This window comes from Micrasema longulum, unplaced genomic scaffold (genome assembly GCF_059751315.1).
Source record: "Micrasema longulum isolate JH-2025_06_02 unplaced genomic scaffold, ASM5975131v1 h1tg000250l, whole genome shotgun sequence".
Lineage (NCBI taxonomy): Eukaryota > Metazoa > Arthropoda > Insecta > Trichoptera > Brachycentridae > Micrasema > Micrasema longulum.
Window position 1 is genome coordinate 1,432 of NW_028277455.1, and position 121,896 is coordinate 123,327.

Genomic DNA, 121,896 nt, shown 5'->3' on the forward strand with positions numbered 1-121,896 from the left:
ACAAAACGATCTAGATACAATGCAATTAGAATTTAAATGCAGTGCTTCATGCACTACTGGGTGCGGATAAGGAAATAATTATTATTATTAGTAAAATGGGGTAATGCGAAAATCAATATTTTTTAATTGATAAAAAGGCAATCAAAATTGAACATCTCTTTAATATCGATATTGAGAATAGAACACCGAGTTGTTGCCTCGCACTTATTGAGAAAAGAAATCTTTACTTCGGCAATATTATGCCTTTGTAAAAATGACGATGAGACATTAGATCATACGTTCTTTGATTGTCCCCTCCACGACAGAAGCGAATTCTTTCAAAATATTTGTGAAAAATAGCGATGAGACCAAACCGTAAGTAGCGCACAGGAAAATATCACATACTGCAAATACCGACAAAAATATATAAAACGGATTAACAATACTTAGTTGTGTTTTCAAAATCAATATGGATATTGTGGATAATGTTTTCATATATAAATTTTTCAAAATGTTTTTTTTTTTAAATACGTGACTAGAAAAACGCGACATGTTTGGCCTTGAGAGTTGTGACGTCGAGATTTGCGACAATGTTCTAAACAAATTTGAACGGTCCGGAATAAATAAACGTATTAGGGGTGCGGCCAATAGAATGACCGTTGGGCGGGAATTTCAAATTCCAAATTTAAAAAAAATATATCCTACTAATTAGTTAAAAAAAATAATTTTTTGCTGGACAATTTTTTATAGACCTTTATTACTTTAAAAATGTTGTATTTTCCTATTGTATTACTACAGTGTGTTGAAGTGAGAAACACGCAAACTTTTTACTGTGTGGACACCATAAACGTGTTTTAATACTTTTTACACGGTGTGTTATCGGGCAAACTCGTACTATTGTAGTATTCACGCAGTGGGGTATAAAAAGATAGCCCCACGGTGTAAATTTACAGTACTTACCAAACAATTTCGTTTTCTGTGATAATCAATAACAATAATATTATCATGAATAATATTGAAGGAGGCAATTCGACGGCTGATTTTGCAGATACATTGTAAATTGCAACTGGTGTACCTTCACCGAAATGTTGAAAAATCAGTTGAATTACAATACATAGACAATTATTAGCAATGTCCTTACGTAATACCAAAAACGCAAACGTCAGATTTTACGATAAAATCAAAATTAATTTTTATACAGTACCTAGATATTAAGGTGGTATCAGTGATTACTGCGATTAACACCTCGCTGCAACTTCATACGGTACATTTCTAGCTAACAACACCCTGAAGCTAACTTCATACAACACGATTTTAGTTACTAAAACACCCGCTAGAGGTACCATAATGTGTATACCGTGTACCGTACACTGAAGCTAACTTCACACAATACAATTTTAGTTATTAAAACACCCCCTCAGGTAGCGCTGAACATTACACGTTTGTAGTGCACAATTATTGTGTGCCACAAATGAGTGTGCGTGGTGAAAAAACAACACCATAAAACGTCGGTCGGTCGCGTCGGCTGTGGCAACTATGCACTATTTTAATTAAGCATTAATATTTAAAATGGTATTTATTTTAACGGCCACGTTGGCACTGTTGTGTTAATTCTACTCGAGCAGCATCCATTTAATCAAATTTAATCTAATTGCATTTCGGGAAACGTACAATGTTTCGGTAAGCTTTATACAGTTTGGACAAACTATAAAATATTGTTGACCAGCACCTTACCTTCACGTTGCATATAATTGAGTTTCACAGCATTTGATATTCCAGCATATTTTCCTATGAACCATCGGCAACGGCTAGGGATTATTATAGAAAACTTATATGGTGCCATTTTTGCAATATTATACCTCAAGGACGCTTTATAAAATGATTCAATGAATATCAATTGATTTAAAATTAAAATTTCATAATTAAATTAAAACAATCTATGTTCTCATCACATGATACGGATTTATTTAAATAATCAAGAGAACAGGCAAGTTTTAAATTTATTTCGAAACGTCACTCCACTCTTGCAGTTTCGCTGCTCTGCTGGAAGAACATTCCATACCATTGGGCCTGCTACCGCAAATGCGCGTTCACCGAATTCAGTACGCTGGTTGCGTACATATATAATAATTTTTCATATTTCCGTAGATGTAGCTGATCTAAGCGTAATCTGGTGGCAGCACTGCAGTCACTTGTAAAATGGCTGACATTGATGTTCGTATTAGACAGCGTTCTGAGATTGAATTCTTGAATACATAAGGTTAAACGCCCATTCGCATTCATGAAAAACCGAAAAATGTGTACGGCGATGCAACCGTGGATGTTAGCACTGTTAGACAATGGGTTCGTAGTTGTTATGGAGCTGAAGGACAAACACCGATGGCTGATGAAAAACAGAGCGACAGGCCGTTGACTGCAGAGACTCTACGCAATATTCAGATAGTCGATGACATCATTCGTGGTGACTGCTGGAAGAACATTCCGTACCATTAGGCCTGCTACCGCAAATGCGCGTTCACCAAATTTAGTGCGCTGGTTATGTACATTTATAATAACTTTCCGTATTTCTATAGATGTAGCTGATCCAAGCGTAAGACGTGTGTCGCCTAGTTTATATGCAATGCATAGTTCTTTTAGATATTCCGGAATAGAGTTATGCAGTGAATTATACACGAGCCAAAAGAGTTTGCATTCCACAATCTATGGAAAACGTAGCCAGTGTAATTCCCGAAGCAGTGAAGTGATATGACTGAACTTAGAGATTTCAATAAAAGGTCTCGCTGCGCCATTTAATACAGACTGTAGGCGAGTCATTTTATTCATTGGTAGACCTGCGTAGATACCATAAAAATCGGGAAATATAACTTTTTTTTTAAAGTATCAACTAACAAGTACCTAAGAAATATTTTAAAGAAAAAAAAAATGTATTAGCAGCATAAATGTAATTTTATATATATAATTAAAATTCCCGCCAAAACGGTTCATTGCATTAGCTACACCCCCAATATGTCACGATTCGGTTAAATTTTGACCCTTGTCTGTGACTGTTTAAAGTGAAATAGAATATCGTCACGAATCGTGACGTCACAATTGTCAATGCAAAACATGTCGCTCTTTTATGTAGACATTTTGTTTAAGAATTTAAAAAAAGTATTGATGAAAACCTTTTTCCACAATATTCATATCGATTTTGAAAATTTAATTATTTTTTCTAAATTATTTTCACATTTATTTATCGGTATTCGTAAAATTTGGTATTTCCCTATAATCGACTCTAGAGACTGCGGGATATGATGATAATAAATATGTCACTGTGTAGTACTTAACAACCAATAAAAAAAATATATAAAGGTCCATGCAAGCATCAAAATTAAATAGTGTAGTATTAAATATCAATTTGATTAAATTAACTATATTAATTGCTTCGGAAATGTATATACAATATTTATTATTATGTTAATCGATGTTATTCATTAGATAAATCTATTTTCAAAGGGGCAAAGAAGAACTCTTAAAAAAAACATCAATCTGATGCGCTATTTTTTCAAAAAAAGATTCGATTTTTTTGCATGTTAAGTCGAATAATTTCCAATCAAAATTTCCTATATCCAATTTTTGTGTGGAACATTTTACTCAAGGCATATTTTAGCCTGAAATTTATTCACTAGTATCCTATTCTGAAGCTTCTTTAACTTTTTTAAATTTTTGATTAGCTTACATAAAGCGAAAGAAGGCGGGTTAGTGTGACAATACCTATATATGTTTGAAACAGTGCGCTCTAAATTACCATTTTCATTATCTTCAAGATTAATTTAATAAAAAATACATATTATTTACTTATCTTAAGAACCAACTACACGTTTATTTTTATTTTTATGGGAATTGTATTATTTTTTACCTTGCTTATAATATACGAGGTTTATATTTCAAAAAAATGATTTTTCTGCTGTTAAATTACTTTAAATTTTAGCTTAGTTGCTAACTACACGTTTCTTGTTAATGCTTCTTTGATAAATGTATCTGAACGATTATTTAACTGAATAGAATAAGAATATATACTTGTACCACGAGGGTAAGTCAAAAACTAATGCCTCCTATTTTTTTCTAATTAAATAAATTTTGTTAAGTTAGGTGAAAAAATTAAATTTGGCATTATTCCTTAAACCGTCTTCTACAATCTACTGTAGTAGTAACTTTCTGCGTCAACAGGTGGCAGCACTGCAGTCACTTGTAAAATGGCTGACATTGATGTTCTATAAGACTATTGAATTCTTGAATACAGAAGGTGATACGCCCATTCGCATTCATGAAAAACTAAAAAATGTGTACGGTGATGCAACAGTAGATGTTAGCACTGTTAGACAGTGAGTTCGCCGTTGTTATGAAGCTGAAGGACAAACACCGTTGGCTGATGATGAAAAGCGGAGCGGCAGGCCGTTGACTGCAGATACTCTACGCAATATTCAGCTAGTCGATGACATCATTCGTGGTGACCGCTGAATGGATTATGTCCTTATCTCTCCCTCATTAAAGACAATGTGATGACGATCATTCGACAGCTAAGGCACTCAAAAATTTGTACTTTTTACCGCAATGGAATACATGCCCTCGTTAAAAGAACCGAAACTGTGGAAATGGGCGGAGATGATATTGAAAAGTGACAAATTAATCGTCAATAGTGTGGTTTTCTACCGATGTAATTGCGTTTTAATTTCTTGACAATTAAAAGGAGAAAGAAAAGTACGAGGCATTAGTTTTTGACTAACCCTCGTAAAACAACCATACCAGCAACAAATTTTGTTATTTTTTAATTATATTTAGTAGTGACCGACTGAAGTTTTGGTATCAACCAATAAAACAAGATTGGGGCGCGGTTTCCATTTCGGCCAAAAATTGCTCGAAACTTTGGATCAGCCGAAACCTGCGGTCGGAATGTGTTGGATTACGTTTGGCTGTACGCGGGTGCATCTTATGACTCGTGACTCGACTGCGTGACATATGGTCATTTGGTTTATTTCAATCTTACTTTAAAAATATAAACTAGAATGATTTTGCGATTTGTTGAATAGTTAGTCGTGCTAAAATCTTTCGTTTTCATTTTTCTGCTATAATTATATGCAGAGCGTAGGATTCTTATTTTTTTACAAATGTGGTTTCGTTTATTACGATCTGTAAGTATATTCAATACAAAATCATTAAAAAATTAAATGTTTTCCAAAAAGATGTTAAAAATGTTTTTTTTTATGATACCAAAACCTCATTTTATATTTACGTTCTAAATTTCTTGTAAGGTGAAATGGGCCACTTTTTGCAGTAGTAAGTTTTAAAATTCAGTATCCAAATGTGTTTTCATAAAATGGTCCCGTTGGGTTTTCAATCGGACAGTGTACTTCCATACTTCCAGAATATTATGAATGCGATTGTGTGTTCGTGTTACCTTCATGTCTTAACGAAGGGACCGATCGATGCGATTTTTTGCACAAAGATAGCCGAAAAGCTGACAAGTATCACATGCTACCTTAAATTCAGAAAAAACCTCTTAATTCTTCAAAAAACTTCTCAGTGGAATAATGAATTATTTTTAACGACGCTACGTCACCATAAACTGACGGATGTCATATTTTTGCATAGCGATAGTTGAAGGACCCTCCATTGACACAGGATGTTTTTATACCAAAAAAACATATCATTCCATTCGACAACAATAATTAAATAGTTTTTTTTAACTTCTTTTAATAAATTAAACATCCAGTTTAGTTAAGTATAACCAGCAAAAAATACTTCATTCATATTTAACGATTATTTAAAATACGTTTTTTTAAAAGGTGAATGGGTTTTCAGAACTTCGTCATCAGAATAGGTAAGCAGGTGATACTGAAGAAGTTTGTGAAAGCTTTCCGCCCCCGCCGCTGGCAGTTTTACACCCCTCGCGAACAAATGAATGTTACCACCGCCACCGTATTGATTGCAAAGCCTCAAACATCACACCCCTTTCCAACTACCCTGTGATTGTGTCCCCGAGAATCTTTTTTGATTTTTAACAAAACATCCCTTATCTGGTGGGAACTATCGCCGCCATAGGAAATTGTGTTTTCATAGTTGATACCGACTTTCGTCACTGAATATTAACGGCATAAAACTAGTGTAAAGATGGTCATTTTTACGTTGTGGGTTTATCATTATCATTTTCCCACCCTCAACTAAATGTGTAAATGGCACTGCATTGGTTTAACAATCGCAGCACATCTTGATCATTTCTTTGCTACATGAAGGTAAGTAAGGTTATCAGTCTTACGCCTCAGGTGCCAGTTCAGCGACTTTAAAATGTAACTGTGTAAGAACACCTTTTTAAATAGATATTTCATGTCAACCATGTCGGGAGTCGAACCTAAGACCTTTTGCATAGAAGGGAAACTCAATAAAAAAAATAAAGGTAAAGTACTATTTTTTATAATAACTTTCGCTTTGAAAAAATATTTTTGCTGTTAATTTTTTTATACCAACCAAAATGTTTACCTTGCAGAATTTCCATCGAATAACGATATTTTTGTTATATTATATTGTAGTTTTTATACCGTTCAATAGGATATGCGGTGGGTAAGAATTTCGATGAATAGGTATTTGAACATTGTCTTTCTGTCACTCTCTCGAAAATGCCTCTCCGATACAGCGCGAAAAAGACAACTGCAGGACACGACGGACTTATTTTATCTTACTAAAAGCGATAAAATCGACGTTTCGCTGTCCCGTTTTCCGCACCTCAAAACTGAAGCATTTATCTAATGTTGTTTTAGGAAGATTATCAGAAATAATTTTTCTCCGTCGATATTTTTTCCGTTTTTCAAAATTATTTACTATATTTGTACACCGCACGTTCGAAGACAGCAGATAAAACCGGTCTTTTTTTTGGGTTTTACGATGGGCCTTATTAAGCGTGACGGGTAGGGTTTAAGAGTACATAGAAATTAATTTAACTGAATTAATTAGGACAGTCAGTAATGCCATTTAAAAGTTTGAATAAAAAACAACAATCTGTTGCAATCTTTTATTCAAGGAGTCTATTTTAAAATGTATTCTTGCTCCTTTGTTATTATTGCATTGGTAGTTATTTTTGTATGATAGAGATTTTAATAATTTATCTTGGAATATAATTTTAAATACGCATAATAATATGTAATTTATTGTATTGAAGTTTAATTTAAACTAAATTAAATAAAAGCATATTTTAAAAAGCATATAATGTGGAATGCAACAGTAAGATAAAAACAGAACATGAGTAAAATATAAATAAAAAAACAGTAATGATGAGTAAATTTTATGTGCCAAAATATAAATGAGAAAAATGTACCTCCTCTAGCCACCTTCATGAAATGCCTGGAATATTTTTGTACCACTTAGAATCCCAAACTTACTGAATTTTTAGTGTTTTTTTTTTTTATGTATACTTTTATCCCTTTTCTATCCACGGTTCCCCTTTCTCTCCCCTTCCAAACTCACCTGATTCCACATTTCTCATCATTTAATATGTATAACATAATGTATTCTTTTTAACAAGTTTTTATCTGCAAGCCTTATCTCCCAATTAAGGAACAACTATTAGTTTTAATTAATTAGGTTATTTTTATTTTAAGTATTTATCTTTTTTAATTTTTTTTATATATTTTTATTTTTTTTTACAATAAACATAAGAAGTAAAACAGAGTATTCAAAAAATAAAGAACAATTACGTAGCAATGAAATACATATTGACAGTAAGAATAGTAAGCAAAAAAATCCTACAAAGACATGGCCTGTTCGTGGGTATACAAGAAATGTTTATGATTTAAAGGATAATAAATAGGCTTATTTCGTACATCTAAATGTCAGCCTCGTGGTGTAATGGTCAGCGCGTTTGCCTACTATGCAAGAGGTCTCGGGTTCGATTCCCGAAATGGTTTACGTGAAATATTTATCTAATAGGGTATTTTCCCACTAGAATATTTCATAGTCCCAAAATGATCAAGAAACACTGCGGTTGATGTACCAATGCAGTGCCCTATGCACCATTAGGTGCAGAAGGGGAATGATGATGATGATGAGGTATATCTAAATAGTACAGTACTTTTCCTTTCTAACAATTTTTACTTTATCCGAGGCACAGGAATAGTTCGAATACCGTATGTATGTCACGATTACGGGAGGCATTTAATTACAACCCTCTCCAGTCACCGTGCACAGGGTAGTACTGGGCTCACAGGGAGTGCGCTCACAAAAGCCGAAATTAGGATTGATATTAGTCATAAAATTTGATATTTTCTTGACCTTTGAGCAAAATAAAATGGAGATGTGTAAGACAAGCAAAGAAAAATAAATAATATTTATGTATGATTTAGGTTGTGGTGTAGGTTGGAGCTCCTACCCCAATTGGTGATAGACAGAAGTGACAAGATTGATTTTTAATGCATATTTATTAGATGGTTAATAAATATACGGAACTTTTTCGGAACACGAGAGTAATAAATAAATAAAGAGGACAGAAAAAGAGGAACCAAGGAAAGAAACAGGGATAAAAAAAATATATATTTTTTTTAATATGGAAACTTCACTGGTCCATTAGAATTAAGTCTGGTCCATTAGAATTAAAACTAAGTGTAAAATATTAAACTTTGTAACTGTACTGTATGTTAACAATATTTTGAGTTTGTCCAAATTTTTGTATACAAGGACTGGATTCAACTCCCTGGGGAGCTGTTTATATTAACATATCACAACAGAGATGAAGAACATTTAAGAGAAGGTAATATAGAAGTCCAGGCATCTTGTTGATAAATTACCTGGTCCATGAAGAAGTATAGAAATTGAAAAAAAAATATTTTCCGGCGTTGCCTAGTATGTAGGTGAAGTAATTCAATTAGTTGAATCTCACCTGCATAAACAAAGGTTTCAGCTCTTTAACTTCACAAACATCAACAGCTGAAAGAATTGAAGGAATATAGATGTTCAAATATAGGCAGAATGGTGAATGTTACACAGTGTGTAAAGTGGCCACTTAAACCAGCCCTTGACAGGTCATAAGCCCTGTAGATGCCTGGACTTCTATATTACCTTCTCTTAAATGTTCTTCATCTCTGTTGTAATTTGTTAGTACTGTATGTTTCCTGAATCAAAGAAAATAAAAAATAAATAAATAAAAATAAAAATAAATAAATATATTTGAGGAAAAAAAAAAAAGCAGTAAAAACTTAAAGATTCTGGGGATATATAATAATGTTTTAGGCGTTTCTTAAAGGTGGCTAGATAAGGTGCATTTTTTATATGAAGAAGTAGCTCATTCAGAAGTCTAGCAGCATGATCAGAAAAGGAATACCTGAAAAATGAAACATATTGAGAAATAGAAAATGTTCTATCCTAAGAAGAGCGAAGCAAAAGACCATGATCAGAAAGGTGAATTAAATTCTCAGCAAGATATTTTGGAGAGCAAGGATTGTGAAAAATATTACAAAAAAGTTAGAAAGAAGTCATTGGCTAGTTTAAGTGGAAAAGTGAGAGAAAAGTCATTGGCTAGTTTAAGTGGCCACTTTATACACCGTGTAATATTAACCATTCTGCCCACGCTCAAACATTTACATGACAAGACATTTACATGTAAATGACTAGACTTGCATATTCCCTTCTCAAAAAGGTTTTTCTTCTCTGTTACAATAAATGTCGATGGTGGTAACTCCTTATATCGTCTATGTAAGTTCAATACCGCGTATGAGCCAATGAATAGAACAAAGTGTATTGATTGGTGTATTAGAATTTCGAAATTGGCCAATAGGCTGCCTGCATTCGATTAATTTTTTTTTTTTTAGAAAAAAAGAAATATTTGCGTTCTTATAATTTACGCAAATATTTAATTTTGAGGGCCATTTTCAACGAGATGTAAATAACTCACTATTAGAAAATGGGAATCAAGTTGGGGTAGAGTGGAATTTGGGGTATAGTGGAGCAAATGAATCATCTCCACTTAAGAAGCAAGAAAAACTGCGTACATCCCTAAATCCAATACAGCGGATGAAATTTACGAAAAAGGAATACAAAAAATACGCCATGCGTAACTGTCAATAAAACTGTCACAATTTACTTTATATACAGATCCTAAAATTAGATTTTCTTATATAAATCAACAACACAAAATAAACTGCATTTAAATCATTTTATAATCTTTAAAAAAAAAAGGTTTTTTGTCCCTCCTTAACATTATGACAACTGGTTTTTCCGTGGTCTAGAACTTATATAGACCACGGAATGCGGAGAAGCTCCTGAAACAGGTCGCAGCCGAAACATCCCACCGATCCTTATATAAAATAGCTAAATAACTAAACAAAGTTTTTCATTGAAGTAAATTTAATAGAATTAAAAAATATATATATTTTTGAAGTAAACAAATAAATAACTATCGGTTTGAAGTAAATATAAACCTTGTACATTACAAGCAAGGTAAAAGAATAATGCAACTCGCATATTAAAAAAAAAAAGTGGGGCTCGAACCTCAGACCTCTGATCCGTGAGTCCTCAACACTAGCCACGGGACTACAACCCGATTCAAATAACATAGTAAAACTTAACAAAAGACTTCGTCTCATGGTGTACTGGTTACTGCATTTGCCAGGAATTTAATAAATAAATAATTGTAAAACAAAAAATATCGATCCACTGTATTGTATTTTTTCGTGCCGTGTAGATTTTCGCCTTGGTTTTAAATAGGCAAATCATGCGATATCACGCAGTGGGCTCGTGGTTTGTACGTGCACAGCGGTCCAGTCTCCGTGAATATACGTAACCACCAAATCGACATTTGATATCGAGGTTATTTTGAACAACATTTTTTTTAAAAATCGTTTTAAAAGAACATTCATGCTTGAATATTGGCGGGCTTTCTGCTAAATAGGAATGTCTTGGATCAGCGAATAAAAAAGGTGTTCTAATTTTGATTTTTTTTCATTATGTTTCTTGTGCACGGACAAAATATAAAACAAATAAACTACGTAAAAACGGTTTCCATACGAGTATAATGAAAATTCGCGTCGTAATATTTCGCAATATTCTATTGTTATGATTTACGACGCATTATTTGTTAAGAATCGCTTTATTCTTTTGTTTACTGAAAATTGCAGGGCTTTTTAAGTACATCGTCGTAAAATCACCGGCTTGGAGACTCAAGGGATAGTTGGCTTTAAGCACTTTTACTCCCTATTTGCTTATCTTTAAGCTTATCAAACAAACCTCTTAGGGGCTGTTATTTGAGCAAAGTAATAGTTAAAAATCAGAAATAATGATGTCAATTAAAAAACTTGTATTTTATATTTAAAACATTCCAGTTTGATTCTTAATGGGAATTCATTTTATTTTTTTATAGAAATAAAAGACGAGTGATATATCAAACCACAACTTTTGAAGAATCGGTTACCCGTTGAACCGTTTTCACGATATCTTTGAGACCGGTATCTTTATTACAAAATTCAATGTTTTTATACATAACAGTAAGAATAGAGAATTTTAAATTATGGAATAGTAAATTATATTGAGTTTTTTTCGTGTGAAAGGCCTTTGTGTTTCCAGGTAACAAATAAGTTGAGATAATGATATTTTAATGATGTTTTGAGTATGTCCAAATGTTAGCGGACTGACTTGATTTCCTCCCCAGGTAGTTATTTAGATCTAACTTTGTTGTAACAGAGAGAAAAAACATTTTTGAGAAGGGAATATGGAAGAATTTGCATTTTCACGGCTTATAACCTGTTATTGGCTGGTTTAAATGACTACTTTACAAACTAACATTTACTATTCTGCCAATGTTTAAACATCCACATTTCCTCTACTCTTCCATCTTTGGACTTTTGTGTAGTAAAAGAGCTGAAACCTTTATCGTGTAGGTGAGATTCATCAGATTGAACCACATTATTTTGTTTTCAGGCGTTGCCTAGTGGTTTCAGCTCTTTTACTTTTCAAAAGTCAACAGACGGAAGAGTAGAGAAAATGTGAATATTTTAACATTGGCAGAAAGGTGACTGTTGCACAGTGCGTAAAGTGGCCACCTTAACCAGCCAATGACAGGTCATAAGCCTTGTAATTGCTTAGACTTCCATATTCCATTCTCAAAGACGTTTTTCCTCTATTGCTTTAAAATGTACGATTATTATTTAAAAACTTCATTGGTCTGCCTCTCTACTATATCATTGATACGTATTTTAATCTTCGTTGACTGTATGCTTCCACACAATTTATTAGTGAATGAATTTAAAAATAAATAAAATAAAACAACCCCAGGCCTTAGTTACCTTCATTTGACTATCTCTTCTTCCCTTGTGATTAAATTTAATTAACTACTTACCAGCGCTGTTATTTCTCGCAAAGTACACACCACCACGATGGGACAAAATTGCTAAGAAGTGACATTTTTGATTCCCTTTTTTGTGGAAAGCGATTTCAGCGTGGCAACTTTTTTAATGTTTTTCGTAAGGGTGCGTAGTTTGATGCTAAATTTTAAAGGTTTTACTAGTATCAGTTAATTTTTTTTAAAAAAAACGATGTTTTACTTCATACGCATTTTAACAGAAATTAAAATCCATTTACCATTTTTAGTTTATACGTTTTTTTAATGTATTTATAAATGCATCTACACCATAACTTTAATAATGTATTCTAGATTTAGTATACCCGCGCACAGGCTATGCCTATGTGAGATTATTTTGTTTTTATAAATAAATAAAGTCAAATATATATTTTGTAATATAATATGTCACAAATGTAAACGAAAACGTTGTAAATTAATTTTATTTATTTATTTATATATACGCCCAATGGGAATTTTTAAGGACATATTTATGCTTAGAAAATTATTATATGGAAAAATAGAAAGCCACAATGTTATATGGAAGCGGGAGAGAGGTGGTTATAATTGAATTTGATTGATTGAAAGAAGACAACTTGTTATCAAAGAAATCAAGACTGATATGTTTGTTGGCAGACCCAAGAATTCTGGGCATAGGAGAATGAAAACCATAGTTAGTTCTATGGTTATCGGGATGAAATAGTTTGTTTTGTCTGAGGTTTCTAGTTGGGATATTTAATTTTATTGAGCTCAGTAGTTAAGGCGCATCAAAGAGTGAGTCGAGAATTTTAAATAGGACTAGAAAGTCGGATTTATTTCGACGGTCTTGAAGAGAAGATATATTTAAGCTAGTTTCTAACTCATTATACGTATATTGGTCTTTAGATAAGCCCAACCTCTAGCCTATCTTTCTCAAAAATCGATGTTGAACTGATTCAATATTCTTTATGTAAACATCATAAAATGGAGACCAGATAACAGAAAAATACTCAAGGTGTGGGCGAACTAGGGAACAGAAGAGAGAATAAATAAATAATAAATACTGCTTTGCATTTACAAAGCTTGTGACCTATCATTGTCTCGCTTAAGTAGCCACTTTACACATCTTGTAACATTCATCACTCTATCAATGTTTGAATATCCACACCACTTTAATTCTTCCATCTATTGATTTTTGTTAATGAAATGAGTTTAAACTCCCTAGGGGATTAAATCCATTTCAAGTTAAAAACATTGTTAAAAAATAGATAAATTCACAGACTCGCAAATTAGAGGTCCGAGGTTCGCATTCCGCTTTTGATTCCCATTTTCAGGTAATTTTATCCAACTCGTTGAAAATGACACCAAAATAAAAATATTTCGGATAATCATAAAAACGCAAATAGTTGTACAAAAGTATTTTACATTAAAATTACGTTGAGTGAAGATGCACAGGAGTTAAAACCGACGCGACACGACCGAGAAAATTATATGCTGTTTGTGAACGCGTGTGTCCGTGTGGATTAATAATACAATTTTGTTTTATAAAATACAACCAGAATTCTAGACGAGTACTTTCGACTCAACGTGTCAAATATAGTGAAGTGGTAGGCGCGTTTGCTTACCGTGTTTAAGGTCCCGGGTTCGATTTCTGGAAAGGCCGACATGAAATATTGACTGGATAGGTGGTTCAACTCTGCAATATTTCTTGTTCCTGGACTGTCACCTGAACGTAAAGCTGATCAACTTACATTCATGTAATAGATGATCTATGTACGCAGCATCAAGTGTACTGATGCTGTGCCTTATGCACCACCGGCTGCGGACGGGGGTATGAGTGATAGTGAATTCCATTGCCTCCAACTAGGTTGTAGAGACGTATTGATGATTTATTTATTTATTTACGGATATTGCCCATTTATACAATGTATAGGGTTTAAATATTACAATATAAGAATAGTTAAAAACATTTTTAAAAAATAAAAAAAGCATTGACAAACATAAGGGACATCAAGACAAGATATGGACTATTTATTTAATGCTTGTTTAAATCGCTGTAAATTTAAACCAAAAAAGTCCAAATCTTATCTTGAGTTAACAATACGACAAAGACAAAAATAATTAAGGCCATAGTTTGTTTTTTACTGATCGATGAACAGTATTACATAGTTTCTCAACCTACAAGTCGGAATATTGAATTTGACTTGAATCAGTGATAGTTCTACGTTTTTGTAGACTAGAAATATTTAACATTGACTCTATATCAGTATAATAATAATTACCTCTCTCTAGTGCAAGCATCCACGCTACTTTTCGAAGCAAGCGATGTTGAACTGATTCAACGTGATGTATGCGATTCACATAGAATGGAGACCAGATCACGGAGGAATATTCTAGAAGAGGGCGAACAGTTGAGCAATAAGGAGTTTTGATTGTACAGACATTAGTAAAATCAGAGGATATTCTGTTAATGAAGCCAAGTAAATTCAGTGATTTATTAACTGTTTTATCTTTATGCTCGTTGTATGTTAGTTTATAGTCCAAAACAACTCCTTAATTTCTGATGGACTTAACTACATCAACTTTGGAGTATTATATTAGGTACTCGAAAGAAATCGGTTGTTTTGTTCTATGAAATGACATTATTTTGCATTTTTAATATTTATTTCTAATTTATTGACTTTACACCATTGGTTAAAGAGTTGATGTCTGATTGAAGAAGAAAACAGTCTTGCAAAGTTTGAATTATTTTGAGAATTTTGCTGTCGTCCGCGAAAAGCCAAAAGCGAGAGATGATGATAATTTCTTTCAGATAGGTTACCTTATTAGTTAAGGAAAAGTTCTGTACTTAAAGTCATTTCCACAAACAACCCTCGAAAGTTTCCCCACACCCGTTTTGTGATTGTCATGTTTCGAACTAAGTGCTTTTGATGGGAAATTCCAAGAGATCTTCTTAGAAACATAACTCCACTGTACCAGCTATTATGAGGTCCCTGTCTCCTGGAATTCTCACACAGTCTTCACTTCATAAATTTATTTAGCTTTCTAACTTTCTTTTTCTTGTAACTTCTTTTTTAGCCTTCATCTCACCACTGCTGGATACAGGCCGCCTCCATACCCTCCCATCATTCTCTGTCATTTACTTTTTGTAGCCATTTCTTCCCTCCCACAGCGGCTATATCGTAGGCCCATCTCTTTTGAGGTCTTTCGACGCCTCTCTTATTCCCTCGAGATCTGCACTTCAGAACGCGAGGAGTCTATTTTGTGGCATCCTACCTTGCGACTTGCTCTTTTTATTTTTGACAAACTAAGTGATTTTTCAAGAGAGAAAATAAACTTTCGAATGAAGGTTAGAAGATCAGTCTTGCGGTTCAATGTCAAAAGAGTGACTACGATATATTCTAGTGTAAAAACAACTATTTAAATCATTAATCTCAACCATGTCAGGAATCGAACCCGAGACCTGTTGCATGGTAGTATGGGCACGCACTTACGCTGCATTTTAACCGTTAGCAACATCGCGTAAGGCACACCAAAATTGCTTGACGCTAGCACAATCGAGGCATGTCAGAATCTCCATGTCCCTCGTTTACCACAGTTCGTTAGCGTTTTGCTTTCTCTAAGACTTTCAAATACCCACATAATATAAATTCTTGTCACGATTAATTCATTTGTTGTTGTACTTAATTTAATCGCTTTTTGTATAATCTTGTATTTGTCAATTATCTATTAAACCCCAGAACAATGCTAGTTAATCATTCATTTAATTTCACATGACCTTACTACAATACTGCGATACGTCAAACCAACAATTTCATTTCAACAAAAGAGTTCGCAGATTACAGAAGGCAATCGCGGCACGCGCTGACCAATACACCACGGGTCATTCCATAGTTCGACATTAATTTGACGTTTAATCATCAGTGCGGAAAAAAAAATCCCTAAATTTATGTCTTCTTTAGGTACCCCCGCGAAAAGATTCAACATGGCATCCCAAGCCTGCTGTGGTGCTAAAAAATGTATGTCTTTGGTACGACAAAAACTTGAGTAATTTTTTAAATAGAAGTGATATTTTGGAATGACCTTAAATTTCTGATCTGCAGGCAAAAAGCACTTCTTTATATCAAAAGTATTAAAAGTATTCTCCCCAATTTGGAGCACGAATTCCGGCACGCTTTGGGCATACTGCCAACAACGATGATAAAAAATATTTCATCCGTTTGCGAATTGTATTAATTTTGAAATGAATACACACTAATGAATAAAATTATTATGAAAGTCATCAACCTTCTTTAATCTTAGTTGCTAGAAAACAAAATGATAAATAATAAGCATCTTAAGACATTTATGTGTCATAGATACTAAATGAGACCAAACTGGCAAAAAATAAAAACGCGAGAGAAAATAATGATTTGATTGTTACGTAGGGAAAAGACGGTTAATTTTTTCAAACACCTATATAAAAGAATATTAACAAATCAAAACAGGAATCTTAAGTAAGCTCAATAATTTAGCCCAGTTGTAGCAAAATAAATCAAAATCATTAATAAAGCCGATTATCTCCCCACATGCGTGCGTCCCTCATCATTGTCAAAAACTGACTTAATCTGTTTCACAAAAACATCGGGCACAGAACAGCGTCTCTGCCTTTCTTATCATGAGTTATATTTGCATGCTCTCTCATACAGATATATTACCGTATTGGCGTCATGCGTTACATTCATTTTTCGCGTAGCAAAGATAAATATATTTTGCATTAAAATCCAGCATGGTTATACAAATTTCACTTTCCAAATCCGGTGTTAAAAGGTCCATTTAAAGATTTAAAAAAATACAAATTCTTCATTTAAAAAAATTAAGAGAGATATATCAAGTCTTAGATCGTATGTAAACTAGTGTGACACCAGAGTTAATAAATAGAAAACAGGTAGCTTCTTAATCAATATTTTCTGCAAAAGCCGTATTCTGAAAGCAAATAGCGGGAGAAATAATGGGAGAATTCTGAGTTCATTTAGTACGACTTCTGGGTGCGCAAAACAGTGCATGAGATCTCGCTTGAGTATAGTTATAAGTGGCCAACCAAAGTTTTGGTAAAATTGGCCGAAACTTCGACTCAGCCAAAACCTGTGGTCGGAATGTGTCAGATTACATTCGGCTTAACTTGGGTGCATCATATGGCTCGTGACTCGAAGTTCTCTCGAGTTCTAAGATCTTCCATATTTATATTTTTGTGATTCCATTAAAGTTAATAAGTAAGAGCTCCTATAGCGTACATTGAAGAACGGTTACATATAAGTTTTATGTACAACATTATAACGAACTAAATTGGGCAAAAAATAAACAAGTTCATTAATTAACTTTACGCCTTTTATTTCTCTGGGTATTTTATTTGACACTTGTTTTTATGAACTCGTAAGGTTAATACAAACGCCTAATTGTGGGCGTTTTTAAGTGACTTTTAATTTGCTGAATATTATTCAATATTTGTATTAAACCATTAACCTACTTTTATATGTAAATGTTGATAAGACTTTCAACTTATTTAATTAATTATTATTTATTTATTTATTTATTCACACTCTTTATCGAAATACAATTCCATGTTCACTTTGTCCAGCTAACAAGGATACCTACCCCGTTCCAAGCTAGGCAATTACATTTTAATATCTTATAATAGTTAACAAATTAATATAGAGCACAGACAAACAAAATATAAACTTATTCGGATACACATTTTGATTCATATACATACAGACATACACATATATACACATGTATATACACACACACGTACATACACATACACGTACATACACATACATACATTCATAAAAACATAGACAATTTATTTATGCGAAACTTCATGGTTGTCATCGATAAATATATTTTTTTTAAATTAATCCTTATTTTTTATATTTTATTTTTGACATCTAGTAAGGTTCTCCAATCCGTGGCATTCATCAACTTTTCTGACTCCTTACGACCAATGTCATGAAAGAGCGAGTTTAATTGAGTTTCGGTTTCTGCTTAAACTAGAACAGAAGGCGAAATTCGAAATTTGACTCTGAATTTTGACGAATTGATTACCTTATATAAGACATTAATGATCCCAAATTAAATACTATTTATATACAATAATGTTGGCATAGGTACTCCAAATACTGTTGAAAAAACGAACCGGTATAAGAAGAAATTAGAAATTAGGCGTTTGGGAGTATAACAGTTTTATCAGACATTTTCAAGCTAGCTCAATAATTCGGTAGAATCTATCCAACATCGATAAATAATGTTTCGCCTATTTTTCTTCACGAAAATCAACAGATATCGTTATTTTGCTTCACGTTAAAAAGGTTAGAAATTGTTTAAAATATTATATACATATTAACACGGTGGCTTTTGCGGTGCTATGACTAAGAAACTTGACTTACGTACGAAAGTTTCTGGGTTTGAATCACGGTGAGAATACTTTTTTTTTTTAATTCTGGGTTTTCTTTGCTGTAATTCACCACTATAATTAAACCTCCTGGCCTGTTGCGGTGCAAAAAAAAATAGTAAATGAAATGAAAATAACTCAACAAAAACACAATAGTTCTATATTACGTTGTATTGATATTAAAATTGTTGTAAATCATGTTTGAAATTTAAATATAAATTTATAGCATTTTACTCGTATAAGAAAACAATTTGGAAAGAATCGGCTTTACCAAAGATTACAATGATCTCAGTTGTATAAAAAGAAATCTCAATAAAGTATTCCTCAAATAGAGATATTCAATATACAAAAAGGTTCGTAATAATATTAGAATAATCTATCGTAGATCTACACCCCTTTTTGGTTCTATCAAAGTTTTGATTGATGTATTGAAATGGGGTTAAATAAAATTTGAGACCACATATATTTTCCGTGCCTTACGTAACATGATTTATGAAGGATTTAGGTTTAACGTAATATAAATAAAAAAAGTTATTCAGAATTTTCATTAAGCTAAATAGTATTAAAAAGTATAGGCGGATTATCAAATGTAATTCAAGCAAAATGTTTTTAATAAGCAATTTTTTTTTTCGATCTGGCTTCCGCACTACTTAAAGAATACACTTAATTTAGAGTGCTTAATCTCGTTTTAAGCTCTTTTAATTTTAGGCTTTAACGAAATAAGACCTCTTGGAAGCATCTGGTGATGTCTACATACTGAAAAGAAGAAAAAGAAAATTACATACTTTTACTTACAATTAAATGGTTATATTTTTTATCTTTATTGTATTACGACTAGGATGCAACGAAAAGTGTGGACATTTTCAAGTTTCTTAATTGACTAACTGAAACTCAACAATGCATTTAAATGCTTTAAATTGTCTAATTTGTTGTCAGATTTGTGAATCTTGTAAAATCATCCCGTTTAGAAAACACTGCATATTTTAGATGTAAAATAGATAAGGTTACAAGGATGTAACATGTGTTTGTAAAAATACTAGCTAGTGTTTTTTTAAGATAAGTGAAATATTCAGTTATTTAATATTTTTCCAAATACTTTAGTTTTCAGACCATTTCCTAAATAAATTTTACTGGGAAAATAGGAATTGAATCGGAGTAGATTGGTTGAATTTTTTAAGACCGATTTACAATAAAATACCATGAAAATGCAACTGCAATCCTTGGTTACAAAGGTTTACGAAGTGTGCAAGGAGAGTGATTTGCTAATGAATGTGCAAAAGTCGAACGTCATGGTCTTTGAAAGAAATGTTACTATGACTGGATGTAAGATTGTAGTAAATGGAGATAGTTTGAAACAGGTCGAAGAATTTGTATATCTGGGTAGTATGTTTACTAGAGATGGAAATATGGACAAGGATATTGAAAGGAGGGTTAGTGCCGGTAACAGAGTTAATGGTGCCTTAAAGTCTGTCGTAGCAAATAAGTGTCTATCGCAAGAGGCTAAATTAGCAGTTCATAATGGAGTTCTGGTACCAACCCTAATGTATGGAAGCGAAACATTGAGTTGGAAAAAAAGGGACGAAAGTAGACTGAATGCTGTTGAAATGCGATCCCTCAGGCGAATGTGCGGAAAAACAATGTATGATAGGTGCCCTAATGTCGAAATTAGAGCAGAATGCAAGGCTGAGTTAAGCATTATCGACAAAATTGAGAAAGGTCTTTTGCGATGGTTCGATCATGTGGAGCGAATGAATGATGAAAGAACGGCTAAAAAGATTTATTATGCGAATGTGTCTGGTTGTAGAAGTCGAAGAAGGCCGAGAAAGACATGGCATGATCAAGTACAACAAATTCTTGAAAGTGGTCATGTGAAAAGTCGGAATAATCGACGTGCGTGCATGAGAAGATGTATGAATGTGAAGGAAGCAAAGGAAGTGTGCCAGGACAGAGTGGTGTGGCGTTCTATCCTCTCTGCCTACCCCTCCGAGGAAATGGCGTGATGGTTAGTTAGTTAGTTAGTTACCATGAAAATTGTTGAATTCTATATCAACTATTCGTATTTCAATTCCATCATCGGCAAATTTTATCATTTCATTTTTCGTAAGGTAACGCATACGAGGAACCCTTATTACTATTTGTAAATTCCATACTAATATTTATCACATCGCAATTTCGCTCTTGGAGAAAATTGGGAATCTGAAATTTATTGTTTTATGATGGTAAAACCAAATTCTGTTTTTTGAAACCTGAAAATGATGTTCTCAATTAAATTATTCTAGTTTACTGCAAAAAAATTTAACGCTGAAAATATTTCACGATATTTTCGTTGGTAAAATTATGAATACTAAATTTTCTCTTCGTTTTATGGGCATGTTTTCTTTGATGAAAATTATTAGATTATGCTCACACTTCGTCACGATGGTTCTCTGTTATGTTAGGATAACTCGGGTAGAACTAACACTTGTATTATTGTATCTACGTGAGGGAACAAGATTAGGGCTACATATAAATGTAAATAAACATTGTTTTCATAATTATGATCATATCAAAAATATATAGGAACACCCATGTTTTTTTTTACTTATGTAGAGGAGTGAATTTGACTTTAAAGTTAGTGATGATCATGGTAAAATTTCAGTGGATTTATGAATCCTGTAACCTCTTACGCGCTTTTTGAATAAAATATAAGAAAGTAAAAAAAATGTTTGGCCTCTCACAATCATACTGGTATCAAAGAAATAAACTGGTTTACATTATTTATTGAATCAGTATAAAAGTTGTGAAATAACATGTTTAAATGTATTAAATAGAACACTTTGTTATAACTACATATTATGTAGATAGAAAGATCTCTGCTTTCAGAAACTATACTGTAGTGTACCAAAATAAATTCAAGTGATCTCAAAACAGTTTTTTCATTAGTTCATTTGATTGATTTGGTTTTTTAAATACGTACCTATTTTGGTGTATTATATTTAAAAAATATTATGTATCGTTTTAAAACAAGGTCGAATAAGCATGAATATAATGTAAGTTATTTAAATATAAGAAATTTTCAAAGCACTAATGTCGTGCAATTTTTAAACAGTTATTTTAACAAATTTACTTATCAAAAGTGGAATATACTTCCATAATATTATATTTGCTAGAAAACACGTGAGAAATACTTTTTACTGACTTTATTCCCCTTTTTTTAATAAATACGTTTTAATTGACTATTAAAGCTGAGAAAATACAAATAATTTATAATTACTTGTAGGTTAATGTTTTTTTAATGAAAACGAAACATTTAGGAACACAGAGACTCTAAACATATTTATTGAATATGCACGCGTTAATATTTCAAAATATTTATATGATTTATTATGAACATTGAGAACATTACAAAGTATCCAATTCATTTTTAATGCATTACCAAATATACATTACAGGTCAATTAAATAACAAAGGGGAAAAAAGTAATGTTAAATGTACATACGTATTCCAATTTGGAAATTACTTTTCTATAAGAAATTCCACTGTCATAAATAAAAATTACGACATTCGAGGCAATACGATTAAATAACAAGACTGCTTTACATAGATACATGCAAAGATATTGGCAGGTTGATTCTAAATCGTGGTAGCTAAAACAACCTGCGTTGCATTTGTCGAAGATTTTTTTGTCAGGGACATTTGTCCCAAATGTCTATTTAGACCGAATTTATTCAAAAAATCTCAATTACGTATGCAACCGCCAATCAGTTTTAAAAAAGTAAACACCTAAATATCACTTATATTAGATTGGTAGTCCAGCATTCCTAAAAATAAATTGGTGTGTAAAAGCCCCAGGTATTATCCTTACTTCTCAAGATACAGAAAACGCAGGGTTTTTTTTCTGCACCTTCTATACCATTAAAGAATATGTGGTTTAATTTGGAAACCAAATGATGTAACTAATTGCCAAGCGACTTTTTTTTTTTTTGGTTTTTACAATCAACAGAATAATAAAACAGAGTATTAAAAAATTAAAGCATAATTACATATCAATGAAATACATATTAATAGAAAAATAGTAAACAAAAAGTCCCACAAAGGCATGGCCTGTTCGTGGGTAAACAAGAAAATGTTAATGAATTTTTGCTCCTATAATAAATAATGGACAGTTATAATATTTTTGTATAGCATAAGAAAGAAAAAATAAAATATTCTGGAAAAGATAATATGGTATTTTTTTATAGTAATTAAAAAGGGAAATAAAAAATATTTTTAAAAAGCACAAAAATATTCCTTATTATTAAAGGGCAACAAAATAAATCATAGAAAAAAAGAGTTCATATCTTTAGTTTGTATCCAGGATAGTGCATGTTTTTTAAAAGAAGGAAAATTTTGAAAACCAACCAAGAATTATACCATTAATAAGAATTAAACCAAGAATTATACAATGTTTTCAGAACCCGAATATATTCCAACCAAGAATTATACCATTTATAAGAATTAAAACCAACCAAGAATTATACCATTTATAAGAATTAAACCAAGAATTATACAATGTTTTCAGAACCCGAATATATCCCAACCAAGAATTATACCATTTATAAGAATTAAACCAAGAATTATACAATGTTTTCAGAACCCGAATATATCCCAACCAAGAATTATACCATTTATAAGAATTAAACCAAGAATTATACAATGTTTTCAGAACCCGAATATATCCCAACCAAGAATTATACCATTTAAAAGAATTAAACCAAGAATTATACAATGTTTTCAGAACCCGAATATTTGAAAAAATCTTGGCATTTCTAAGAACAAATTGATGCATTTTAAGGGAACAACTGCATAATGTTAAAATAAAAATACTTCGGCCAGCATGTTTCGGGAATATAAGATAGTAAATATACTGCCAAAATAGCTATGTAGAAATTTGTACATCAAAATCTTTTAATTTTTTTTGCGAATAATGTCTTAGAAATCAATTTTAATTAACAATATTCTAAAATTCATAATATTTACTAAGCTAATTATTCATTGAATTCGTGAGTTTTTTGCATTCAGTGACTTGCAAATCAATACAGTGATGATTTAGATTTATTTTATACCACACTGCTGATGATCAAGTCCTGTGTTTTGAAAAAGAATTAGTAATTGAAAATTCAAAGAATGATTAGTTCTTTGCTTTTATTTTAACTCTTTACTCTTGTCTCTTAAATTATTTTTCAATTTTATTATTGTTTAGTATTAATATTTATATTTATATTTATGATGTAAACTTTTTAAATTTCTTTTTAAAGCCCTGTTTTTTTCCTTTTTTTTTTCTCCTCTTTTTTTTTTTAAAACTGCCATAGAATATAATTATTATTTATTTCTTTTATGAAGGTAAATATTTGTATTTGTTGAAGATCGTGTATTTCTTATTTATTATAAACACTTTTTACTATTCCATACTTTTTTCGTTTTTTTTCTTAAAATAATATGATACTTTTTTTGTTGTAGGTATATATTTTATTCCTATGGTTTTACTGTAAGTAATTATGTAAATGGTTCATGAAACCGTCAATAAATAAATAAATTTTGAAATTTATTCATTACACCCGTACAAGTAATATTTGTCCAGCACACAAATGTCAAATGCTAAGTGGAATTTTATATATTCTGTGTAATCTGTAATATCAAGAATACGAGTTTATGCTTGCGGCATTGTATCGACAAATAGCAACGAATAGATTTTTTTCTTAAGAACGCATCTTTTTTTAACCACCAAATTAATTAGTAAAAAAAATGGAATGTCTAATTCGATGTTTAAAAAACGACAAGTTGTGAAGTGGGGTTGTTTGCAAATTGATTAAATATATTTTTTTGATCCCAATAGGGAGTAACATGGTATTTTCCATGGCATGGGGTAAAATACCACCAGACACTAGTAGTTTCCTGGTTTGTATTAGATGTGATTGTTCGCGCAGTCTTATCGCCGCCATGGGATGTTCACCAGATATATGGGATGGCCACAGATAGGATTGAAAAGGACCAAAGTAATCGTGGAATCTAAACTGATTGTCTGGGATTTATTTAATTCAACAAAATAAAATATAATCATTATTTCTTCATGCTAAAAAGTATTATTGCCATGCGCTTTTTATTTATTTATTTTTTTTTTGCTTACGCCTCCACTCGTTCGCGAGTGATTTTGGCTCTTAAAAACAAGAATAAGAAATATATTACAACAGAGATTAAGAACATTTAAGAAAAGGTAATATGGAAGTCTAGGCATCTACAGGGCTTATGACCTGTCAATGGCTGGTTTAAGTGGCCACTTTACACACTGTGTAACATTCACCATTCTGCCTATATTTGAACATCCATATTCCTTCAATTCTTTCATCTGTTGATGTTTGTGAAGTTAAAGAGCTGAAACCTTTATTTATGCGGGTGAGATTCATCTAATTGAATTATTTCACCTACATACTAGGCAACGCCTGAAAATGTTGTTTTTTCAATTTCTATACTTCTTCATAGACCAGGTGGATTTATCAGAAATATTTTGAGTTTGTCCAAATTTTTGTAGACAAGGACTGGATTCAACTCCCTGGTTAGCTGTTTATATTAACATATTACAGCAGAGATGAAGAACATTTAAGAGAAGGTAATAAGTAAAAAAGTAGAAGTAGAAGTCTAGGCATCTACAGGGCTCATGACCTGTCAATGGCTGGTTTAAGTGGCCACTTTACACACTGTGTAACATTCACCATTTTGCCCATATTTGATCATCTATACTCCTTCAATTCTTTCATCTGTTGATGTTTGCGAAGTTAAAGAGCTGAAACCTTTATTTATACGGGTGAGATACTTTTATTTAAGTTAACATGTGCAAGCCTTATTATATAAGCTGTTCTATAAGCTGTTCTTCATCTCTGTTGTAATATATTAATATAAAAAGCTCCCCAGGGAGTTAAATCCAGTCCTTGTCTACAAAAATTTGGACAAACTCAAAATATTGTTGAAGAATAAGAAAGTTAAAAAATATTCGCTTTAATGAATTGACAAAAAAAGGACATCGGAAAAAACATATAATGTGCGATCATTAAAATAAGTTTTTTTTTTCAAAGGAATAACTCGCTAATCCGCTATTTTGAGGTTTGTCAGCATATGGGAAAGAGGGGATATATAATGAGGTAACGAAAAATATACCACAACACCCAGACTAATTGAGAGGACGAGCGATTTTGACTCGATTACTACTTTCAGGTAAAAATTCTGAAAAGAAAATCGAGTGGGGATAAGTCCACTTGGTAGTACAGTGGTAAGCGGATTCGCTCCCTATTCTTGAGGTCCTAGGTTTGATTTCTAAGGTGGACAAGGCACTTTTTCATTGTTCCTAGACTGGTACCTGAAGCGGAAGACTGATCACCTTACCTTTCATGTAACAAAAATGATCGGAATACGCTGCAATTGAAGTACTAATGCAGTGTCCTATGAACCGCTAGGTGCGGATAAGAAATGATGATGAAAATTTAGGCAGAATGGTAAATATTTCACGGCATGTAATGTGGCCAGTTAAACCAGCCAATGACAGGTCATAAGCCCCGTAAATGCCTTGACTTGAATATTACCTTCTCAAAAATCTTTTTTTTCTGTTGCAACAAATACAATGAGGAAGTTCAGCGTCTTTTTAATTATTATCTTTTGTTAAAAGACTATTAAACTAAGCCAAAAAAAATAAATTTAAATTTACATATCGTGTTATCAGCGCTTTGATTTTTTTAAAGTTTTGTATTTAATTGAAAAACTCCGCGTGTGATACCAAAGGTTGTTCTTTGTTAGTTCTTCCTATTGGTTCGTTTGCGGCAAGCCAACCGGATATCCTTCACAGCTCTTACATTATTGGTTGGTTCATATGAACCAGGGACGTCAATCAAAGTGGTGCAATTTCATTAAATATTTTTTATTATTCTTTTCGTACATTTTTAAGAAGCTTAATGCTTTCATTTTTGTCGCACCCAAGAAAACATTTTCAAGCGTTCCTCATTGTTACATTATACGTTCATAACACACGTGTATTAGGTGCCTAAGAATTAAACCACGTGTAATTCTGACACATGGTGTAGATTATGGGAGCTGACAAGTACATTGTAACGTTTGGATTTGTAATTTAACCAATTGAGAACACGCAGCTACATACGAATATAATCATAATCTACCAGGTGTGTAACTCCTAATTAACTTACGTAAGTTTCAAAATAATATATGATAACTCTAGGGGATTACATAAATTGTTTGTTTACAAAGGATTTTGATATACATGAGTTATCTATCTTTCTAGATAGATATATTGAAATATAAAAGGCAATGTTTTTTTGTGTGTTCTCGATAGCCAGAATAACTACTGGACCGATTTACGAGCGGTTTTTTCCAAAATGATGAGCTTTACGCTGGGTATTTTTGTAGCTCTTAAAGTCTTTAATTTAATCTGTAAAAAAGTAAGGAGCGTACGTTATATTCATCGACCTATTAGGGTTGCATTTACAAGAATGCATTTACTAAAAAGTTGAGAGGACGTTATTTTTTTCGTATATAAAAAAAAGTTGTATTTGAGTGTTAACACACCGTCGCTTTCGTTTGTTTTTGTCCAACAGACTGTTTTTGAGGAAATCGAGTTAAGAGGGCACGAGTTCTGAGAAAGGCTTTATTTATTCAATTCAATTTTCTTTTCAATATTTTTTATTGTTTTTGGAGTTTTTTAACGAATTTTGTCTAAAATATATTAATTTTTTGATTATTTGTTTATATATATATATACCCAATGCGTATTTTCAAGGACATAGACATAGACAATTATTATTATAAAGGATGAAAGACACAATGGTATATGGTAGACTTGGTGGGAGTGGAAGCGGGAGAGGGGTGTTTATAATTTAATTTGACTCAGTGATCGTTTGAAAGAAGACAACTTGTTATCAAAGAAATCAATACTGATATGTTTGTTGGTAAACCTAAGAATTTTGGGCCTAGGACAATGTAAACCATAGTTAGTTCTATGGTTATCGGTATGAAAGAGTAAATTTTGTCTGTGGTTTCTATTTATGCCTATTTCATGAAAAAAAACTTTAAAGCTCTATTGCTGCAGATTTGTGTTTTAGTATATTGAATAAAAACGTACTGAAACGACGAACAACGTTCGTTTTTTATGGATCCTAATCAGATTCATTCTTTAAATTCCATATAATTTCTACCCATTTATTTCTTATTATTGGATTTTTGGAAATGATAATGATTAAATATAAACTGACATTTAATTCATTTTTGAAAATATAACAAAGTGTGCATTATCCAAATATACTGAAAGAAATCAGTTTGTATGTTCCGAATAATGATACTAGAGCGAGATCTCATGCACTGCACATACGCAACCCGAAGCCGTACAAATGCGAATTGATTCTTATAGGTTGATAAAGGACTCGCTAAAGGACGCTTGCTGACTACGGCTTCTGTAGATAAAATTGATCTATATTTCTATACATATCTGCAGTTTAGCACCTTAAGTTTGCAGCTTGCGTTACGTGATGGGTTAAACAACCCGTAAAGTAATGTAGACTATAATTGCCAAATAAATTAATACATTTTATATTGTGCAAGCGCGTGTGAATTTTCCACTTAGCTAATGCAAACTCAGCAATTTAGAGGTGCCCCATGTGTTAATCTAACCCATACATTGACACTTAATACAATATACCAATTAAATTATCATTAATGTCGACTAGATCTTCCACATAAATGGGCGCTTATGAGACAAGCCGTCAGCAGGCAGAAGTATGGTGACCAAGCTCTCGATTACAAAGAGACGCAGACAATTTTTTCATTGATTTTTTAAGAACTATAGAAACGAAACAATCTAAATTTGTTTTTGTTTTATTTAAATGTTTTTTTTTGTATTATTAAGTAAAAGATGTACTTAAAATTTGTAACGTTTAAAAACATATGTATTGTACTGAGGAACTGTAAATTTTCTGTTTAGTTTAGTTTTTTAGTCTTGATTTTTTTAGGGCAATCAACTCAAATTTTTCAATTGAAATTATTTTAATTATTGAACTAACTTGGTGGAACAGAGCTTTATTTTAAAAATACTTTATTTCCATTTTTCGAAATTTCTCTTGTTGCTTTTATATAGTACCAACACTAGCAATGAAGGCACTGAAAAATAAAATGTAGTCTAAATATATATTTTACATAAGAACTTCGGATTTGCGACTTAAAAATATCAGTAAATCCATAGTAATACGTATAACGGTCACCCTACGCATGAGATTCGAAGGGCATTTTTTACCGTAGAAGTTATGCTGAAAGTTAAGCTCGGCAAAATAACAAGGAAAAAATTATTCTGTAACTGCGGAAATTTCCTAAGAAACACTTTATTTCTTAATTATCATTGGATTTTATAGAAGCGAATAGCAAAATTTCAAAACTATTCCTTCGTTGTGAGGGCTTTCAGAGCTGCCTGCTGATGTTTTATGCAAATTTCAAATTAAATATACGGAAGATATGTTAATAAGTGTTATAATAATTTAATTTAAAAATCATATTGTTTGAAAGCTTATTTTTATTTGCTATTTTTATTTCTATCTTTTATATTTTTTTGTTTATTTCAACGCAGTGATCGATGAAGATTTGAGTGAGTTTGTAGCCAATTTGCAGGGTTTTCCTGACAAAAAAGAAATGAAAAAATAGTTGGAAAAAAAATATTTTACCTATCCAATATATGCTCTCGTAAATACCGGTCATTCCAAGGCTTCAGAGTATTCTACTTATTTTCTGTTAAGCAAAAATGGGGGGCTGTATTCATAAGGGTAGCTTTCCGAGCCTTTATATCTAGTTTTTAATGGTCTTAGATTCCATTTCGCAGTTGTCTTGTATTTACCCGATATACGCATTCTGTGATCTCAATTGTAGTTTATGTATGGCAATGTTAATGTTTATAACAATTTCAAGCTTTTCTGAATTTTGATTGTACAGCGATTTACAATATCTGAAATCTTCATTTGTGTCCATCTGTTTGGCGGTTTCCTTAAAACATAATAAAAACTAAAATTTTCACAAAGGTTGATATTGACTAATAGATATATTCTGGAACCTTAGGAGTATGACTGATCACATCAGCTCCGTGGAATAGACTATTAAGATGAGCTGCATTTCATGTTTTATTGCAATGTCTTTTTTGCCATCTGGCGCGAAGAAGGGTTTAATGACACTACTACTACTACTACTACTACTACCATCACGCCATTTCCCCGTAGGGGTAGGCAGAGAGAATGGACATCCTGGCAAACACTCTTAGCTTCTTCCACATTCATACATCTTGTCATACATGCCCTTCGGTTCTGTCTGCTTTTGACATGACCAGACTTAAGAATTTGGTTTATCAGATCATGCCACGTCTTCCTTGGTTGTTTTCGTCTCACGTTGCCGTTCATTTTTGCCATTTATACTTGTTTTACTATTCTTTCGTCGTCCATTCGTTCTACGTGACCAAATCATCTCAGAGACCCTTTCTTAATCTTATCAATTATACTTGACTCAGATTTACACTCTCGCCTGATTTCATCATGACACATCTTCCGAAACGTACTTATGAACCAGTAGAGTGGTTTGATTAAAAAAAAAAATGTTTTTGAGCTGTTTGTTAAAAACAAGTTAATTTATAATGAAGTGGCATATTATCCATGTACTTTGCGTTGAATTTATAAAATAAATAGACTTAAAACATACATATCTTTGAAACGGCTTGTTATTCTTTACGCTTAAACCTCGTCGATTGTATGTAAGATGAATTGTTTTCTTTTCTAACTTTTTACTTTATTTAAGGAAATAATGAAAAATAGCCGCAACTACAGGCTACAGGCACGTCCTTAACCATCAGTATTCGTGGCACTACGCGTTAGAGCATAAAATTTAAACTCTGCATTTTAAATAAAGCTTAAATGGTGCATAAAATCAATCGACATTAATCATTCGCTTCGGTTGGACTTAAATTGTACTTTTTCACATTAGCAATTTATCCCGTATTTGCTCGCGAAGGGATATAAATATACCAGAGTCTGTTAAGTGTGAAACAGATTTTTTAAATAATATTTCAGGCCGATTACCTTTCATTATAATGATCCCAGTAAATATTTTTTGTTAGTATTATAACGATATCATTAGCTATGCAAACATTTTAATCTGAGCATTGAATTTTACGGAGAGTTCCTTAAGGGAGTTGATTATATGCGATAGTTGCTGAATGTACAAACATAATATTGTGTAGTTTATATGACGTATATGTAACAATATGTATGTGTGCACGAATGGATAACTCAATATGACCATTCGTCATTGTTTTTTCTTAATTTAAATATACTTGAGTTACTACTATTTACTCAAATATTTCAGCTTTCAGACCATTTTCTAAAAATTGTAAATAACTTGTGCTGGAAAAAATAATTATAAATTTGATTATAAAAAAGCCATTTTTTTCCTACTGACCAATTTCAAAGCTTCACAAGCTCCTTTCTCAAGGTATAATTTACTAATATTTTTTTCCTATTTTATTTTAACTCATCGACTTTACCTTATTTGCTTTAGTTATTTTATTTTATTTTATTAAAAAGAATAACCACAAAGTTAGTCCTCAGTAAATAAATTATTATTCTTTGCTTAATAAATGAAAACTTGCTTGATTTTTTTAATATTTCAATACACGCGAGTATATTTTGAAATCAAATAAGAATGAATAAGTTTTTGTAAACTAAATAAAATAAATTCTTCACCTCTTTCTAAATCAATCCTCATGGTAAATTATCATCAATTCAACACTACATAATATAATAACAGACAAATCCATTTTTCTCCTAAAAATTATATATTTATTTTATACATTGTTTTACAATGTTTGACAGCGCCCTATGTTGGCCAGTCCTGCATTCCGTGCAATGTTCAGTTACAAAGTAAAATTCCAGTGTGTACGAATAGATGGGTAGGTCTTGAAACTAGATACCATGGAAACGTTGGAAAACGCTTATATGTGTATAAATATTTACTAGCATTGATTGATATTTAAATTATTGCAACTGAGAAGAAAAATATTTTTAAGAGGGGAATATGGAAGTCTAGGCATTTACAGAGCTTATGACTTGCAATCGGCTGGTTTAAATGGTCTCTTTAAATACTGTTTCACATTCACAATTATGTCTTTTTTGAACATCCAGATTTCCTCAACTCTTCCGTCTGTTTTTCCTTTTTAACTTTTCCCTCTCTCTGTTGCAATAAATTTCAATCTTGACAACTCCATAGGGAGTAAAATCTAGCCTTGTCTACTCAAATTTGGACATTCTCAAAATATTGTTGATTTATTTAAATGTTTTGTTATTTAAATTGATATAATATAATACAAAACAAGTAAATCCATTTAGTCGTCAATTTTATTTGTGAAATCTTTTTATTTGAACTTTTGAGAACAGCAATGATAATGTTTTAATTTTTCTGAAAAATTACCACGGTCATTCATCATATATTTCATGACGTCAGAATAAACGTCACAAGGCAGGAGGTCCCGAATTTCCACACTCTAAAGGGAATTACCATATTGAATGTTATGTCACCATCTCCACCCCTTCAAACTCTTATCCATGCTAATGGGGATTAAACAAATTACTTTTGTCAACAAATATTTCGGAAACGCGTGATGAAGGGAGGCCATTGTTCAACAAACGTCAAAATGGGAAAGTAATGAATAACGATTACCTTTTCAAGACATGTGTGAGTGTTTACGTAAGTTTATAGGTGTAAGGTAAAAATATAGAAAAGGTTAGATCCGGCAGATATTTTAAATTTATTTTTAAATCCTCAATTGAACGTTGTTATACAAAAAGAGAAAAGTGAGATAATAGCCCTTTTGTAAAAAGGATGAATAATCAAATCTACAAAACAGGTGGAATGTTTTTTACTTAAACCCTTGTGTGAATGCTTTTAATTTCAGGAAAACGCAGGAAATTGGCTACGAACCGACTCAAATCCTTACAGGCCACGGAGGTTTTATGAGCTATCTTCACCGTTTAAGCACTCAGAAATCAATAGCTGTCCATATGATGACGAGACACCCCGAGATCCGTCATTTGTTGATGCATTGTCTCATTTTCAGCTTAGAGCGAATGCAGCTAGAGGCACGATGAAGAAGTCTGGACGAGGACTTAGAAGATATTGTAACAGTAGTAAATCATAAGAACCTATCGAATGAGGTTAAATCATACATGGTAAAAATAGTAAAGGTAATTGTTAAATGAAATAAAAATAGGACACAAAATTCCGAACGCCCTCAAAGTGGAACAAAAGGTCTGTTGATGCCTGTCAATAGTCCGGCTTCTCCTGAATGAGTTTTCTGTGGTTTCTTCTTCTTGAAGCAAATGCGAAGAAGTTCCTTAACAAGGCTAAAGCTGATTATCCCACCATATCCTCACACTATAGTCAGAGTTATTAGAAGGAACATACCTTATGCAGTTAATATAAGTCTTGTACATAATAAGCAAGTCAAAAAATAAGCAACCCTTTTATAATTTTTTTAAATAACACTTGTCTTCATACGATACATGACTTGATATATATTCATTATGTTTTTTAATTATGTTTTTGTATTTTTTGCAATCTTCGAATGCTGAGCTGGATTTTAATGCAAAAAAATTCTTGTTACGCGAAGAATAAATTCATATAAACTCTCTCTTGCTCTCGCACGAAAGTAGAACTCATAAAAAAGAAGACATATACGCTGTTCTGTGACCGGTGTTTGTGTGAAACAGATTCAGATTGACAGTGATAGGGACGCATGCATCTCATTTTAAATTACTTTTTCTATAACGGGGTAAAATTGTATGTTTTTTTTATAAATTATGGAAAATTAATTATTAAACAGTTTTTTTTTTATTTATTTATTTATTATAAAGAAACAAACAGTCGACAATAATATAACAACATTAAAAAAAAAAAAATAGTTTAAAGACAGACCAGCAAAGTTTCTAAAAGGCGGCCTCCGCGGTGTAGTGGTCAAGACGCTTGACTCACGCACGGAAGGTTCCGGGTTCGATTCCCCGTGAGAACACAAAAATTAAAATGTGATTTTTCTCAAGCCTGGGTGCTCTGTGATGTAATTCACCACTGTAATTAGGCCTCCTGGCCTGTTGTGGTGCAAAAAAAAATGTAAAATATAAATATGTAAATAAAAATCATACATATTATTAAATTGTGTTACAACAAAAGAATGTGTTTATGTGTATTTGTAAGTGTAGATTTGTGTTTATGTGTTTTAGTGTGGGAGTAAGTGTTCAGGAGGGTGCAGCATTAAATAGTAAGTGGGATCGTATCGCAGCCAGAAATAATAAGTCTTAATTTATTTTTAAATAAATTAAGGGGTATGTAAAATATATCAATCGATGAAAAAAAAACAATATAGTTAGAGCAAGAACGATAGAGGAAAGACTGGCAGACGGAATAAATACTTATTTCTTGTCACGCGAAAGGGGACATTAAGATTTTTGGAGAGTAGGTTAAAAGAGTCTAATTTATTATTTAATAATTTTATCGGGTTGTGGTCCTGTGGCTAGTGTCTCGGACTCACGGACCAAAGGTCTGCGGTTCGAATCCCACTCTACCTCAACTTGATTCCATTTTCTAATAGTGAGTTATTTACAGCTCGTTGAAAATGGCCCTCAAAATTAAATATTTGGGTAAATCATAAGAACGCAAATATTTCTTTTTCTTTTAAAAAAAAATTTATGTAAATAGCATAACTGAGATACAATGTGTCTATTTTCAAGGGTAAAAAATCTATTTTGTTTGGCAGATTGGCTATACAGAGGGTTTTATTGTTATTATAATCTTGGTATTTTAAAAATTTTCGTTGAACATTTTCAATCCTTTAATGTTTGAACTTTAGAATATTCCGTCTTTTGGTTGTGGTAACACTATATTACATCATCACGCGTAAAGGAATTATTTACCACAGTATTTTAATAATAAATAATAATTGCTTCCGTTTTTTTCATAACAAAAAAAAAATGTATTTGTCCAGTTTTCATAATTTTTAGAGTCTGGCTGACCACACAACCCATAAAACCGATGTATGTTGTGTCATTATTTATTGAACATGTTATTTTTTAATTTATATAAGGGTACTTTATTGTGAAGAACCATATAATTCATTTGTTATAATAACTTTTTAAATAATTCAGTTGCGTGTTAAAGAAATTATGATATTTTTTTTAAGTCTGGTTGACCACACAACCTTAAATATGTATACATTTTGAAGACAACAGACAGATCTTATAATGAATGATACTTCATTAAACCTTTGAATTTATTAGGTAACATTCTGTATTAAAACGTATTTAATAAAATAAATAAAACAACTTTGATTTCAACCACTAATTTTTATTTTTCACCGACCGGTTTCAAAGAAAACAAGCTTCTTTGTCAAGGTTTACGTAACTAATGAATTGATTCCTTTTTATTTTATTTCTATCATGTTCACTAAAAACTACACGTGGACCCAATAAATCCAGTGGTTTTTTCTTACACGGGTGGTTACATAATAGAAATAAAATTAACATGAACATGATGAACATGAACATGATAAACATGATAAACATGATGAACATGAACATGAGTGAACATGATAGAAATAAAATAAAAAGGAATCAATTCATTAGTTCCGTAAACCTTGACAAAGAAGCTTGTTTGCTTTGAAACCGGTCGGTGAAAAATAAAAATTAGTGGATTAAAACAAATTTGTTTTATTTATTTTATTATAATGAATAACCTCAAAGTTAGTGCATCAAATATAAACTTTATAAAACGAATTTATTTTATTACAGGTATATTTAAATGAATGAATTTATAAAATTATAATATCTATGGATTTATCAAATTTAATTTATTTAAGAGAACGAGATTTCTTGAGGCACTAATTTTCCCATCGGCAACTATACCGTAAGATTTTTTTAGTGCTGTGGGTGTTTTTATAAAAATGGAGAAATGCCGTTTTTGTGATCAACACTATTTTCAAAAGGTTTTTGTTTGAAAACGGCCTGTCTATTTTAAGCATAGAATAGAATTGACCTTACGATTATTCGATAACGCCAATATTTAATTTTTCCAAAATTGTGGACTGGCTGCTTTCTACATAACTACGTCCAATTCACTCTTTGTTTGAACTTTTAATCTCTATAAAATTAAATATCCCAACAGGAAGCCTAACACTACATTATTTTTTCATACTGAGAAGCAGAGAACTAATTATGCTTTTCACTCAGGTTTTCCCAGAATTCTTAAGTCTGCCGACAAATACCCGAGTCTTGGTTTCATTGACAAATTGTTTTCTTTTCTGTATCAAATACTGTATCAAATTCAACTTTAACCATCTCTTTCCTTCTGTTCCCTCCTATTCCAAGTTTGCCCCCACCTCTTCCCAATGATCACAAAAATATTCTTGTATATTCCTGTCTACTTTGACTGAACTATTGAGTTTTTATTTTTTTCCATCTTACGTATAATGTAAATATATTACAACAGAAATAAGGACAATTTTAGAGAAGGTAATATGGAAGTCTATGCATTTACAGGGAATATGATCTAAGTGGTTTAAATGGCACAGTACTTAACGTGGTCAGAGAAGCGTTCATTTTCTTTCCCGTTGTCTGTGGTTTCGTATCGTCTATTCCTGGGTCAATGTCTTAATCTATGGTCGCTCTGTCCGTTTCCGCCAATTTGGTATCCCGGTCATCCATGGATTTTGTTTTTTCATAAAGCTCATAATGCACCAGGTAGGTGTTACCTGGACTCCAGAAATCAATAGAAACATAATAAGAGTTTTAATGGTAGGTAAAACTCCAGTATTATGTATTCTGAATTGATTTCTGAAGTCCATATTATGAGAGATCTGTCTGTTATCTCCTGGTGACCGGGTGACGCCTTTATTTGATATTAACCGGTTGAAACAGGCTTGCTAGAGAGGAATCTTAAAACCAGCCAACTGTTGTTCCCAGTTATTTCAATGTAAAAAAATATTCGTAAAAAAATACACAAGATCAAAAGTATTTAAAATACCTACTTTTGTAATGGCCGTATAGCGGATAAAAGGATTTTCACAACCCCTCTATTGAGCCTGACTCCTGGATTATCCTGTCTGCGGGTCCTAGGATACGAGCCCCCGGCTGTAGCGGGATTCTATTATGTCCCTAGTCCATATACACGTGAAGTCAGCAGTCACGTAGAAAACCATGTGTCGTCATGTTACAGTGACAGGTACAATGTAGTTTTATCTGTCGTTCAAAATTCAAAATAGAGTTTGAGAAAGCAGAAATTACCTGTTGTAATTTTTTAAAACCGATCAAACTAAAACTATTTACAAAAAATATTCCTATTATTCTACAACATTTTACTATCAAGAGTTTTGTTTACTTACGGTTCCATATAATTTCTATTTATCATATCATTACATAATTTTATACGATTACAAATAAGTCCTAAATTATTAGTCTACAGGTTCTACTTAACTGCCACAAAAAGGTTTTATTATTATATTATACTTTAAAATACGAAATAAAGATTTAAATATGTTTATTAAATAAATAAATATTAAACAAAATTAATCACTAAAAAACATGAAGGATGATAATAATTTTAAAGTAAGTTTCAAAAAATCAAATCTTAAAAGTAAAATAACAGTATAAATTTAAATCATATGTATGAATTGTTCGTAGTAAAAAAAATAACTAGTATCTTTAAGAAAATAATAATAAAAGATAAATGAAACAAGCCATAATAAAATCTAAAAAAAAAATGTTTTTACAGTATAATTTTCGTGAAAAAGTCGAATAAATCGGAATGGAGCTATGAAAATAATCGTGATGTGAAAGGCTTAAATGGTCATACTTCTGTCACGCGTTTATATTGAAGTTGCCATGACGGAATAAGTACCACGCAACCGGTAAAACCTGTCAATATTATCAGTCGTTTTTGATGAATATTGGAGCTAATAATCCTGGTTGTGTCCTTTTGGATCGTAAGCAACTTACGTTTTGAGATGGGTTCGTTGTGAGAAACATTTCAGATGTAAAAACATAATTAAACTTGAAAAGATAAAATTACATCGCAAAAGTTATTTTACTAAATTAAATGAATTTAATACCCAATACAATTTTTTTTAAAACAACAAGTTATTTAGCATTGGAATTTTAGTAAAATAACTTGCAGGTAGCTGATGAATACAAATGTATTTATGAAGTTCAGTGTGTTTTTTTTAATGTAATTTTTACGCAATGTTTTTTGAAGGTTTAGATTTTCTCGAACTCCCGCTTTAATTTTTTGCAATGACTTCTTTATCACCTACTTGTTTCGTAAAATCTGTGAATTTTTCGTGTTGTCAAAACAGTTGTTTATAATTGGCCAACTTATTTTTATGAATTATTTTACTATAGCGAAATGAATATACGCTCTAAAAATCTATTTTAAATATTTTCTTATAAACCTTTACGGATTATAAACATTTAACATAACCGTTTTTTAAAAATTTAATTTTATATTTTACAATTAACGATAATATTTTGAACATCTTTTATGAAGGTTGTCTGCGTTTTTTGTTTAGTTTTGCCTGGTAGTTGATCGTATAATTTCAGTCCCTTGTTTATTAATCTCGACTGCCCTTTTCTGATTTTAGAAAGTTGTGAATGATATTATTCTGATTTTCTCGTATTGTGTCCATGTTAACTACAATTTTTTTCAACCTTTTGTTCTTCGTTTACAATGACATCAGTGGCTTATTCATGGATAAGTTTTAAAGTTTAAATTTCCCTCTGATGGGGTGATCCACGCTTATTTATCAAATATTGTAACTGTTTTATAAAGAAAAGGTCTTAAATTGGTTTACAAGATGATATTATCATATTTAACTATGAAATATAGCTCTTTTATGCTGAAATTATGTAAAAAAACTGCTTTTCAGTTTATTTCAAAGCACTTAATTCGAATTACTGTGTTAATAGAAGGCACATATTTAAGCAATGTACCTAGTACCAAGTGATTTCTTCCCTAATCGCAAACCTCAGCATACGTCCCTGCTAGATGGATATTTGTTTTTAATGAAAACCATCGCCATCCCACGAAACGATGCGATAGACCCAGCGTCCCTAATCTTTTTCTACATAGAAACTTTATATAACTAATACTTTACGTATGCAGAAAAGGATAAATATTGATAAATATAATATGATCTTGTTTATTATTAAAACATTCACAAATAATTTTCCTAACAAAAAATTGCATTTTGAATAACATTTCGTCAAAGGAATTCAAGAATTTTCCATCCACATTTTAAACCATGTTTGACATAAACGAGTAGATAAATAATATTATATATTCCGTTGAACAGCATCTGCATACAGCGTTAGAGAATGCAAATATTATGTCTCACTGAGGAATATGTAATACAAGATATGCACTTGCATAGCAGAGGGTGCATTGTTGACATTTGATCATGTGTGCATGTGTGTGACAGAAATAGGTGATTGGTATCAAGAAATATGATATGCACATCCTAGACAAATTATCATACTCGTACATATTGAGGCTAGCCAAGCAGCTAAATTTACTTTGACACATGCGAATTAATATAAGGTAGTTTATAAATCACCATTGTTTTGAGTATCTACAAATGTTTGCCGACAGGCTGGATTTCCTCACCAGAGAGTTACGCATGTACAGAGCTTATTATCTGTCATTGGTTTATTCTGCCTATACTTTAACATCGCATATCGTCAACTCATCAAACTTCAACATCTCTGTGGCAACTAATTAATATCTTAGTAATTACTCCCTCGAAAGGAAATCCAGCCAGTCTACGGTGAATGCTACACAGTGTGTAAAGTGGAGAGGGGAAACATTATTGAGGAAGGAATATGGAAGTTTAGGCATTTACAGGGATTATGACCTGTCGTTGACTGGCTTAAGTGGCCACTTTACAAACTGTCTATCATTCACTATTTTGTCTATGTTTCAACATCCACATTTTATCAACTCATCCATCTGTTGACTTTTGTAAAGTAAAAAGGCAGCCTCCGTGGTGTAATTGTCAAGACGCTTGACTCACACACGGAAGATTCCGGGTTCGATTCCGAACACAAAAATAAAATGTGAATTTTCTTAAGCCTGGGTGTTCTGTGATGTAATTCACCACTGTAATTGGGCCTCTTGGCCTGTTGTGGTACAAAAAGTAGGTGAAATATGTCATCGAGCTGAACTTTTTCACCTACTAGGCATTGCCTGAAAACACTTTTCCCATTTTTGTACCTCTCATATCAGCTAGTTTCCCAAGCCAATGACAGGTCATGAGCCCTGTAAATGCCTAGACTTCCATATTTCTTTCTCAAAAATGTTTTTCCCTTCGGTTTTAACAAATTTTTATCCTCAAAAGAAATCCACCAAGACTACAACATTTAGACACATTTAAAGTATTGTTGGTACAACTATAATATCGTTGGGTTTCTGGCACAAGTTGGTTACTACGTTTTACTGGTTGTTAAATATTGCACTTTTAAAGTTAAAAACTCATCCCAAATCAACAATGAAAATGAAACTGCAAGCTAAATATTATAAACTAAAATGTTCTTTATCGTATATGTAAAAAACGAATCATATTTTAAAACTTTTTAAATAAAGATTATTGGATGCCATTAACGATAGCATCTCATTTTTTTAAAATTTGTAGTTACTAACTTATGCCAGAAATCTGATGATATTATGTATAAAACTATATTCTACAGAGAAAAGTAAGCTCTCTGTTGGCTCAAAGACAACATTACTACATTAGTCCTAAAATATATAATCGTATCCCAGATTCACGAAAATGTGATGGTATTACCAGGCTGAGGAAACCGTTGTCTTCGTTTTTACTCGGTATTGGTCGGGAGGGGTCGGAGAAATTTGTAGGAGGTCGTAAGTTGTTTTCTAGTTTTACGTTAATGACTTGGGGCGTTACTTATAAACCAGTTATAAAGTTACGCCTTGGCATAGTGGTAGAATAAGCATGGAAATTATAGGCCCTTAGTGATTCAGGTTATAGCGGTATATGATATGCTGAGAACCTTTTATCTAATTGATTTCGCTTTTCTAATTTAAAAAAATATATATTGTTTTAACTATGCATATTTAATTTTCACCCCTTTTTAAGTATTAATTAATGGTGATTATACTGTCAGTAGTTTTAAGATCAGAGTAGTGAAAACTGCACAACACCTAATCTTCTCTACGGATGCAAATCGTGGCACCTCAATCGGGCCCAAAATGCATAAAACTGCGTTTTGAGAATAGATGACTCAGAAGAATCTTGTGTGTGCGATAGTTTGACTTTGGGAGGAATGAGGTAATAAGAGAACGGACGCAGCAAACTCCAGTAACAACTGTCATCAAGCGGAGTCGATATGGTTGGCTAAGCCATATACTGCAGATGCTTCCTGAGAGCCTTAACAACGTTTGCCTAATTTACAAGGCATTAGGTTTTCTCGACGTCCTAGACGTTCGCTGTTGACTGTTCATCGGCAGTTTATGTCAGAACCACATAAGGTGAACCGTCTTGGGAGAATGCACAGGAGCTGGCAGCTAACGGAGATGCCTGAAGGTTATTCGTGGACCCCATATGCTTGTACTGGGGAGCGGACATGGAACGATGATGATAAAGTATCAATTTTAAAAATCGGTTTAAGAGTTTAGAGATTGATAAAATCTTCTTAAGATTTGATGTTGATAAAATTTTTCATATGATCGGCGTACAAGGAAAAGTGGCAAATTCAAAGCAGTACAATGTATAATTTATGTTTAAAATATAAAAATGAATTAATGGAAATCTTCATTTTGGAACTGGCTGCGCCACGTTAGATGGATACTAACCTTCACAAAGGAGACTCCATTTTCACTTTAAAATTTCACTAGTGTAATCAAAATTCTATGGTCATAAATAATTGTTAATAATATGCAATAAATTTACAATCAAATAAAAATGTACATTTATGTATTGATAAGCAATTGAAATAGCTTTATAGAAAAATATCTCAAGAACAACAGAATTTCATTGTTTTTCCTTCTTCCTCCAAGTCTAGTGCTTCGTGTCTCGGAATAATAATATCGCGACCCTTAGTAGCAAGTATAACACGAACCCACACTAAACAGAAAAGAGCACCTCAACTCGGAGGCTGAGTCGTCCAAAATAAATCAACCCTCAACTGTCGGCCGATGAAGTATACTGCCATCCCCCTAACTCTCGGTTGGCGGTTAAACCTCCTTCGCAGAAACGAAGCTCAAACGATCCCATTTACTTGAAGGTATGGCCTATCTTGTGGGATACAACGCAGAGAAAAAAACGACCCTTTCGTTAGATACCTACCCTTATTAAAGACATTCATCTCACGCTCGTAGCGCGAAATAAACCGTGGTATTTGTAGAGCATGTAAATAGGGGATAGGGGTTCGTTTAACCTTATTGATAAATTTCTTGAATTCAAGTACATTTAATAAAATATTCGGTACTTTTATGAACCAGGGTGTAGTACCGTGGTAGTTTCAAAGATTCAATCATTCAAATTATCTAAAAATAATAATTTAAATGTGGTGAACATACGAGAATAGCCTCATCAGTCCCGAGGGCTTGTGTACTTTATATTTACTAAATATTTTTTTTTGTTGATTAATATTAATATTAATATGAGGAATAATTAAAAATATAATTCCATTCACCAAAAGGAGGGGGAGGTTTCAGTCCCTATGTATCACATATGATACTTGGGGACTGAATCGTGTAGGAAAAAAAATGCATTTATTACAATAAAAAACTTTTAAAATTTCGTATTCCACATAGACCAATAAGACCTATTTTTTTGTTTTACAGTCATCATAGTGGTACTAATTATTAATTGAATTCACCAATCGTTTGCATGCAACAACTTGCAAATCAACACAGTGATGATTTCGATTTATTTTATACCACGCCGCTGATGATCAAGTCCTGTGTTTTGAAAAAGAATTAACAATTAAAAATTCAAATAATGATTAGTTCTTCACAAAACTTAATTGGTAGTTTTATTTTTGAAAGCCTTTGCTTTTTATATTTACTATGTACGATATTTATTTTGTATGACTGACTGTATGTTTTCTGAATAAAATAAAAAGAGTTACCGATTTTTTTTTTTTCATTTTTTCATTTTTGGCAAATGCACTGTTTCTTTAACACGTAGTTTTTCGTGAGGCAAAGGCATGATACTCCGTCTTTTTTTTCAAGTTCATTTTTATCGTCGTTGCTTTCATTCCCTCTTTTATTTTGACGTATCAATCCTCCCACTAAGTGGTTAGCAACATTCCAATCAAAGGTATAGTAATCTTGTACTTTTTGCGAGCTAAAACTTTATTGACTTCCAAACGATATTTCAGCTATGATGCAGCTATTGCACAATCAAAAGAGTGGTATATTACCCTCACTGTCTACTTGTTAGTTCAATTTATCGTGACAAAATATGTAGATACGACCATGTCGAGTAAATCCACCCCTCTCAAATTCATTTTATGAGTTGATTCAGGCAGGTTAAGCTATCATAATAAGTTTTGACAAGTTTTGACAAGTTTTGACAAGTTTTGACAAGTTTTGACTACCTCTTGCATAGACTAAAGAGTTCAATGGCTTGTGGTGAAGAAGCAAAATGTAGTTTTGTTAATAAACTATTTTATTAAAGTTATTTTACCGGCTTTTCTCACCACACACCCATGTGAACTACGACTGGTTCATTTAAGCTGGGACTCGGCTTTAAGACCCAAGGTTTTTGACATTATATTATTTTTAATCGTACCAATTCCAAGAATGCGTCTTTCGTGGATATTTTGCAGTTGTGTTATTTATGTGAAATGTCGATCTATAAACAATCTAGAACTATCAGGTAGAGTCGGCTAACTTAAGCACATAACCTCCTTCAACATTTATTTGTACGGGTGAAGGTTACAAGGCAGAATCTACAAATATGCCTTTACCTTTATGGAGAAAAAAAATATAATGGTGAAGGAGGAATAGCACTCCAATCACTTCTTCTTACGGTTCCTCTCCCGATGGAGGTTGGAAATCATCATTGCGATGCTTACTTTATTGGCAGCTGCCCTGAACAAGGACTGAGTGCTGCAATGGAACCAGTCGCGCAAGTTTTTAAGCCAAGGGATGCGCCTTCTACCTGCACTGCGTCTCCCTTCAATCCTTCCCTGTAGAATGACTTGTAAAATTTTATATTTTTCGCCTCTCATCACATGCCCAAAGTTCTCAAGTTTTCTTTTCTTTATGGTCTTCAGTACTTCTTTATCTTTTTCCATCCGTTGGAGAACATCATCGTTTCGGACTCTATCCACCCAGGAGATTTTTAATATCCTCCTGTAGCACCACATTTCAAAGGCTTCGATCTTTTTTGAAGTGTTTTGGGTGAGTGTCCACGTTTCGACGCCGTAAAAAAGTATTGAGAAGACGTAACATTGAGAAATGCGCATTCGGAGGTCTAAATTAAAGTCTCTACTGCAAAGAAGGTCACGCATCCTAAAAAAGCAGTTTCGCGCCATCTCTATTCTGACTTAGATCTTGCGAGTGATCCCATTTATCATTCAGCCGGCATCCTAAATATTTATATTGATGAACTTGCTCAATAAACTGCGCTTAAGTTTTAAAGTCATTGCGAAAGTTTGTGGCTTTTTCCGAATAACCATACATTTAGTCTTGGAAATATTCATCTCTAGCCCTTTATTCAAACTTGCCATGTAAACTTTGTCCAATAATAGTTGCAGGCTTTCCATACTATCTGCTAGAAGGACAGTATCACTTCAATCACTATCAGAATCAATATCTGAAGGATAGGTCCAAAAGTCTTGTTGTTCGAAATCCATCCGTTTCACTACCCCATTCATCGCCGCATTTTTAGTCTGAATAATTAGGATCTATTTACAGTAAAAACTCTCATTCGATTTCATTTTCACTGAACTGTGAAATTAAAAATAAAATTTTACCTTTAGGCCCGAAATATCACGTATGATACTTCAAAGCAAAATATGAAAGACTTAAATAAAAAATAAATTCAACTGGGTTGTTGTCCCATGGTAATACTGTTTGAAGGTTCAAATCCCACTCCACCACAAATCTATTTCCATTTTTCCAGCTTAAATTATTTACAGTTGAAAATGGTCTGTAAATTTTAATATTTCAGTAAATAATACAAACTCAAGTATTTCTCCTGTAAACAAAAATATAATAATAACTCACAGTTAAATACAAAAAGTTGTTTAAAATTAACAAAATTATCACATATCGTCATTTCCAAACGAGACATTGTAACAACTTGCCCACCCATACCGCACACCGCATATGATGACATAAGTGTCCTTGGCAGTGCCCACGTACACGGAAAAATTGTTGGTTGCCGAACAAGAAAAGCTGCCCGAAAGAGCTTTCGGTAATTTGGTAGCTTTAGCATTTTTTGCTCTAATCCAGAAATACATAATATGCACTTCGTTGGATTGAGGAAATAGGGAAAGTGGGAGATATTGTAACAGCAGAAAATTGCGATCTTCACTTGACAGTTTTGCTCAAAGCAACTAGTTTTAACAAATCAAATTAACGTTGTCGGTAAAACAGTTTTCAACTCGATACGATGCTCTGGGCTAATGTCACACAGCATAACCAGATAATGTATTTTTGGCATAAACCTTAAGTATCATATATGATACCGTGAGCTCATGTCACACAGCACCATCCACCATTAAATATGTTAATACAGTATCTCTGTTTAAATCACGTCTGAAGAAACATCTCCTTTCTCTTCCTTAATCTCGTCTTCTTTCCTGTTTCCTCTTTTTTTCCCTTTTTTCCATTGAGTAATGGAATTGATTTAAGGCGATTTTTCATATTTGCATTTATTTCTAGTTTTACATACGTATCTCAAGCTTTTTTTTCTATTAAATATGTTTTGTAACTTGACTTAAGAAAATAAACCTTTTATTTTATTGGTTGGTTGGAAGAAATTGCCACTTGGCAATAAGCCCCCGCCAATGTATAATTAATATTATTTTTGTACATTTTTTTACATTTTTTTAGATTTAACATTTTTTTTGCACCACAACAGGCCAAGAGGCCTAATTACAGTGGTGAATTACATCACAGAGCACCCAGCCTTGAGAAAAATCACATTTTAATTTTTGTGTTCTCACCGGGAATCGAACCCGGAACTTCCCGTGCATGAGTCAAGCGTCTTGACCACTATACCACGGAGGCCGCATTATGTTATCATCTCATCATCTTTCCCTATTCACACATAATGGTTCATAGGGCACTGCATTGGTACACCAATCGCGGCGTATCTTAATCATTTTTGTTACATGAAGGTAAGATGATCAGTCTTACGCTTCAGGTACCAGTCCAGGAACTATGAAATATTCTAGTGTGAAAACACCCATTCAAATAAATATTTCACACCAACCATGTCGGGAATCGAACCCGAGACCTCTTGCATGACAAGCTAACGCGCTGACCATTACATCATGAGGCCGACATAATATTATGTACAAAAAGTTAAATAAATTTTTTTAAAAAGCCGGATAATATATTTTTGGCATAAACCATAGGTATCATAATGATACCGTGGCCTCATGTCACTCAGCATAACCAGAAAACATGTTTTTGACATAAATCTCAAGTATCATATCATATGATATCGTGGGCCCGAAGAGGATAAAATATGTTAGATAATCTTGAATAGGGTATTTTCAGGAATTGGGAATAATTTTGAAAATATATTCATTATTTTGAGGGGATATTTACGATAATAATAATATAACTATCAATGAATAATAAGCATTTTTTCATTGTTAATTTGACATACGCACAGAAAATGTCTTTGAATTCAGAAGTATATATTCTTGTATCAACAATGGGGCCGGTTTGCAATAGACACTTGAAGAGACCGTAAAACAGCAAAATATAGTGTTTGCTATTAAATATAATTACACCATTAAGTAAATGATCATAACCTGCTTTAAGTTATTCATTCGTCTTATGTAGATGACGAAGAAGTTCGCATTTTTCCCTGCAAAAAACTCACCTTTGTTCAAGAAGAGGACTTTATAATGTTGTGCCTTTTAAGTTTATCCATAATATTGTCTTTTTCGTGTTTTATTCCATTATTTTTAAAGGAAGTCGTAGAAGACTTTTGAATTCGTAAAACAAACTTTTTCAATCCGAGATTATGGTGAAGATTTATGGTATTATACTAACTGGATTTCCCCATGGCTTTTATTTGAAAGAAAACAGTATTTATTTTAAATCATTTGCACAAGTAATTGAATTAGTTTTATTTTCATAGAAAGACTGGGGGTATATTTTTACTTAAGGTGGCAGTCTAGAGACAATGCAAATAAATAGTGTATGTTGACCTTGCCAGGAATCAAACTCGTAGCCTTTTGCTATCGCCTCAGGTATCTTTCAGGAACAGTAAAATTTAATAAAAGAACTACCTTCGAAACCGATGTTTCCCATCCATTCTTCTAGTAATCAACCTGGGACCAGCAAATATAATATGTTTCTATTGAACCTCTTGTTACATATGCGGCCAGCATATGGGGTGAAGCGGTAAAAAATAAATACAATAAGAAAAAACTTGACAGCTTACAAAGACAATTTGCCATAAGATTTTGTAGAAGATACCGAACCATTTTACCTCATCTCATCTAAAGCCCTAATAGGGTTTTCATCGTTAGACCTTAAGATTCAAGAAAAAAAGGACATTTAAAACGTCAAGAACTTTGGTAAGCTGTATTCTATTCCAGGTGATCGCAAGTATCAAGGAACTGCAAACTATTTCGCTCTACCTCACTCGTGTGAAAAAATTTCCGAGTGTATTATTTTACTCGACAAGGATATAACCTCCTTATGCTCTTAATGAAATCAGAATCTTTATTGATGGTAGCCAGCTCGACGGCAAAGTGTGAGTGGCATTCGTTCCTTTTGAGGGTGATTAGGAATTACCAGGCAAAACGTTTAAATTAGACAATTTCTGCTCAGTTTTTCAAGCTGAACTACTCGCAATACGAGAAGCTCTTGAATGGTTATTAAAAAAACCACCACAGAGGTGGGTTATTGAAAAATATTATTTGATTTTCGTTTGAGCGTTCAAGCTATAACTGATACTCGGTGGTAAATCCATTCATCGTGGATATATTCAGAGTAAAATTAAGCATCTTAAAATCAAAGAGATGATTATTCAAATATGCTGAATTAGATGACATGCTGGTATTTTAGGAAATAAGAGTGCAGATAAACGAGCAAGAGCCACAACTTGTAAAAGAACAGCAATTTTCTTCTCAAAATTCCCACCTAGCTTTGCACAAAAAATAAAAACAAAATACGCAACTGCATTGGGAGGATCATTACCGCATTTCTTCTACAGGTAAAAATCACAAAAATGTTTTCTCCAACGCTGGCTGCTGCAGCAAACTTCCATCGTCATCACCAAAGTACTTTCGAAACGACCAAATCTTTACCGGACACGGAGCTATGAGAAATTACCTATATAGATTTAAATAAAGGAATGATGAATTTTGTCCATGCAAAAATATTTCTTCACGGAATGTCAAACATCTGTTATTTCAGTGCTTATTTTTTAGTTAATGAAGCCATAATCTTGAAGCAGAATGCAGAAAAGATAGAATATCCATAACCGATATTTCCAAAGTTGTTAAAGGTAACTATCTCACACCATTGTTCTTAAACTTTGCAACTATGGTAGTTGGACTCATAAAGGTAATAAACCAAAATCAGTGATCAATAATCCCATTTTCAAGACAAAAAATAACGAATTTTTCCGAGTACCTTAGCCTTGTACATGACACGTCAGGCTAAGTACAGGGGTCTAAACATATAAAAAAAATTTCAAAAATCAACCTGGGACCTCAATAACTACAAATCGGACTTACCTCTACCAGATTAAATTTTGGGGATTTTTACCTGAGCGTAACAGAGACAACGAGTCGAAAACACTCGTCCAGGATTATGATTATATTTCACATACAGAACTGTATTTGTCATCCTTCGGACATAAAAAATGCATGATAAGACATAGCTATGTACTACTCGTATATGTACGAGTATTTGAATTGGCTTAATTTTATTTTTTTATTTATTTATTCATATTTTTCGCCAACAAATTATAATTAATATTAAAAATAATGTAATCTCACTGAGGTTTCCCGTGCCGAGGACACTTAACAATATGCGTTTTTGATATTACATTTGAGAATAAACAAAGAAGACTATCTTAAAAAACTATGATAATTAACAAATATTCAGACAGTTTTAAAAAGAATGTATATAAATACGTTATAAATACGCATAAGCACATCTATATTATTTGTTGGATTTGGTCATGCCATGTCTTTCTTGGCCTTCCTCTATTTTTGCAGACATCAACATTCGCATTGTAAATATTCTTAGCCGTTCTTTCGCTGTCCATTCGTTCTACATGTTTAAACCAGCGCAGAGCTCTTTTCTTAATTTTGTCGATAATGCGGATAAGTCAGAATAATCGGCGCGCGTGCATGAGAAGATGTATAAATGTAGAGGAAGCGAAATCTGTATGCAAAGATAGAGTGTTGTGGCGTTCTATCCTCTCTGCCTACCCTTACGGGGAAACGGCGTGACGGTTTGTTTGTTGTTGTGTATAAGCCCTGTAGATGCCTATACTTGTATATCCCCTTCTCTAAAATGTTCTCCATCTCTGTTGTAGTATGTTGATGATTTAATATCAATGAAGAGTGTGTTTACGGATTAAGCTGACTCAAATTTAACACCAAACGTGAAATATTGATAAGCTAATTACCTTTGATAAACCTCGAGCTTTGGTTCTAGAGATGAGCCGTTGCTCATATGGTTCAAATTGATCATGATGTGACTTATTTAACTACTCTGTTCAAACAGGATGTGAATTCCATAGATGATATCCTTTTCATAGAAAATATTGTTGAGTGAACAGAAAAGGTCGTTAATAAACATTCGCGAACATAAAGGAAAACAACTGATAAACTAAGTCATTAAGAGTTAATGTATTGGAAAGGACGTGCGTACGCGTATGATACAGCATTTTTTATATTGAATTATTTTCTTAAATATAGGTAAAAATTTAATATTTTGTCATAAAAAAATTCAAATCTCACTAATGATCCTGTTTATGTTTATAATAAATTACTTTTTTTAACTCTTAAAAGACTGTGCTAAAAAAAATTCTGCTAACAGTGATGTAACGTCGTACCTATTATATTTAACAAAATACATCAAATTTATGAATACAAATAACACAAAGATATACTGTTTAATACTCTATTTTCCATAATTCAAGATTAAACTTGCTAAATTTCTTGCAACAAGAGTGGCAAAACATTTTTGAGAAGAGAACGTGAAAGTCTAGGCATTTACAGGGCCTATGACCTGTCATTGGCTGGTTTTATTCAATTCAATTCATTTATTTTAAATATAACATACATTATACATTACAAAAATATTTTCAATGCGTACATATAAAAAAGATAATAAAATACGCGAAAGAGACTCATGTCAAAGTAGTAGGAGAATCCTGCTCCGGAAAACCCCTTCGGATACATGGAACAGATCAATATCCAGAGCGATGTTGTTCAGCATAGCGGTAGCCCTTCCAACAGGCATAACCATGGACAGGTTGGTCCTGAATATCGGAATATAAAACAATCTATGCTGACGCTGTCTTAGGTAATTATCAGTAACATACAAACCAATGCTCATCATAATTTCAGAATTATCGATCATACCACGCAACAATCGATAAAAATGTGTGGTCAAATACACATTCCTTCTAGTCTCTAAACTGTTGTAGCCAAGCATACCCTGGAGAAACTCGGTCGGGTAGAGCCAAGGATAATACCCGCACTCTCTCATGTAGAGATATCTCAGACCACCACGATAAGTGGCCACCTATATTGGAACATCCACGTTTCCTCAACTCTTCTATCTGTTGACTTTTGTGAAGCAAAAGCTGAAACCTTCATCATGTGAGTGATATTCATGTAAAGTGGCTACTTAAACCAGCCAATGACAGGTCATAAGCCCTCTAAATGCTTCGGCTTCCATATTCTCTTCTCGAAAATGTTTTCCCTCTCTGTTACGAATACAACAAATTTAGATCTGAATAACTCCCTAGGGAGGAAATCCAGGATGTCTGCAAACATTTGGACATACTCAGAACATTGTTTAATCTTGCTATTAAAGAAATAGTTTAGGAACATAATTATTGTTTAAATATTGATGTTAATTTGTAAAATGAAAAAAGAAAATATATTTATGAATATACATATGACTAGTTTTTTGGTAATTATTTTTTAAATATTTTGAATAGGTCAACTATTATTTGTATAAATCTATATATTTTTTTTTTTAAATTTTTCGTTGTGAACCCCTGAGGTCCACAAGACAGTTTGTAATATTGATTTATTATTTGTTTGCAATTGGTTGCTGCACATCGATAGGGACGAGGTTGTCAATTTTTTTAAAGTTCGAGATTAGCAAAAATTTACAAATCTGCTTTCCTTCCATACTTTTACTTTTATTTGCTTTTTATATATCTTGATATTTTTATGTTTTTTTCAATATGTATTTTTGTATAATTATTTAGTACGTACTATTATTTGGCATATGGTTTATTGCTCCTATTTCTTATATTTCTTACTATAGTATTGAGTGTGTTTCTAGAAAATGTATCTCAATTATCATTTCAATTAAGTTTTTATAAATATATTATTTTTCTGTTGATTTCAATGATACTCTTATTTTGTTTTTTTTAATACTACTATATTTTACTATTATTTTGTTGATTTTAATGATACCATTATTTTGTATATTTGATTATGTGTGATTTTTAATTTGTATAATTTATATTTTAAAAATTATTTCTGATTATCTTTTTCGCATTGTATTCTTAGGAATTTTATTATTTATTAAATTTACCTTTTTTTCTAGATTGTTATTCTATGCCAATATTATTTAATTTTAGTATGTATGTATTTTTATTGTTATTTATTGTGGCTTAACACGGGCAAAGCTTAAAAACCCTTCATAAGTTCATTAATATTTAAACTAGTGTAATTTTGAATGAATAGATAAATAAATTATACCTAGGGCATTCAAAATCAAGACCTTGGAACAATACCAACAAATTGTAACTTGACGATTTTTTCTATTCCTAATCTACTGGGTTATCTTTATTTTTATTTACCCTACTGTGTTAAGTATAGAGTATCGCATAGTGTCATATTATAGCACAATACATCAATATCATTTTTAAAACTGTGTGATATGTTTAACCATGTTTTTGTATTATTTTACGGTGAATTGCCTAATGGGCAGAACTCGTCGAGATTAAGCGGAAGAGGACCTTTGACGTCGCACGTGAAATTATTTCAGAAATACAAAACTTAAAAAAATCGTAGCGCTGTGAATACGATATGTAAAAATTTTAAAAATTTGGCTTAGTTTAATAGTCTACTAACCAATTTTTTTTTTTTTAAATTAACTGAACTCTCTCATTTTGTATTAAAGAAAACTTCCAAAGGAGTTCAGATTATACGCAGTCGATAAGAGCGTTTTGATAGTTTTTTGTCACTCTCTTGCGAACGCCTCCTCAAATACTGTGCAAAAAAGACATTTGCACGTTGAGCTGATTTTGTCTAACTAAAATCGACAAAATTGAAGCCTTGTATTATTTTTTTTTAAGAAGAAGTAGTATTAGAATGAAATGTTCTGTGTCAGTAGATTTTGCGTTTTTCCAAATAGTAAGTATAATTGTGCGGTACAATCGAAGACGGTTTATAAAACTAAGCGCTTTTAAGGGTTTTTGGATGGTCTTAGCTCCTGTAAAAGACAATTTATCAACAAAAAGAAAAAGCGACACGCTAATGATGAATATGCATAGTGGTATTTGAATATTCATAAAAATTAACATGTTTCAATCTTCATAGTCAGTTTTTAAAGTTAAAAATTCTTAAGGTAATAAAATTAAAATACCTTATACTATCTGAATACTGTAAAAATCACTCTGAAATTTTTTATTTTGCTTACCTACACTTAAATAATATTTATTATAAACTTATTATTGAAAAAATTGTAAGTATTTTTTAAACACATTTAATCATGTACCTACCTACTTCCATGCAGTATTTTATCTCAACTAATGTAAATAAATATAAACACATAAATCAACCATAATTTTGTTCCATATTATTAGATCAGAGCCTATATAATAACTTGTCATATTATAAAACGCTTTAATAATAATCTTATACCTGTCATGATTTAATTTTATTTATGTTGTTTTTTTTGTAAGTTCAAGACGAATACTTACGATTTGTAAGTAAGCATTAACTGTAATAAAATAAATTTGAGTTAATTTGATTAAATATAGATTGAGTTAAGAGAAAATTAAAATACATAGGAAGTAATAAAAGAAACTTAAATTAATTTAAATACATAAAACTAAAGATTCAACATTTGATTTCAGAAAAAGAGCAATATTTTTTAAATAATCATTTACTTTATCAGAACAAATGCTAATATTAACTTTCTATTTTCTTAGAGTCTTAAAATTTTTGCAAGAGGGTTACAATGTGCTTTATAGTTTGTGAAAATTGGAAGGTAAAAAGTGTGTCTACGGAGAACATACGACACGTTTTCAACAGAAAACACTGAATCAACATTATTGTTAATTATGTATATGATATATGTACATCATATGTCAGTTTGTCTCTTAGTTTCTTTCTTTTCAATGTAAAAGTTCTCTGGACGTATAAAGATAATAAATAAATAAAACATTGCTTTAGTGCCATAATTCAAGGAGAAAATACGAGAATTCGTTTGTATGAAGAAAAGTCAGATCGCGTATCCTCTTAAATTGTGATTTTGAGATCATTGAGTATAATTTATTTACTTTACGTTATCTAGATTGTTTTTAGTTACTTATTCATATCTGAGATTTTATTTTCTTTGAAAACTGAGTTGATATGTCGAATTAATAGACGATAGCAAATGTTACACAGTATATGTCATATTCGTAGTTTTTTTTATCATCTCACCCAGAAAATTAATAAAAACAGTTATCAACTTAACATTTTCAATGAATTAATTGCGTGCGGTGTTAACTATAAGCCGCGGTTAATCCTATTATTTTGTAAAAGCTACCGGCCATTGTCAAACACCGGTAGCTTTCAGCAATCAGATATTGATTGCCACTCGTTTATTTTTCAACAAAATTAAACTGACCAAATCGGCAAAATACGAATTGTGTTCATTTTACATATGAGTAGATAGAAACATTTCAATTGATAAAACACTTAAAAAATTCATTTTTTGATTTATTTATTTGTTTACTTATAAACAGTTTATTACACATTTTTATTAGTTGGGAGGAGCGTGACTAATGCATTGACCGTTTTTTCGGGAACTTTAAATTACAAATTTAAAAATATTTTTTATGCTACTGCTAAGTAGCAAAACAATATTTTCTTACTGGATAGTATTCAAAAAATATTTTTTTTAAAACGTGGTATTTCTTGATTCAGGTTGAACTTGCCAAAAAAGAATCAGGCTCTTATGTTTGGTAAATCTACATTAAAAAAAAAAATATTCTAATTAGAAACAAAAACAAATAAAAAAATATTGTAATTAATACATGATTCATTAATGTACACATTTGAATAAATATTTCTGATTTAATTATTACATTTGTTTTCATTTTCCAGGGATTTTCTGAGATACAATTTTGTAGGCAATGTATAACTGTTTTCGAGAGTGAGGAAATTGAGAGTTGGTGGTATTATATTATGCAATTAGAGTCCATTGTTGTCCCTAACGACTACTGTTTAATTTAGTTCCCGGCGTGAGCTGAACTTTTGCGGTATCCTTCAGAATTCTGCGACAAGGATCTTCTCGCGATGTCCTATAGATGGGGCTGTACACGAAAAACTTTGAGATGAATAACTCAGGGTTTTAGTGCAACCTAAATTGTGATAATTTGTGATGAATAATTTAAGTGCCATCAAAATTGTCAGCATTTATAAGTTGATTTAGCGCCACCCGAATTGATATAATTTGTGGTAAATTTATGTGCCACCTAAGTTGCGATAATTCGTGATGTGTTTTAGTGCTACCCAAATTGTGATCATTTATGTGGCATTTTAGTGCCACTCGAATTGTGATAATTCGTGAAATGTTTAACTGCTACCCAAATTGTGATAATTCGTGATGAGTTTTAGTACTAACTTTGTTATGAATGTTCCGAAGAAATTTTAGTGCAACCTGAATTGTGATAATTTATGGTAATTTTAGTGCTACCCAAATTGTGATTATTTTGTTTGAATGCGAGTATATTTTAAAACAAACATTTAAAAATTGTTAATGCAACAATTGTTAGTAACATAAATCCCTTTATTTTCCTTCGGGTTAAATATTTAAAAATATAGTTGTTTGACTCTAGGTTCAATATATTCGACGTCATTGTTTTAACTTTTTACATATTTCAAAAATAGCATAGAACCATTTTTTTTCGTATATTATATAAGAGAAACACGCATATTATTTACGCCTGTATTTGATCTCACACTGACTGCGCGAAAGTGCAAGAAGATCACGACTGATTATTTTAGTATTGCAAGCAAAATTTACTGGAATTAAATATAAGTAAATGTCACTAATTTTGTATTTCGCGCAAACAAACGACGCGACAATCAGCTTTTCCAACTTTTTCAATAACACCCCTATTTTTATAACAGATAGTCAAATTCGCGAATTAGGTGTTATTATTGATTCTAAACTAATGTTTAATATTCATATTGAATTAGTCCTTAAGAAAACAAATACAATGGTTGGACTTATCATGCGGGGATCGAAATCATTTAAACATGCAGAGACATTTGAAAAACTTTATAAAACATTTGTTCGTCCCCAGCTAGAATACTGTACTCCTATTTGGTCACCATACTATAATGTAAAAATTAATAGACTAAAAAAGGTACAGCAAAAATTCTTTAAACAGGTCGACTACCGGTTAAACCTTAACTTCTCTAACTATGCTGAAAGTAAGGAGAACCATGGAATGAACTCTCCTTAAAATCGAAGAATAATGTTAGACCAGTTAGTTTTATACGCATTATTAAACAAAAAAAATTGATTCCCCTCATTCACTTTAAAGACTATCATTCCGTGTGTCATCTAGACCGACAAAACAAAATTTTCTGTTTTACACAGATAACGCGTCAACAAACTATTTTTTTTAAATCTCTAGTACCTAAAATATGCGAGCAATATAACAACAGATTTACAGAGGCTGATATTTTTAATGACAACGTATGTAAATTATAATCAAAAATCATGGAAATATTGAGAGAAGCAGATATTTAATTAATATTATGATTAAATATATATTTTTCATTTCACGTTTTTTCCATTTGTTATATTCAACATAATTTAAATTATTGCCTTAAGTGGATTTTTTTTAGTGTGTGCATTTGTGTCCTACACTAATATACAGTGAAAGTTACAATAAGTTTTGTACGTACTGTTTGTTTACCCTACAAAATTAAAATACAAGCAAATGTCCAATGTTTTGCAGGGTACCCGCTGGCACAGCGCGGGTTTAAACTGTGTAACTCGGTTATAAGCTTAGACTATACCCTGTCTGCGTAACCTATAAGTGTGAAAGCACTATAATTATTAATATGAATTATACACATACACGTATAAAACATGTGAGTCGAGGTCCTTTAAACATACCAAATATATAATATTACGTACAAGTTCCAAAACTAAAGCCAATTAAATGTATCCACTAAATATTTTTATTATTTTACAATCATGTTAAGCAATTTTTATTTTATTTTAAATGTCTTATAGAACAACATTCCTTTTTAAGAGAAAGATAGAAAAGAAAATGGTTTTTATTTAGTTGGTTAGGTAGTATGGTATTTCAAATAGGTTTTTAAAATACTAGTATCAATAATTCAAAATATTTTAGAATGTTTTATTCAGCGTCACGAAACAGAAATACGTTCTCAATCCCTTCTTTATCCGACAGTATTTGCTATAGAGCCTATTTTGGAATGAATAAGAACAGTTTATAAAAGAAAAACAAGGTTTTCTATTACAAAGAAAACTTCGGCGCCAAATATTCAAATGTTCAATTTCCGTTGTGAAAGGACTAAAACAAAATGGAGAAATTTCGTACTATAGTGGTTATTATTCGCCATTGTTCCAAATTAGTATTGAAACGAGAGACTACAGCGGCAGACAGCGGTTCTCGCGAAATCACTTTCTTTGCTCGACTCAATAAAAAATGTACCTTATAGCCGTTTACGCAGATATCAGATTTATATTCAAGCAAGATTCAATGGATTTGTTTCTTCGCTTAACAATCGGAACATTTCCGTTTAGGAGATGAATTGAAATAAAACCATTTTTAACACTTTGTTCTGAATTAGCAGATTCTTCGAAATTTCCATTTTAAAATATTTTTCAGGATGAATTCTTCTTAAAAAAAAATCTACGGAGTCTTTTTGCGTCTTCTTATAAAATGAATTTACATTTTTGTGTTTACATTTTAGTACATTTATTATTTCATAAATATATCAATTAATTGATTAAAACAAATAATCGCGCATAGACATGGGCTGGGCGTGGGTATACCAAATCTAGAATATATATATTAATATATTATTAATATATTATGAAATATGTGATGTGAAAGTGAAATAGAGACGTAACATTAGCGTGTTGTTCAAATGTTTATTAAAATATTTATCAAAAATATTTTGAGTTTATCCAAATTTCTGTAGACAAGAACTGGATTCAAATCCCTGGGGAGCTGTTTATATTAACATATGAAAACAGAGATGAAGAACATTTAAGAGAAGGTAAAATATAAGTCTAGGCATCTACAGGGCTTATGACCTGTCAATGGCTGGTTTAAGTGGCCACTTTTCACACTGTGTAACATTCACCATTCTGCCTATATTTGAACCTCTATATTCCTTCAATTCTTTCATCTGTTGATGTTTGTGAAGTTAAAGAGCTGAAACCTTTATTTATGCGGGTGAGATTCATCTAATTGAATTATTTCACTTGCATATTAGGCAACGCCTGAAAATTTTATTTTTTCAATTTCTATACTTCTTCATGGACCAGGTAATTTATTAACATCAAAAGATGAAAGAATTGAAGGAATAAAGAGGTTCAAATACAGGCAGAATGGTGAATGTTACACAGTGTGTAAAGTGGCCACTTAAACCAGCCATTGACAGGTCATAAGCCCTATAGATGCCTAGACTTACATATTACCTTCTCTTAAATGTTCTTCATCTCTGTTGTAATATGTTAAAATATATATTCATTTAATAACTTAGATTTTTGGTACTGTTTGCTTATACGTATATATTCACTATCCATTTTTTTGTATTTTAACTCAACACAGGGCGCTCAGCCTCATAGAGTTTAGGTATCGTAATTATTTTTTAAAATAGATTTTCACTATATAAATAAAAAACAAGTGATACTTTAATCCAAAAATTTGGAATATCCAGTGACCGGAGTCATCGCTTTCGCGACATCTTCGAGACTGGTATCTTCATTAAGAGTTCAATGTATTTATACAAAACAGAGGTAAGGATAGAGAATTCAAAATCATATGAAAGTAAATTAAATAAAGTTATTTTACTCAGAAACTTACCTTTTTAATTGCAATAACTGTAAAAATACATGCTACGTAGGCCAAACGGGTAGAGCCTTTAAAACACGCATAAAAGACCACATTCAATCATGGTCTAATAATTAAGATAATTTTAATTTTGCCAAACATTTAATACAAAATAAACATTCCTTCTATTTAAAAAATAATTCATATTTGTTTGAATAAATAACCAAATAATAAAAATTGAAAGTTACATTCAGGTTTTTCAATACTTGAACAGATTATAATGGAAAATAGGAGAGTAAAAAACAGAAGATGTGATAGTGAAATAATAAAATTAAAGTAGATAATTTAATGCCCAAATATTACGAAAGCAAATAAGAAGAGAAGATGCAACAAACATTCGGCTACTATTCGGCATTCGCCCTATTCGGTTACTTTTTTTAATATTCGGTATCCGACCAAATACTGCGTATTATTCGGTCGAATAGCGAATACAAAATCGTGAAAAAAAAAACGTAGGTATTACTCAAAAATGTATCTATTTTAATAACAATATATTCATTTCATACTTAAAACCTATCAGTGGTAAGTTGTGATGAATGAAAATATTTTATCAGCATTTGTTGGTAGCAAACGATTGCGATCTTCGCTACAAATCTCTTAATGTTCCCAAATATGCGATTTTTCTTAAATGGAGCTATGATGTATAATGAACAAATAATTAATTACTAATAATTATTACTAACAAAGACCGTTAGTAACACAATGTGATTTAATAATGAACAAATAACGCCTGTGACGACATGATCTACTCGCCAATGAAACATCTACGCCAGCCCCGTCACCCCCGCACGCACTGCAATGAGACAGGGTGTAAAGCGCGAAATTCACACGTCTTTTGTCGATCATTCAGCCACCGAACATTCAGCCGCTGAATATTTAACGCTTCGGCCGAGAGCGTGATCGAATAATCGTTAATCGGGCAAATCACTATTCGTAGCATCTCTAATAAAAAATTTATCTAGAAAATAAATCATTTTCCTTGCCACGTGCATAGATAACAAAATGTGTTCATATTTAAAAAAAAAATTAACAGTTAGGGAAAACATTTTTGAGAAGGGAATATGGAAGTCTAGGCATTTACAGGGCTTATGACCTGTCATTGGCTGGTTTAAGTGGCCACTTTACACACTGTTTAAAATTCACCATTCTGCCCATGTTTAAACATCCACATTTCCTCAACTCTTCCATCTGTTGACTTTTGTGAAGTAAAAGAGCTGAAACTTTTATCGCGTGGGTGAGATTTATCCGGCTGAACCAAATCACCTACTAGGCAACGCCTGAAATCCAGCCAGTCTGCAAGCATTTGGACATACTCAAACATTGTTGGACAAAATATGTTGTTTATTACTGTCAACATGAAAAAAAAATTGTGTCTTTCAATTTGGATACTCGTATTATATCAGGCAGTATTTGGTATTATTAAAACATTAATTTATTGACGGCTAAAAATCCATTTCAATAAATAATGTATACTCTTTGGATTAACCTTACTGGGATCTATACAATCAACCCTGCTCAAAATTGAGCTTCTAGATTAACAGGAATTCGAAATGTCCTTATATTTTTCTTGAATGAGACAGTTCAGTGGGTTTTTTTTTAATAGTCTAAACTCAGTAAAAAAAATGTTTTTTTTTTTATGTATTGCGCATTTTTTGTGTATTTTAATATCAGCGAAATGCTTTTTAAAGTTTTGTGCTTCTGAAATTACTCCGCGTGTGACGTCTCAAGTCCTCGACTTACCTCCACTGACTTACCGTAAACCGAAAATCTTTCACAACCCTCTTATCATTGGTTGATTCATATGAACTAGTGACGTCGTTCAGAATAGTTCGTTTTTATAAAAATATTTTTTATTATTTTTTCATACATTTTCATGAAACTTTGCAGTACAATTTAATGCTCTAATTTTCACCGCACGTAAGAAACATTTTTCGTATTCAATCTCCCGTAGGGCTGAAGTTTCTTATTGTAAATTCGGTTTACGATCATCAACTGAATAACAATGGTATTCTTGTTCGGTTATCTGATTATGTCAATCTAATACCGAGGGTTGTGTAAAAAATAAGGTTCTCAAATTTTTTTCAGGTTTAGGACATTTTTTATTTGAACTGAAAAATACATCATTGGAAAGCTTAACTTCTTGACTATTTTTCAACATAATTACCAGATTTTTCCACGATTTTTGTTGACGACTAATTCACTTTTGGAATCCAGCTTCAAAGAAGTCCACCACCAGTCCGTGGAGAAATTAGGCGACCGTCCTGCTTGTTGAGTTTATGACTCGAGGGACCACAATAAATTCGGAAAATTATTGCAAGACCTTGAAAAAACTCAGAAGAGCCATCCAAAATCGCCGGAGAGGAAGACTGACGAAAGGCGTTAGACTGCACCACGGCAATGCGCGCCCGTTTGTCTCTTGCCAAACCAAGGATTGAATCGAAAATTTTGGCCGGAATCTCGTTGAATAGGCTCCCTACAGCCCTGATCTTGCACCGAGTGACTTTCACTTGTTTCTAAAATTAAAGCAACACTTGGGTGAACAACGTTTCGAGACTGATGAAAGAGTGCAGGAAGCGGTCACCAAATACCTCCACGTACTGGCGGTGGACTTCTTTGAAGCTGGATTCCAAAAGTGGATTTGTCGTCAACAAAAATGCGTTGAAAAATCTGGTGATTATGTTGAAAAATAGTTTAGAAATTAAGCTTTCCAATGATGTATTTTTCAGTTTAAATAAAAAATGCCTTAAACCTGGAAAAAAAATAAGAACCTTTTTTTTTAAACAACACTAGTATTAGTAAACTATTTCATTTTGCGGTAAATTTATTTTATAACACACTGATTTTGTCCGTGACCAGGCGGATAAAGAATTCTAAAGCAGTTCTGAAGAAAAGCGGTTATCGATTTTGATTTCTTTCAATGATAAAGAACAACTTCATGTCTGAGAACTGGATAGTTCTTCCGGCAAAGATCAAGCCAAGGCTGTTTTAAACGCCTTTTACGATTGGAACCTCGATGCCCGGGTGTAAATAATGTTCTGTGATACTACAGCCTCGGATACTAGCCATTTTAATGGAGCATGCGCTCTGTTAGAACAGAAGCTGGAAAGAGAGCAATTATTGTTCGCTTGTCGCCATCACGTTTATGTACTTGTCTTAAAAAGTGTCTTTGAAGCAACTAACCTACCTCAAGTGACTAAATGTCCTGATATTTTGCTGTTTAAAAAAATAAGAGATGATTGGAAAAATATTGATTCTACTAACATCTTAACTTGTTCAGAATTTGTAAAACAAGATATCAGCGACGGAGAAATCGATTAACTAGTAGTGTTTTATAAGCATGAACTATAAAAGTCTATTGTGAAAGATAACAACCGTGAACTGATATCATCCATAATTTTTTTGGGTGGTGATGGGGATGAAACCTGAATATACGACCTCCTGGTTCTACGCACCAAGCGTGGTGGATGGCTAGAGCTATTTTCTTTTTTAAAATGTGTTTGTTGCTTTTTCAATTTAAAATAAGCGCAAAGGTAAAACAAACACTGAGAGATATTTGCCTATTTATTGCAACTGTTCATGTGAATGGTTTAAATGCAGTTTAGCTGAACAAAACTGTGAAGGGGTATGAGAAACTTGATGCAGATATTTTTCAAGGGGGGTCGAACAAGTTTTGCCAACACTTATGGTATTTTTCAGGGGAAATAGCAATATTATCGATCTTTGATGATTCGGTTGAAGAAGAAACAAAAAAGCAAATTGTGGCTACTTTGAAGAGACTCTAATACACACACACACACACATACACATATATGTATATAAATATATATATACTCGTACATTATAATAAAATTAAGTAAATAAATAATAATGTTAAGAAATTTTATACAGATTAATTTATAGCTTTTAGAATATTTTACCTATAATTATATAAAACCAACAAAATATATCATTTTCACCATAATCGTTACCTAGCCGGTGTAGTCTTGGTAATAGGGAATTGAAATAATAATTATGACTGCCAAGGAGATTAAAAAAATAACGTTAGCGATATAATTTTTTAAAGTTTTGAAATTTAGAAATTACTCCGCCAGTGTCGTCACAAGTTCTAGTCGGTGAGTATTACTGATTAGGAAGTTAGCTTCCTGGAAACCGGAAAAACACTTTCACAACACTCGGTCATGGGTTGATTTGGAAGGCCTTGCGATGTTATTCAAAGAATTATTAATATTTAATGCATTAACGTTGTGGTCAAACGTTTTAATAAATTTTAATTATATTACCACTTACCGACTTTTTGAGACGTACCTCTCTCTATTTTCAAGACACCGATTATTAATCCAGCATGCATTTATTTCACATTTGGAAGGCCATACAAAATAATGTTGCTTTAATCAATAATCAAACAACCTTTCAATATAGGCCATTATGCGATGTTAACTACCCTAAGGTAACCCCTATTAAACTCGTTTCCTCTATACCTATTAAACGCACGCCGCTCCCTTCATTCCTTCACTCTTTTTTTAACAATTTCTTCCATAACATCAAACATTTTTATAAGTGCATGTAAAAGCATGTGTTTTCAAATCGGCATGTTGGTTTTATATTTATGTTTTACAAGTTGGTTTAATTAGTGTCCTGACGAAGAAACAGGTACATCTCGAAACAAGTAAACATAGAAAATTCAAATGAGTGGTTATATAGTAATATTTAATAACATTTAAAAATTCAAAGTAGTTCATTGTTATTAATTTTTACATGCATTTTCTATTTTACGCTAAAACAATACTCAATTACAGATTCAAAAACTATTCTTACTCAAGTGAAAGACATAACCCCAACAATACAACACACACAAATAATGCAATCACCAGATCCTCAACACAAAGACAAATTAAACAAATACAAACTAATACCACTTTCGGACAAGGGGATTTTAAGTACTATGCAATTAAAATCTATGACCTACTTCCCGTGTCTACTAAAACAATTGGAAATGAGAAAATATTCAATAGGGCTATAAAAAATGGATAGTTGAGCTGGGTAGAAGTAAAATGGATTGTCTCATTCGCCCAAACCAATATTGAATCAACTGCTCCACAAATGTATAGTTATGTTTTCGTTCTTTTATATTGCGTTTTATAATATAAATAATAAAGGTGTACATACAATAAATACTAACTTAAATACGTAGTGTTTAAAATTGTCTAAACATTTTGAAAATTAAATATGAATATTATTAAATCTTCTTTGTAAAAATATTTTTCTATATATAGTATTCTCACATGTAAAAATATTTTTTTAAAGTATATTTATAAGTGTCCTCGGCACGGGTAACCCAACCCCAGTGAGGTAAAATTATTTTTGTCATTAATCTTTGTTTATAATGGAAAAAAAAAAAAAATACTTCGCGGTACAATTAAATGCCCTTATTTTACCTCGAGTAAGAAACAATTTTTTAATTCAAATTTCCCGTAACACCGAATTTCTTTATTGTGCCTACCGCGTATTCTTGTTGTGTATTCCTTGTTTGTAAGAATAAATAAGTAAAAAGGAAAAAACTTTTTTACTAAAGATATTTAACGCACAAATTTATGACGAATTGGTTTTACTTTTCTTAGTCGGTCAAGGTAACATTTTTTCAATCAGATTTTCGGAGAGGAGAAAAGATCTGAAAAACCGACATTATTGAATTAACCTAATTAAACAAAAAACAGTTTTAAGTTTTTCTTTACGAGATTATAATCTTGTTTGTATTCGCGTCTTGCTCATTATCTCCCGAGTTTCCCGGCAAAAGGCGCGGCGCCATTTGCAATGATTTATGACGTCATATATAGCAATGGCAGTGCTAGGGTATTCGCATTTAGTTCCGGAATTATCACCTGCATACAACTGAACTGAGGCCATAAATTACCTTTACGTCCGTGTATTCAATATTCCAACTTAAGCTGGCAGAAAAGCGTATATTTTCTCGGACGAAATATAGAGGGAAAACTTTTTTTAATGTCCGACTATTAAATATTATTTATGGACCTAGTTTGAGCAGGTACGATTTTAGGTGAAAGAATGTGTGATGAACCTCCCAACAGAATACAGAGAAGATATGTTATAAGTTTGATTACTTTGGTTACATTTTTTTTTTGCACTACAAAAGGCTAGTAACTTGAAAATTTTTTACATTAAATTTTTGTATTCTCGCCGGGAATCAAACCCAGAACCTTTCATGTGTGAATCGAGTGTCTTAACCACTACACCACGGAGGCCGCCATTGTTGATTACCTTTTTTCCTTCACAAATATTGTTTTATCCCTTTTACCTTTAAATGTTAAAGCTATTTATGTTTCATTTTGTTAGTACTTATATAAATGATATTGTTATATGCAAAAAGATTTGAATAAAATATCTTATTTGTTGGACAAAAATAAATCAAAATTAAATGTTTCAAAAAGTAAATACACGATAGTAATCAATATATATTTTTTTAAAGTAATAAACTTAACATTCACGGGAAAACATAAATGAAGTAAAAGAAATAAAATATTTAGGGCTTATTATAGCTCAGAAAAGGGAAGTCAGGGCAGTATTAAGATGTAGCAGATATACAAAAATTCAACAGATATATAAATTTAAAAATTAATAAAAAATAAATAAAACAACGTTGTTTTTTAACGACTAATTTTTTTATTATCATTTTTTTTCACCGACCGCTTTCAAAGCAAACAAGCTTCTTCGTCAAGAAACTTGTTTGCTTTGAAACCGGTCGGTGGAAAAACAAAAAAAAAAAAAAAAAAGTGGTTAAAAAACAACATTGTTTTATTTATTAATAACCACAAAGTTAGTGCTTCAAATATAAACTTTATATTAAAAATTCATAATTGCCCGAATACATGTTTTGTAATGTTCAGGGTAATAACGAAATTCATCGCTATCCTACGAAGGGAGCAGAAAATTTCAGACTCCTCAAAACAAGAATCCAGGGAACGCAAAACAATATGTATCATAGAGGAAAGGAAATTTGCCAAAAGAGATTAAGAAAGCTGGGTCTTTCGCATCGTTTTGCGGGATGGCGATGACTTTTGTTAGAAACAAACATCCATAAAGGTAGATAGCGTCATCAGAAAGCGCCTGGGGGGAGGGGGGAGCTTTAAATTTGGCTTTCTCGTTAAATCATGTACACTTCTTGTGACCCCACTTTAAACATACACTGAGCTAGGTGCACTAGCTCAATATTCCTTACGTTTATCTTCTTAACACTTTGTATCCCGGAGCCGTGTAAACACGTGATTATATAGGGTGTTCATTAAACCCTGTCACATCCAAAACCACGATGATCAGTATGATTAAGAAGACAGATTGGCACATTAAAATAATTTTTTAAAACGAAAATTTTTTTTTAACTTAAAATATCAAAAAAAGCAAATGGTTGCTTACTTCTGCAGGGGAGAAACGAGGAGCGGGGAGGAGGAGTCTGATGCGTCGACAACCGCGCTACCGCGCTCCCCTCACTTCTCCCTTGCAGAAGTAAGCAACCATCTGTTTATTTAAATATTTTATTTTTAAAAATTTTCTTTGTTCTAAAAATTTTTTTTAATAGGCCAATATGTCTTCTTGCCCATACTGATCATCAGGGTTTCGAATGTGACAAGGTTTAAAGAACACCCTGTATGACCACGCGTTGTGTCCCGGTCCCGTGTTTTCACGTGGTTTACCAGCTGTCTAAAATAGTGCATTTTATTGACATCTAGTTATTTTTATTAGTACTTTTTTGCTGCTGGTAAACCACGTGAAAACCCGAGACCGGGACACAACGCATGGTTATTATAATCACGTGTTTACCCGGATCCAGGATACAAAGCACAAAAAAAGAGTGAGGCCCTGCATATGTGCGAACATTGCAATGCGCAATGTGGCTCTCTATAAAAGCCAATGTTGGCAAAAATATCATACAAAAATTACATATTTAATTATTTCAAATAAATCTGACAAGTTTCAATTGATTTAACCCAGTATTTTCATAATTATGAAACTTTTAAGAAACTCTTCACAGAGCTTGAAATTTCACAAAAATGGGCCGGGCACAGGGTAAATTCTATGTGTATTCGCCCGGTGCTCAAAGTGTTAATATAATTATCGGCACACCATACACTCAGAATATTCAGGCTTTTCAAAATCTCATTTCGATTCATTACACAAAAAGGGCTCTTCATCCAAAGAAGTTAAAGAACTTACATGGGTATCCAAAATAAATAACGGTTGTGCATCCGAAAATATGATACTATTAAAAATATTTTACAGCATGCACGTCAACATAATCTCGTAAAATTTGACGTGCAATCGACTTGACATAGCAAATAGACTTTGCCAAATTCAAATTAAACTGTATAATAAGGTGGTAAACACTTGCTCTCCAACCCGGTTTGAACCCGATATCGTCAAAAATAAGATTTTCTTAAAAAGCTCAAAATATTTTTCGTCCTTAACACGCAGCTTCAATGCTTTCGTCGACAACACAGATGCAATATGGGCGGTCTTAGTTCTAACTGATAGTGGTTAATAGTGCCATCAAGGTAATGGTTTAAGAGTTATCGCGCTATCCGAAATTGAGACAGTATACGAAATATGGGTACTTTCCTCTATTTTATTTGCTGTATATTTATTATTACAATAAAAATGTGGAAATACAAGTAAAACTGCATTTTAATAAGTGTAGATATAAAAATAGTTCTTTATTTAAAAAAATCTTAAAAATACATAATTAATCCCCGACAGCTTTAGTGATCGCCAACGTCGGGAGACCTGATAAGGCACCGCAAGAAGAAGAAGAATGAATGCTTTCTGGGTTTTATTTATAGATACACAAAACACAAGGCGTGGGGTGAATTTTTAGATGGAGATTTTTTCAAATTTTTGTGTTAAGTGCATTAGGAAACAGGATAGAAAATTTTATTTTTTTATTTATATGCAGGTGCATTTGATTTCAAAGCAGAGTCCCATATCGTATCCTTTCATCAGGCAGTGATTCGTACACTTGGGGTCCACATTTTCAATTTGGCCTTCACACAACTCCGCAGGAACATGGAACACCAGATCTGAAACAGCAATGAAAATACGTTAGAAATAGAAGGTTCGATCAAAACTAAATCACACGAATAAAGGTTATTTTCTCTTTTTTTAGATTTTTTTTTCCTCACAAAAATCAACAGAAAAAATGCAATTTATAGTGTTTTTATAACTCAACTTTTCTTGAGATATTTTTTTAATCAAATTTGCGATGTCAACAATCATGTTTCCTTGTTCTACGAAATAAGTATTTTTTTAAATTCTTGTAATGTTTCTCTGCGTTATTGTGTCGTGAATTAAACCTCTTTCTTGCCGACGTTTTGGACAGCGTCACAGCGTTCATTATCTGTGCTGATGTGTTTTTGTAAATCCAGATTAGGGCAAAGACACTCATTTTTCATAGTTCTAATACTGCTCAATGCATTTCATAAGGACAATATGATTGAGATTAATTATTTGAATTTATTTCGATTTAAAGTTTTGTTGAAATTGTGGATTAAAAAAGCAGATTTAAATAGCTTCTTTTTTAATGAACAGCATATACCTATTTTTATAAATTATTTTCTCATTGTTATTGGCAAAAGAATTATATTCTAATATAAGCACATATTTTTTTATTTTTGATATCTTTCGTATTCTTTCAGTAGCCTTTATTTAAATTTAAAATAAAATGTAAACCCACACACAGGCAATGCCTTTGTAGGATTTCTTATTGTGTGTAATAGTTTTTTTTTGTATTTGTAACTTACGTAGGTATACCTATTGTAAAATGCAAAGAAAAATTCACATTATTTATTTTTTTAATTAAAAAAGTATTTTGGTGTTTTCGTGTATTGTTGTCGAAAGAGAAATTTGTACCGTACCGCAGTCGGCAGGTTTGTGTTGTAACGGTTTATGTATTATATTCAATGCTGGATACCATGATGTTTTAACGCGCAATGTGTCAACTATATTAATATTATACGGATGTTTATACATTTTAATGGCCTCCTTAATGTGACGAGTTTGGTAGCTTTTGAGATAACTCAATATTTTGAGATCGAACAAAAAGTTATTTTCCGTCTGTCTACGATGATTGGCTTATGCTGATTTTTCAGGATAACTGAGTCTGCATGCACTTTTATGATCTTTAACCGGAGTTGTCATTTGAGTTGTGTAGTAGAGTGCGGATAGAAATTATGGAATGTGCCTCAAAATAGTACCCGTCATTGAATATAACATGTAATCTGATACAACCCAAACATGCCGACTATGGTACGGTACGAATTTCTCATACGATTACAATATACTAAAAATACATCAGCCCAGATGATGAACGCTGCAACGCTGTCCGAAAAGTTGACAAGGAGTTTTAATACACGGCACAATAACCCAGAAAAACATCACAATCCGAAAGGACGTGAAAACCTACGAACTGAAATATGTAATGTTTGTGCAAACTGCAAGAACAAAAAAATGTTTTTTTTTTACTATTCATTTAATCGGCATCAACTTTAGGGAATAGCGTATTAAAACATAATCAATAAAACTAAGACCACTCGAATTAATTTTGAAGTACAGGTGTAGTTATTAATTAAACATAAATATTACTATAACGAGTAAATACCAAATAATAAATATCTTAAAAAATAAATGAAAAATGGAAAACAAATTAATTACTTATGTACTTAAAAATCACTCATCATTACTTACAATATTCCCGTTATACTAACCTCTCCCTTCCTCCCCCCCCATTTTTTAGACAGATTTTTAATTTTTGTATATTTCCGTTTAGTTTATACCAACACCTGTAGATGGAAAGATTTATGCTTTCTAAAACTAGTAGAATTTCAAAGAAAATTCAAGTGGTCTTGAAACAAAGTGTTTTATTTATTATACATTTTAAAGGTTGAGTGATAAAAAAAGTTTTTTTATTTTAAAGTTTTCTTTTTAATTCATGGTAGTTTTGCACTAACTTGCATTTTAAGATTGTCTACAGTATTTTAAGTATGTTCAAATGTTGTATACAAGGTTGTATTTCAATTCCTAGGGAGTTATTAAGATTAAAAGTTATCGCAACAAAGACGAAAAACGTTTTTTAGAAGGAAATATGGAAGTCCATTCATTTTCAGAGCTGACATGTCATCGGCGGATTTCAGTGGCCAGACTGTGTAACGTTCTCTATTCTGCCTATGTTCATACATCCACATTTCCTCAACTCTTCAATCTATTGACTTTTGTGAAGTGAAGAGCTGAAACATTTATTGATGTAAGTGAGATTTATTGGGCTGAATTATTTCACCTACTAAGCAACGCAAACCTTCCAAATGCGTATATTTTCACATTTCTTACTCTGACGTGTTGTAATTTTTCAAACTAAACATATCGTTGGTAACATATTTCCAAACATACTACTAGCAAAATTACATAAAAATAATAATAAATATTTTATTTCAAGTAGAGACATGCAATATTAGGCATTCCGTGAATTGGTTATTAACATAAGTTATGAACGTTTCTTATTTGAATTTAAAAACGGGCATAAAAATTAAAATGGAAAAATTTATACGTCATTCTAAAATTTTTTTTCTCCTCTATTAAGTGTTGTGTATGCTTTCACGTTACACAAATTATTTTATTTGATTAAAAGCCTTCAAAATGGAATGTCAAGAAGACAACAGTGAGCATTTTCGACACCTTCTGTTTGCGTTCAATCGAAGGAATAAAGCAGAAAACAACTAAAAGGAATACATTATTGACTAATTTGTTGTTAAATAGGGGAGGGAAACCATCGAGGCGGGTATCAAATAAGAACGCGTTTTTCGAAAACGACCATGAAAAAAAAAAAAAAATATTATACCTTTGAGAATGGGTGTTAACAGTGTTAACAAACCATTTTTTTTCGAAATAAAAAGAACAAAAGAATTCATATTTTTTAATTTATTATCATTATTTGTTTTCTCTTTTGTTCCCACGATTGAACGCGAACAGAGGGAGTTGTTAAAAATGCTCACTTTCGTCTACTTGATATTCCATTTCGAAGGCTTGTAATAAAATAATAAATGTTAAAGCAAATACAACATCCTATAGAGGAGAACATTTTGTTTTTAATGTCGTATAACCTTTACCATTTTGTTTAATTTTGTATGTTTATTTCAAAATTTTAAAAAATACGGACACGACTCATTTTAACACCTTATACAATTTTTATACTACATCCGGTTTTATTTTAATATTAAAATATTTAAATCCCTTTAAACGGTTTTTCGATAAATAATGTTCCAAAATATTATATTAGCTGAAAATAAAATGAAATTCTGTTTAAATATTGTCTATGTCTATATGTTGTTTTTGTCATATAATAAAAACTTGAGCAAACAACAAACAAATCCAACGTTTTGTCGCATAAATAAAAACGCTAGACGTAATCTGTAAAACGTCAAACAAAATGTCGTAAATGTGTATAGTACAACAGTGGGAATACGACGCCCCCTTCTACTGCCTACTGACACCTCGTCCTTCGACATAAAATGCCTTACAAAAAATACAAGAAAATAATGCTCTTTGAGAAAGAAATAAATCACTCTGGGTGTTTAGTTCTTATTCATACATTTTGTAGTACCTACATATGAATAGACCAGTGGTTGTAAAATAATATCAGAACCTTAGAGTAATAATGCGTACAGGGAGAGGAGCCCAAACGTAAGAAAACCATTCTATGACTATTGGGTATTAAGTTAGCTATAGTTCGCAGTAAGACAACGGGCCGAACTCAGGTCGAGAATTGCTAAATGGATATTAATTTGCATTGTAATTACTTTTAAATATGTACCTGTGTACTTATGATAGCAGGGTTATTCCAATCTATTTTTCTATAATTCGCCTATATTTATTTTATAAAACTGAAAATACATGTTTGTTTTTATTTTTTTAATTATTAATTCATTTTATTCACAATATATTTATGTTTTATTTATTGATACATAAACCCCAACTCCATTGAACCAAAGTCCTGTGTTGAGTTTGTCTGTTTGTCCGTCACATCTCCGAAATGGCGAGTCGTAGCGGCCTAAAACTTTAGATACTATAGACACGTCATTTTAGATGCAATTTCAAGGTTCACGTTGCTATTTTCAAGCAAAATTTTAATCGACTTATACTAATTATACTTTAATTCACAAATTTATCCCCTAAATTGAGAAAAAATAGTATTTGAAGTAAATATGTTGATATAAAGAAAGTTTTTAAGCAACATAATACAATGCCAAAAATCAATGTAAATTATGGAAAAATATTCGGAATCAATTACATGTGAAAACTGAGTCCTTTAACACCTTTGACGCTCCTACTGCTGCAACCAAATATATTGCAATTCACAATAGACGATTTTTATTTATTATAACGTAAATATCCAAGTTATTTACAAACAAAGCCAAGTACAGCTACAAAAGCATCCGATCGAACCGTTATGTTAATGTTGTCAAATAAAACAAATTGGCCACCAATTGGTTGCTAACCAACAAACCAACATCGCTTGCGTTATACGAAATATAGTGATAGGGCTTTTCTCTAGGTTACGCATTATTACTCTGAGATCTGAACCTAAGAGGATAAAAAATGGGAGTCCACTCTTTGCCGTTTTAAACGCGAATAAAATATTTCCGTTACATAAATGCTTTTTTAAGTTTAAATTAAAATCTAAAAGTCCACTTTGTTTTAAAGCAAAAACATCAGTAGTCCTAAGGCCGCAATTACAAACGCTATATTTATGGTACATATTGAGCCGGTATAAAGTAAAACCGATATTTATGTACGAAAACGTGTATATTTGTGTCAAAAATTTGAACTATCTTTATTGGTAACCTATAAATTAACATGTTTAGAAAAAAAAATTGTACATATATTTTATTTTTATACAGAAAACTTCATTTTACTTGGTAGATAAAATTGAAGATAAATGTTAACTCTCCATTGTAATACGGGCCCAGTAGCTCAATCACAAATAACTATCGACGTGCTTAAAAGCATGCTAAGCATTTGAGAGATCACAATGAACAATAATGAACATGCTTAAGTTAACGCAGTCATAAGTCAACGCGTGTGTAATCTCTAAGTCAACGCTCGTGTCGGTTTGTTTTTTTTTCCTCGTAAACATAGTTCATTGGTGAAAAATCGCCGTTTACTATAAAAAATTACACAATATATTGCGTTTGCAAAATAGTAAGGAGTATCCAATACAAAAAAGTGAAAATTAAATTACAATTACTATGGCGACTGCGTTTATTGACATTTGGCTTGCCAACCACCAGCTAAATGCAATAAATAGCATGATGAATAATAAATAAATAAACGAAAATAGCAGTTTTAGAAGATTTTCCATATTTACACCGGTGAAATTCAAATATGCGATTGCGCAGCAGGATTATACGTCGTGAAACGTAAATATTTTGACATTTAAGTTCACGGATGTTCATTGTGATCGCGAATACGATAAACAAACATGGTGAGAAATTGTTATCACGTTGCTTATTAGCGCGTCGATATTTATTTGTGATTGAGTTAATGGTGAAAAATTTCGCTTATTAGCACGTCGATAGTTATTTGTGATTTGAGCTATGAGATTTTAATATGTAGTGTTATTATCAAAATAATAATTATTTTACATTGAAAGTTCTTTATAGATTTAAATTATCTCATAATCTTTTTTTTATTAATATCCCTACAGAGATGAGGTAGAATTTTTTCAAATTCAGGATTATGGATATTCGAGCGTTAACAGGGCTTATGACCTGTCATTGGCTGGGTACTAAGTGGCCACTTTACGTTTTACAACATTCCCCATTCCGCTTATTAGCGAATATCGACACAGGTAACATTTTGATTTTTGTATATATCTTATTAAATGAGAAACCATTCACTAGCGTGTTGGAGCGCCATCTATGTATTAATATTGAAGTTAAGTATTTTTAATTAGCATATTACTTTATTTTATGTATTTAAGACTCTTCCGAGTTAAATTAAGTACTAGTAATCGCCTGCAGATGATTCTGCAATTTATTTATACTTATATTTTGACCAGATCTTATTACACAACCAGATTTGTGTATGTACAAAAAAAAAATAAAAAAATACACATACCAAAAAATAATGTTGTATCTCAAAATCACTTACCGACTTTTTATGTCTACCGGTTTCGTGACGCGCCCGTTCATTTGAACATACCGTTCAATGTAACTCTCGTGGTTTATCTTTTGAGGTACAAGTGTTACCAGTGGGATACTCTATTTTTATATTCATTATACATCTGCACCAATGACTCATAGGGCACTGCATTGAAAAACCGATTGCAGGGTGTCTCAACCATCTGTTATCTGATGTAAGGTTAAATATGTTCTGTCCACCTCGTGGTTAGGGCGTTTTCCCACCTTGCAAGAGATCACGAGTTCGATTTCCGGCATGGTTGACATGATGTATCCTTTAACAAAGTGTTCTACACTGGAATATTTCTTAGTCCCTGGACTGGCCCCTGAAGCGTGAAATTGATCATCTTGCCTTCGCGTATCTAATAAAACACTGCAGTCGGTACACCAATGCAGTCACTTATGCACCATTAAGGGCAGAAAGGTAATGATTATGATAATTCTTTAGATTTCTTCCATATTAGGAAATACGCATTCCCAAAATTATTATTTTTCTGATTGAAAGTATCATTGAATTAAACTTTACACGCAACCATTTTCGGAACGCGACCGTTCCTTTGTCATGTCTTCAAAATAAACTAAATCAAGTAGACTTACGTTTCTGGTGACTGACCAGGGACAGCAATGCAATATAAAATCACTTTGTTATCTACACTCAACCGCAAATACGGCATTTTACTGTTTTTTTTGCCAACGACAACCCCCTATTATTTTTTCTCCAATTATAAGATAAAGAGTTACATTTCATTAGTTTTAAATATAATATTCTATTAAACTCATTAATCTTTTTAAAAAAAATAGCATATAAAATTTTAAAAAAATAAAATGGATTGAACCCGATTTCCCTGTGTAGCCATCAATTTTATATCCTTGTGAAGAAGACACAGTGAAAAATTATTTTTTAATTCATTGATTTATAGATATTTCTTTTATCAATATTTCATGTGTGATTTTTCCTTTTTTCATTCTAAATTTATTATGTTTAAAAAGCTTTCGAGGGATATATAGATAGGTACATCAAATAAAATAATAACTACCATTTTTTACGGTGGTTTAACTCGATAAATATTAAAAAAATTCCCACGCCGCAAATTTGAAACATTTTGCGAAAATCTGACATGTTTATCTACAGCTAGGGAAGATATGACATTCTTTATTGAAGAAATATATTTCTGCAACGGAAGTGCTCAGAGAACGAATCAAAGTAATTCTGCTTTTCTATTGGTAAACTGTACACTTTATGATGTCACAAAATATACTATTGTCTCGTACTATCATATTTTTCCAATAAATCCTAAGAAAACTTTTTATTATGTAACATGCAATGCTAGTTTTACTCACAACGCAACGTCTCAATATAAAATTAACATTGCAAAATCATATACGTTTTTGCAAATGATTTATTTTAAAAACATATCCCAGTGTATATGACTAAAATAGGGAAGAAATTATTTTATAAATATTATTTTTGTTTAATTTTTTTTGCACCACAACAGGCCAGGAGGTCCACTTACAGTGGTGAATACGAAACATTCAGGCTTAGGATTAATTTTTGTGTTCTCACCGGGAATCGAACCCGGAACCTTCCGTGTGTGAGTCGAGCGTCGTGACCACTACACCACGGAGGTCGCCAAATTATTATGTGTTTAAAAACATGACTCAAAAGTTTTTATCACATTAGCTTAATTTCAAGTAAAAACGAATAATAAAAATAAAATTAAAAAACCATATGGCAATTTTAGTTGCCCCTATACTTAAACTTACTTAGCGTGTCCGGTTGGATAATATCCTGCCACTCCAATATGCGGCGACAGATATCGCCTTGTCGTTTGCCACAATTAGATTCCTAGGAGTGCAGCCTTCTCCCATGCCCGGGCATGTCAATAGGTGGCTGTCGTCCTGGGACACACAATATATCATCACCAGAGAGCTACCCCTCCCCCTTTGGAGATTTACATCGTGTAACACCCCCCCGTAGTCTATTGAGGGCGATCTATATGAAGTATGGTAGGTGTACCTCATTTGGATCCATCCAGGGTCTCGCTCCAAAATCCTATTGCCATAGTTCTTCTCTCCACTGTTGTGATGATTCAACAGGAGAGGTGGCTTTGATAAAACTGTTTCTAGATCTCAGACGCGAGGTCGTCGGTTGTTGGTGGTGTAGGGGATGTCTAAGATCGTGGGTTTGTTTGTACCTCTCTGATTCTGCGGCTGTCTTTCTTCGAATGTGTGGTGGAGTAATTCCGATGATTGGGTATATTTTATCAGTCGGTGTAGGCTGGAGGCATCCTGCTACTATTCGTGCCATTTCATTGACTGCTATGTCCACCTGTTTGGAGTGGGCAGATTTTTGCCACACCAGACACGCATACTCCGCAGCTGATATGCATAAGCCTTGCGCCGAAGTTTTAAGTACTGATGGCGTTGCACCCCATGTGGTCCCCGTGAGTTTACGTATTATATTGTTTATTGCACATACCTTTTGCCTATACTTATAGGAATTAACTTTTTAAAAAACTTTATAAGAATAATATTTAAATGTGTATTGGATAAGTATCAATATGTAGGTATCCAATCCCATCCACATAACTCAATGTTTCAGCTCTTATACTTCACGAAAATCATCAGATTTGAAGAAACGTGGATGTTTCAACTAAAGGAGAATGGAATTGTGACACATTATGTAAAGTGTTCGTTAAATATGTTTTGCTCTACTAAGAAACGAAATGACTATCAACGTTTTATTTATTTACTTATTTTACGAAAACATACAGCTGTATAATAATATTTACACATCACACAAAAAAATAAACCTGTATCCGAAAATAGCTCTCAAATTGATGGTATAAGAAAAATAAAATGACAGTAATCGTTACCAAAAATGTTGTTCTTTTAAATTTGTGAGACACTTTAACTGCTTTATACTAATGTACAAATGTATTTATTTTTATAACACCTATTGTTTTTATTTATAAAATAAATTTAACATAAAAAAACAGCTAGTTTGATATTTTTGTATACTTTCATATAATATTTATTTTCTCTCGTTTGAAAAAAGAAAGAAGGGGCGGCTGATCAGGGGTTACTCCGTACGCTGGCGAAATTTTTTTTCAAGACCGAGTATAAACTTTTTCTTTTCATAATGTTTTATTTCATTATTAGAATATTTTTCTTTTTACGAGTGAAATGATACGGCGTGGCTTTAAACGAGAAGTATTTTTTTTTTGGCATCGTATTTAGATATGTATTGTAATGTAATTGCGGAAGGTTTTATCGGAGTTTGGAGTAAATGGTTACCTGACAAGAGCTATTGCGTCACTGTACAAGGACAGCCACAGCATGTGTGAGAATCAAACAGGGATGTGTAATGTCTCCATGATTGTTCAACGTATACATCGATAACTGTACGAAAGAACTGAAAGAGGAAAGGAGCAAAAATGAGTGATATAACGGTTAACTGTCTTCTGTATACTGATGATGCCGCGCTTCTTGCTAGCAGCAAAGAATACCTGCAATTCTTGGTAACAAAAGTCTTCGATGTATGCAAGAAAAGCGATTTGCTAATGAATGTTGATAAATAGAAAATGATGGTTTTTGAAAGGGATTGGATCAGTGTGAACAAAGATTTTCCGAATCAGGTGAAAGAATATGGGTATCTGGGAAGTATGTTTACTAGGGATGGAAAGGCTGAGAACGATATTGAAAGGAGGGTGAGTGCCGAGAACAGAGTGAACGGTGCACTGAAATCTACTTGGCAAACAAATGTTTGTTGCAGGAGGCAAAACTAGCATTTCACAATGGAGTTCTAGTGCGAACTCTAATGTATGGGAGCGGAGTATGGGATTGGAAAAATATCAATGAAAGTAGGTTTAATGCTGTCGAAATGCGATCTCTCAGGCGAATGTGTGGTAAAACGAGGCATGATAGGTGCACAAATGTCGAGATTCGTGAACTATGTGAGGCTGAAACATACATTATCGACAGAATCGAGAAGGGGGTGCTGCGTTGGTTTGGACATGTAGAGCGAACGGATAGCAAAAAAACGGCTAAAAGGATCTACGATGCGAATGTTGATGGACGCAGAAAATAAGAAAGATCGAGAAAGACCGAGAAAGACATGGCACGATCAAGTCCATCAAATACTTGAAGATAGACATGTCAAGAGTAGAAATAATCGGCGTGCGTGCATGAGAAGATGTATGAATGTAGAGGGAGCGAGGTATGTATACAAAAACAGAGCGATATGGCGTTCTATCCTCTCTGCCTACCCTTACGGGGAAACGGCGTGACGGTTTGTTTGTGTTATATATAGAAAACTATAATTGGCCCAAAATTTTGGTTTATTTGTATGTATTGTATTTTTTGTTATGATGGCTGTTGTTTTCTTTTAATAAATAAATCAATTTCCATCTCAAATAGTTCTTCAGTCTCTATTTGAATACAATCTCAGTAGAAGGTGTACTTTGCCGGCGTCAAAATTTGAAACACTCTTAATTTAGAGTGATTTATAATGATATTTATCTTCTTCGGATGCGGAGCAATGTGGATTTCAGATTTGAGCGAAGGTATCTGGGGACCATCAGCAAGATCGTGCGAAGTAATTTCCTGGTGATAAATGAGACACCATAATTAATGCGAATGAACTGATAATTCCTTTGTCGCCGCTGAATAATAATCTAGTTGATTCATTGGAAGGGTTCTCTGTACTTGGCGGGGGTGGGAAAGTAGAAATGTAAAACATCCCTTATTTCCTCCGACCCGACCTGAATAGGAATAGACAAGATGATCGCACGATGACAATGCAAAATTCTACGAAACACATCACTATACCAAGGTGTATAATGTTGTGTATGTACGTAAATCCATACAAATCTGTGTTGTTCTATCATACATGCTTGTTCCGCATTGTTGTCTATAAAAACTTTTTTTAAATGATTTATTATTATTTAAAACTTCAAGTACAAAGAATAAGTACTTTGGCAGACTTATTGCTAAAAGCAATATCTTACAGCCAACCAAAAAACAGACTAGTCAAAAGGAGAGATTGGTCCAAATTTTGTAAGAAAAAAACATAAATGTATTATAAAATATAAAAATAAATAATACATATTTATATTTTTATTTTTTTAATATTTCCGGAAAAAAATACACCATTAATGCGGTAGAAACGTAATTATTAGTTATGTTTGCTCAAAAAAATTATATTTTTATACTTATTTTGTAAAAAAAAAAATCAATTAGTAAAAAGATAAAAATAACAGTCTTATGCCATCGATGATAAAAGTATTTGACGATAAATATTAGACACAAGTATTGGACAGTACCATCAAAGTAAAAGTATAAACATATAATTTTATTCTTTTTACATGCTTTAAAAAAAATAACACTCAGAATATTAGACGGTGTGTTGAGTTTTCACTTGAACCAGCCAAAGACAGATAATAAAATGTAAATTTGTAGATTCCCATTATCTATTGTAATACCTATTCAGCCCTTTATATAATATATCTTAATATAAAAAGTACGACGCTCTCTCGGGGAAAACATAGGTACCTACCCTTTTTTCAATCAAATATGATACTAGAAAGTTTTCATATTTTAAAACATTTTCGCCTAATTCCCAAGTTACTTGTCTTATTGCATTGTTACACGTAAAATATGAGACTTTTATCTAAATCTTTGAAATAAATTATTTTTATGGAATGTTTGTTCTGATAAGCCACACAAAATATAACTAAAAACTATATTACCTTCTCTAAAATGTTCTTCATCTCTGTTGTAGTATGTTTATTATAACTAAACACGTTTAAAACAGATGAGGTGAAGAGTTAAATACTAAATGGAATGAGGAAAAAAGTTTAGTACTAAAAAAAGATGATTCTTTCATGAAGAAGAGCACGAGAATGAACTTATAACAAGGAAGACAGAGACACTGTTTTTTGGCCGGTGTATGTGTGAAAGAGACAAAAACGAACGAAGAAATTCGGCCAATCAGTCGGTTATCGGCAGTGAGCGGGAGTACTCGCTAGTTATATGATTTATAATTTTTAATTTATTTTGCTATACACGACTAAATAATACTATAGTTGTTGTTTTTTTTTTTATAATTTTTCATAGATATATTATTTACATAGAAATATAATTACAAAAATACAGCTTAAAATTAAGCTATAATAGAAATTGGAAAAAATGCCCACAAAGACTTCAGCATCCGAGCTTAGGCCATTCCTTTTTTAATTGTTAAAAAGTTTATTGCACATAAATATGGTACGCCATAAAAAGAAAAGAAGAGAAAATAAAAATAAAAGAAAAACCAAATTTACATATGCTAATATTACGAAGACATAATTTATTTCCAGTATGCATTTATTTTTAATTTTATTTTTTTTTTTTTTAATATGTCTATCTGTTCTTTCCATGCTAATCCAAGACCTCAAACCTACTTTAAACTGTACCAGTGATTTAATGTTTTGTAGTTCTATAGTAAAGATGGTATTCCCATCCAAATTATACCACTATACTTAAGTGTACCTTTATGCCAAGTTTATGCTTTTTCTTAAGGTAACACAATGTTACATCATCGCGCGTAAAGGATTTTTTTGTCACAGCATTTCAATAGACTTACTTTTTTCCTTAAAACTAAAGAAGAACATTATAAAGCCAAATAATAAATATGCGTATTTGTTTCTATGTATACCAGTTTCGAGACGTATCCGTGTCTTCGTCATGATTATTAATCACACTAACATGGAAACCCCGCTATTCACCTTTACAGTAATTGTCCACAAATTTCACTAATACGGGAAAAATAATTTTAGAGAAAAAGTCTACGGAAGTTGCGTCTCTAACTTTGTATGTTATCATAAATTTATTTGAAAAAACATAGTCAAATAATATTTATTGCTATTTTAGTTTTTATTTAAGAGGTTTTAAAAAGTTCCACATGTTGACACCGCCTATACAAGTGCATATTGTTGAATGGGGTTTCCGGTACGTTTTATTTTGCTAGTCCAAAAGCGAATACGATTTTATTCATTTTACTAACTAAAACAACACGAATACAAATTACCTACTACTAGATAGTTTTCAATTTATAACTCTTCTTTCAATACGTCTTTGGTGAAAATTCATGTATTTTATCACCAAGTAATCCTTGAGACAAAAATATTGACATGAACCAAACAATTTTAGACGAGAAATTTTCGCTTCCTATAAAAATTGGTTGAGACTCACCTGTCATTTTTTAAAAGCATGTCATGTTTTCATTTATCAAAGAATAATGAAAAATTGTATACTGTGGTCCATCAACTCCTTACAAGATGAATGGAAGAAGTTTTTTATGGCAATTCATAAACCGAAAAAATCACAAAAAAACTTTTGAGTTAACCGAAAAACAAATAAAGGGTATAGTTTGAAGTACCTTCTTGCAAAATGTGTCCTTTATAAAATAAAAATACCCGGAATCAAATAAGAATCGTACTTGGATTTAATAGATTGATTCGACAGTTGCAATATTTATATATAGTTGGATAATTTATATAGCGCCATTTTTGTGAAAATCACCTCAAGGGCGCTGTACAATTAATAAATATCCCAGTACGTCTTGCAGCTACCAAAGCGCATGGACGGTTGGGATTCTAGTTCCTTGTTTTCAATTAAAATCAATAAAAAATTATAACAGATAGGAGCTAGATTACAGGTCGTCTTGCAGCTACAGAGCGCATAGACAGTTAGAAATTTAGCCCCCATTTACACATTTTAAAATTAACAAATAAATTTAGTGTATTAATGATATTTAAAAAAATAAAAAATATGAATAATAAAAAGGGGTAAGATTACAACACGTCTTGCAGCTACTAAACGCATAGACGATTGGAATTCTAGACCCCATTTACAAAATTTTGGTATTTTAAAGTTGATATATGAAAGCTAGATAACCAATCATCGTGCAGCTACAAAGCGCATGGACGAGTGGAATTCCAGCAAATTTAAAACAATATCAAAAAATTTATAAAAAATAGAGCATAGTAGTAAATTGGTCAAGAAGTAAGCAATAAAAAACTAAATAAATCAAACACTGTTTCAACTTCATGGTTAACAAAGGGAGATAGATATATGAAGAGAAGCTTTTGTAGACAGTAGGTAGATACCGTCGCCATGTGGCCCACTGGCTGCTAGATAATTTCTGGAAACGCACGTGTGTAGTACTATTATGCCTTTTGTTCCAGTGACTTGGTGTCCATTTTGGTCCGTATTATTTCGTTTTATGAGACGCAACATTTCTGTTCAATTCCCCTTTTTACATGAATATTACAAAAACGCGTGTATGAGCGGTTTGATTTATCATTTTGTGTGTTATTAGAAGGCAGATATTTGAAATATTATGTAGTTATCAATAAATGTCAGTTCACTTTTAGTAGCACTGTTGTTATTTATTAATTATGGGTGTAGTGTTCTAAATGGCAAAATTTAGGTACTTTTGCGTATTGTATTGTATTCTTAAACGGTTTTAAATAATTCATATAAAATTTTGTGATTTTAAGGTTACAGGCGCACTATTTTTTGTATGTTTCCATTATTTACTATTTGTCACATATTTTGTTAAGAATAAAGTATAAAACAATGCTATTAAATAAATACTCTTCTTTTTTCCACTGTTTGTTTAAACATGACTACACCATTACACATTAACGACTTAAACATTAACTCATTGTTTTCTAATATATAAAACTTATTTTCAAATTTATTATAAGATTATAAGCTACGGTTGGAGAGGAACTATATTTCACGCCCAGCCCGTACGGTGGCTAAGTATTATTATAGGTAGGCTTACATTTTATTTGTAGTATATAAATTAATATAAATAGATTAAAAAACAAACCCTATGTAGAATAGCTAACATATATTTTTTCCAATATCCGTTCCCATTTCAATAAATTTACGAATTATTTTCACTTTGGGAGAGATAGCAAAGAACTTGGAAAAAGAACAGCTGCAATAAATGTATAAGTATAATATGGTATATAAGCTCATTAGAATAACATTTAATAAAGTAGTTACCCCATAAAACTTTATAAAAACGTCTTTCAGACAAAAAAAAAACTCTAATTTTAAAGTATTTCTTCTTTCCGTTTTCGTATAAACGCATTTAATTTCATAATAAAGATTCCAGTCTCGATAAAACCGCTCTTCGGGTATTCAAAATTTGTGAATTTACATATCACACATCTTTTATTTCTTTCATAAAATATAAAGTACTAGCTGAACCCGGCCACGCTTCGCTGTGACTTTGTCTGATATCAATTATTAGGGGAAAAAATAAAAATTGTCTACCAACAATATACATTTACCGAGAAAACACCTTGCTTAATTTAATATCTTAATTTGCGTTGCTGCGACTGTGCTGTAGAATATAAGGAAATAAAATTGTAACTTTGGCTTAATGTTAACTACGACAAATTATAAGTCAATTTAAAATGCGTAGAATGTTTCGTTTCCGTTGGAATTTCGTGAATTTCTGAAATTTGCGGCCACAAACATACGGGACCTAATTTAATCAATAAATAGATATTGATGATTTTGATAAAACTATAAATAAAATTATCAATGAAACATCTTGGTTCAGTTTTATTATTGTATTACTTCATTCCATAAGCGAATGTATTATCTAGGTATGTATCTTGAAATATTTCGTCATTCATCAATAGGTATGTAAACTTCCTTGTCAAAAAATTAAAGTATTGTGCTACTGTTGAAATGTGTATTTCCCACTCTTTTCATTGATATCAAGTGTCATTGATAATTGTATCTATAATTTTGTCAAAATCATTAACTGTGGCGTTTTATTAACAACAACAAAGAACAACAAAACAACAACAAAAAACATCAATAATATATAGATATTATGTTTTATCGTATTTTGCATTGGCAACATCATCAAATTATTAGTTTTACCAACAACCTTGTTTCGTGCCGTGTATTTGATTCATTATTCCGTTTCCGGACTTAATTGTGCATAGGGCACTACATTGGTAAATTGATCGCAGCGTATCTTAATCATTTTTGTTACATGAGGGTAAGATGACCAGTCTTACGCTTCCGGTGCCAGTCCAGGAACTAAGAAATCTTCTAGTGTAAAATAAAAATATTTTATGTCGACCATGTCGGGAATTGAACCCGCAACCTCTTGCATGGTAGGCAAATGCACTGACCACTACACCACGAAGCCGACGAGAGATTTTTATATTTTGACACATTACCACTTTTATATTTTACGAATTTATTTACAAATTTCGGAAACGTTTTAGGAAATATAATTTTACCCATAAACAATGTAACAAATACGTTCCATGTAAAGAGATCCTTGATAAAGAAATTACTCTGGTAAATTTTTCATGATTTAATTCAGCAAGTGGCTATTACTAAGGGCTTTCCAACTTCGTAACATAAATTCGACCCTTTCCAGGATTATAACTCTCGCCGTAAGATACTTCTGTTACTCGCATTTAACTGGAACTTCGAAATACGAGGTAATTTTAATAAACAATTTACCGCAATGCGTGATGTTATGAACTTCAGCTCCATTTCAGTTCAAATTAACATAATTACCCCTGATCTACTGAAATTGATTTCATTCTATGTACCACCTAGATTAAGCAGAACATCTACAATATTTTATTGTCAAAATTCTCGAACGGTAGCTCAATATAACTCACCTATTGTTAGATTACAGAATACCGGGAATGAATATGCATCACATTTTGATATATTTAGTTTATCTCTGCCTAACTTAAAAAATAAAGTGACCAACATATTTTTATCAAAAAGAGCAAATCATCTTCAGAAGATTGGGTTGGAATAGTTATAATTTGATTGATTAATGTATTTTGTTATTGTATAATTTCTTTAAAATATATATGTATTTCAAGTAATTAATAATGTGTACAGTACGAGTATATTAATATTTCATACTCGATTTTTTTTAAATATTTTTATTTTTAAGCACTCTTTATACCACATATATGTAAATGGCAGAAATGCCGTATATAAATAAATAAATAATTATTATTATTTTTTTTTTTTTTTTAATTTATTTATATTTATACAATTTAGTTTTTTTTTTTATACAGAATGATGTTTCCTCATTGGGGTGTCCCGTGCCGAGGGAAACTTTTTTTTAAAAATAAATATTTGCGTTCTTATGATTTACCCAAATATTTCATTTTGAGGGCCATTTTCAACGAGTTGTAAATAACTCACTATTAGAAAATGGGAATCGAGTTGTATGTTTTACAATAGGTATAATGGTTGTGCCAGTAGGTAGAGCAATCGTGTTATTCAAACGTATCACTTCGGATGTCGGTATATTTCATGACAGTGGGATTTCTCTTAGGAGGGCAATTTCCAAATTGTAATATGTATGTCAATTTTACATGACGATTTACTTTTTTTTTTCTCTTTTCCATTTAATAAATCTGATATGTATATTTTGTAATGTGTTGAGAATTGATTGGATACTCTGTAATGTTTTCAATGTAACTAAAAATAAATAAATGAAATAAATAAATAATGAAACGAGCTTTAAATGAGTTATTTAACATACTAAACATTATAGGAAAAAAAACGTAATAATTCTAATTACCATCGTAAAAATAATAAGCAAAATAAACTGAAATAATCATAAAAACTTGCAGACAAAATTTCATAATCAGGAAACAATTTTTTACCTATTTGGCTTGATCCACTAATCGATCCGTACGCAACCCACCTCCACTATCCATTTCTTAATAGCAATTTTATATTGACAGTACTTACTAATTGTCATTATGGATAATGTAAGTAGATTGTACACTTTAATTATCCTATAGAAACCTACTAAAAATACAGGTTCTCAGATTTTTTTGATGCAATTTATATTTTAATTCTGACTTTGTTAATATATTTTACATTAAACGTAAAAATTATATATTTATTTAACCTTTGAGAAATACAGTTTTCAATAATAATTAAACAAAAATCGTATTTATACATTTCATTATCATTCCCTTTCCGTACATGTTGGTGCATAGGGCACTGGATTGGTACACCAATAGCCGTGTATCTTGATCATTTTTCTTACATTAAGGTAAGGTGATCAGTCTTACGCTTCAGGTGCCAGTCCGGGGAATACGAAATATTCTAGTGTGAAAACACACTTTCAAATAAATATTTCCTATCAATTATGGCGGGAATCGAACCCGAGAGCTCTTTCATGGCAAGCAAACGCACTGACCATTCCACCACAAGGCCGACATTTATACATTTACACTCTACATACTTGTCACGTGTAGGTTCTTGTATACTGTGTACCAACTCGTTACACAAAATAAGGAAGAGTATATTTAAAAGCCTAATCTGTCCAGAGTTAACACGAAATTGTACAAAGATAAAGCAAATAATTAAACAAGGATATAAATAAAGTTTAAGGTGATTCTAAACGAATATGTAAAAATTTATTATTTTTACATTTATTTATTTATTTATTCATTAAAATCTACATTCGTTTAAATATAAGTGAACGTATTAAGGCTTTTTAAGCTGTACCCGTGTCTAGCCATAATAATTAACACTAAAAAAATGGAAAATTAATTAGATTAAAATATAATGACATGTGATGCAATGCAGGTGGCCTCCGAGGTGTAGTGGTCAAGACGCTTGACTCACGTACGGAAGGTTCCGGGTTCGATTCCCGGTGAGAACACAAAAATGAAAATGTGATTTTTCTCAAGCCTGGGTGCTCTGTGATGTAATTCACCACTGTAATTAAGCCTCCTGGCCTGTTGTGGTGCAAAAAAATGTAAAAAATAAATAAATAATAATAATAATAACAATCTAGGAAAAAAAGGTATAAATTATTAATAATCAAATTCCAACGAATACAATTTTTAAAAAATAGTCAGACATAGATATTAAAATGTAAATTATATAAATTAAGATTTATACGTAATCAAATATACAAAATAACAGCATTATTAAAATCCACAAAATAAAAGTATAATGGTAAAATATAAGAGCATTGAAAAAAAACAAAATAATATTATCATTGAAATCAATAGAAAAAGAATATATATATAAAAACATAATTGAAATAATAATTGAGATATGGTTTCTATAAACTCTACACTGTAGTAAGATATAAGAGTAATAAATGATATGCCCTAATAAGATTGAGTACTAAATTAAAAAATACAAAAATACATAATGAAAAGATGGAAAATTACTTATCTTATTTTTTGTTTTGTACACCATTTTGTAAAAAAGACCTCAATTATATTGTAATGATATTTGAAATAATCAATATAGTGTAAAGTTTCCGCAAATCAAGTTTTGTAAAATTTTCATTAAAAACAAACGCATATTTCAATAAAAAAGCGCCATCTATGAATAATTAGTTTCATATTTTCGTTTAGAATCACCTTAAATCAGGGCTAAACGAATAGCAAAAAAAACTTGAATAGGCTAGAGTTGCACCAATTCAAAGTACACGGACTATCTCTTCGTTCTAGTAACGAGAGAACCCTTTTAACACCCTGTCATCGCTCTAACTTTCTTGCCTCCTCTTTCACAGTAGTAGCCGCTCGATTGTGGAATAATCTACCCACTAATGTTAGAGACGCCCTTCTTTATTTACATTTAAGTCAAGATTAAAATGTCACTATCTAAATATTTAAATTGTTCCTTTATCCTTTTTCTTTCCTTCCCATCCCCTCTCCTCTCTTCATAGTATAGTGTTAATTTTTTTTATATATATTTTTATTTTGTTTATCTTTGTTTTTTATTTTGTTGTATTGTAAGATTCAATATGTCTATGTATTTATAATTTTCTTAAACTGAACGGTTTGGGTAGGTGGGAAGAAATTGCCTTAAGTCAATATGCCCGCCCTTATATGTATATATAATATATATTGTATATGTATATAAAGTGTCAAATAAATCAAATAAATAAATAAAAGTAAAATACTTAATTGTTGCGTTTTCGTAAAATGTTTAATTTCAACTTTTTTTTTAGTACAACTGGGCCTCAGTTGTTTGACAAAACAGACTTATTAAATTTCAATGAAATCCAGACCGCCAATTAGAACGATTTACCGATTTTTGTCAATAGGTACAATAATTTGAACTTTCTATCTTAAAATTACAGTTTACATACAAATGTTAATTGCTTGGTTGTTAAATTTGATCATGTTACTACAATATTTGAGACAAATATTGTTTTTCATAGAAGTTTCGAGTTATCTACACTGACAACCATCAGTACATTTTACTTATAAGTTCTTCTTTTAACTTTACTGGTCCCACTTTAAATTTACGACTCAGATCATTCTGGTATGTTAAGAAGCCATTATTAGTTTTGCGGTGACAGAGGAAAAACAGTATTTCATTATTTCTTAGCCTACGAGAGAGGACAAGAAATTTGTAAAATAATTTAACGAACATCAATTATTAGAATAATTATTTCTTGGTATTTCCTCTCGCATTGATCTAAGGGTTTGAGAGCTTAAAGAGCTTATGATAATATAAAGGTAGGCATCTTTAATGTTTTGTGTTTTAAAGTTAATACATTTTGATGTACGCATAATTTAATTTTATTGAAATAAACGGCACTTATTGCCTTTTACATATTAGTTACAAATACAATAAAATACACATACATGTAAGTGTAATTATAAGTAACACAGAGCATTGAAAACAATATTATTAATTGAAAAATTAAGAAAGTCTAAAAAAGATAAACAATATGAAAAAAATATTACCAGTTATAAAATTATTGATAAAAAATAATAATTTGGTACTAGAAATACTTTGAGCCAGTAAAAAAACCAAGGAAAGGATTTTGAATAATACTAAACGAAAAAAAAATCAATTACACATACTATTATTTTTAAAAACTAATACTGAGGTAAATAGTAGATATACAGGTGTTCTTTAATCCCTGTCACATCCGAAATCATGATGATCAGTATGAGCAAGAAGACAAATTGGCACATTAAAATATTTTTTTAGAACAACTAAAAGCTTAAAAAATAAAACATAGAAAAAAACAAATGGTTGCTTATGTCTGCAGGGGAGAAACGAGGAGGGGGGAGTCTGAACCGCACGGCCGCCATTTTGTTGTTTTTCTTCTATATTTTATTTTTTAAGATTTTAGTCGTTCTTAAAAATTATTTTAATGTGCCAATATGTCTTCTTTCTCATACTGATCATAGTGGTTTCGGATGTGACAGGGTTTCAAGAACACCTGTATATTTATGTATAAAATATAAAATGATGTAAAAAAAATGATAAAGAGAAATATTTTGTACTATAAATAAAATCAAGAAAAGAAACGAAAAAAAAAAAAAACACTTATAAAGAAGTTCAAACAATTTTAAACAATAGTAAATGGTAAAAAAATATAAAAACATAGTTATCTAGAACTATTCGGTACCTACTTCTCCTACCCATGAACTACAGGAGAAGAACCGTTCTATATGTACTAAATTTCACCAACGTCTTGGTACTCATTGCCAAGAGTGTGAAGTCTATTGATGACTGCATTTTTACCGTATGATGTCGAAGTATTGTTGCCACAGTATTAGTAGGTTTGCCGAGTTGTCCTTTTCGGTACATTAAAATTGATTAGTGGTTAATAATATAATAACTATATTACATTTTTCGTTGTTTATCTATCTAACTTTTTTTTCATAATGTAGACATATATTTTTTTAGGTGAAATTTAATTAAATTTGATTATGATTATATTTTTTAATTTTAGAATGTATTGCATCTATCAATGGTAAACCCGTTCCAAGACTGAAGAAAGTTGTATGCTGTGGTGTTGAATAATAAATATTTACAATATAAATATAAAGTGTATAGTTTACCGTTTAATATAAAAAAGATATGGTTAGAACTACATGTTTGTCTACTCGAAAAAGAAAGAAAAAAAATAGGCAAAAAGGCATTTCAGCTTTTAATGCATGCCAAAATGCCACAAATCTTTGAAATAACAATTTTGGATTCATACTATTTATTTTAAAAACATATGATAACGTAGAATTTTATGCCATTAAATTAGTATCAAATCTCTATTTTGTTTGTGTTTTTCTATTAAAAAATAAATCATAAATATTTAAACATGAAGCATAAGCATACCTACATAAAATAAAAAATAATTATGTGTGTACGTACGTGTATAATTTTTTTGTATTGTTGTCACGAAAATTTTTTTTTTTATTTACCTGCGATCCAAAAAAGATTTTTAAATCTCCTAGGAATAAAACATATAAGCATATTACGAGGCCCGGAGAGCCGATTAAATGGAGTCCGATGGGCCAAATTTCCTACCGTGTAGTAAATAAATATAAATAATTATCCATGGTAACTGAACTGAAGAACCCACCAATGATCGTATCGCATGGGGAAACAATTATTGTTTTATTTTTTTTATAAAAAAATAAATATGTAATCAACAAATAGAAATAAAAAAATATACAGATAAAATAATGATATGTATTTTTTTCAGATATTAACATAGTAAAAAATAAATTAAAATCAAAAGTTAAATAAGGCCATGAATAATAATATTATTTAAAACACAATCAGGCCTTCATTTAGAGAAATCGTTTGTGACTGGCATTTGCATTATTAACGTAGGAACACAGTGTTACTGAGCAAAGTGTAAACTTGGTGAGTAACATTTTGCATTCATTAGTGCATTCGCAAAATATGTGATTCATATTCGCAGAATATGAATCACATATTTTGCTTATACGGTCGTTATTATGTTGCATTACCTATATATTGAGTATAATGATATCGCACGTACCGTATATTATATAACGGCATGTCTAATATCAAATATAATGGGAGAAAAACACTATAATGCAATATTATTGATTAGGAAAGTATAAATTCCTTGAATGAATTAAAATATTTTGAAGTAAACATAGACAGACTATGTCCTAAAATTTAGCCTGAATCTATCAAAAGACATTTATTACCACAAGCTATGTGAACGTGAATGAGTAGATAGATTATAAATAATATTGGTTATTTTGGTTTATTTTTTAAAATAAGAAAATATTAAGTGGTAGATTATTATTTGGTACCTAATACTTATAACCACATCCAACGGATGTCTAACGGTTTTTAGTTATCATTTATATATTTATTATACATGCTTTTACCCGCGGCATCGCTCGCATTGCATCAGGGAGAAATTAGTTGATCAATTAGTTTCGTCGTTTAACAATAAAAACATTCCAGATGGATTGATATATTTTTTCGGGATAAAAAGTAGCCTGTATCAATTGCCGTTTATCTATCATTATGAAAAAAAACGACGGTCCATTAGTCTATGGCGATGTAGCATCATTATCCGGTTTTAATATATAAACTTTACTGAATGTTTCTTTATTTTTTATGTATCTCTATAATAATAAATTTATTTATGTGTAAATATATACATGTAAATGTATGTATATGTATGCATGTGCATGTGTACTTATATGAGTATATTTATATGTTTTTTTTTAATAACTTACTCTATACCCATATACCTATGTGGGTGCATTTCTTTATTTTAACATATTATTGTTCCTTTTAGCCTTTCTTATGTTATTCTTACTTTTAACTTCATTTATATACTTATGTTACACTGCTGGACTTGAATATATTGATAAGAAATGTTAAAGCCCATAGGGCGTAAAAATAAATAAATATTCACTCATTTTTCCATCAAGTATTCTTTTTCCCGTTAGTAATTTTCTCGGGGAAGTGATCATTTTTTTCGGAATAAAAAGTAGCCAGACACTTCTCAGCTAGTTGAATTTTATTTTTCTAACAGTATTTTATGAAACCTATCATTCAGCTGGCAGTTTAAGCGTAGAACAAATCATCTTATCTACATGTAAAAAAAATATCAAGATACGTACTAGGTACGGAAAGAAATATTGATGAAAGTGATTTGATGAAACAAATATTTATGTGTTTCCTATTTTACAAATTTGAAGTAAACGCTTAAAATAATACAATTATATAAAAAAAATCTCATGGCTGTTTAATAATGTTAATGTTATAAAAATATTTTATTTTAAGAAAATCCTTCGTTACGTCCTTGGTTCTTTAACAAGGATTTGTCGTCTGGATGCGGAGCCCTGATCACATGGTAGCGGATGCAAAATTGATTGGGTATAATAGGCCCTATATTATTTGCTAGCGAGATTAAAAACAATTTTATTTCGTTTATTTTTAAGACTTGACAAAGCAACAGTCGTGTTCCGAAACCGGTTACATGTTAAGTTAAATGATATTAAACGTAACAAATACACAGAAGAGATGGACAGAAACAAACTTTCAATTAAAAACCAAAATTGTTGATGTTGATAAATGTATTTTTTAAATAATGAACAAGGCACAGTCTTCCTCAGAACGGGATATGCGGCAAGGATGACTCATAATAAATATTTGGTAACTTAAAAATAAATTATTATTTGACGTGCCTTGGACAGTTCGATACCTACTAGAGGTGGTAAAAAAACTAGTCAGGATATTAAATTAAAAAGCGCAGCGCATAGGCAACACTTTGTCGTCGTTGTCATCCCCTGAAAATGAAAAACTTGTCAGGGTACGTGAAACTGTTTCTTGAATAACAGTTAAGAGCAGCGTGGCTCGTAACAAGTGACAGTTTTTTGTCCACGCTGCTTTAAACTGTAACCTAGAAACAGTTTTAAGACAGTAACTGTAACTGCTACTCTTTTTCAATGAACGAAACGCTCATCTCTGGTACATACGGGTACACACAAGAACAAAAAACAAACCATTGCACCATCACCCGTAGGGGTAGGCAGGGAGGATAGAACGACATTAAATCGGGTTGTGGTCCTGTGGCTAGTGTCTCGGACTCGCGGACCAAAGGTCCGTGGTTCGAATCCCACTCTACCCCAACTCGATTCCATTTTCTAATAGTGAGTTATTTACAACTCGTTGAAAATGGCCCTCAAAATTAAATATTTGGGTAAATCATAAGAACACAAATATTTCTTTTTATTTAAAAAAAATATATATGTATATATCACTCTGTCTTTGAATACAGACCTCGCTTCATGACATGTCCCTACTTATTTATACTTAATTTCGAATATCATGACTTTTTAAAGTGAGAAAAGGAGGTGACATTTTTTGTACTTAATAATAGTATGTACAGTCAATTTGAATATATTATAAATGTTGCTTATGTGAGCGATACAGAACGTTTTCAAATAAAATATTCCAGTGCGCCTACTAACACAAACTAAATTTGTATATCGTTTGTTTAAACTAACTGCTCGTTCCATCTCAACACAGAATTTTTAGTCCCATGGAGTTGAGACTTATGACTCAAATAATGTACAGTAAATTTATGAATATAAATAAATAAATAAATGTTTAATTGGTAGCCGGTAGGCACTAGCACACACACATAGGCTTATCAAACACTGCACCTAGGTTTCTAATATTTGTTTACAACAGCTGTTTCATTATTTTTTGCCGTGATTGCGTTGATTAAAAATCCTTAATGACACATACAACGCGTATCCACGATGTATTAAATTTAACATAAAATATTTATCTCACAGTTCAGTATATTGCTTATGTCCATCTTCGTAGATGCTTACTGAATTTAACAGGATGGAGAAATTTAGTTTATTTAGGAAGGAAATGTGTATTTAGGAAGGAAAAGTTGTACGTAAGTAGCCGTTCTAAGTGATCACTTTGCGCGCGTGTAGCGTTCACCATTCTTAGTAAAGATTTAATATTACAACAAACATATAATTATTTTATGGTAATTGGTATTTTTATCTTTAGGTACCTAAACAATAGAAAGAAACTCCTACCTACATAAGTAAAACATAATTATTTCCATGATTCATTATAATCCCTAGCAAAATGTTTTATTAGAACGAATGACCTCACCATTGTGAGTAACATGCAACAATAGAAACATTGCCGTGTACAAATAATTTAATCAAAGAAATTAACTGTTACAATATGCATACCTACCAATGTTCTATAATGATGCGCGCCTAGATACTTCGAAATATTTCTCGAATGATTTTGACTAATATGTCTCTTATACGAGCGTAAATAAATTCATTTGAATAATTTCTTTTGGTTACTTATTTCGTTATGATTAGGTACTTACCATTGATTGGAGGTGAAATTTCAAGTTCACTGGGATGCTGATGAATCGCCGTTGCATCTGGGACGGGGACAGCATACGCACATACGATTAAAGCAAAAACAACACACATTCTCAGAAACGACATGTTTATAAATATTTTTCTTATCTTTTCAAAAGTTGAATAATATGACAACCGAACCGCTTACAGCTGCACAATCGACGACAGCACTGCGGAATGATATTCCGCGCGTTTTATTTAAAATGTTTCAATTAGTCATTCGTTTCGCCACTAGATGCTGCTAGAAACCATATTTTGTCAAGTTTTCCTATTTCCGACTGCAAATTGCAAACATGCAAACTTCAAAATTACGATCTGTCACTTTAGTTAGCGTCGCAGTAGTTCGAATATTTTCCCACTTTAGATATTAAGTAATATACATAGTTTATAAATTAATTGCTCAATTTTTAAATTATCGTTTTAAGTTTACAACAAATATAAAAATCCTAGTATTTAGATACTAATAAGTGAAATTCATTCATAATTATTTAATTTTCTACCACTTGAGATTTTACATTATATAGTGTGATCCTGGTGTGATTTTCCATTATGTTTCGTGTTGTCAAGGTTCTTGTGCCGCCCTTTTCCACAAATTATTCGTTAGATGTTAGAAATTCTACCAAAAGAATTTCATCAGTATTTCACAAACACATGGCTACCGGTAAGTTTGTTTTCTTCTTGTTATCGGCTTATGTAGATACGATAACTCAAACAAGAATGTGCAAATCCCTTTATTCCAGCACCCTTGCATTCTGCGGTATAAGCTATGAAAAATTACTCAATTTCCTTGTCTAAACTAATGTTGAGATATTATAAATGAGTTGTTTGTCATTTAAAATGATTACATTTTTATCATTTTTTATTTGGTGACTGATTGTCAGAATAAAATTGGATACTAATCATATAAATCAACATTTAGCAGAAATTTGAAGGTTATGTTTACAGTATTCTAAATGATCATATTTATTATTTTATTTTAGCTTTGGAAATAGAAAAAAACAAATACAATATAAAATCTGATTTAGAAGGCCGACCTCTGTATTTAGATGCCCAAGCAACTACTCCAATGGTATGTTACTTTTAATTTAAAATAATAACAGACTACCTACCTCCCTATTATGAAGTGACCTTTGATTCTGAGTTCAAATTTCCGACTATTTAACCGTGCTACACATAACTATAGCAAAAAATACTATTGGTATTCAGATATTTTAGTTTTCCTTTTCTAGAGTTTTCTAGAATATGACAACAAAAATCAACTGTAGTAAATCTGTTACTACAGTTGATAATATTAGGAAAACAATATTTCTACTCTAGTGCCACAGAATAAACTCATGAAAAACCTGTTCCTAAATAAAAAATAAATAATGAAAATTGCATTAAAAATGTAGTTTTCAGTATTAATTATCCATTTTGTATTTGGTAAAATGTTAAGTATATCCATAATTTGAGACCCTTCTGAGTCGAACCACATCCTTGAAATACAGAAGGTTCAAGAGCAATTTTTGCGCTACTATTATATTATGCATCATTATTTCACTAGCAGGGATACTGCATAATAACACGTCAGCTTGAGGAGGAAGAGCTAAATCATGTTTTTTTGGACGTTTGATTGTTATCCTGACTTTCTATCCGACCTCTCCGATAACAACGTCCCATTCCCTACTCATATTCTAAATTTTTTATGTCACCACCCAATAAACATGTATTCAAACTTTATGTAAATATGAAGTTATAAATGGTATAAAGTTGTAAATAAGTTATACATGTATAGTGTATGTAATATTAAATACTAACCCATTAACTTGTATACAGTACTAACACATGTGTAATTATTTAAATAAATAAAAATCTGAAACTCGACACTAGCTAGAGCACCCCAGTTAGCAGATGAAAAAGCCAAAAAAACTAAGAAGAAGGATTATAACACCCTCAAATCTCGCCGTTATAATTTTCTTAGTTGATTGTATATGTCTCTCTTCTCTTTTCCACATCTGCTCCTAAGTGGAGCATGTGGACATCACCAGTTGCCTCCAGAAGACCCTATCGCCAGCCAGCACTCCCGCTTCTTCCCATGTCAATCCAATCGCCCCTTAATTCCGCTGAATAATGTCTAAAGATCGTCATTGACGGCCTTCCAGGACGGCGTGATCCCGCAGGTTTAAAGAAGAGGCAACTAGGGTTTAGGTTCATATTGTAACGTTGTAAAAAACAAGTCCAACGTACTCTGTTTTGAAAGCATTTTAGTACTAGATTATAATTCTATGTTGCCTGATTTAGCGCCATCTGACGGCCGCGGTAGTAACTCATCCATACGATATCCGTGCGTTAGAAATAAATTCCTTTTCCATTTGAAAACTCGGGACGAACAGTCCAGCTGTCGCGCAAAGACTCAAAGAGAGGCGACCGCACATTTCAAAAATGTAGTCCTTCAAGAAAGGGAACGTTCAACTTAACGTAAGCCTATTTGTTTTAAATTTATTAGCGAAATTCTTGTAGAGAGAGATATCATATTCTAATGAGATTGTATTTTATACAGGTTCCCTTTTTTCTACCTTTTTTTATCTTTTTCCATTTTTCCACCTTATTCTATTTTTATTTATTCCACTTTTTATCTACTTTGTCCGATGATAAAGATTTTACAATGTAGTATATTTACTCCATGATTTGAATGGATCACTAATTATTACGAAGTTTATTCGTAAATACCTGGAGTTGGTGTCAGACTTTAAAGTTTTCTTCAAAATCATGAGACACAAATTAACAAATGCAATGAAGCAGACGATCATTTACTGAATTAAAATGTCGACAAACAATCTTCTGGGAAATCATCAACTGAGCCAACCATCATTTAAAAATATATCAACTGAAGACGTCGCATATCGAGTTCCATCTGCGGATTTTATTTTGCAAAATCAACATTATTTCATATCATCTCGAGAAGAAAACAATCAAGAATCTATTTCAGTTGTCATTATTATTGTTACGAATATTTGCTTCTTAGATAAATTTATTGTCAACCATTTATTCATATTAGCTAGGCAGAATTCTGATTTTTTATATTAACTAATCTTGTTACATTTGTAGAGAATTGCTTCTTTGATTAAAATTTTGTATTTTACTAACGAGTTGTTTATTTCATAAAATCCAGATCTTTAAGTCATATTTGTTACATTTTATTGTAAGGTATTTTAAATACAACGTTTTTTTTATTCTGTTCATAAAATTAAATTTATACAACATAATCTTATTCTTTTGGAGAATTCTCATGTTCTTGCCGATTGAACAAAACTGGTGAAAGGTAAGTTGTTTGTAGGTACTTAATTTGGTTATATGCATTATTCTTCTAAATCTTAAAAATTTACTTATTGGTTTTTGATAACCTACCTCTATCATGTCGCCCAACTGGGACCAAATAATTTATTTCAACCTACACTTACCGTTACAATATGTAATCCAAAAATACTGAAAGGGATCAATTTGTATGTTCCCAATAATTATTCCAGGGCCCTTATTACAATGGGAAGTTAATGTTTATCTTCAATTTTATCTACAAAGTAAAATTTAGTTTTCTGTATTAAAAGTAGAATATGTAAACAATTTTTTGTCCAAACATGTTAGATTACAGGTTACCGACGAAAATACTTAAAATTTTCATACAAGTATACATATTTTCATACATAAATATCGATTTTACTTTATTCCCTCTCTGTATGTACCAATGAAAATAGCGTTTGTAATCGTGACTCAGAAGGAGATCCCGTATACAATTTTACATACCCAAAAATCATATGAAAGCAAGTCAGAATTCACCCATTATTAGGGCCATTCGTTTGCTGAATACGGCTTCTGCACATAATATGGGCATATTTTTCAGTACACATCGACAGTTAACCAGCTATCTCCTTTCTATTCATTAAATTTTTACTTGTAATATATTCTACCTGATTTTTAGTCTACATTATGTATTGGGTTAAATAACCTCAAAGTGCTTACTACAATTGTTAAATAAATAAATATCTCTTAATTGTATCCAAGAAACAAAATAAGTTTTGGTGTATAAAAAGTCGGAAGGAGTGTTGTTTTTATTTAAACAAGGTAATGGCAATAATAAATAACATCATTGATTTTTGTAACTTTTACAGGACCCGCGAGTATTAGACGCCATGTTGCCATACATGACAAACTTCTATGGCAATCCACATTCCCGAACACACGCGTACGGCTGGGAGAGTGAGGCTGCTGTAGAGAAGGCTCGGGCGCAGGTGGCAAACCTGATCAGGGCAGACCCAAAGGAAATTGTTTTCACATCTGGAGCCACCGAGTCCAACAACATCTCGGTCAAAGGAGTCGCTAGGTTTTATGGAGAGAAGAAGAAGCATGTTATCACAACACAAATTGTAATTTAAATAGAAATTTATAAAAAATTATAATTCATCAAATCAATTTGAATTTGAGTCACGGGAATCTCTTTAAAAAAAAAAAACCGGCATACTGGGATAATATGTGACAATCATAAAGTGTAATTTATAATTTATTTTTCCATGTAAACTTTTTCTTGTCATTATCTTCCCTTAATTATTTATAAAGCTTTACATTAATACTCATATCGCCTACGATATTTTTTTATGTGTATTTATCAGTCTTGTGCTTGAATGCCAGTGTACTAAAATTTTGTACATGTAATACTGTCCTTTACGACTAACGAAAAATGGCCTAAATATTTTCAGTTTTTAAGTAAATCATAAAAACACAATTACAGTCGAACTTGGTTATTATGAGGAAGATGGGATCGACTGAATTTCCTCGTTATAAGCATTACTCTTTATACCAGATAAAGGTTTTTTTTAAATCCAATCGCCATTGCATATTGTCACTAAGTTAACTAATGATTATACGTATAGTTCATACAAATGAAAAATTATAAAGAAAATTATAATAAATGCTTTCAAACAGACTACTTTCTAAATTTAAAATGCAGATAAATAAACATTCTCATTTTTCCACAATATTTACACTGTGGATAAGAAGGTTTTTACATACTTAAAAAATTTTCACCCCGCATTCTATTTCACAAGTTATTGCCACTTGTTCACGAATTGAGAGACACTTCCTCTTGTTAGTAGACATGTTTATAATTCAAGGGTTAGTTTTTATCTGGTCTGACATCATCCACTCGTAATGTATATTATGCACTGACTATAGAACATAAAAAAACTGAAAAGCATTGTAAAAACCCCCGAAACAAGTCATTCATAAACTACAAAAGAAGTTGTAAATTGTAATGTGGTGCCTAGCCGGTACTTACTGGGTTCACAAAGCTTTGATTTTGAGACGCAATTTCAACTGTGTGTGTGATTTGTTTTCAATGTTGTCGGCGAAAACACCAATTAGGTACTTGGACACTTACGTAGTGTCATAAACGTCATCCAATCCAGATGCCCAGCGGCATCGGTCCTAAGTTAGTCACCCTTTTAGATTTTATTACTCAGGTTCTTATTTTAAAAATGATGTTTTTAAACAATTGAAGAGTTTTTACTCAACTGTTAGCAATAATTTTATTCGGTATGTCTGAGAAGTAGCTCGTTACGAAAGTAAACAAATGTATGGAGAAAACCATGAACTAAAATGCCGATGAATATTTCCTCGTGACATCTGAGATCTCGCTATTTCTGTGATCGTTATAACCATGTTCGACAGTAATTACTCCTCTTCAGGGAATTTGTTTTTCATACATTCATTTTCTGTAAATTTTCCACATACCACCCACACTTTTGTGACATCATTAATGTTGATTTAAATGTACATTTGCCTAATTAATTTGACCCGTTAGTTCAATTAATTTACAGTGATTGAACAAATTGATGTTTAAAAATTAAAATTCTTTGATTGTTTCAATTAAAAAGCTCCAAATTTAAATTGTTGTAAATATTAAGACCATTTTCGGTGCCAGACAATTTTGATGAATAGGTAATTGGACATTGATTTTCGTTCACTCTCGCAAATCCCTTCCCGATACTGTGCGAAAAAAGCAACTGCACTTTGGACTGATTATGCCTAACTAAAACCGACATTTTGTTCGTCCTGTTTTCCACAACTCAAAACTGAACCAATTCTGTTGTTTTTTTTTTTTAGAAAGAGTACCAGATTGATATTTTCTATGTCAGTACTTGTTGTGTTCTTCAAAAATACTTTTGAACACAGCAGATATAACTGGGGGCTTTTAAAGGTTTTTACATGGTTCTAGTTCCTATAATAAACAATGTCAATAAAAAAAAACAAAATAAACACGCCAATGGTAATAATAATATCTATAGTGTGTAAAAAAATCATTGCTCTGGGGTGCCATAATCCAGGGGAAAATACGAGAATACGTTTGTATGAAGAAAAGAGTCACCACGTTTTCTCTTAATTAAAAAAAAAACACATTTAATCTACCGTATTTGTGAATATCTATGAATATTGTTAGAAATATTTACTTTTGTTATCTTTCTTAATCTAAATTCTTTTTAATAGATTGAGTTTTTCTACTGACATTTCTTGGTGGGACTGCATTTTAATTATAATAATAAAAATACATAAATAGTTTTATTCCACTTTTATTTATAAATTGTCTGACGATGTCGGTCACGACGAAACCCGGTCACTGGTAAAAATTTATAAATAAAATTGGAATAAAACTAAATACGTATTTTTATTATTATAACTAAATTCTTTTGTTGAATACATTGTAATTTAACAAATTAACACAGCCTGTTATTATTTAGCAAAAAATATTTTTTCTATTTAGCATTTTACTGTTTTTTTTTGTCTAGGAGCACAAGTGTGTTTTGGATTCCTGCCGCGCCTTGGAAGGGGAAGGATTTCGGGTGACATATTTACCCGTAGGAACTAATGGCATCATAAATCTCAGTGATTTGGAAAAAGCACTTACTCCTGACACTTCTCTGGTCTCAATTATGACAGTCAATAATGAAATAGGTATGTCAACAAATTGCTCAAAATTAATGTTTGGATTGAGACGATTCCAGGCATTACTAACCATTTTTAAAATTTAAAAAGACATGTCTTATGATAAATTTATATCGACTAAATGAAATTAGGTTCCACAGAACAAATATTTTTTGCCTGTATTATGTATACCTAAAAAACATAACATTACATGGGTTAAAAACAATTCATAAGATCTTGAAATGGCTCTATTACGATATGAAAATACGTTGATACATTGTTAAACTGTCTTATTACTTACTTTTTTTGTTAAGAAACCATTTTTTTCCTCAACTGAAAACATTAATTTATCCCCAATATTTCAAGCATGTTCAAATCTTGTGCGTGCCGCCACATCTTTCAAGGTTTAATATTAGAATACTACTGCGTATAAATTAATCACTGGATTTACAAAAGTAATAAATAAATAATATTTTTATCTGCGAAGATGCTTGTAAAAAATAAATAAAAATAAAATCCTTAGAGTAATGATACGCCACTGGCTAATAGAGTCGCCCATACGGACTAAAACCATTCTATGATTATCAACTACAAAGATTGCTATAGTTTACAATAATATTATGGGCCGTGTGTACTTAAGTCGAAAATTTTAGGACGAGGCGCAAACCAAAACCGTCTGTTACATGTTTGTTAAAGTAAAAACCAACCAAAAATTGTGAACGCTTTTTTTCTATGCAATAGAGCTAAAGGGCTTCGCTAGCAAATTATTACTCTGACTTAAAATCAAATATTTTTTCATTTATATAACATCTAATTGCAAAAATAAAAATGATTGTTTATTTCAATGTGTAGTTGGAAAAGCCAGTATAAATTTAATAAATGCCTTGCTTTTGAACTTCCCCACAATATTCATTAGTTAACGCTGAAACCACAATATGTTTTTAATTATATAATGCATGTGAAACAATAGATAACAATTACTGGATGAGATAAACGGGAATAAAATTATATTTTTTATCAGCTAAGTGTGTACACTAAACAGCACTAATGTCTGGCAGCAATACTAACTGCCAGACATTTTGGGATGTTTATTGTACAGCGCCCTTAAGGTGATTTTCACAAAAATTGCGCTTTATTATAAATAAATCAATTAAATAAGTAAATACGTAATTATGATTATTAATCTACATTCTGAAATATTTGTTGACAGGTGTGACACAACCCATATCTGAAATCGGAGCCATGTGTAAATCTAAGAAAGTATTTTTTCACACGGATGCGGCGCAAGCTGTAGGCAAGATCCCTCTCGATGTCAACAAAATGAACATTGATCTCATGTCTATATCGGGGCACAAAGTCTACGGACCCAAGGGAGTTGGTGCCTTGTACATAAGGAGAAGACCGAGGGTCCGAGTTGAGGCACTGCAAAGTGGTGGTGGACAGGAAAGAGGGATGAGGAGTGGTACAGTACCAACACCATTAGTTGTTGGATTAGGTAAGATCTTAAAATCACAATAAGATTGATTTTACAAATATAAGTTCTTGATTATCTGGATATGTAACACAGGCTGCGCGGAAGTGTCCAGATTGTCATCATAATCATCATCTTACTCTTATCGAGACCAGACGATGCATAGGACATGGTACTGATACACCAAATGCAGCGTATCTTAGTAATAGATATATGAATGTATTATCAGTATCAACTATGAAATATTGCCATGCAAAACAACTTTTAGAATAAGTATTTGGAGTTGACCTTGCCAGGAATGGAACCTGGTACCTGGCGATACAAAACTGTACTTTTTTAAAAATAAAATCTACATCCTTTAAATTGATGATTTTTAATAAATCCATGAGGTTATCACTTCTCGATGGATTTGCAAAAATATAAATATGAAGTAATTCGCTGTAAGTGTATTTTTCACTCTGAAGTGTAGCAATCACTGGAGTACATTGGGTTTGGATTATCGAGACTAAAATGTGAATAAGGAATATTTTTGTTCTCTACTCTCTATTAATTAAAATTTTGCGATCATTTTAACTAAATAGTCTTAAGCAATCGTGCTAAAAAAAAAAAATCTATGGAAGCGCATACTTATCTTCCAGCGTTCGCCATTCCACCACAAGACCACAACTCAGATCATTTAGTTTGCAAATGCAACACAGAGAAGGAATAGCTTTTTTTTTAAAATACAGACCAACTTTCATATTGTCATCCTAAATAGTAATACTCATAAGTCCACAAATGGTCAAAAATGATATCTTGGCATTTTTTATTAGAACCTCAAATAATCTATATGCGTGTAAAACTTGTATATTGTATATGTATATTTGTAGTGTTGCATTTTTTATTTTTAAATGTGCCGAAAAAAAACTTCGCAATAGTTCGCTGCTGAAATAAAATAGTTTTTACTCTCGTTTGTTATTTACAAGTGTTACAAGTTGGGCCGACGATATTTAAGGTCATTATGAATCAATTAAATATTTGATTATGCTCCAACTCTGGCACTTGGTATAAGTCCAGCATTATTGTTATATAATTATATTTATTACTGAATGCCAGTGCATTGAGATTGACATGTTTATTTTAGTATTATTGCTTTATGATATACAGATAAACATACAAATAATATTTCCTTTAACACTCAAAATATTTTTATATGCAAACTGGGTATTTGCTGTACCCCTGTGACTTTTTCCGTAAAACCATATTTTCTTTTTTTATTACAATTCTTTGAAGATTGTTTGGTTCAAAAGCTCATTTAATGACAGATGTTTCCAATTTCTCGTGTTGTAATCAATCAGTAAAGATAAAAGTTTTCAGGAATACTGTTTATAACATATTAAGATGCATTTAACATAGATGCATTTATTATGAATAAAAATATGAATTTTATTCTTTTTTTCTAGGCGCTGCTGCTGAACTTAGTGAACAAGAGATGGCATATGACCATGCGTGGATGGAAAAACTGTCAGCTCGTTTGATGGACAAAATAATGTCTCAACTCCCCCAAGTTATTAGAAATGGTGATCCTGTTCATTCGTATCCTGGATGTATAAATCTTTCTTTTGCTTATGTTGAAGGCAAGTTGCATCCATAGATAAATAATTTATACTAGCATGTCAGTTCGCGATATGTATAGCTAACTCCTAAATAGCTTTGTGGTGATCTACTCGTATTTCACAAAAATAACCATATAAATTTATATTTTATTCAGGCGAATCTCTACTCATGGCTCTAAAGGATGTAGCATTATCCAGTGGCTCTGCTTGTACATCTGCATCCCTCGAGCCTTCCTATGTTCTGAGAGCCATCGGCGCTGATGAAGACCTGGCACATAGTTCTATAAGGTAAAAAAATCTCATTATTTTGACCAAAATTACTTCCTAATACAATATGGTGCGTAGTAGTACAAAATTAATTTGGAAACCATGCCCATGTCCAGTGATATGCCATGGAAAATCATGATAGCGAAGAAACAAAAAAAATCCCTTCCTCCATGTTGTATTTCTACACCTCATTCATTCTTTTTTAATCGTATTTTAAACTACATAAGTATTTATTTTGTATATTTTCACTCCCTGTCAGATACTAATAGTGCTTTCTGTTTTGTTATGCTATGTAGACTGCATTGAAGTGTCCATCAGCTAAGATAATAAACACTGTAATGTAGTTTGAAACAAGTACTATCCATGAAACTTTAAAAAACCCGGGCCCAGATCACAATGGGAAATAGACATTTATCTTCAACTTTATCTACAAAGTAAAATATGCATACTATTTTTTTCTTCTAGACATGTTCAATTATAGGTTACCGATGAAGATACTTTAAATGTTCATGCAAATATACTCATTTTCTTACGCAAATATCGGTTTTTCTTTTTAGACAGTCTAAGATAACTCTGTCAACTTCGCATTGTAATTGGGGCCTTGAGATAATTCGGAGAAGACTATTTAATTCAAACGTTGATTATTTGAAATCGTAGGTCGGGATGATTGCATTATAGCCAGGTCCGATCCTTGAACCTTATATTTAAGAAATATTATTGGAAAACTGCCTACCTAGTATCGATCAGTCAGAAAATCTTGGACCTTTCTTTAAGTGTACTTTCATTGTTATAATAATTTGACGATCATTAGGTCATTCATTTTTTGTTTGAATACAATTGACCTTTAAGACTTGTTATATAAGCATTTGATGTAAGTAGTAAATAATAACTTATTGTTTGTATTGTATTCTTTCAGATTTGGAATAGGTCGTTTCACAACTATAGAAGAAATAGATTACACGGCCGAAAAATGTATCAAACACGTTGAGAGACTGAGGGAAATGAGCCCACTGTGGGAAATGGTTCAGGAAGGAGTAGATATAAAGACCATACAATGGTCCCAACACTAGATCTGTATAGATTATAGTAAGAAGCAATTACACGCAATAGACTGTTATGATGTATTGTTAGCTTGTTAAATTATCATAATTAATATTTTTATTGAGCCAGAATAAACTAAATACGTATTACGCATATTCTTTTTATTTTACCACAGTAAAACATTATTTTGATTCACCGTGCACACCACCACTACACAAGGAATAATTTTCCAAAGCTAATTTTTTTTTTGAAGCTTGAATAAGAATCTTGGAATATAATAAAAAGTTTGAGTTGTTGTATTATTTTATTACAATAATTCCATTAATATTTATAATTATTATAGAATGCATTCAATTTCAAAAGTAGAAAACACTTCTCATGCTTTACATTATATTCAATTAATAACATGCAAGATACTCGATAGTAATTATATCAATATGTAGATTACTAGGGTTTTTACAAATATGTATAATATTTTCTAGTTACAGCTTACTTTTGCGAGCTTAATATGTAAATTATATCATGCTTTGTATATGAACATGCAAAGCTTAATCTTAAATAACGATTAATGCTAATTCGGTACAGGCAAGTTATTGACATAAGCCACTATATTAAGTTACACCTAAACTCAATATGTTATGTTATGACACTAATATGGTTCCATTTTGTTTTTGTAGGTAGGTTTTTTTCTTTGTAAATCAGAAAATTAGTGCTCCTAGTGTGTATTTAAATTTCAAACATTTCATTTTTAAAATTATATTTAGAAATGACATTTCCAAGTGTAGTATTAAAGCTTAAGTATTTGTAATATGCAAATAATACGCTTTCAACAGAAATCAACATACATATGTATTTTATATCCTAAATTGTAAACATGTAGTGTACACATCTACAAATGTACCGGATAGTACGCACATTATTATCACATCAATAATTACTATTTAAGCAGAGGAATTTTATAGTACTAGAAACCTATTTAAAATGTTTTTGTGTCATGCACTGTCAAACTTAAAATAAATTTTATTGATTTATGTATTTAATCAAATAAAACATAATTTTATTCTTTGTCACAAACTTTTTGACTAGAAACAAGTGTTATTCTTTATATGCTACTTAAAAATAGCACTAATATTAAATAATTGATGTTCGGAAACATATTTAAAGGTGTTAAATTATTAAATAAATGGTTTATTATTTATTCTGAGATTCGTTAGTAAAACTTTATAAGCAAAACTAAAGTTTTTATTAACCTCGTTTGCGAAACATTTCAAAAACAAAACAACAATCATTTACATTTACAAATCCAGATCTTTATAATTAAAAGTATACTGAATAACTATAATATAAAATAATATTCTTAATAATATGTCTTATACATGTATACATAACAAATTTTAGAAAAGAAGATAATGTTTTTATTTTATTGAAGAAATGTACCACAAATCTAGACATTATTTTTTACTGTACAAACACTAATAAATATTATTGAACATTCAATCAAATAAAATTGATATTAATAATGCAATAGGACAATAAATTAGTGTTTTATTCTATAAAATATATATAATTGAATGAGAATACATTTTCGTATTTAATAATATAAGATAATATCAAATATTAATAATTTTATCAGCCTGATTATATTTAACAAACCAGAATCACATTTCAATAGAATTTTAGTAAATATGTCAGTTTTACGATAATTCATCACAGAATGAAAGGACTCATTACATAGTACATTTTGGCAGATGTAATTGCAACACTGGATTGTAATCATACCATTTTTCCTGTGTTCGGAAATAGAATTCAACTAACATTTTACTTCTCGACATGCGACACACATTGCAAGAACATATTATGCATAGTTAAATTATAGATTATTCACAAATTCCTAGACATTTTACTAATCCAAGTCTAAGATGTGTAACTTACGGGTCAAATTTCAAAATTGACATTAAAATATACGTATAAAATTGAAAGCTATCAAAATTGACATTAAAACATACATATAAAATTGAAAGCTATCAAAATTGACATTGAAACATGTGTATAAAATTGAGAGCTATTTTTTGAGACACGATTCTTATTATAGATGTAAGTAAGGTTTTCTCAAAATTCTTATTTAATTAGACTCAAGTAAATTCTATATTCTTTAGAATATAGAATTAACTATTTATAGGAGCTGAAGTAAGAACATTTTTTTCAGGAATTGGCAGACCCCTTTTATATATTATGTATAAAAGTATAGCTGATAGAGTTGAAGCTTATGTTAAGTTATAGAATGTAAGTGAAGCTATTGTAGAGTAGAAAAGAAAGATAAAATTAAAGATAATAAGTTAGTACAAATCTTAGTTCAGTGTAATGTAAAATTAAGGATTGTCGAAGACATAACATTATGAACACCTATATAAAATCAGCAAAATTAGAATCATTTTTTGTCATAATTAAAATTAAAAGGAACATTAAGTCAAATATTTTCATGAACAAAATATAATCACAAGTTTCGTTAATACTACAGGTAGACTATAATGAGAATGGCATTTAAAATAATCAATCGCTATTCACTTTACTAATATCTATATTTGAGAATAATAATACAAACATATTATCAAAATTACAAAAATAAATCTTCATAGTAACTGCAAAATACCAAATTGTCGGAGTATTAGCAAAAATATTTTGTAGAAAGTATGTTTAATATTAAAAAATAAAACTAAATATGTGTCATGATGCAGAAACGAGGTAGAAAGTGCAAAATTAGTATAAAATAATATGTAAAATATTATTGAATATCATGTAGTTCACCCGACAACTTTGATTAATATAAAAATAGTATTTATATCAAATGCCTCGATATGATTCTGTATTTTTTTAGGAGTAAATAATGCTCCCAAATAATAGTAAATTCCTTTTTTTCTACAGGACTGAAAGCGCGAATATTTAACTCACAAATATAGTCAAGCAGAATTTTTCAAATTTAAAATACATATGTTTCAGAAGTTGCCATACATTCCAAATTAATAATTTGGCTGTCACATGCTTGTTTATTGTCTTATCTTTATGTCAATTATATTTTATTGACAAAATAATTATTTAAAAACAAATGTAGTTGGTTATTCAGCACAAACAGGACGGATCTGTAATTTCTTCCGAAGATGTAACCTTAAAACTTTGGTGATCTATATTTTGGAGGTCGATTTTGGATTTATTTGATTCAAGCAACTGGGCAGCGATATCTGCAAACATTTCGTCAATTCCATCTCCAGTTTTGCAAGAAGTTTTGTAAGTTTGACTTATTAAATTGTGACACTGTTCACTGAAAAAAAAACATTTGAGTTTGAATGATACAAAAAATATACAAACTAAGTTACTTTGCTTATAGAAAAGGTAATTAAAGTTAAAAAATAAAAGAATCCTTAGGAGAAGGGCGAAAGACAGTCTACAAAAAGATAGAGTGACTAAATAAAGAATCTAGCTGGTTTACAATGACCCAAGACTATTATATATTTACTAATATAGTGCCATTTTTGTAATATAATATTCAAGGATGCTTTACCTATGAATATTGATTTTAATTTGAGTTAAAATTTATAATATAAGTAAGATAATTTATTTTGTAAACACATGCTACGGATTTCTTCAACGATTAAACAGGTGGGTTTTAAGTTTTTTCCAAAACAAAACTCTTACAGTTTCGCACTTCTGCTGGGAGAGTATTCCAGTTTTTTTTACATTTCATGGCAGATAAATTTACTATTATGATACTATTCAATAGTTGCTTGTATTAGACTATTTCCCAACACTGCAATAAACTGTTATTTGGGAACCATTTCACTAAACAGTTTAATTTGTGAAACAGTAACTGTTAGTGCTAAAGAACCGCAACACCCATCTCTAGCACCAGTGCAGTGAATTCCCTGTGCATTAGGGGATAAAGATGAAATATCATATTATGAAACCCTTTTTTGGTAAATTCATATTTTGAAATATAAAAAATTTCCTTTAAATGAAAAAAAATATGGCCAAAAATTTAAATACAACAATTAGTCTGTTAATTTGCTTGTTAAGAAGGATTATTTATTATGTTTACCAGAATGACTCCATATCTGCATCAGTTACTTGAGGAGAAGATGTTTCCAAGTCAGATTTATTGCCACATAAAAATATCTTCGCATTCTCTGCATATGTTACAATGTCTAACAGATGCTGTGAGAGAATATGAAAGGATGCAGGATTATCAAGGGAAAATACTAATATCGCAGCTTCTGCGAATTTGTAATAACTTGATGTGATGGAAGCCACTCTCTCCATTCCACCTGTGTCCCAAAGCTGAAGCTACAAAAAAAATAGAGAAAGCCCATTGAGTTAAGGTGCAGACATTTAAATACAGAACGGATGCTTAATATGCTTTAAATCTACTATTGCGATAATATACTCCTTTACCTTCATTTCCCTGCTGCCTAAATTAAATACTTTATCATAGTGATCAAGACCTAAAGTAGATTTTCTGTCGGTAGCCGTGACGAAAGTGTTATTTATGAATCGTCGAAATAGAGAGCTTTTTCCGACACCAAACTCTCCACACAAAATAACTTTCAGCTCGGGAACCCTTGTAGATGCCATTTATAGGAAGTAAAGAAGAAAATCGAGACTATTTAATACATTAAGAATAGAAATAAAAAACAAAAAGTTACAAAAGTTACATCTAAGTACAGACAGTGACATTAGACATGCTTAGAAAATTTAAATCAGAGAATCGTGACCAGAGATTATACACATATCGTGACAACTGACAAAATGACATCTAATTTATATCAGTTTCAAATACAAATTGTCTATTAAAATGTTTTTTTTACTACCTTCAAAAAAGGTAAAACAACAAACCATTGCGCCTTTCCGTAGCGGTAGGCAAAAAGATAGAACCAATTTTAAAGTAGTTATTGGTAGAACTTTGTCATTGTAGGCCGCGAGGAGAGAACATAGAACCTTATCTTCACTCTGTCTTTGTAGGTATTTATTCAAACGGTACACTTTTGTGCAATTCATTTTTTTTAACATAATCACCATAAAATATCAGCTACCATAAAAATAAAGATATAATATTTTTATATACATAATCTCCCAAACTATAATTTAATTTTCAAAAATATGTTGAAAATGTCGAAGAAAATTTGGATTTATTGAATTACGCCTAATTCAAAATTCTCAGAAAAGAATACAATGAACCAAATACCATACATGCAGGTATAATTATAAAAAACAAAAAATGAAAAAAAAATTACACCATTTACTGTATTGAAAAACATAAAATAAAATATATGTTACTCGATTTTTGGTATAAAAAAATAAAGGAAGTAATCAAAAATTTCCACTACAGATAAAAAATAAAATGAAGATAACATTTCCTGTCTTATTTTTTGAAATTTTTTCATAATAATTTAGATTTAAATGAAAATATTATATATTTCGACATTATAATCATTTCAGCCTTTTTTGTTTATTTTGAACAAAATTAGTGATAATTTTGTTTTTATCCAAGTGCATTGTGAATTTTTTTCAATCGATAATTTTTGTTTTTCAAACAAATGTTATTTATACTCTAACTTAGTGAGTTTTTGTTAAGGACTTATCATTTTTAATTAGTTTATAAAGATCATAATACTCATATCCACACCCGATGACACATAGGGCATTACATTGGAACATCAAATCCAATGTATCATTTGTTACATGAGGTAATTAGCTTTAGGTACCAGTCCAGGGCTGGTATTCCGAACGCGTTTACAGCGCGCTATAATCCGTATTTAGTACGTAAAAACGCGCTATACCGCGCTATAATTTCGTTTGGAATACCAGCCCAGGAACATTGAAATATAGCAGTGTTGAGTTACCTTTAAAATAAGAATTGAACCAAATGCAAATGCACCAACCACTACATTATGAGAATGACTTGTTTCCATTCAATTTCCTTTTTTTAAATGTAGACTTAAGAGTATATATCGAGTCAAAAGCACCCATTCAGGGTTTTGGTTATATTTTTATTTTCTTTTGATAAACACAATAATATCGATAGGATGTTTGCTAGGTAGGTCCCTTGTCTAAATATTCACATTTGACGTCTCGTCGTCTGATGTTATCCATGGTTTGTTTTTGTTATTTAGGTGCGGGTGACGTTTTTTGGCGTCCTTTGTGAAAATACCGTTCATAAAGTTATTTAATAACACAACAAATCAGAATACTCATCGATTTCTTTCAGTCGCATGGATATTCAATCCCCCCATTTAGCTGCGGCATTATTAGCAGTTCCAGCAATGCTGCGGCCCGAAGCCGGGCCGGGTCATTCGCCGGCAAATAACACGGCTGATGCAGAAGCACCTCTTGCTATGAACCCTCCGCCTTGTCCAACTCCAGATAAACCTGGTCCCGCTGTTACTCCAGTGATCGATGAAGAGGAAAAGGATGAAACCGTTAGTCACGACGAGTTCAGTGATGAGGTAGGGCTAATTACCATTTTATAAATTCAGTCTTCAAAATTGCGCAATTGTATTAGATTTCTTTGAGATATTTATAGTTTCGACGTAAATGTATGACATAGAGTTTAATTGTATTTACACTTAGTAGTATAATAAATTCACCAGACAATTGACAGAATGATAACTATATAAATATTTAATAACCCAAAATAACTGCTTTTTCTGCATTTATACTTCCTTTTCGCCGCTAGAATGTACGCCATAAAATAACATCCTCTTTATACAATATTGTAGCTTAATTAATTTCTTGTGTAGATTTATTTGCTTAATAAATATCTTATTCTGTTTAAGAATTATTACTTATTTGACCAATTATCGCTTTCAACCATGCATATTTATTTATTTTGTCTTATTAAATAGTCATATAGTCGATGATACTCCAATACTGCATAACCTATTTTTTTTTATAAAAATGTTTTTCTAAAATAAATTCCCCATAGGGAGTAAGCGCCGTTTTAAATTATTGCTATTTTTACTTTAAATAAATAATAATAGTTTTTTGATACGCTATCGGTATTTTTGGTTGATTAAAATCGTAAGTATGCTATTTATTTATATTAACAGAATGCTATTTAGGTTGCCAAAAAATTCTAATGATAGTTACGCAGTATTGCAGTATCACCGTCGATATTCTTTCACAGTTTTTTGGTTTTGTAACCTGCCTTCATATGTAAGCCTTTTTTGAGATAGCAAACTAACTGTTTATTTTCATTATTTTGTAAACGAACATCAGCAAACTTAATTAACTATTACTGGATTTCTTTTGTTTGTAGGAATCACAAGCTGGGAATAAAGCCAGTACTCCCGGAAGAAGTGTGACCTTGCAGATGCTATTGGATGCCAAGATATTAACTCCAGGCGATGCTGCAATGACTATAGAATACTTGGTTTGTGATTTAAAATTTTATTCGTAAAGAGGAAACTTTCAGGATTTGTGTATTTTACGAAAAAAAATCTCAATACCCATGGCTGAATCATATCGACTGCTAATGCTTAGGACACAGGCTTTGAATCACAATTTTATCCAAAGTGGGTCATATACACATTCTGTCACATTTCCTCCCTAGAGAGTTATTTAGATCTAAATTTGTTGCAACAGAGACTAAATACATTTTTGAAAGGGTAATATATGGCATTTACATGGCTGCTGACCTGTCATTGCCTTGTTTAAGTGGCCATTTTACACACTGTAAAATTCACCATTCTGCCTATGTTTAAACATCCACATTTCCTCAACTGTTCCCTGTAAATGCCCAGACTTCTTCTCAAAAATGTTTTCCCTCTGTTGCAACAAATTTACGGTGAAAAATACATTTAAAAAATAAAACTACTTTTTCCATATAGGCTATCAAATTAAGCCAATAAAGTTTTATTTTTATGTGTTGGATCATCGCTTTGAAGTTTATAAATTTTTAAATTACACTGCTCGTGATGTCACAAGTTCAAGTCGGTGAGTTTTTCTGACATTTACAAGTAGAACCCTGTACCCGTCAAAACACAACACTATTATTGATTGGTTATCGTTAGCGTGTGTTCATGTAAACCAGTTACGTTTCAAAGTAGTTCATTTTTATTAAAACCTTTTGCATGAATTTTTTTCATACATTTTTGAGAAATTTCACAGTACAATTAAATGCTTTAATTTTTACTGTAAGAAAACATTTTTAATATCCAATTTCTTGTAGCACTGAACTTTCTAATCGTGGATTCAGCCTTTATCCTGAACACAGTTGGTATATAAACAGTTCTCTGTAATAGTTATTTTTATGCAATTAATAATATTTTTCTCTTTTAATACAGGGACAGAAATTTGTGGGTGATCTCCAAGCCGATGGGAAGATCAAATCACACGAAACGGAGACGATCTTCTGTTCTCCTTCTGCCTGGGCGATACATTGTAAGAGAATCATCAACCCGGACAAGAAGTCGGGGTGTGGGTGGGCATCCGTCAAATACAAGGGCAAGAAGCTGGATGCCTATAAAGCGGCTTGGCTTAGAAAGGTCCAATTACAGAGAGACTCTACTCCCACTGATGGTGAGACAATTTTACTAATTCAAAATATTAGTTTACTATGCCGATTTAAAAGATTATTTTTAAAATTTAATCAAATCACCGTGAAAGGATTGTTAGTAGGTAGGCACTGCGTTTGACAATTTCAACACCAAGGGTTAGCAGCACTACTTCCCTTTGATGGGAAAAGATGGCATAAAATACTAGTTCAGTTCATGCCCAGAGACATTGGGCTCCCTGGATAGTACGTAAAATTTAATTTACCAACCATTCTGCACATTCTTTCATAGGTGAGAATTTCGCAAGTATCGGTCACTATATTATGAGCCACCTCTGAGAATCTCCCGCGTCACAAATTCTTAAGAATCAGCCAATGATAGTGTTGTAATAGAAATAAAAAATCCACTGAACTTCTTCATTAAACCAACATGCAAAACCCACTATACACCTTCACCATAGTTGCCGCCCAAAAATATAAAACCAACATGCCATTTTTCAACTATTTCTCCCACAACATAAAATATTTTTCATAACCCAATCAGTGCATGTAAGGGTTGCTTATTAAAGTGCATGGCATGTCGGTTTTATATTTTTGTGCAACAACTATGGTGAAGGTGTACGTATAGTGGGTTTCGCATGTTGGTTTAATTGGTGTCCTGACAAAGAGACAGGTACGTCTCGAAACTGATGTACATAGAAAAGTTAGTAACTGGTGATATACAAATATTTAACAACAATTAGTATTAATAATTGTCTTATTGTTTTCAGACGAAGTAGAGAATGAAGTAGAACAGCTGCCCGAGCCTCCTCCTCAGCGGACGGTAGTCAAACACAATACCGTTCCCAACAAAATGATGCAACAGTAAGTTAAATCGTTTCTCATAACTGATGCATAGTTTTCTCAACAATCCCTCTTCACGTTTTAATTTGAGTTATATGTATATGTTTTAGTGACTCCAACACTCTGGTGGAGGCAGTTTCATTTTCGTCCATAGGAAAAGTCCAGCCATTTCTCGTGTCCATCGGTACTAATGCCTGCTTTGTCTTGGATCTTCATTGCCACCTTACTATGTCTGAAGTATGCGGGTATCTAGGAGGGTCGTGGGATGTCAACTCCCATAGTAAGTACTAAAATATTTACATTTGTTTTATAAATTTAGTCATGGTTATGTGTTTCAGACTGTTTTTTAAATCTATGTGTTTTTAATATATTATACGTAACTAAACATTATAAACTTGTCAAATAGATCGCAAGATCTTTAGAAAGAAGAAGTACTAAGCGCTTTTATAATCAGTGTCATTTAGAAAAATTCAGCCTTACCAGAAGGTTTTTGTTTTCAAACTACGTGTTTAGCAAAGTGCCATTAAAAAAATCGTCACAAAAATGTGCAAACCAAGTTGTAGCGAAATTACACACCTGGAGAAAGTGCACGTGCCTCATTTTTTCTTGTTCAGATAAGGTTATGGGCCGCTCAGTAAAAAAATGGAGGGAATTGATGATGAGATGAAATGATATGACATTCAGTGAGTTTGTATTCAAGAATAATAATGACGAAGGTAGATCATTAAAAAAAGTAAAGTAATGTTTCCTGGTTTGTGGCAGTGTAATGGCCTATTGAAACAATGATGTGAAATTTGTGGCTATTTCATGGAAATCATTCTAATATTTGAATTAATTGTAAATATCAGAAAATAAGGAGTGTCAAAATTACTTACTGATTAAAAAATGTATATATGTACATGTGTGTTTTCTCGTTAACATTTTAGATTTGGCCATTACACACGCCTTCCCCTGTCTTACGAGCAAAGGGGACACACAACCTCGTGTGATGGTTGAGGCTCAAATCTTCACAGCTATGGAAACCATGGGCCTCACTCTGGTAGGCTGGTACCATTCCCATCCAGTGAATCCTGCCATGCCTTCCCTCAGAGATTGTGACAACCAACTGGAATACCAGATCAAGAAACGGGGACCTTCGGATCTTACCTACACACCTTGTATTGGGATCATTTGTTGTAAGTTACTTAACTACGTACATAATATATATTATAATGTAAATAATAAGGTATTTTCTTAATGTTTTGAAAAAGTTTTCACTGGCATAAATATAAGGAACCATATATGCTGTAAATTAGTATTATATTACAAATTTTGTGAACAACACCGACATTAATCTTGCCTCCATCTGATAATTAAATATTTGTTGTTTAATCAAATAAATAAAACAACTTTGTTTTTAACCACTAATTTTTTAAATTTTTTTTTCTCCACCGACCGGTTTCAAAGCAAACAAAAAAAAAAATAATGATAAAAAATTAGTGGGTAAAAACAAAGTTGTTTTATTTATTTTATTATAATGAATAATCACAAAGTTAGTGCTTCAAATATAAACTTTATATTTATTTTTTTATTTTAAACTTTAGAATATTTTTTTGTATATATCGATTTCATAGTTTGAGCTCATAAATTCACTTAAAAAATTATGATAAAAATTATAATGTGTGTATTTTAAAAATAAATACTTTGATTCTTAGTTAACGGGCATCGGTCTTTCCTGGTTGTAACACTATTAGCTGTGTATTGTATTTAATAAATATGTGTTATTAAATAAATACCTTTTTTACCAGTAATTATTTTTATCATTTTGTTTCTTCCAGCACCTTATAATCCAGAGAGCCCTGTTCTGGAGTCTTCTCTCACTTCCTACTGGGTGACTCCACCCCCGGAGCAGCGCCCCACAGAGTACCCCCGCCCACTCCTCATGCAGTATGCCGTGGTCCATGACTCTCACCTGGCGCCCCATGCCATGGAACAAATATCCAAGAGTATTAAGTACTATTCCACTGGAGTTGACGATAAAGCCATTAAGTTCACGAACCCCTATAAGTTAGACACCACGTTTTTGGATAAATTAAAGTGCACGCTCGCTGCTAAATTTCCCAGAGAACAAAGCGACGGTTTACTCTGGAATTTCATTAAAGATGCTCTCGGATGTTCTACAGAAGGAGATGACAAAATGGACCTTGATGCTCTTCTTGCCGTTTCTCAACCTTTGCCTATTTCCAAGACACAGTCCAGTGTGATCCCCAATATTCCATCTGTCAGCGCACTCCAACAGATGGTTAGTCTACCTGCGGGGATCCCACCTCTATCCCTTCCTTCAAATGCTTTTGGATCACTGGGAAGTGGCAAATTTGAACTTCCGACTCATTTAAATATTCCAATTCCTCCGAGCTCCGGTAAATCTAAGAATTCATCATCTTTGCATAGTCTCGGGTTGCCTACTGGATTAGATGTCTTGACTGGCATGTCTTTAGGCTTGGGTCCCGCTACAAGTGTGTCATTAGGCTTACCTTCCGGTTACGATGCTTTAACAGCTAATAGTTTACTAGCCAACTTGCCTCAAGGAATTTCAACAAGTCTCGCCGCTACACTAACAGGTACTAAATTACCAATCCCATCAGACTTGAGTTCGTTCCCAAGTTTACTATCTTCCAGAACAAGTTCTGATAAGACTAATTCAATCAATACTCCTTCCTCCTTGGCATCGGGCAGCGTCTCAGCATCCGCCTTAGCCACTAGTCTGGCGTCTACTCTTCCACCAAGTTTGTCTTCTAACTTGATGCTCAGTTCTGCGGAAATAGCCAACGCTCTATTCTTGAGCGGTAAGTTCCCGAGTACCAGCGCTCTTCTAGGAATCCCCGATCCTATGTCTCAAAGTATTTTAGATGCTAATAATATGTATCTTTCACCTTCACTCCTGAAGATGCAAGATACTTTAAATTTATTAAAACCTCTTTCTACTAGCAGCCCCTTGATGAGCAAAACTATTTCTGATCAAAGTCTATATTTAAAGAGCACTCAAGATTTAATGAAATCAGCTAAAGAATTTTTACCACCAGATGTTAATATTTCGGCTATGAAAAGTTCTGGGAAGTTCGACTTTTCCCTGTCTCCTGATCTAAGCATCACTAAACAACCTGATTTGTCCATCTCCACGGTTTCCAAGTTGCCCAAACTCTCCGACTACACAACAGATTTTGGAATGTCTCTACCGAAGTCTGGAGAATCATTCCTGAAGCAGATGTCGGAACTGACCAAGAAAGCCGGAAAGGCTGACTTTTCTAGAGAAACTTCTCCGTCACCGGCCAAAATTGCCAAAACGGAAGATTTCAACACATCCTTAAACTTAACAATGTCTTCAGCTATGAATCTCTCCTCTCACTCCAGTGTAACTGATTCACTCTCTCTCTCTGCTTTGGCAAATACTCCCCTGAAAGAGCCTGAGAATATAGACGCCAATAGTGATTCGGAGGTCCACAATCTCTCTATGAACCCCAATCCCAGTAGAGACCTGATAGAAGATCACATTTCTCCACAACCCGAACAAGTCTCCGCATAAACATAAATAATTTTACTCTAGTATTATCTTAATTTGCTCCATTCCTGAAGTATGGAACATTGTATATAATTTACATCAATGCTAGTCTCTAATAAGTATACTCCTTTCTTTAAGATAGGTTTAGTGTTATTGAGTGATACAAATATAAAAAAAACATACTCTGATTACTAGTGTATATTTGATTTAAGCATAAAAAAACTAATATTTCCAGTACATTCCTAAAAAAACATACATATGGACATGTTTATACTTATGTAGCTTAAAATTGTAAACATTTAAAACTTATTAGATGTTTCAACCTATACATAAAATAGGTAAACATGATTACTTTAAACTCTTGTATGTATGTAAATATGCATTAGTTTTAATAGTGCTGTTGTATATTATAGGTTTAGTTTAAATTCCCCGTTTTTTATAGTTTTTGGTAAATCACACGCATAATATTGAATAATTAGTAATTAAATTGTGATTATTGTCATGTAGGTACTTGAATATGTGTATTTTATAAATACATAAAGTATTTTATTTGCTAGAAAATGCAAAATTCAGTATTTAAAATAATTTTACTCATTTATCATAAGAATTGCATCACCTAAAAAAAAATATATGCATAAATAAAGAATTCACATTAACAGATTTAAATTTTATTGCTCTCTTGGACTCAACTTTTGCAATAAGGTTTTTATTCGTACTTCTCAATTTAAATTTTCACAATGAATACTTCGTAATTACATGGAAAAATATTTTATATCAATTGATAATTGTGTTGCATCTGTATTAATATAGTTCAATTAAATAATTTCATTATATTTAACAGACAATTTATAATTGAAGCACTAACTTTGTGGTTATTCATTATAATTAAAATTAAAATAAAACAACTTTGTTTTTAACGGCTTATTTTATATTTTATAACCAACCGGTTTCAAAGCTACACAATCTTCCTTATCAAGGTATAATTTAGTCATTTTACCCATATACTGTGTCTTGTGTTGTTTTGAAACCGGTCGCTAATAATATATTTAATAAGTGGTTAAAAATAAAGTTGTTTGATTTTAATTTACATGTAACATTGCTCAAAGTAATATAAAAAGGTAATTAATTAATGAAGTTAACTTTTTTGTATTTTATTACGCTATATTACTTTTTGAATGATTTAAATTCAATATTTATTCAATCATCATAAAATAAATATCTGGGGGTTATTGCTAGAAATACCTATACCAAAATTAATAATTATTCTCGTAAGGGAATCGTTACATGCATCTTTTACACTAAAAATCTTAATAGCTTATGTCAATATAGACATTTTGCGCTATAAAAAATTCAGATACAATATATTGACATATTATGCTTGACAAACATATTTATTTTTCAAATTTCTAAAAGTGACTTGACTTGTGCACTTATAGCAATAAAATAATGGTTATTTAGGAATACTTTCTTATCCCTAACCCATAATGACGAAAATTTGATAAAGAGACTTGTAGCAGTAACCCGCCGATATTTTATAAGTACAAATTTAAACATTTTTATTTATAAGAATTTCAAGCTTAGAAAAACTTTGTGTAAATTTGTATTTATTTATTCCCATATTTATCCCAATGAGACTATGACAGAAGGTGCTGATGGCCATAAATGTTTATATTATGACATTTGTGATTCTAAAAACCAAAAGTGGCTATCTCCAGCCTCCGTAATATTTGAGATTTTTGTTTTACATAATAATATTCAGTTTGAACATAGCCATCTCCTTTTTTCTTCCAAGAAAACAGTTCGAAATCTCATATGGTTATATTGATTGGTCAAAGACAAAAAGTCAATTGCCTTTCTCTTATGTTTCACGCACACTAACTCAAGTGTAAATTTGTAATGGTAAATATTGAAAAAAACATTTTTTTACATTGCAATTTTTAAATGTATGACAGAGAATAACTGCCTCATTTGTATGGAGCTGTCAATGAATATATCGCGGGCAACTGTCTGAAATAGACATGAGGTATTACATTACGAAAATGGCGCTATATAAATTATCCATAATAAGAATAAAAAGACACATCACTCCCTTACTAGCTGTATCTCAGCTTTAGCAAATATTGCATTGTCCTCGACAATTTTAAATAAAAGAGATAATATCACGATACACACAAATATTACTGAAAGGTATATACATATTTCTGTGTAACATAGCTACGACACTAACAGTCAGTATTTTTTATGTGTGTTGAAAATGTATAAATATAACTAATTATCTAATTATTCAATAAATTATATATTTTTACACAGTTGATGTGTAATCAAATCATTTTGTCTTTACACATGATGGCGTTATTCACGTCTAATCACAACGAAAATCCGTTAGAAAATTAAGGAAATTATCTACAAATTGAAATGCACCAAGTTGGCTCTAGTAATGTGTCTCAACATACCTCATTGGTCTTATATATCAATTTAATTTTGAGCCACAGAGTCTTAAGCACTCGAAAATCAGAAGTATGAACCATTTAAAAATACATAAATATATAAATGTACAATGTTATTATTAGAGAACACAATGAATGAATATGTTTATATGTGCCCTATTTCAATGCTTAAAAGAAAATATAAAATAAATGGATAAATTTTTTTACAGATAAATATAATTAACATTTTTGCGCTAATTTCAGATTTTGTACTTATGTTGACCAAAAATCATCACAATCAATTAGTCATAAATATTTGGAAGCTATTTTGTAAAAAAGCTACTCAAATATCAGTTAAATTCCCCTAATAAATTTAAAGGAAATATTTTATGTGGTGTTAGTTTGATTAAAAATACTTGGTTTTTCTGTTTATGAATGCTTTAACTGTTTTTTTTCTTCCTTTTATTGATTTAGTTCTAATGTAATGATTTCCAAAAGTTTTTATGAAAGCACAAGAAGATTTAAATATATTTTTAAAGATGCATCGTGTCATTTATCTGTAGGGGAAGGCAGAGAGGATGGAATGGCATATGCGTATAATGTAAAGTAAAATGCATCAATAAAAAATGGAGTATTTTTTTTATTCTCATAAAAAAGTAATAATTGGCACCTATACGACATTTTACTGGTTTTTAAACATATTTATTTTTCTAAATTAAACATATTTATATTTTTGTATTATTGTACAAACTGATATCAAAAATAATAAATACGTCTTACAAAAGTACCATTTTTTTGTTTTATTTATATTTCTTTTTACTTGTAGTTTGTCAGGTTTCTGGCACGAGTTGGTAACTACAAATTTTCGAAAAAATGATATGTCTTTATAAATGGCATCAAATAATCTTTATTTACTGAGTACATAAAAACATTTTATAAATATAATAATTCATATTTTATAATATTCAGCTTGCAGCTTTATTTGAATTTTTATTATACAAATAAAAGACGAGTGATACTTTAATACACGAATTTGGAATATCCAGTGACCGGTTTCATCGGTTTCGCGACATCTTCGAGACTGGTATCTTCACTAAGAAATTTAATTTATATTATTTGAATT

The 121,896-nt window shown here is 31.6% G+C and overlaps 3 protein-coding genes and 1 long non-coding RNA gene across 4 annotated transcripts; 2 read left to right on the forward strand and 2 right to left on the reverse strand.

Moving 5' to 3' along the window:
• Positions 1-67,315: 67,315 nt before the first annotated feature.
• LOC148283280 (uncharacterized) lies at positions 67,316-94,329 on the reverse strand. The gene is made up of 2 exons (XR_015821884.1): positions 94,063-94,329; positions 67,316-67,709 (listed from the first exon to the last, which is right to left on the reverse strand). It is a non-coding gene; the product is annotated as an uncharacterized LOC148283280 (long non-coding RNA).
• A 90-nt stretch (positions 94,330-94,419) lies between these two features.
• Positions 94,420-105,573, forward strand: Nfs1 (Nfs1 cysteine desulfurase). Its single transcript, XM_088223723.1, has 8 exons — positions 94,420-94,760; positions 95,080-95,168; positions 98,245-98,499; positions 100,915-101,080; positions 102,261-102,545; positions 103,964-104,137; positions 104,272-104,404; positions 105,300-105,573. Exons 1-8 carry the CDS (start codon positions 94,649-94,651, stop codon positions 105,451-105,453), a joined length of 1,368 nt encoding a protein of 455 aa, XP_088079849.1. The 5' UTR covers positions 94,420-94,648; the 3' UTR covers positions 105,454-105,573.
• A 2,325-nt stretch (positions 105,574-107,898) lies between these two features.
• Positions 107,899-110,215, reverse strand: RabX6 (RAS oncogene family member RabX6). Its single transcript, XM_088223724.1, has 3 exons — positions 109,868-110,215; positions 109,515-109,759; positions 107,899-108,740 (listed from the first exon to the last, which is right to left on the reverse strand). The coding sequence occupies exons 1-3, from the start codon at positions 110,045-110,047 to the stop codon at positions 108,542-108,544; spliced, it is 624 nt and encodes a 207-aa protein (XP_088079850.1). The 5' UTR covers positions 110,048-110,215; the 3' UTR covers positions 107,899-108,541.
• Positions 110,216-111,562: 1,347 nt separating this feature from the next.
• LOC148283283 (uncharacterized) lies at positions 111,563-118,372 on the forward strand. Its single transcript, XM_088223726.1, has 7 exons — positions 111,563-111,918; positions 112,731-112,844; positions 113,758-113,992; positions 114,737-114,830; positions 114,920-115,089; positions 115,736-115,984; positions 116,627-118,372. The coding sequence occupies exons 1-7, from the start codon at positions 111,685-111,687 to the stop codon at positions 118,369-118,371; spliced, it is 2,841 nt and encodes a 946-aa protein (XP_088079852.1). The 5' UTR covers positions 111,563-111,684; the 3' UTR covers position 118,372.
• Positions 118,373-121,896: the final 3,524 nt, after the last annotated feature.

Excerpts from the sequence above, each read along its gene's own strand:
- Nfs1 (XM_088223723.1), top strand. The coding sequence starts at position 94,649 with ATGTTTCGTGTTGTCAAGGTTCTTGTGCCGCCCTTTTCCACAAATTAT. Across the intron at positions 94,761-95,079 it reads TCACAAACACATGGCTACCG|CTTTGGAAATAGAAAAAAAC; the intron begins GTAAGTTTGTTT and ends ATTTTATTTTAG. Across the intron at positions 104,405-105,299 it reads CTGGCACATAGTTCTATAAG|ATTTGGAATAGGTCGTTTCA; the intron begins GTAAAAAAATCT and ends GTATTCTTTCAG.
- RabX6 (XM_088223724.1), bottom strand. The coding sequence starts at position 110,047 with ATGGCATCTACAAGGGTTCCCGAGCTGAAAGTTATTTTGTGTGGAGAG. Across the intron at positions 109,760-109,867 it reads TAGGCAGCAGGGAAATGAAG|CTTCAGCTTTGGGACACAGG; the intron begins GTAAAGGAGTAT and ends TTTTTTTTGTAG. Across the intron at positions 108,741-109,514 it reads GCAGATATGGAGTCATTCTG|TGAACAGTGTCACAATTTAA; the intron begins GTAAACATAATA and ends TTTTTTTTTCAG.
- LOC148283283 (XM_088223726.1), top strand. The coding sequence starts at position 111,685 with ATGGATATTCAATCCCCCCATTTAGCTGCGGCATTATTAGCAGTTCCA. Across the intron at positions 111,919-112,730 it reads ACGACGAGTTCAGTGATGAG|GAATCACAAGCTGGGAATAA; the intron begins GTAGGGCTAATT and ends TTTTGTTTGTAG. Across the intron at positions 115,090-115,735 it reads GTGGGATGTCAACTCCCATA|ATTTGGCCATTACACACGCC; the intron begins GTAAGTACTAAA and ends TTAACATTTTAG.